This window comes from Mustela nivalis, assembly GCF_964662115.1.
Source record: "Mustela nivalis genome assembly, chromosome: 9".
NCBI lineage: Eukaryota > Metazoa > Chordata > Mammalia > Carnivora > Mustelidae > Mustela > Mustela nivalis.
In genome coordinates, this window is record NC_139028.1 from 54605312 (window position 1) to 54732469 (window position 127158).

Genomic DNA, 127158 nt, shown 5'->3' on the forward strand with positions numbered 1-127158 from the left:
GACACAAACCACAATCATCTGCCTCTCAGGAAAGAATTTACATCCCCATAATATCTGGTTGCTTAAAGAAAATCATTCATATCAATAAACTTTTACTGAGTTCTTCGCATTGGGAAGCAGCTAATTGGGATAGGGATAGGGATAGGCATTGGGATAGTGGCTAATGATAAAGCAGTGAAGGGCTCTTGCTTTCAAGAAGCTTCCAGTCTAGGGACGCCTGGGAGTCTGGGGCGCCTGGGTGGCTCAGTTGGTTAAGCAGCTGCCTTCAGCTCAGGTCATGATCCCAGCATCCTGGGATCGAGTCCCACATCAGGCTCCTTGCTTGGTAGGGAGCCTGCTTCTCCCTCTGCCTTTGCCTGCCATTCTGTCTGCCTGTGCTCACTCTCTTTTCCTCTCTCTCTCTAATAAATAAATAAAATCTTTAAAAAAAAAAAAAAAAGAAGCTTCCAGTCTGATGGGGAAGATCATAGATAGGCAGAGCAATACTCAGCATACAAGGAGGACTTTTTCACAGCTGAGGGATTCCCAAGGAAGGCTACAGGCTGCTAGTGCCAGGTAAACCTAGGCTTATGTCGCTACTGCTTCCTAATGACACACACATCAGTCAGATACTTTCCTCAATCATCAGTTTCCCCCTCCATAAGAGATATACAATGCCATCTCATAGAACTGTTTTGAAAGGCAGCACAGTACCAGACTACTAAATTATCCAGGTGATCTGCTATAATTTGCTTAACTAATGCTCTGTTTTTATTTTTTGAAAAATATTCCATGTGCCTGGTGAAAAAAGTGTAAACTACTGAAGAGTATGAGATGTAAGCTCTCTACCCCTAGTCCATAATTCACCTCCTCAGAGGCAACCACTGTCTCTAATCCTTTTTATATCATTCCAGAGAGGTTTAATACTTACAATATCTATCACCAATTTATCTTTTAAAATTTCATACAGATGATAGCATCCTATATACACTGCTCTGAACTTTGCTTCTAACTTATTTTTGAGACCTTTGTATATGAATATACACAAATTGTATCATTCCTTTTTAATGGCTTTGTAGAATTACATTTTTTTAAGATTATTTATTTATTTAACAGAAAACGATCACAAGTAGGCAGAGAGGCGGGCAGAGAGAGGAGGAAGCAGACTCCATGCTGAGCAGAGAGCCCTACGTGAGGCTCGATCCCAGGACCCTGGCATCATGACCTGAGCCGAAGGCAGAGGCTTTAACCCATTGAGCTACCCAGGCGCCCCAAAGGTGAACATTTTTATCTTTTTTTTTTTTTTTAATTTGAGAAAGAGAGAGTGAGAAGGGGGAGAAGTAGAGGGGAGGGAAGTTATAAGCAGACTCTGTACTGATCCAGTACAGGCAGGATCCTAGGACCCTGAGATCATGACCTGAGCTGAAATTAAGGGTCCAGCGCTCAACCAACTGAGCCACCCAGGCATGCAACACATTTTTATCATATTTTTAAATCTTTTTAAAAATTATAGGTTTAAAAGCCACTTGTAGATCTTTTTGTTCAGACATAACCTAATCCAATAAGAAGCTAATAGAAGGCGGTGGTTAACATAGAACCCTGTTTGGGGCACCTGGGTGGTACAGTCAGTTAAGCATCCAACTCTTGGTTTTGGCTCAGGTTGTGATCTCAGGGTCATGGGATCAAGCCCTGCATCAGGTTCCACACTCAGTGCAGAGGCTGCTTGAGGGTCTCTTTTCCTCTCCTTCTTCCCCTCCCACTCATGCCCTCTCACTCTCTCTCTCAAATAAATAAATAGATCTAAAACAAACAAAAGAAAACCAAAAAACCCCACTGAACCCTGTTTGACATAAAAGACAAAAGTTGAAGGAGACAAGATCTGTGCAATAAAAATTGGACATCAAAAGTATTTAGGCAAGGGGTGCCTGGCTGGCTCAGTTGGTGGAGCAGACCACTCTTGATCTCAGGCTCTTGAGTTCGAGCCCCATGTTGAGGGTAAAGATAACTTTAAAAAATAAAACCTTAAAAAAATGTTTCTCTAAAACACAAAAGTATTTAGGCCAGAAGAGTTGACTCATAATCAGAACTGTGTTTTGAGAAGCTCTGCACAGTGTGGAAGATGAATTAGAAGTAGCACGACTGGGGGGGAAAAAGGCAGCAAGACTTGGAGAGAAGTGTATAAATTAAAAAGTTGTTGCAATAATCTAAGCAAGAGAAAATAGATCCTGAACTAAGGCATTGCCAGAAAGAATGGAGATGATGAATCCAATTTGAAAAGGCTTTCGGAAGCAGAATGACCCAGAAAATGTCAGATATGAAAGAAAGAAGTAATTTAGGTGAAAGAATGGATTTTTAAAAAAAGGAAGTACATGGTAAAGAATCTGGCCTCTAATCAGGGAAATACAAATCAAAACTACAGTGAGATACCTCCTTACACCAGTCAGAATGGCTAAAATTAACAAGTCAGGAAATGACAGATATTGGTGAGGATGCAGAGAAAGGGGAACCCTCCTACACTCTTTCTGGGGGTGCAAGCTGGTGCAGCCACTCTGGAAAACAGCATGGAGGTTCCTCAAAAAGTTGAAAATAGAGCTACCCTACAACCCAGCAATCACACTACTGAATATTTACCCTAAAGATACAAATGTAGTGGTCTGAAGGGGCACGTGCACCTGAATGTTTATAGCAGCAATGTCCACAATAGCCAAACTATGGAAAGAAGCTAGATGTCCATCAATAGATGAAAGGACAAAGAAGATGTGGGGTACATATACAATGGAATACTATGAAGCCATCAAACAAACCCCAAATCTTGCCCTTTGCAATGACATGGATGGAACTAGAGGGTATTATGCTAAGTGAAATAAGTTGATCAGAGAAAGACAATTATCATATGATCTCTCTAATATGAGGAATTTGCGAGGCAAGGAAGGGGGTCGTGGGGGGTAGGGAAGGAAAAAATGAAACAAGATGGGCCTGGGGAGGGAGACAAACCATAAGAGACTCTTAATCTCAGGACACAAACTGAGGGTTGCTGGGGGGTAGGGGGGTAAGACAGAGGGTGGTTGGGTTATGGATATTGGGGAGGGTATGTGCTATGGCAAGTGCTGTGAATTGTGTAAGGCTGATGATTCACAAACTTGTACATCTGAAGCAAATAATACACTATATGTTAATAAAAATAAATAAATAAATAATAAAAATAAAAATAGAAAAAAAAAGAAACTGACCTTGAATATTACTAAATATTAAGTAAGGGTTTTGTTGAGTGTATATATATTTATATTTACATGAAAATCAAACAAGTGGGGCTCCTGGCTGGCTCAGTCGGTAGAGCATGTGACTCTTGATCTCAGGGTTGTAGGTTTGAGTCCCCATTGAGTTTAGAAATTGCTAAAAATAAAATCTTTAAAAAGAATACACACACATTATATTTATTCAATTTCACCTTATTAGAGAAAACATTATAATCCATTTAAATATTGAAAAACCAAATTAGGAAAGTTAAGTAACATCCAAACTTAAAAAAAAAAAAATGTCAGATTTTCCTGACTCACATCAGAATTCAAAGTCAGACATATCTGACTGCTCTTTATGCTCGTCCCAGTTACCTAGGCTTAAAGAAATGATTTAGGGAGAGAAAATTATCTTACATCATATAAAGAAGCCCACAACACTTGCAAAGCACAAGGAATTATTCCCTGAGCTATTGTATCATCAGTTTAGTTTAAATCTGACAATTCTCAGAGGAACCTATTATAATTCACAGCTGTCTCCATTCTGGATTGACCAAGGTCACCCTCTTTACAGAAAAAAAACCCTCTTCTCTTCCCCCCGTCACTTCTCTGCAATTCATTTGGGAAAACCTGTCAAATTGTATTATGTCTTTTGACACTGCAAATATAGTCATATTCAAATGGTACACGAGAATGCCTCACCAAGAAGATAACATGTTCATTAAATATATTGACCGTTAAATTGGATGGGGATTGTGAACACATAATTAACATAACTACTTTGGAAGAGTAATGGGTTGTTGGCGGGGGGTGGGGGGGAGGCCTGATTATTTGGAACTGGATATTATGTAGTATGTGTAGAAGTAGACTCTATCACTGCCTGTCTTGAGATCATATATTTATATTTTACTCTTAACACTAATCAGCTTGCTAGCTTCCTTCCATGTGCATTATTATTTATTCTCAGTCTTTTCATTGAAAAAATGCCTTCAGCATTGTAACCACTAGTGTTTGTTGAGCCTAGCAATGTAACTGACTGCATGGCTATTTAGTTTTTTTGTTCTTAAAGTTTATTATACAATTGATACACTAAGTCCTTAATAAAGACAGTCCTTTAAAAAAGATAAACACTAAGCCAAACAAAAAATATGGACAAAGACATAAAACAAATGAACATTAACTTCCCAGGTATAGAATTATAAAGTAAGGTAAAGAAATGACATAATAACTCTTTAGAAAAATAACACTAAACCACAAGTTTCAAGTTTCCCAAATTTGGATCACGATAAAGAGGGAATCTGATGTCAGATCAAGCTAACAAAAAGAGGGGTGGGTGAGGTGCTGTGGCTCAGTCAGTTAAGCATCTGCCTTCCACTCAGGTCATGTTCTCAGGGTCCTGGGATGGAATCCTGCTTTGGGCTCTTTGCTCACTGGGGAGTCTGCTTCTCCCCCTCCCTTTGTCCTGTCCCCCACATGTTTTCTTTCTCTCTCCCATATAAAGAAATAAAATCTTAAAAAAAAAAAAAAAAAAGGAAGAGAAGATGAGAAACCTCAAAAAGCGATGATCACCTTTGTAAACACCTGAGGAGTAAGCTACCCATGGAGAGAGGTCAGCCTTGTTCTGAAAGAGGATTCAGACAGGAGACTAGACGGCAGGGTCTGCCAGGAAAGAGGCCTTCAAAAAGAGTTGTTCCTCTCTCTGAGTTTTCTCAGGGAGGGCAGTGAGGGTTGGTTATTCATATTTCCTAAAGCCCCATATAGTACCTGAAATAAAGCAGGGTTTGTGGAGTGATATGAGTAAAAGGAATGGGCACGATAGAAGATACTGAGTTCTCCATCACTGGAGGTGGTTCAGAATTTGGAATGAACCCAAGAAAACGTAGGGTTAGGGGACACACCTGAATATATTTATGGTCCATTCTAACTGTGATTCTCATGTTCTAAGGTTCCCAAGAAGTTGGCAAATTACTAGCATGATATAATCAGCCTGTTTTCTGTCATGCTTCAAAATATATTTCCAGTCTATCCATTTCTCTCCATCTCTGTTGCCACTCTCTTAGCTGGGGCACCATCCTTTGGTATCTGCACTACTGTACTGGACTCCTAAGATGGTTTCTTAGCTCCATTTTTGCAGCCAATGTAGTCTTTATTATTGCAAATAATAAAGATTAGACATCATATAGATTATAATATAGACATAATAATAAAGATTAGACTGATTAGACAGCCTTCCTGCTTAAAACTCCTAAATGGAAAAAACTAAGAGAAATAGAAAGTAGAAAAGAGGAAGTAAATTGTATGTTGTTTATAGATGATTTAACTGCTTAGCCAAGGAAAGACAAGAGAATCAACTGAGTAACTATTATAGAGAAGAGTACTTAGTTTGGTAGTTGGGTTATAAAATTAACCCACAGAAAACCTAATATGCGGGGTGCCTGGGTGGCTCAGTTGTTAAGTGTCTGACTTTGGCTCAGGTCATGGCCCAGGGTCGTGGGATCAAGTCCTGCATTGGGGTCCCTGTTCAACCGGGAGTCTGATTCTCCCTCTCCCACTGTCCCTGCTTATATTCCCTCTCTTTCTGTCAAATAGATAAATAAAGTCTTTTTTTTTTTAAGATTTTTAAAATTTATTTGACAGACAGATCACAAGCAGGCAGAGAGAGAGAGGAGGAGGAGGCAGGCTCCCCGCTGAGCAGAGAGCCCGATGTGAGGCTTGATCCCAGGACCCTGGGATCATGACCTGAGCCGAAGGCAGAGGCTTTAACCACTGAGCCACCCAGGTGCCCCAATAAATAAAGTCTTAAAAAGAAAAGAAAAGAAAAGAAAAACTAATATGCAACCTTCAAGCAAACAAATAAAGACCAGTTAGAAAATACAATTGTCATTAGCAGTATCAATAAAAAGAACAGATGTCTAGGGAGAAACTGTTAAGAAATGCACAAAGTCTATATTAAAATGCTAAGGAATCCAAAATATTTGAACAATTAGAAAAACAGCCCTTATTCATGGATAAGAAAACTCAAGATTAGAAACAGAATCTGTAATTTAAATCTCACCTGGTGTGTTTGGCTGGCTCAGTGGGTAGGACATGTGACTCTTGATCTCAGAGTCCTGAGTTTGAGCCCCATATTGGGCCTAAAGATTACTTAAAGAATAAATAAATAAACAGGGGTGCCTGGGTGGCTCAGTCAGTTAAGCAGCTGCCTTCGTGTCCTGGGATCAAGCCCCCTGTCAGGCTCCCTGTTCAGCGGGTAGTCTGCTTCTCCTTCTTCCTCTGCCTTCCATTCTGCCCACTTGCATTCTCTATCTCTCTGTCAAAGAAACAAACAAAAATCTTAAAAAAAAAAAATGGAGAACAAAACCCACTAATATTATAAAAAAAATAATAAGTAAATAAATAAAGCTCACCTAATAAAAATACTAACAGAATTTTCTTTTGGAAATAGGTAAACTGATTTCAAATTCCTACAAATAAAACAAATAAGAATAGCAATACATATTCTAAAAATAAATTTAAAGTATTACCAGATATTAAAACATTTTAAAGTTATAATAACTAAAACAGAAATCAGTGACCAGAAGAAAATCTATTAAAGATACAATCAAATAAAAAAATACAATCAAATATACATGAGAATTTAATATGGAGAGAGGTCTCCTCTCAAATCGTCAGAGAAAGATGGCGTATTCAATAACTGTTGCAAAGAAATCAGGATATCCATCTGGAAAAAAAATTACGTTAAGGCATACCTCATACTGTATCCTAAAAATAAATTCCAGATAAATTGAAGATTTAAAGTTATTCTAAAAATACTAAAAGAGAGAATGAGAAAGTATTTTATAATTTCAGAGTGAAGAAAAGTAACAAAAAAGTTATCATTATTCATACATAATATGGTTATATATATAGAAAATCTAAAATAATCTACAGATAATTTACTAGAATTAAAAAGTGAGTTTAGGAAGGTCACTGGATATAGAGCCAATGAACAAATCAATTGTATTTTCTATATGTTAAAAACAGGAATGAAACTTTATAAAAAGATAACATTTAGAAATTACAAATACTTAGGAATAAATTCACATACACACAAATCTGCAAGATCTCTACATAGAAAACCATAAACTTTATTGAGAGAAATTGAAGAACTAAGTGAAGGGAAGGCTTTACTATGTTCATGGATTGGAAGACTCAATGATTTTAAAGTTGTGAATTTTCCCCTTATTGTCTGTAGATTCAATGCAATTCCAATCCCAAGAAGACATTGGTTTTATTTATATAAACTCTATAAGCTGATCCTAAAATTTATAGAGACGTGTAAAGGACCAATAACGGCCAAGACATTTTTGAAAAATCACAAGATGGAAGTAATTGCTATGGCGGAGAGCAAGACTTATTATAAAGCTACAATAATTAAGCCAGTATGTTAGTGGTGCTAGGAAAGAAAATAGACCAATACGGGATGCCTGGGTGGCTCAGTTGGTTAAGCAGCTGCCTTCGGCTCCAGTCATGATCCCAGCGTTCTGGGATCGAGTCCCACATCGGGCTCCTTGCTTGGAGGGGAGCCTGCTTCTCCCTCTGCCTCTGCCTGCCACTCTGTCTGCCTGTGCTCTCTCGCTCTCTCTCCCTCTGACAAATAAATAAGATCTTAAAAAAAAAAAAAAGAAAAGAAAATAGACCAATAGAATAGAACACAAAACCCAGAAAGGACCTGCCAAATAAACACCTGATTTATAACAAAGGTGGTACTTCAAAACAGTGGGAAAAGGACAGTGTTTCCATAATTGGTGGGTTGGGTCATTAGATATCCATATGCAAAAAAAGGAAAAGCAATACACAAAACTATAAAGAAAAGCAAGAAGTTATCAGTATGAAAATTCAGGATTGTGGTTACATCTTGATGTGTGGAAGGGAGCGTAAAGAGCCTTTGGGGATGCTAGCAGTGTTCTATTTTGTTGATACTGGTGGTGATTACATGCATGTTTGCTTTGTGATCATTCCTTGAGTTATACATTTTGTTTTGCAGACAATTCTGTACATGTTTGTATTTCACAATTTGTAAGAATGTTTAAAAAAAAAAAACCCTCTCTCTAAAGGGAAAGCAAATGTGGCAAAATGCCAACAGTCACAGCAACTAGGTGAAGGGTGTATGGGTATGGTACTATTCTTCCAATTTTTCTATAGGGTTGAACATTTAAAAACAGTTGGAGGAAAAAAAAATAAAAGTAAAAACAGTTGGATGAAAAATCTCTTTTGACTCAAGTTCCCCTGTGGCCACTGTCCCATTTTATTCTCTTACATAATGACAAAACTCCTTGGAAGTATCAAGAGTTTGGGTCTCCAGTCCCCTGCCTCCAACCTTCTCCTGAACATACTCCTACAGGGTTTTGCTTCCATGACAGCAATGAAACTGCTGTTCTCAAGGTTACCAATATGCTCCCCGTCGCTAAATCCAACAACCATGTCTCAGTCCTCCTCTTTATATGCTGTCTCCAGCATTTTACGCCATTTTTAAACAGATTTTATTTGAGAAAGAGAGATCACAAGTAGGCAGAGAGGCAGACAGAGAGAGAGAGGGATGCAGGCTCCCTGCTGAGCAGAGAGCCCGATGCGGGACTCGATCCCAGGACCCTGGATCATGACCTGAGCCAAAGGCAGGGGCTTAACCCACTGAGCCACCCAGGCGCCCCCATTTTACGCCATTGATGTCTCTCTTCCATGAAACATTTTCCAGCTTCCAGAACACTTGCCTGACTTTTCTTTTACTATTCCACATGCTTCTCATCATTCTCCTTTCCTTCCCTCTTCATTTTCCCTGACTTCTAAATATTGCAGTGCTTTGCTCATGGACAGCATAGAGACACTTCAAATCTTTAGTTTGGTGTAATATTTTTTTCAGGGGCACCTAGGTGGCTCAGTCGGTTAAGTGTCTGACTTCAGATCAGGTCATGATCCTGGGGTCAATGAGCTCGATGTTCGGCAGGGTGTCTGCTTGTCCCTCTCCCTCTGCTCCTCCAAGTGCCCCATCCCACCACCCTTGCACTCTCTCGCTCATATAAATAAATAAAATCTTTTTTAAAAGTGTAATTTTTTTAAAGTGAGGACTTGTCTGGCCACTAAATCTAAAATTACAACCCTATATATTTTTTTTTTTTGGTAATTTTATTTTATTTTTTCAGTGTTCCAAGATTCATTGTTTATGCACCACACCCAGTGCTCCATGCAATACGTGCCCTCCTTAATACCCACCACCAGGATCATCCAACACTCCCCTCCCCACCCCTCCAAAACCCTCAGTTTGTTTCTCAGAGTCCACAGTCTCTTATGGTTGGTCTCCCCCTCTGATTTCCCCTAATTCACTTCTCCTCTCCATCTCCCAATGTCCTACGTGCTATTCCTTATGCTCCACAAGTAAGTGAAACCATATGATAATTGACTCTGTCTGTTTGACTGACTTCGCTCAGCATAATCTCTTCCAGTCCCGTCCATGTTGATACAAAAGTTGGGTATTCATCCTTTCTTATGGAGTATATATACAATGGAGTATTATGCAACTCTATACTTCTTAACTCCTTTTCTTAGTTTGTTAAAATATTCTCCCTGGAGTGCCAGATTGGCTCAGTCTGTCGAGCCTCAGACTCTTACTCTTGGGATTGTGACTTCAAGCTCCATGCTGGGTGTAGAGATTACTTAAATAAAATATTTAAGGAGTGCCTAAGTGGCTCAGTCAATTAAGCGTGTGACTTTCGGTTTCAGCTTGGGTCATGATCTCAGGGTTATGAGATTGAGCCCTGCATCAGGCTTGGTGCTGGTCATGAAACCTACTTAAGATTCTCTCTCTTACCTCCCTCTGTCCCTTCCCCCACCCCACACACTCACACACTCATGTGCAAGTGCTCTCTCTCTCTCTCAAATAAGAGAAATCTTTAAAAAAAGAAGTAAGATCTTTTAAATAAAATAGTCTTTCTAGCACTATCTAAAAATGCTCTTTTACTTGTTTATTTTATTTACTGCCTGCCTTCTGCTCTATAATGTAATTTCCAAAAGTTACTTTCAGTATAGGTGAAATTAATGCAAAATGGTGTGTCAACTACTTAAAAAAACAAAGTTACTTCCAATGTTATTGCTGCATGTCCAGAGCCTAGAACAGTGCCTGGTATACATTAGGCATTCAACCAGCGTTTACTGAACATTTAATGAATTGAACTTAAAGTAAAATCCATAGTCCTAGCTTATAAAACCCTGATTAATTTGTCATCTGCCAGCCTCTCTCCTCTTATTCATACCCCTTTAATTTCTCTACACATGCCAAGCCCTACTGTTCCCTCTGCTGAGAAAGTTTTTCCTGGCTACTCACAAAACTGGCATCTCAGGGCTCAATTTAAATACACCCTCTTCAGAAAGTCTCTGGCCACTCTTCACCTTCCATTCTATGCAATTACTCTTTTATATAATTCCCTGTTTAGTTCCTTCATAGGACTCATCTATCACAATTTTCTGGTTCATTTATTTGATGACTTTGTTGTTGTCATTTGTCTACCCTGGTAGAATGTAAGCTTCATGGGGGTAGGGATCCAGTCTGGTTTTCATTGATACATCCCCCAATTCTAGCACAGGTTTGGTACATAGTTGGTGGTCAATAAATGTCTAGTGAGTAAATGAATAAGCAATTAAGTAAATAAATGAAGAAAATAACTTTCTCAGTGTTTAAAGCAGGGTTCAAATAGATACAAAGAAGCTGGGCCATCACTATTCAGAGGACAATGGAAATTTGTCCTGATGCATCAGGAGTCCAAGAAGGACATACTCAGCATTTTTTTAGAGTCAGCTTCCCTACAAGATCCTTTTTCCCTCTGAATAGTCTGACCAGTTACTAAAGGATAAAGAGCAAATGTCAAAACAGTCCACCTGCATCGCCTTTTGATGTACCAATCAGAGATGGATTGAAATACTTGGTTATGGATCGTTAAGGAATGACCAGCCTTTGAGGAACAGGAGTTTGTGCTGGAGACAATGATGGTTGTGTGGGAAGAGGAGTGGGAGGGGGGCTTCCTGGTGGAGGGCAAAGTACACTGTGTGTCCCACCCACTTCTCCACTTATTTTATTATTATTATTACATGTTTGAGAGCAGGTTTTACAGCACATTAAGATCAGCCTTAAAGGGAAAAAGAAACCGCAAAGAAAAATGCAACTTGGAATGGAGAAGTTAGAGGGACAGAAAGCCCATCAATTTCATGAGAAGGAGGAGCCACTAAGGGCCAGACACTTCATTTACCTGACACCACTGAATCCTCATTATAATTCTTCATGGTAAGTATTTAGCTGCCACTGAGCAGATGAAGAAAAGGAGGTCTAGAGATATGAAGGATTTGTTCAAGTTTAAACATAAAGTAAGCAGCACCTTGCTTTAAACCTCCATTCCTCTGATGTCAAGCTTGTGCATTTCTCACTGTATTTGTGCCTCCTCTTCCTCCAAATGAACAGTCCTGGACCCTCAGAACTGTGATGCCTGAGAAGACTGCCCGAGAATTCCTTTTGTAGTGCTAACTCATGATAGAATTCTCTCCATTTCCAATGACTAGGATAATGTCTACTACATTGCTGGCTCATCAGCAATTTTATTGCAAAGTAAATAAACGAATAAAAGAATGAACAAAGGAGATGTCTTGGACAATATGGCTTCCTTTGTAAATCACATGCTGAGAATAAAAACACTTAGTTGTGTGTGTGTTGGGGGGGGGTTCTTCTTTCCCACTACAGCTCTCCAGAGAAAGGATAGCTCTTTAAATACTGTACAAAAGGGAGCACCTGGGTGACTCAGTGGTTGGGTGCCTTTGGCTCAAGTCATGATCCTGGAGTCCCTGGATATGACCCTCGACAGGCTGCCTGCTCAGTGGGGAGTCTGCTTCTCCCACTGGCCCTCTCCCTTCTCATGCTTGCTCACTCTCTTATTCTCATTCTCTCTTAAATAAATAAATAAATAAAATCTTAAAAAATAAATAAATACCATACGAAAGACATGGCCAAAAAAACCCAAACCAATCCAAAACAAAACTGCAGTCAGTTTAGCATTGTGCTTCCTCTACTCTGATCTGGGAAATACTCTGGTTGTAAAACCTGTGGGATTATCTTCTAATGGCGTCGTAGATGTTCATAGCAATAGCTAGTATTTATTGAGCATATACTATGTGTTAGGCACTGTGCTAAGCCTTTTTCATGTTTCACTTTAATCCTAAAAAGACTGAGAAGGAGAAAATTTATTATCTCTCTTCACAGGTAAGAGAAGGGAGGTTTTGGCTTGATTATAAAAACTAATTGTCAATTTGTGAGGCAAATACCGTAAAGTCCCTACTTTTTGCTCTCCTTTTTCTCCCTCTCTTCCCTTCTTTTTAAAAATAACTTTTAAAAAGATTTTATTTATTTGACAGAGAGAGAGAGCGCACAAGCAGGCAGAGAGAGACAGGGAAGCAGGCTACCCGCTAAGCAGAGCCCGATGCCGGGCTCGATCCCAGGACCCTGAGACCGTGATCCGAGCTGAAGCCAGAGGCTTAAACCACTGAGTCACCCAGGCACCCCACCCTCTCTTCCCTTCTTAAGATATAAAAGTATAATGAGTTTCTGTAGAGAAACTGAATTGTTTGAAAATAGAGGCATAAGGAAAAGATTTATTCAGTTGAAAGACTCAAGACCTTGAATTTGCTCCAATGAATGTACTATGAGGATGGTATGACAGGGTTACTCTAAAAAATGCAATGTTTTTATAGAAGATAATCCATCAAATTTGATACCAAAGGTCCTGGATTTGGGTTTCTACTTCATGACTGGCTGGGGGTCTTTGGTTGCCAGTAACATTGAAGAGCCTCAGTATTCTCACTCATAGCAAATAGGATAATAAAAATCACTCATAGCAAATAGGATAATAAAAATCCTTTCCTCTTGGGCTTGTACGAAGGGTCAAAAAAAGGAATGTGATTTGGATGGAGTGAATCCTCTATAAATGTTGACTATTCTTCTCCTGCTTGGAGATGAACTGGACTTCCCAGAACTTTCAAAGATCCGGGTCCACCATGAAGCCGCAATTAGAGTCCTTGCTAGACCTGGTGACAGTGAGCTTGGCTCCAGGATTGCACACAACAGTGCTAATAATATCAGGAGCTGTTTCTTTAGTTTTTCTTTCTAATGCAAGTGTTTGTTTACAGCAAAAAAGAAATGAGGGCAGGTAGGTCTCTGAGGCTTCAGGACTTGGGTTCCAAGTAGGGTACTGTATTTGGAGCACTAAGAAGCAAAGTAAAGGGGTGCCTGCTTGGCTTAGTTGGTAGAGAATGTGACTCAATTTCAAGGTTGTGAGTTCAAAGCCCACGTTGGGCATAGAGCTTAAATTAAAAATAAATCAATAAATCAATCAATAAATGGCATACATTTATTTTAAAAAGCAGCAGGGTTGAAGAAGGCATTCTGAACATGGTACACTTCTCCATTTCTTTTTGTCTTCTCTAATGTCTGTGAACAAAGTTTCATTCTTCTCTTTAGAGATAGACACATCTTTTGTAAGATTATTCCTGGGCTCTTGGTATTTTTAATACTTAATTGTTAAGTTGTCTACTTCAGATATTTTAAAAATTATTTGTGGTATGTATAAGTTCAATTTATTGCATCCAATAAACGTTCCAAGATTTTTTTTGTCTTAATAATGTATATGTAGTTGTTTTTTAAAATTTTTCTTCCTGAATTATCTATCTATAATCTAAATTTTCCCCCTTAGCTGGCTAGGACCTCCAGGACAATGATAAGTAAAGGAAGTCTCTTATTTTTCTTTTTAATTATGTTATTTATTTATTTATTTATTTATTTATTTATTAAGGTGATCTCTGGGGTCCCTGGCTAGCTCAGTTGGTAGAGTGTGTGACTCTTGATCTCAGGGTTGTGAGTTTGAGCCCCACATTGGGTGTAGAGATTACTTAAAATTAAAATCTTAAAATAAATGAATAAAAGCAATCTCTACACACAACATGGGGCTTGACTCACAACTCCAAGATGATGAATCACATGCCCTACCAACTAAGCCAGACAAACATCTAAGAAGTCTCTTATTCTTGACCTCAAAGTGATACTTTTTCCATATTGCTTTAATTATTTATTTGAGAGAGAGAGAGTGGGGGAGAGGAGCAGAAAGAGGGAGAGAGAATCTCAAGCAGATTACCCACTGAGCATGGAGCCTGATGCAGGGTTTAACCTACGAGATCAGGACCTGAGCCGAAATCACAAGTCAAACACTTAATTGATCAAGCCACTCAGGTGCCTCAGTTATTCTCTTTTAACCATTAAGTATGATATACTTTTTTTGAAGTTATCCTTTATCAATTTAAGAAACCTTTTGCTTCTTTAAGCACAATTTTTTAAATAGATATCCTTTGTCAATGTAAGAAGTTCTCTTCTACTTCCAGTTTGGCAAGAGTTTTGTTTTTATGAATGGATGTTAAATTTTATCAAAAATTTTTCTGCATCTATTGTTATGACCATTTATGCTTATCCCATCAATCAGGTAAGGTATAAACTACATTTGTTTCTATTTATTTATTTATTGCAAAAGATTTTATTTATTTGACAGAGGGAGAGGGAGAGATCACATGTAGGCAGAGAGGCAGGCAGAGAGAGAGGGGGAAGCAGGCTCCCTACTGAACAGAGAGCCCCATGCAAGGCTCAATCCCAGGACTATGAGACCATGACCTGAGCCAAAGGCAGAGGCTTAATCCACTGAGCTACCCAGGTGCCCCTACATTTGTTTTTAAAAATATTAAACCAAACATATATTCTTGATATTAATAAATGGCTATGGGGTATATTTTGGGTTTGGTTTGCTAGTATTTTAAGATTTTTGTATCCATATTCAAAAGTGAAATTAGCTTACATATCTTACTCATCTTTGCAAAGTGAGTTTTACCATCTCTGTTTTAGCTGTGTCTCTTAAAAAGTTGAATAACTGACCAATGTCATATAGAGCTGGTTGGCGGTTATGTCAGGGATGTAAATCAAGTCTGTCTGCATGCAAATCCTGTTTGCTTCCTCTAAGCCACATAGCTTCTTTGAACATTTATTAAGGCTTCAAAACCAATCCTCTACCTCCTGAATGTTTTGAAAATGTAAGACTGAGGGGAGGAACATAAGGGTAGTAGCAACAAAATGTCTTAAAAGGCTATGCTAATATTCTGATTCACCCAAGGCAAGAAGAAATAAAGAAAATGTGAAGCCAGGAGCCTAAGTAGCAATCCATGCAATTCCACAGGAATCAACTTTGCAAGTAAGTATGAAGGAGGAAGAAGAAAATACAGTAGTAGTTACTACATCAAAAATTTGAGGGATGCCTGGGTGGCTCAGTTGGTTAAGTGGCTGCCTTCGGCTCAGGTCATGATCCCAGCGTCCTGGGATCAAGTCCCACATCGGGCTCCTTGCTCAGTGGGGAGTCTGCTTCTCCCTCTGCCTCTGCCTGCCATTCTGTCTGCCTGTGCTCGCTCCCCCCGACCCCGATAAATAAATAAAATCTTTAAAAAAAAATTGAGATCACTCAGTGATCAAGGCCAAATTATAGGAATTCAATTTCTCAAGATTAAAAATACAGTTCCAGCTAAGTACTGTAATGTCCAGAAACCATGTTAGAGCAAAGGAAACTACTGAGAGAAAAATAACTTGAGAAATTTAAAACACACATTTTAGCCCTTAGATCTGAATAAATGAGGAAAAACTCATCAAGATGGAGGAAGGAGAGGTGCATGGGTGGCTCAGTCGGTTGAGCACCCGACTCTTAATTTCAGCGCAGGTGATGACATCATGGTCCTGAGACCATCAGACTCTGGGCTTCTCCCTCTGACCCATCCTGATCTCTCACTCTCTAAATAAATACAATTCTAAAAAAAATTTAAAAAGGAGGAAGAATTCCAAGTATGAATAAAAATTGTATTTGTACTTGTTACATATTTTTATAAAACTTAAAAGAAATGTGCTTTACTGATTTAGCAGGCTACAGAGTATGAGGTATTGCAGGGGTGGTATGTCCATTCCTTAAGGTATGCCCATTGTATATGTGAAAAGCTTTGGAAACCAAAGTGTATTGTCAGTGATTCCCAACATTTTCTCCCACTTTACCCAGAGGACTTTTAGATAGTTGCTCGTAAGCTCTCTCATAAAAGTAACATTCATGCTTCTTAAATTAATGAGGCTAATCACCTTTTTTATTGTGTATCATGTGCCAGACACTGTAAACAATTTCTCTCTCCCTTCTCTGGGTTCTTGTCAGATCTTGTTGTATTAGGATACATGAACTGCTATAACAAACAACCCCCACATCTCAATGACCTAACACAGTACAAGTTTATTTCTGGTTCATATCACAATCCAGTAAAGGCTGGAGGTAGGGGGGAGGAAAAGACAGGCTCTTGTACTACTGGTTTTGCTGGATCCTCTCCCAGATGAGGGAAGAGAGCCTGGAGAATTAAAAGGGTGAGTTTCATGGGTCAGACCTGAAGATGATGTTCATCACCTCTGGTCATTTTTCATTGGCCAGAACAAAATGTGGCTGTAAGGAAGTCCAGGAAATGTAGTCCTTTTGTGTGCCCAGGAGAAAAAAGGAAAATGTTTGTGAAAAATTTGTTAGCTTCTACCAACCTAGTATGTCATGAAGATTAAAATAATTCTTGTAAATAGTTTAGTTTATTTGCCCCAATTATGTGTATTTAATTTGAGATTAGAGGCTTAGACAAACCCTTTCCACCTTTCTCTAGTTAAGAGCTCTGGTCTGTGAGGGGCACCTGAGTGGCTTAGTTTGGCAAGCACCCAACTTTTGATTTTTGGCTCTGGTCATGATCTCTAGACTGAGTTGGTCTCCATGCTGCATGGAGACTACGTAAGAGTCTTTCTCCCTCTGCCCCTTCTCTTCTCTCCTCCTCTCTTAAAAAAAAAAAGTTCTGGCCTGTGAACACAGTAGTGACCAGTATCTAATGATCATGCAATAGGAGTTAGTTGCTATTATTGTTCATTACAAAGCCCAAGGAGGTACAGACACTTCTGATGCTAACAGAAATTATTTGTATATAACCCCCACCATTTTACATCAAGTAAACAACATAATCTGGTCTTTCTGGAGACAGTTCTTTTGCCTGTAATTATATTTGCTGCAATTATGCTTGTCATAATGCTAATCCCTCTTTTAATGCGACTTGAGGAGACCCAGGAAGACCTCTCTTAATTCCTTCTCCACTAGCAAAATCCCCCTATCTCATTCCTGCCCAAAGCCCCACTATTATTTATTCCTGTCAAGAAGATGAACTTTATTCCACCCACGCACATCCCCGCTCAGTTCATCTTCCCTGCTTTCTGCTCCCAAGCACACAGTATAAACCCCAATAACAGCACTTTGAATGTAGGTATTTGTTTATGTGTCTGACTGCTTGCTGAATAATACGTTCTAGTGGGGATAAAGGGTATTTTATTCACAGGTTTTGGAGTTACAGAGTGCTCACTATTCAATCTACTGCTACTGAACTTCTCTCAACCTAGGGTCTCATTAATAAGGTAGGAAAATACTTCGTAGGGTTGCTGTGAACATTAAATGAGACAATATATTTTAAAATATATTTGGCTTATTTTACATGTTCAACAAAAGTTCTTGTTTTCCCTATCCCTGCCATGGAATACAATAATAGATGCTTTTTAAATGTATTTTAAGTAAAAGAAAAATGAATTAAAGCCCGGAGATTCTCTTATAAAATATGAATTTTCTCTGAATGATTGTTTTTCAAGAGAATTTACTATGTCTCAGGTACTGTGATATATGCTTTATACTCAATACTTTGTACTCACTTTAACCTTCACAACACGTCTATGAAGCAGGTACTTAATCCCCATTTTGCACATGAGAAAACTAAGGCATAGTAATCAATTTATTCACAGGTTAGTGGTAGAACCAATATTGAAATTCAGGTCTAACTCTAGGGTTCATTTTTTTTTTTTTTTACATTCTTTTTAAAAAATTTTTTATTTTTTTCAAGTGTTCCAAAATTCATTGTTTATACATCACACCCATCACACCCAGTGCTCCATGCATTGTGTCCTCCTTAATACCCACCACCAGGCTTACCTATCCCACCACTCCCCTCCCCTCCAAAACCCTTGGTTTGTTTCCCAGAGTCCACAGTCTCTCATGGTTGGCCTCCCCTCCTATTTCCCCCAATTCATTTTTCCTTTCCTTCTCTTAATGTCCTCCATGTTATTCCTTATGCTCCTCAAGTAAGTGAAACCATATGATAATTGACTCTCTCTGCTTGACTTATTTCACTCAGATAATCTCCTCCAGTCCCGTCCATGTTGATACAAAGGCTGGGTATTCATAGGATTCATATTCTTAATTGCTATATTTACTGCAGAGGAATACTTAAGATTTAAGTACCCAATTTTAAGCCATGCTTACGGCCAATCTTTTTTTATTTTATTTTATTTTTTATTTTATTTTATTTTTTATTGCCAGCGCTAGAACAAGCTGCATGTATTTGGATTTAGAGCAAACACTGCCTTGGTCTTTTGCAAACACTTCCTGGAAGCCATCCTGTTCCCTCCCCCACAAGACTCTGCCCTCTGAAAAGCAACATGCAGAGCAGTGCCAGGAATCAGATCCTTTGAAGTATACAGCCCATGAAATTAACCTGCCTGGGCTTTGGCCCATCGGCCAGCTCTGAGTCAGCTGGCAGGTAAAAGGGCCAGAGGCTCAGATGTAATCAGTTCCTGAACAGGTTCAACCACGCCACCTCCACCTTCTTCAACCTTTTTTATCTTCCTAACCTGATTTCACCACATCAAACTTGTTTGTGGGGGAAGGCACCACTTCTCTCAGAAAAGGCCGGGTAACTCCCCCTTAATCCCACCATTATGGTCCCCCCCCCCATGGACAGCAAATGACAGCAAAGATTAATGGTTATATATTAGAGGCTTTGGTGGTGTTCTGGAATGGAGTACAGACTTCAGAGTCAAATCAACCAGGGTTCAAAGTCTCAGCTTTGCAACATTGATCGGTAAATTTCTAATCTCTTAAAATTTTTTTCTATTTATTTATTTATTTATTTATTTATTTGACAGATAGAGATCACAAGTAGGTAGAGAGGCAGGCAGAGAGGAGGAAACAGGCTCCCTGCTGAGCAGAGCCCGATGCTGGGCTCTATTCCAGAACCCTGAGATCATGACCGGAGCAGAAGGCAGAGGCTTAACCCACTGAGCCACCCAGGCGCCCTTTAATCTCTTTAAACTACAGTTTTCTTGTTAGTGATGAGAAGGTTAACAGTATTTTACTGAATTATTACAAAGACTGAGAAACCTGTGAATGAAATTAATGCAAATGCAGCTGGAGCAATGCTTTTGCTTACAGTAAGCACTCAAATGTTAACTGTAACTGTGTATGTACCCTGTGGTAAGTGTACAATGGGGACTCTGTTACTCTTCACCCGGAAATTAAAAAGCTCCTGGCACATAATAAGTGCTTAAAATATTAATCCATCTGATTGACAAAATCTCTATTTTTTCCACTTTAATAATCATCATCATCATCATCATCATCAACAACTCCATTTTCCTCCATCACAAGCCTGGATGAGATGCCATCTTGCTGTCATGTAAGAGCACAGGAGGTACTGGAGATTAGATAAACATCCAAATAACTTCTCTGTAGTATGCCCTGGATTTTATAACAAATTAAGGGCCTTGTGTTTGGAAAAGTGTAGAGTTTACACAACATTGTTTTCCTTTAACCAATTTCTCACTGCTTTATGGGGGGTTCTCATACCATATTTGGAATTACTTAGAATATTTGTTTTATAGGTCATCGTCTTCCATTATGAAACAAGGTCATTTTTTTTTTTTTCAACATCTTTCTCTACCCAGATAAAATTTCACAGATGAGGACACTGGCCTAACAATACTTTAAGTGGGTTTCTGAATGAGAAGGAAGAAAGGAAGGAGGGAGGGAGGAACAAAGGGAGGAAGGGAAGAAGGGGAATCATTCCATTTAGAAAGCCAGAGATATGATACTCACATATAATAAACTTGGGACAAACCTTAATTTCTTCATCTGTAAAATTAAACAATTCCTACTCCAAAACCCTTAAAAATATAATGCTGTTCTTTGGTTGTAGCATGTATTAATGAACCAAAGAGCAAGTTGGATATAATTTCTGCTCATAGAAAAAAACAAAACAAAACGAACAGTCAAGAGGCATGGCGCAATTTTCTCAAACCTGAAAAGGACCAATAAAGGATGACAGCTCTATAAGCATTACAAGTTAATGGAATTAAGCTCCTAGGCTGTCTAGATATCCAGAGATGTTTCTAGAACTGAGTTCTTAACCTGGGACATATGAATAAATCACAGAAAGGTGGAAAAGATTCCAAAATCATGGATTTTGCACAAATACATATGTGGAGTGACTTAGGGCAAGGAGAGGGAGTTGACTATTTTTTATTTTGTTGTGTTTGTGTAGTAGGAGAGGAAACACTTGGTGGGTCCGTAGCTTTTATAAAATTCTTAGAGGTCCATGGACCCAAAGGACCTCTACTCCAAGGACAGGAGAAAAAAGCCTATTCATTTCATAAATATTTGCCAAACATTATGTAGAAGAATTATGTTGTCTGTGCCCTCATAGGAGAGAATGACATGAAAAAATTTATATTCTGAATAATTCCAATGACTTGTGGGATGAAAGAATTTTTTCCCTTTTGTTACCAAGATAAATAGGCTCCCTTCCTGTCTGCCTTTAACAATGACCCAAAGAAGATAGGCACATATAAGGTACCTAGCACACAGTACGTCCTCAACTCTTAGTTCTTTTCCCTTCACTTACCAATTGGAAGCCACACACATCTTCCTTCCTTCTTCCCCTCTCTAATGCTAGTTTTAATATTCACTAAAATGAGATCTTGTTGTAGGAATATGTTATCCTGGGTGGGGGTAGGAGGCATGGTGTGAGTTTCCCATACTTGTACACTTACAAAGGACAGCAGCACTGTAAAATTTCTTAAATAACATAGGTGAAATACACTACATTACAAATTCTGGCACACAGAAGTGCTAAATGAATAGTGACTAATAACTTAAAAAAGTAAAATCAGAATAGGTACAGAGGAAATGAGAAAAGAAATAACACTGGTAAGTTTTAATAGGTTTCACTTTCATAAAATGTGAAACTGCAAGGAACATGTATCTAGTTATTCTACAAATGAGAAGACTAAGGGCCAGAAAGCTAGATCAATGGAGCCCAAATGAGATCAGTAATAACTTTGCTTTGCAGCTTCTGATATCAACTACATGACATTTTAAAGGATCTTAATAATTGTTAAAGTTTGGTTATCATTATCTACAGATACGCCTCTCCAGTTAAAATGCGACAGAAACTCACCACTCCCCTCAGACACACATACCCAAAAGTTTCACCTGGGTTGGAATAAACTTGAGAATAGACTCAAATAGGCTTGAGAGTATACTTACTCCAATTGTTTTTTATAGATGATGAAATTGAGTCCCAGAAAAAGGAAAGTGACTTTTCAAGAATGAATTACTGCTGCCAGTACTAGAATCCCAGGACAGTAGTTCCAGATAACAACAGACTGACTAATCTTTACATGAAGTCTACCCCTCTTCAGGACTCATCTCTTCTTTTGTGCCCCTTGTATCTTTGAGAACCCAGGGACCTTACACTATTCAAAAACATGCTACTCTTACCCTTCTATGCATGCTGTTCCACTGTCAGGCCCTAATCTCCTCCTCTACCACAACTACTATCCTCTTACTAATCTAACATACATACACCACATACATTGTTTACCTTTTCTGAATCCTAATTCTTTTCAACAGCATGATCTACCAACTAAAGTGCAGATGACTTAAATGGTGTAAGGTTTTGGTTATCCTTCTTTGGATATCTGTATTTCTCCAGAGGCTTATTAGAAGCGGTACTGTCTTAACCCAAAGACATACATTTTTGATAAGGAAAAGATGTACATGAAACAGCCAAACCTTACCTTTTGAAAAACAATTGTACCAAAATAATGAAATACATAAAATTTTAAAAGGGGTAGTACAAAAGAACTTTTTGAGGTGATGGAACTGTTCTGTATCTTGGTTGTGGTGGTGATTACAGGACTTCCATGTATTTGTCAAAACTCAAGAAATTATATATAAAAAATGAATCTTACTGTATGTAAAATTAACAAAAAGATTTTAAAAAGAGGAAAAATTAATTCCACAGTCATTGATGCCCCTTAGTTTTCCTGCCCAGAGGCAATCAATGCAATAATGGTGGAAACTTAGTAACTGAGGCAAGCTTATTGGGGAGATATTTTTGGAAATGATTTTTTTTAAGTCCTCTTAAATGAGGAAATAGCCTATTCCACTATAACATCATATTACACTGCAGGGGTTTTTGTTTTTGTTTGGCTTACAAATATTTTTTGCCACCTCTCCCGCTTAAGACAGATTCCCAAGAGCATGTCTGTACTTAGTTATCTTGATGTCCCTAGAATCTACCTAGTATATCTGACACCTAGTGGATACTCAGTGAATATTTGCTGAAGAAATAAAAGTCCCGTTTTAAGCACACAAAGAAATGTGAAATTAAATATGGTATAGTTCCTGCTCTCAAAGAAACATACAATTTAGTGGTCATGTACCCTCAACACAGTTACTACAAAAATATAAGTAGGAAATCAGAGGGCAAAAGGTAGGAAAAGACTGAGTGTAGGCTAATTATGGGAGCCTTCAATCTATCTTAATGTTCTATTATGAACATAAGTGCTGAAGTTTGTAACAAGAGACTCTTTAACGTCCTTTCAGAGCTGTGGCTGCTGATGAAAAACATTACCGGGTAACAAGAAAATGGATCAGATGGAGGCAGTCTATTTAAAAATGCTTTACCTAATTGCATTTTTTTTTTAAAAGATACTGAAGATGAAACAGTCTTTGACAAATTACATCATTTTGGAATCTGTTTCACCAGAAAGAATCAGGTCCCAAAAGAAAATAATAATTAATTCCACTAAAAATCAAGTCATTCTGGGGTAACTGGCTGGCTCCGTTAGTAGAGTGTGAGACTCTTGATCTCAGGTCATAAGTTACAGCCCCACATTGGGCCTAGAGCTTACTTAAAACAAACACCCCCCCCCCCCCCCCAAAACTCAAGTCATTCTGGAGACATTTCACAAGCTTCCTTTAGAAGATACACTTAAATGTTATAGGAATGGCTTAATGGTCATGGCATTAAGCATCATGACATAAAGCTCAGGTATAAATAAATTTTATTCTCAAATACCATGGCCCTCTCTATCTCTTTCTTTCAGGCTATAAGTTATGATGTTATGATATACTGGGAATCAAGGACTCCCAAATTCAGTCTTGTGTCCAGGCAGGGGTGGGGGAGATTATCAATTAATGAATGTTTTATTTCCTTCATGTCTCAAACAGTTCATTCATAGAAAATCTGTCACAAAAACATCAGGTGATAAGGGGTGATGTAAGTCAGTGCTTGCTCACAGGACTAAGCAATCTGTCAAAATTTTAACAACTGTCTTATCCATTAAACAATTGTTGCATGCCAACTGTGTAGGTACCAGGCAGAATAGCATGTTACCTACTAACAGCAATACGTCTGAATGGTTTATGAGCTAGTCGTTTTGCAGTGTTGTGTTAAAAGGAAAGGAGACAATGCTTATTTGCATGAAAAGACTAAGGTTGTTGAAGTTGCTAAAAAATAAAAAAATAAAAGGGAAAGAGAGTTAGAAGATAGAATCAAGCTGTTCCCTAGACATTTTAATTAGCTTTGAAGGAGGACTGTGAATATTAAAGGTGAGCTTCTAATCCCCCATTGGCCTACAACTAGTCACTGATTTTACCCTTTCCAAGTCAATAAATGATGCAGTTATTTATAATTATTTTCAAGATATAAACTGTCACGTGACCCATACAAGTACTACAAGTTTAAAAGGATGCTTGAGGGCACCTGGGTGGCTCAGTTGGTTAAGCATCTGCCTTCAGCTCAGGTCATGATCTCAGGGTCTTGGGATCATCCCACATCAGGCTCTCTGCTCAGTGGGGAGCCTGTTTCTCCCTCTCCTTCTGCCTACTTGTGATCTGTCAAATAAATAAATAAAATCTTTTTAATAAATTAAAAACATAGAATGGCAGTAAGGTCCATACACCATGTTATGAAACGTCTGCAGCAGGGTCCAGGGCAGCACACTGTGGTCAGTACTTCTGCAGTGAAGTCAATATATGTTCATGCCTAGTAACAATGGTAAAACCTATAAATGGCTTCACATTAATACAGGTCAGGCCAGGTTTTATTTCCCAGCTATTCACTTTCTTCATCTAAAACATGAAGTCCTGTTTAACTTCTTCAAGTTAGGGATTGACCAACATGGTTGCTTCTGTATCACATGCTAATTTAGATATTGGTCTTGTTCTCCCTGTGTGACTCAAAAGGACTTTGGAGTCACTCTTCACTTTTTCTTAGTCCAAACAATGATGCTTTTGTCTAAACTGTTTTACTGCCTTCTAAACAAGCTATGTGAAAACATACCCACCCATGGTAGGTGGGAAGAATAGGAATTTGGAAAACTCCGTTACCTGTAAAGTACCAACACAAACCTCTGAAACGTTCAATGCTTTTCTTGGAGGGTAGAAAAATGACTTCAGCATAGAGTATACGATCTGTATTTAGTTTAAAAAATATATTTCTAAATAAGAACTTTTAAAGATGTGCTTAAATAGCTATGAAACTTGTTTTGTTACCCGTTCTGTTTCACATGATTTTTCCTCTTTGTGAAATGTGGGGGGTTAAGACCACCTTTGTGTCTTGGCCAAGTGGAAGAGAAGATACTTCGGTCTGGAAACTGACTGCATATTGTTTTCCAAATCCTCTACTAGTTAATGAATAACTCTGGGCAGTGTCTTAATTTTAAAATGGCAATTCCTATCCTCTTGGAGTGCTGAATGGAAATGGTAGGTCAACTTGTACTTACCACAGCATTTATTAGCTTTCTGCTGAGAAAATATCTCTCTTTATTCACTTACTGAATGTCTAAGGAAGAGCTATTTTTAATTTCTAGTTTGTGGTAGGTTAATGCTTAAATGTTTCAGCAGCATCTAGACAAATGGAAGTACACAATCTGAGGCTGATCAGGTGAGCAGATTAGTTGAGTGTGGCAGGCAATTTCCCCAATTTTTGGAAATACAATGAATAAAACAAAAATCCTACCCGCATGGAGCTTACACACTAGTAGGATCACTTGAGGATAGTAGCGCAACTCAATTTATCTACAAGTGAGATCACTTGGGTTACAAACAACCCCTCTAAGCTGTTCATTTATAGAGAAATGAGCATCTATCTGGTCCCTATTACAGTATTCCACACTTGTTATACCTTAATGTTCTCCCAAACTGTGCCAACCCCTTATGGAAAAGATCTTTCACTTTATTTTACTGCTATTGAGCCCTTTCTATATACCAAGTGTAGTAGATACAATCTTAGATACTAAACCCATACTTTCACACAACTGCAGCCTCTCCTGTTCATCCACATAAAACAAATGGAGTACTTTAGTACTTCTTCAGATATAACTTAGGACTTTCTAAAAAGCATGAGAGTCTTTACCAGGAGAAACAGAACTTCTTTAAATCTACTTTGTGGTGTAAGTATTTTTATTTTGAATTTTATGAGGTAAGGAGGCATCACAAGTTTTTCAGTGCCTACATAGATCTTACTTAGGCCCTGGATACATGAAAAAGTTCCTATTATTAAACAGTTTAACCAGGGTTCTTTTATTATTGTTTTTTTGTTTTAAGATGAGGGAGATTTTTTTTTAAAAGATTTTATTTATTTATTTGACAGAGAGAGAGATCACAAGTAGGCAGAGAGAGGAAGAGAGAGGCAGGGAAGCAGGCTCCTTGCCTAGCAGAGAGCCTGATGTGGGGCTCGATCCCAGCACCCTGCATCATGACGAGCCAAAGGCAGAGGCTCTAACCCACTGAGCCACCCAGGTGTCCCCAACCAGAGTTCTTAATAGAATTTTCAGTGTGTCCATGAATTTAGATGGGAAAAACTGCATCTCTATCTTCAGTAACTCCTAATAAAATTTGAACACAGGCCACAGATTCACAGTAGGAAGAAATAATTTTTTATAGTTCAGTTGAACTATGTTTTCATATAATTCCTGCAAACAACTTGAAATATCATTTATGTTCACCACTGTTGAAATTACAGATGAGAGCTACTGTTAAATCTTGTTAATGAGTTAATAAAACATATAAATTTCTATATAAAATTTTTGGTAACTATTTCATTATCACTGGCTCCTTTTGTAATCAGATATACTGTACTTTATACCTTAAAACATTTTTTTTTTTTTTTGGAAAAGTGGCCCATGGATTTAACTACCTTGACAAGGGGTCTGTAACATTAAAAACATCAAGACTCTAATGTTTAGAGGGTCGTAGTCATCTTTTGTATCTCTAGGGCATTTAACTTGGTAATTAATACATACTTACAGAATCAAAGAAACTGATTTAGGATTGAAACTGTGTCCCCAAATAATACTTTGAATGTCTATAGTAGAGTACTATACGGCTTAATTTGTCAAATGCTTTAGATGAAGATATAATTTATTTCTCTGTATTACACACCTTAATTAAGCAATACTTGTCCAAGTGGTTGAGTTTGATTTTTCACTGAATATATGTATGCAGAAATACTTTTAAAATCTTGGCATCTGTGTCTTGGAATAACAGCAGGAATAAGAGCTATTGAGCATGAAGGAAAGAGGAGTTAGTAACACAAAACAAGAGGGGGCCTGGGGCTCCTGGGTAGCTCAGTGGGTTGAGCCTCTGCCTTTGGCTCAGGTCATGTCAGGGTTCTGGGATCAAGCCCTGCATCAGGTTCTCTGCTCAGTGGGGAGCCTGCTTTCCCCCTCACTGTCTGCTTGTGATCTCTGTCAAATAAAGAGTCTTAAAAAAAAAAAAAAAAAGAGGGACCCACTCTTAGAAGTAACTCTGGCAAATTATTTCACTTTGTGCTTTCAAGTAAGATCAGGTAGAGAAATCATCTGATGAATTTATTTAAAATCCAGGTCCCCAGGGACACCTAAGTGGCACAATCAGTTATGCATCCAGCTCTTGGTGTTAGCTCAGGTCTTGAACTCAGGGGTCTGCTTAAGACTCTCTCCTCCCTCTGCCCCTCCCCTCATACACTCATGCACTACACACATTCTAAAATATTCTTTAAAAAAAAAAAAATGAAGATCTCCGATCTCAGATTTTTAAGCAGTGTATGTAGGCCAGAATCTGCATTTTTTGTGTGTATCTCAGATTCTGATGCTGGAAGCCTGTACATCAAACCACAGAATATCACAGAAAAACATGTATTTGATGTTGTTAAATGCTACCACATTTTAAAACATAAACAGGTTCAGGGAGTGCCTGGGTGGCTCAGTTAAGTGTCTGCCTTCGGTTCAGGTCATAACCCTGGGGTCCTGGGATCCAGCCCTGAGGTTTTGGGGGAGGGGGGTTCCCTCTCAGCAGGGAGTCTGCTTTTCCCTCTTCCCAGGCTTGTGCTCTCAAATAAATAAAATCTTAAAAAACAACAACAAAAAACCAAAACCCCCCAGATTCAAAGTTAATTTGCCTAGGCTGACACCTTAGTTACTAATTATCAGACCAGAATCCAGAACTCAGGCCTGAGTTCACAGTATTTCAAGCTATGCCTTTGGAATTTTTTTGACTGACATTCAAGTGGGACATAAAACCTGAAGTCACTTCAGGTATTGACAGACCAAACTCTGAAAATGGTTTTTAGGTAATACTTCCTTGTCAATCTTTTTTTTTTTTTTTTTAAGATTCTATTTATTTATTTGACAGAGAGAGATCACAAGCAGACGGAGAGGCAGGCAGAGAGGGAGATAGAAGGAAGCAGGCTCCCCGCTGAGCAGAGAGCCTGATGCGGGGCTTGATCCCAGGACCCCAAGATCATGACCTGAGCCGAAGGCAGCCGCTTAATCCACTGAGCCACCCAGGCGCCCCTCCTTGTCAATCTTTTTTAAGGTTTTTTAATTTGAGAGGGCAAGAGCTCGAGAGAGGTCTTAAGCAGGCAGGAGGGGTAGAGGGAGAAGCAGACTCCCTGCCTAGCAGGGAGCCTGATGCAAGACACACACACACAACAGCAAAGGCTGGGATCAAGTCTTGCATCAGGATATATATATATATATATATATATATATATATATACACACATGGTATAGTTTTTTATACATATACATACTCATATTATACATTATATATATTTATATAATTTCTATATACACAAATAGGCTGTAGTTCTTTGATCTCAACTAATTCATAAGTATTTTAACAGCATATTCTGGCCAGTCGTACTGGAAAAGTTACTTTTCAGTTACCTGTGAACTATTAAATCCATCTGGCTTTTTTGTTTTGTTTTGTTTTAGGTCAAGAGTTTATTTGAGAGCGACAGTCATAGTGAGAGAGAAAGCACCAGCAGGGGGATGAGGAGAAGCAGGCTCCCTGAGCAGGGAACCCAACATGGGACTTGCTCCCAGTACCCTGGGATCACAACCCATGCCAAAGCCAAATATTTAACCAACTGAACCACTCAAGTGCCGTATTAAGTGCATTTTAAGTGAATTCAACATATACCAAGGTTTATTTCAGAAGTTTAGGGTTATCTCAAGGTACAATGGGTTTCAAGTTGCTACTTAGTTTACTGAAAACCAGAATGGATTCAGGCACATAAATGAACAGCCTATGTAATGTCTACCTTCTATCTTAAGACTACTGAGCAGGTAGGTATTCTTAATATTAATAATAATTACTTGCATTAACTTGGTAGTAAGCAGGAGTACCAGAGGTTTCTGAATCTGGATAGAACTTTGGTCCCATAAATCATTACAGTAAATATGTTTTCATGCCTTTCTCTCCCTTCAGTTGGAAGTGGTAGAAGAGTGCTGCATAGGCTTACATTTGTCAGAAATAGGTTATTAGCTTGATGTATCAAGTGTTAGCTAACCTGGGGAGTCATGTTGGGTGTAGAGCCTTGCACAATGCATTGTAGTTCAAAATGTAACTTGTAACAGAGAGTAATTCAATTGGTAGCCACAAGTGTCTTTTCTTAGAAATATTAAGTTATTTCTTCTGGTGCCTAACTCATCAAAGTAAATATAATCACATTTGGACACAGTGAGTCAGTGTCAGGACCTAGTAATAACCTATTTCCTTTGATATTTTTTATTATACTGAATCCTTACCTGTCTTAGCTATTCCCTTCTTTTGCTGATGTCTTTCGATTTATTTTGCCAGTTAAACCTCTGGAGGGAAACAGCAACTCATTTAAATTGTTAGCTAATGACAGTGAATTCAAGCAATGGAAAATCCTAACTGTCAGAACTGGATTTTCCATTTTTTATTGAGGGTTCTATAGCTGTAAGATGTTACTTTTCCTCTTATGCATTTTTGAATGTTTCTACAATCATACCTTTCTCACAGAAGTAATTAAAAGAATCCTTCTCAGACTTCTCGAGGTAATGTGTCTTGGTAATCATAGCCAGGCAAGAACAGACAAGTTTTGTTCAAGTTTAATCTCCTGGTCAAATGAGTAGTTTTCTCTAATAGTGGTTGTGAGGATCCCAGGCAGGTTTGGTTGGTAACTATTGATGATATTGGTATAAAGGGCAAACACCACCCTTTTAGGACCAGTAATTTCTCAAAGGAAACCCTAGGCCCTTGGTCATTGCTATGCTTTTCTGGAATGGTCATAAAAATGCACTATTCTTCCAGCAGAAGTTTGGTTAAATAGGCAGCCACAAAAGCCTAGAAGGAACACAAACAGGAACAGGATCAAAATGGAAAGGAAATATAATCAAATGTAAAGTATGGAACATTCATAGAAAAAATTACCTAAGTACTTCAGAGCTCTTCCACTTTTCCCCTCGCCTAATTTGGGGCATCACAGAATTCTAAGTCTTAATTCCTTTGAGAAATGATCAAACTGCTCTGAAGTAAGAGTGTGATTTTGGCCTCTAAATAGGAAGATTTAAGTAAAAACCCTCTTTTGTTCCCACATACCCTCTTGTTATTTCCCATTATTTCTTGCCTCTTCCACAGCCAAACTTTATAAAAGTTATCTAAATTCAGTACCTACTTTTTGCCCCACTCCCATTCATTCACTCCCAAGCCCCTGAAATCTGGCATCTTCATACTCAATTTTTCAACTTTTCCATTACAAGCAACCCAGAACTCCCAACAAATGCCAAACAGGTCCCAGCAATGTGAAAGAGAAGAGTTGAGTTTATCTGGAAAATGAGAAAATCCAGCAACCCATTTTAGGCGAATACATAGCAACATGAAAAGCAACAAAAACTGCTCATAAACTATCTCAGGACCAGCAGGAAACAAAGAAGCAAACAATTTTGGAAAGACACACAAACATGAATATTGAAAACGGATCATGGAGCTAAAACTTGAAACAACCATAATGCCCAGCATTAAATACACAAAGAGTAAACAAAGCAAACCTGGAATGAACATTCTTGCATTGAGACTGTCAAATGCAAAAGGTGATTAAACGTAAAATTCATTACCAAAAATTAGCACTTAACTTTCACCACATTCACAATTGTTGAAACAGAGTAAATGCACCATACTATTATTACTCAAGTATTCCACAGAAATAGCAGAAGACCGGTAAAGGTTATTTATCACTACACTTACATAAGATGCTATTTAGTTTCAATATAGCAATCACAATGTAAGTGCTCTACGAAGTATGTCAATGTTATTTGCAGTTAACTTTTATGTTACCACTTCTGCAACTGCTTTATTTCATCCTGTGTCAAAACTTTAAAAAATTAAAGCTTTTCTCTATTTTTGTCTTGTATATAAAATACTATGAGACACAAAGTCACTCTAAATATACTGACATTGACTAAGAGAATAAACACCAGCCAGTTCGATGGGGACAATTACATAAAAACTATAAGATCCCACTTGATATCATACTAATGACTAAAAGTCTACAGCAAGAGGATAATAAGGAGGAAATCTGAGGTTTTTTTGCTCAATGTGTTGAAAAAAATTGTCACTTAGGTTATATCAAAGATTATAGCTGCTAATTTTTATCTTCTGGTGGTGAAGTAGCTCAAACAAGTCCCCAAGCTACTCAATTTGATAAACACCTATGTGCTAAATTCATCAAAACAGGACTGTTAAGGTGTTAAGGGGGTAACTGATGAACATTTCCTAAAAGGTTTTTTTTTTTTTTAAGATTTTATTTACTTATTTGACAGGCAGAGATGACAAATAGGCAGAGAAGCAGGCAGAGAGAGAGGAAGGGAAGCAGGCTCCCCGCTGAGCAGAGAGCCCAATGCGGGGCTCAATCCCAGGACTTGGGATCATGACCCGAGCCGAAGGCAGAGGCTTTAACCCACTGAGCCACCCAGGTGCCCCCTAAAAGGTTTTAAGATACAACTCATTGAGGATTAACCCTTTATATCAAGTTCAAATCCACACAGCATCCTCAAAAGCCTCTATATCAAGTTAAGAATTTTAAGTACGTGTCCATTTGCATAACTGCTTACAACTGCACATCTCTGCAGTTTCCTTAAAAGGCTTTATATTCGTAAACATTTATATTTGATTAAATTCATCTTCACATACTTAAACTCTTAAAAGAAATACCCTCTAGTGCTACAATTACTCAAACCTATTAAAAATTAAAAAAACAGAATCATAGGATAAACAGGGCTCATTTCTCAGGTTAATCATTAACTATGGACATTTATATTTTAAATGCTGACCCGGGGATATTTACTGCATTTACCTTCAGTGGCCTATAAAATCCAGCAGCTAAAATTATGCCAATTTGTTACAAACACAATGCATCAACTAAGACTAGAAAACATACATTGTAGTTTTCTGAATATTAAGTCAAAGTGGAAAATAAGGATTAAAGTTTGCAGAATGAGTGAAGATCTCCCCTAGAGAAAGTCCAATCGCTAAACTCTGCACCTCATGCTTATTTGTTTTCACTACTAAGAATGTACACTAGAAAATATCTAACTTAATCTAAGGTGAGTCTGAAAAGAAACCTTTTGGTAAAAATGTTTTCTTCCCCTTTAAGTTTGCTTGTCTCAACTCTGATCAGGTTAGAGTAATTTTTAATTTGACTACTGGGTCTATATCACCTTTGGGTTACTGACATTTCATTTCTGATAGGTAAAAAAATTAATTCTATTTTGGAAAAGAGATACAAAAGGGCAGACAATAGAGCTGTTTTCTCAAATTTCATAGCTTGGAATAGAAAAAGCATTACTTTAGAACTTTAAGATATGAAACAATTCTAACATTTTTCATAATTCAGCAAATCATTTTCTTTAAGGGAATACAATACAGTGATTCTCAATGAAGACAGAACCTGATTTTCATAATTGACTTGGGACTTCTTCAAGCTACATATGTATACAAGTGTTTAACAATGAAATTGTTACTATGTAATTTTTTTAACTTTTAATTTTTTTTAAAGATTTTATTTATTTATTTGACAGAGAGAGATCACAAGTAGGCAGAGAGGCAGGCAGAGAGAGAGGAGGAAGCAGGCTCCCCGTGGAGCAGAGAGCCCAATGCAGGACTCGATCCCAGGACCCTGAGATCATGACCTGAGCCGAAGGCAGCAGCTTAACCCACTGAGCCACCCAGGTGTCCTTAACTTTTAATTTAAACTTTAAATTTTTTAAACTTTTTAGTCACTCAAGCACAACTATCATCTCTTAGGAACATAACTCAGTAACAGGCATTTTACATTAACTTTAGTAGTATGGGCTGAAAAAGATTGTAGCCCTGTATCACTATATGAAAGGAAGAAATGGAACTGTATTTTGTTAGGAACTTGGTCACACAAATTTGACTTAACTGTTGGAAGAATATATCTGAATTAATCCTTGTCCTTGGGGCTCTAACTACTCTGTGGTTAATTTTTAAAAACAGCCAATAAAAAAGTAGTCTACCCAACTGTTAAAAAAAAATCCACAATTTACATGTTTCAAAGTCCTTTGCTAAGTGCTTTACATAGATTATTTTGTTTAATCTTTACTAACATCCTTACAGAGGCTGCTATTATCAATGAGGCTTAGAAGATTATGAATGGCTGTGAAACTGAGCAAGCCACTTTAGATTTCAAACTGAAGCAGCAGAATCCAGGCCAACATTCCTCAAAATACTAAAGTCAGTCTTCATATTCCACATCCAAGAGGGCTCCGGTCCTCTAAAGATGGATCCATTAAGGGCCTGAATGATAGGGCTGCTTTAATCATTTCAAATGCTTGTCCTCTTGGATCTTGTATTTTTTCTTTAGCAGACATACATGACATAATGTTAAAGGATTTTCAAAGCAGAGACCACAGACAAATTCAGTACTGAATCAAAGGATTTGGGGCTAAAAAGATGCTCCACTGCATATCATTTACCTAAATATCAAGAATACTAAGATAACATCAATAATTTAAAAAATTTAGGACTCAGGGCAAGGAGAGGAGTTATTGAAAAAAAAAAGTATTTTCAGAAAATCCTAGTACCTTATTGCTTCTAGGTACTTGATTCTTTTACATTTTTGAATAGCTTTACCATAATCTTGTGATAGCATGAGCTCTTACTTGGGTAGGTGTCTCTTATCACAACTTTCTTGGTATCATGCTAAACTCTCAGTCTCAGAAATATCTAGGTAAGTCAGATATCACAGTACTCATAAGGCTAAACTGAAATCTCTCCCACCTCCTCACCAATGTACAAACTGATGTACAAATCATTTCCTCATCTATACATTTTGAGAATTCATTTGTGGGTATAATTAGTTGTGAAACTAAAATCTTTGCCTAAACTTTTGTTATTAGTGTAATCCACCACAATAAACACAAATACAGGATGTAGAGGACAACTGTACCCTACCCCTGTACATTCATTCAGTTTTGAAAATAGAGAATAAATTGTTCCAACCTGGCAGAATAATTCAACAGGGATGAGTGAACGATAGTTAAATATTTTTAGAGGTGATCCTGACACAACACTGTTGAAAAAATTGCTGGAAGAGCAAATGACTCAATACACTTTAATGAGCTACCTATAATTGGTAATACAAACCAACACCCTAATTCTTTTCTTAGATGAAAAGAACCTAAGTTGCTTTATACCCTAAAGGCATTCTTAATCCCACTTTTCAGTTTTCCTAACCCAGTGTTTTCTCTGGGACACTAAGGTTATTCTTTTAGAAGCTGGTATCACCAACTCCTTAAATATTAACTTGGTAAATAAAATTTCTAAGGAAGAATGCACAATTTCTGCCCTAAAAGTTAAAGGTTAAATCACTGAACTTTAAAAAAAAAAATTAGATGTTTTATTTCATTAATTAGATGTCCACTGGATTTAAGCCTGGAATAACTCCAAACTACCCAAACATATGACAAATTATAAATTATAGAAATTACTGCATTATATAGGTCTAGTTTCTCACCTACGAGATTTGTAAGCAATCTGCCCTCACTCCCAAAAATCTGTCTTTCACAGGTAATCAGATGTAGGTTACTGCTTATATAAAGAAATATTTTACACCATGAACAAGATTCACTACAGGTTTGTAAAATAAGACATACCAGTGAACCACCAATCCCTAAAAATAATTAAAAAAGAGTTTGAAACTAAGCTAAATGCAAAGCTGTCCACTGTTTTCTCTCTGTTAAATGCAAAACACTTCTACAGTTATACTGAAGGTCTGAAAGAAAACAGCAAACATTTCATTCCCTTTCCTATACTTACCATGATTATTTGAAAAGAAGGTGGTTCTGAATAAGAGAAATATTTGTATGAGCCTTTCCCATTGTTGTACTGCACAGATAAATGAGACTAACACATGTTACCTCTGTTAAAAATGAAACAAAGCCTTTCATCTTGTGACTTGTTCCCAGAAACAGGACAGAAGATGATTCTTCTAAGTTTTTGTAGTTATCATTTGTATACATCTGAAAGACTATTTCTACCATGTTTTATTATTTTTAATCACTCTGCCTAGCTTCTCCAGATAGGAGAATCCATCCATCAGCTGTAATATTACTAACTACTAACAGAGAGACGAAAGGCATATCCTTAATGACCCAAAGTAACAAGTTAATAATTTTGTTTTCCGAATAACTGTGGAGAAAAACAAAATATGTATCGTATTTTTAACCCTTCAGACACCCTCAGAAAGAAATTTTCCATCTTTCATAGTGTAGACAGACTCTGAAAAAGAACAAACACACAGCATTGTTTTAGTAACACAATTGGAAAAAAAAAAATACAGTTCATTTGATACTGTCCAAGGTAACTTGAAGACCAGGGACTCTGGTTTCAGTTAGTTAAAAAAAAATTACTTAAGGTAATCGTATATATGGAGTACCACAAATTAACACTAACTCTATTTTTATTTTTTTTTTAACACTAACTTTATTTTTAAAGTAAGTTGGTGGTCCATGCTAATGAACATCCTATCTTCTCAATATTTTAGCATACACTCTTAAGTTTATCCAAGACCCCACGTTACTTCGAAACCGACCATAGGGCTATCGTCAATAATATCCCTGGCATTTTAAACCGGGAGATACTCCCTTAGACCTCTCTTAATCTTTTCTTAACTGGGGCGCCACAGCACCGCCCCCTTCCAGCTTAGTTACTCGTGTCAACACTGATTTCTTTGGACCCTTCTGGCAAATCATTCCTTTATGAAAAACCAGTGAGGGTACGAAACCTTGCGGAGGGGTAAGGAAGGCTGGAATATAAGTGACAAAAAGATTAAAAAAAAAAAAAAAATTAGGAGGAATAACCCAACTCCGTGGGTGGAAGCTGGCTTTTCAGACCAAAGTGAGAAGGGTCGCCGTCCAGGGTCCCCGCAGCCCAAACAAGACGCCAACGCTTCCGAGGATCCTATTAGTCAGCCTAAGTGATGCTCTGGGCTCAGAAGTAAACAGATGTCCTCAATCCCTTAATAAGAAAAAGGACGAGAACGGATAGGGTGTCTATACAACCTGCTGGACCTTAAGGCCGAGGCCCAGTGGGCCTCTTGATACTGCCTCCAGCCGGACCCACCCTACAATTTGTCCCCAGTTGCCGCGTCCGCTCCCGGGTCCCCAGGTTTGGGCCCTAGGCTCTCCAACCCGTTTATGCTCCACCTCACCGTCCCCACCGCACCACCATTCCGCTCGCGCGCTGCCTAAAACCTCGGCCAGGCTCCGCGGACTGCTCCCGGTACTCCTAACATGGCGCCCGAGACCCCTTCGCTTCTTTGGCCCACTCTGGGCGCGTCTGATCTTGGCGCATTTTGGGCATTGTAGTTCCCGCGGTGGCCTCGGTGTCCCACCAAGCCTTTAGAAGACTACGATTCCCAGAATGCACGGCTCCTGAGCATGGCTATTGGGGCCTTTCGGACAGAGGGATGATGTCATTGCAAAAACCCCACTGCATTCATTGTGCTACGGTCTATCCACCCCCCTGCTGCTGCTGGGCTTGCGATTGCCGCTTGCTCCAGCTGAGCTAAGAGTAACAGCAGCACCAGGGCAGGGACTGACTCCAGCCCTTGGACTTAGGACATCGCAACACGTTCACTTGCCTGCGTGACTCATTCGCACATCATTTCTGTTTATGCCTGGGGTGGGGAGAAATATCCCAAACCAGGTGAGTTGAAGTGATTTATTCAAATGGTTCTACCAAGTTATTCCTCCCGCTGAATTCTCAAGGCTTTCTTTTGGGGCGATGGGGGCGGGAGGACTGGAGAGGTGTTCGAAAGTGCTGCTAAGTGAAAAAGCTCTGTGCAATTTGGGTCACTGCAAAGAACAACTCTAGCAACCTTCCCCCGCGGGAGGACCGATTGCTGCCGATTCCCTAGTCGCAACTCCCCTCAACCTTTTGAGGATTAGAGAGGGGGGCTGGGCTGGGAAAGATGTTGGGAAGCGCTCTTGGAAAATCAGAAAAAGGCAGAGGTGGGGGACTGCAGTCCTGTCACATACGGCCCCGAGTGCTGAGGTTTGAGTGGGAAGGGGTGATGCGTGGGGAGAAATGGAGACAGTGATTTCATGTGGTTGCACTACTTTAGAACATTCCTGTGTCGCTTGGGCAAGCACACGCTATTTATTTTTAAGATGAGCGTGCTTCTGAGTAGGTTAAGTTTTGTGGTGCTCTATTTTATGTGTGTGTGTGTCTGTGTCATTTGTCTCGCCTTTTCTGCTGATTTGAGGTGACAGTGTCCTTTACTGGTGCACTCCCTGCTAGTCAGAAACATTTCACGTGTCTGGGGAAGCTTCTCTTAGGCTGCTGGAAGGAGCATTTTTGTTAAGTGTTTTTCTTCTTCCCACTGCAGGATTGTTTGGAAGTGGAGCCGACAGATTTGTGCTCCTGTGAGTGTTTTAAATGATGTTGCAGTAGGCTCCTTGCCACTGACAATGGTACCATAATGAGCTGTCTTTTCGTGAGGCACAATCACCAGTCACAACTAACGGTTTGGAGAACGGATTAGGGAAACCCTGGTTCGTTCTAACGCATTAGGGAAAGGAAAAGTTAGAAGCACTGTTAACCTTTATTTGCCGTTACTGAAAGGTACCCGAAAGGTATCTTCTGAAACGAAGAGTGATCCTGGCTAGGGGAACCAAGGAGCATAGAAGTGGGGGTCTTTTGGTTTTGTTTTTGGGGGTTTTGTTTTTAAGCGAACTGACACATTTAATAGGACAGAAAGCATTCTGGCTTGTGTGATTTTGGCTCTTGTAAGAGTTATTAGGATGATTAGTGCAATAAATGTTACTTTGGGATAAACAGCTGGCTAACTCCAGAACAGATGGGGCCAGTCTTAGCCGAGAGAGATCTACAACCTTGGAAATGAATGGACTTGGGGTCAACCACACCCCCTCCTGGAATGTCAAAAGAAGGAGAAATGCCAAAGCATTTTATGCTTAACTCTAAATTGCCAAACCTCTTTATAGGCAGTTCAGAAATTGGGTGAAAGTCATTCCTGGTTGCCTTCTGCTGCTGAACACATTTTTTTCATTTTCAGTTCAGACCCTTAGGTCTCCAAAGTTGCAGTTGGGTGATGCTTCGTTAAATGCTGCTTGTTACTGAATGCAAAGGACAGTCCATTGTATGGGCTTTGTAGTAGAGTGATTTATTGAGATGCAATGAGCAGCTTTGGGATTTGGGAAAAGACTGCCTGGTTTTGCTTCCTTCTACTTCTCTGATGCTTACTGTCAATTCTCCTGGGTACCTTACCGTTTTTTGCCTATACCTTCCCTGCCCCACCCCTCTATGTCTGTTGAAGTTCTTTCAGTTTCTTTCCCTGTTTCTCCGTTTACAATTCTCACTTTTCCTCTGTTTCAAAATTTCCCTCTTCTCACCAATATGTCAAGTCACTCTAAGTCTTTTTCCAATCTCTGAATACCTTCCCCACCCCTTCTCTACCTCACCCAGAAACTCCAGGGTAAAGGTGGACTGTGTGAGTATTTATTCCAGAGAGTCCTCTTAGAAGCTTTGACTTTTTTTTTTCTTTTTCTTGCAGTGGGTGCTAGGCAGGATGAGCAGCAACAAGCCTGAGCCTTTGGCCTGCTCTGTCGTTTCTGTAATGGACATAATTTGGCCTCAGCAGCTTGTGGGCAATGCAGTGTTGCAGTTGAGCCTATGTCACTGTAGTTTTCATTGGTACCTGTATTAAGAATGGAAATAAGTCAAGCAGAGAGAGTCAATTATCATATGGTTGTACTTATTTGTGGAGCATAAGGAATAACACGGAGGACATGGGGAGATGGAGAGGAGAAGGGAGTTGGGGGGAAATCAGAGGGGGAGACAAACCGTGAGAGACTGTGGACTCTAAGAAACAAACTGAGGGGTTTGGGGAGGGTGGGAGGTTGGGTGAGCCTAGTGATGGGTATTATGGAGGGCATGTATTGCGTGGAGCTCTGGGTGTGGTGCATACACAATGAACTTTGGAATACTGAAAAGAAATTTAAAAAATAAATAAGAATTTTTTTAAATGCTTTAAAAAAAATAACTGCCAGTGCGTTAGCAGTGTTTTAAAATGTTTTCTATGAGGGGTACCTGGCTGGCTCAGGAGAAAGAGCATGTGATTCTTGATCTTGGGATTGTGAGTTTGAGCCCCACGTTGGATGTATAGAGATTACTTAAATATGTAAAAACTCAAAAACAGCAAGTGCTTTACACGAACTGTTCTCTTAATTCCTAAAGAAAAAGAAGACTTTGAAGGGCTTCTTTCTCATTTTATACTTTTTCTTTCCCTGATTTTTGCTCCGGTAAGTGGCGGGAAGGCCATCTTTTCTGTTGATTGCTGAGGAGCAATCCAGGTGGCCAAACTGCCCATTTGCTTTTTTTGAAGACACTTGGAGTGGCAACAGTGTTCCCTCCGGTGATGTCTTCTTTGTGGCTGAAAAGAATTTTATTTGTTCTCTAGAGGACAAAGGTGTGGTGGTGGTTGTGTTTAACTCATTTAATGCTTTTCCGGGCATAGAGAGTCTAACTGTTTTTGGTATGGAGGCAACTACTGTGACAGGCAGATTGAGAAGTTGTCTTTCGAAGCCTCTCTCTCACCCCCTTCTCATTCCTATTTTTCTTATTCTAAAATGCTCCGTCCCCCTACCCAAGCTGATAAGTGTTTTGTGGGGACAAATGAGCTGAATGATCGGTTAGATTTGTCCCCATCACTATGTCTGTGACCTTGAATAAATATGCATTTCTTTTCTGCCTCTGTTTACATTTTTGCAAATGGATAATGATCCTTGCCTCTTGGTTTAATTGTTCGCATGGCATAGCCTGCTACAGTTTGTTCCCAGCCCATAAACTTGATGACAAATATTAATTGAGCAGCTCGTGTGTTTTAAGAACTATGGATACATCAGTTGGAAGAGAAGCTTCCCAGGGTGACTGGGTGACTCAGTCGGTTAAATGCCTGACTCTTGATGTTGGCTCAGGTCATGAGCTCAGGGCTGTGAGATGGATCTGCCCTCGGTGTGGAGCCCGCTTGATATTCTTTCTCCTTCTCCCACTGCCCCTCCCCTTGCTTGTTCATGCACGTGTGTACTCTTTATCTCTAAATAAATAAATTAAATCTTAGAAAAAAGAGGAGAAAGAAAGAGAAGCTTTCCCAGCCCTCATGGAGTTTCTATTCTAATAGAGAGACAATCATTGGACATAGTGTGATGAATGTTACTATCAAAAGGGGATATACTATATAGGGGAATAGGACTGCCTCACTGGTACTTTCACCTTGTTTCGGGAAATCAAGAAAGGTTTCCTGTGGGAGGTGGCACTTCAAGAAACTTGAAGAGTGAGTGGAAGTAATTTAGGTTGGGAATGAGAGGTGCTTGCAGGGAGACAAAGAGGATTTCTGACAAGGGAAACTGCATGTTCAAAGTACAAAAGGAAGAGTAGTAAATTGAAGATTTGAAAGGAGGTCAGTCAGTATATGGGAGCAGAGCTGGAGAAGAGAGGCCAGACTGGGCTGGAGAGGTGAGCAGAGTCTAGAGAGTGGGCAGTTTTCTGAGCCTCATGTGAATTTTGGTCTTAATCCTAAGAGCAATAAGAACCTAATAAAGGGCTTTGAATAGCTAGGTGAATTATTTATGTAGAATGATATGACAAACATCATCTTGGCTGTTAAGTGAGGAAGAGATTGGAGGAGAGGATTGGCCAAAGTCAATGTGTGGAGGACAAGTAGCAAGTAATTCTCCTCCTCTATGTGAGAAGTAATGGTGGCTTGGATCTAGGGTGGGGGCAGAGGGCTTGGAGAGGAGGAAAGAGATTAGAGAGAGGCAAAACTTGAAGAATATAATTGATAAGATTACTGATTGATTGGATGTGGGGATAGGGAGAAGGGGGACTAAAGATGACTTGAATCTTTCCTTGAGCAACTGGGAATGCAAAAGAGAACACTGGAGAAGAGACCAGATTTTTGTTTGTTTGTTTAAGAAGGAGGGACTTTTAGCCATGTTCAGTTTGAAATTCCAGACAGACATATTATACAACTTATATGGAGTATGGGGCACCTAGGTGGCTCAGTCAGTTAAGTGTCTGCCTTCTGCTCAGGTCATGATCCCAGGGCTCTGGGATCAAGTTCCACATTGAGCTCCCTGCTCATTGGAGAGCCTGATACTTCCCTGGGTGTGTTTGTGCTCTCTCTCTGCCAAATAAATAAATAAAATCTTTTTTAAAAAAAAGTCCCATTAGGGACTCCGAATATTTGTTGATTGAATATATTAAGTCACTGAGTGTCCATTCAAAGGAAGTATCAATGCACTGGAAGAGAGGGTATTTAGTAATGAAAGTGTCAAATGTGAAACTCTTTTAACAAATTCATTAAAATGTATTCCTGAGACCTGCACCCTTTGAGGTGTTATATAGATGACTTATAGGAAAATTCAGAAATATTTCAGATCTGGTTTCTTTTTGGACTGAACTTCCTTTAGTCAAGTTAGTTTCTCAAAAAATTATTTTAAAATTGTATAGAGTTCCTTAAATCAATGGGTCTCACACTTTTGAATTGTATAGGTAAGCAAAATTCCAAAAAATAAGGTAAAATTGCCTGAGCTGTTTTGACAATGGTTATTTTTCTATAGTAGAGATAGATTTTTAAAAAAATGACCCTTTCACTTTTAGACAATACTTTCAAAATTAACAATATATTGAGCTTTATGAAAATTCTCTACTTTGTCTTTATTTTTCTCATTTTGTTGCAGAATAGTAAAAAAAAAAAAAAAAAAGAACAAAACACCAGAATGTTATAATAATTTATGGAACCAATGCCCTATTTTCTTGGCTGTGGTGGAAATGTGGCCCATCTCCAAATAAGAACACTTCCAAGTATGGAAGAATTTTGTATAGGCCATAGATAATTTATTTTCAGTTCCTTTTTTATAGTAATCCAATCACTGAAAACTAGATGGGTCTCTTCGAGATGTATCTAAGGTCACAGTTCTTATTTGTTCCTGGAGGATCCTCATGAAGCCCCTCATCCCTGAGATTATATTTTAAAGTGTGTGTGTATGAGAGAGAGAGTTCACATTCACATATTTTTCTATCACTATATGTGTGTCCTTGGGCAAGTTATTTAACTTCTTTAAATTTCAGTTTTTTTGCAAGAGTGTTATGAGGTTTAAATGAGATAATATGTTTTAAGTATCTGGTACTATGACTGGTATAACTGATGCTCATAGTAACTGTTTTTAACATTATATTTATTTATTGGTTTAAATATTTTATTTACTGGTTGATCCTTGTTTAGTATCCATAGTGGTAACACAAAGAAAAAGATAACAGTATAACCAGACAACTGGAGGCAATGAGAAGTATATTTCACTGATGTAGAATTCTTGCCAGAAATGTTTAACCTAAATCTAATCATGAGGAAATAATCAAGCAAATCCAGATTGTGGGACATACTGTAAAACAGCTGGCCTGCGATCTTCTAAAATGTCAATGTCGTGAAAGACAAATAAAACAAAATAAAGCAAAATATATTGGGGATCAATCTAGATTAAAGAAGACTGGAAGTATGACAGCCAAATGCCATACGTAACCCTTGATTGGATTCTGGACTTAAAAAAAAAAAAAGCTATAAGGGACATTTTGGGGACAAAGGGGGAAATTTGAATGGGAATTGCATATTAGGTAATCAGTAACAATGTTAGTTTTCTTGGATGTGATAACAATTCCATCTGCTTAGCCTGACATGCTATGGATATTGATGTCTAGATCAGTTGCCATTCCTGAATGTCGTCATTAGGAATGTCACACCAAAGCTAGAAGACATCAAGGGCTGCTTCATAAGGTAGTGATTTTCTTGGTCCCTAAAGGTATTTAATTAGCCGACAGGCTATAATACCAATTACTGGGGATGTTGTAAGTGATTTTTAAATGTCCTTTCTAGGGGTGTCTGTGTGGTTCAGTTGCTTACGTGTTCTACTCTTGATTTCAGCTCAGGTCATATCTCAGGGTCCTGAGATCGAGCCCCACATTGGCCTCCGCACTCAGTGTAGAGGTGCTCGCATTGTCTCTCAAATAAATTGGCCAACCCTTTTGGGTCCTCTCCCTCCTTGGGAGTTTTGGACTGTCAGATTGCTGTAACTCAATAAACTTATTTTCTGCCCATCAAAAAAAAAAAAAAAAAAAACAATCTTTTTTTAAAAAGTGTCCTGTCTAAACACTATACTGTTATTCTTTAAGAATGCAAACTTCTAGAGCTGATACTCTACCTTTGATATTACTAAAGGTAGTAATACAGATGGAGCACTAGCTGCTTCCAAAGTGAAGAGGATGGGGTGCCTGGATGGCTCAGTGGATTAAGCCACTGCCTTCAGCTCAGGTCATGATCCCAGGGTCCTGGGATGGAGTCCCCTCATCGCATCGGGCTCTCTGCTCTGTGGGGAGCCTGCTTCCTCCTTTCTCTCTGCCTGCCTGTCCCTGACTTGTGATCTCTGTCTGTCAAATAAATAAATAAAATAAATCTTTAAAAAAAACAAAACAAACAAACAAACTAACAAAAAAACAAAGTGAAAAGGAAAGGATGGCAAGAGGCACACAAATATTTATCTTAAATTTTTTTTGAGTCTAGACATAACATAGGATTAATCAAAATTTATTATAAGAATACACAATGTATTGGATAGTGGAAATTCCCCTTAATTCCACTTCACAAAGATAATCACTTTTCAGATTTTGATGTATGCTCCTCTGTCATTTTTCCTTCATACATATACTAATGATATTATCTATAATTCTGCTTGCTGTCTCGTAATATATTTTGAGCAGTTGTCCCACATATTTGCATGTCACTCTAATTTACCTATTTCCATGGCTGTTAGGCACCACTGCAATGAGCATTTGAGAACACATTTTTTTTTTTGTGATGAATTTGTGGGAATATTTCTGTAGGACACATTTCTGGGGGTAGAAATGCTGGGTCAGAGGGCATCTCTTTAATTGCCCCCTGATTTAAATTCTTTTTTTTTTTTTTTAAAGATTCCATTCATTTTATTTGACAGACAGAGATCACAAGTAGGCACATTTCGGCAGGCAGAGAGAGAGAGAGGAGGAAGCAGGCTCCCTGCTGAGCAGAGAGCCTGATGCGGGGGCTCAATCCCAGGACCCTGGGATCATGACCTGAGCGGAAGGCAGAGGCTTTAACCCACTGAGCCACCCAGGCGCCCCCTCCCCCCACCCTAATTTAAATTCTTATCAGTAGTCGTTGACAGTGCCATTTCTACATACCTTTGCCAAGTCCATTAGCCACTTGCACTGAACTCTTAATAAAGGAAAAAAGTTGTGATGGGTGAACAGAAAGTGGGCAAAAGTGGAATCACAGAGTTCCTGCTAGTTTTTGTGAAGGGTATAATAAGGTTAGTATGTAAATACTACGGAAACCTCTGGAAAAAAGAAATAAAAATACATCATCTCTGCCTACAACACAATGTGATATTTAAAAAGTGAACTGAAACAATAAAGCAGCCAAGAGTTTTCCCCAGAAAATTCTGCAGAAAATTTTTATTTTTGAGTTATGGTTAGCTTCACTAAAATGTGGACAGCATCAACCTTGGGATGAAAATAACCTCCTCTGCTCACTTCCTCTCCATGTCAGTCACACCACCACACTAGAAAGGGGAATTTAAGTTCCATTTTTTAATATCTGAACTAGGTGGGTAAAAGGCCTGATGGTTCCTCTTTCTGAATATTGATAGAAGCAGTCCCAGAGCAGATTTTGGCATTTTTCTGTAGAAAAGGTATGAATTTAGGACTGGCCATCGAGGACTCACTGTGCCCCAGTAGAGACCCTGGGGGAAAGACTATGAGAATCACAAGCTATGAATTACTTCTGTTCTTATGGGGCTGGGTGGAGCCAACACAGATTTGAGCTCTGTGCTGTGTGGAAATTTATCTTTTCAAGTCTCAGTTTCTTCTCCTATAAAATGGGGGTTTTTGTGAGACCAAAATGAGATGATGTGAATGAAAGGACTTTGGCAAATGCATATGTACATAAATACTTGCTGTTGTTAAGGTGCTGCTGTGTCTGACTGGGCCACCTCACATCACTTTTTCCTTTAATTCCATTGGCATTTGTATTCCAAAAGACTTTTTAAGTCATTCTATCTCTTAATGTCTCATTGTTACTTCTTCTTCTTCATTGTTACTTCTTCTTCATTGTTATCGGATAAGTCAGTAAAGATGAAACCGTCAGGAGCCTTCCTTCTTCCCCACTTTTATTCTAGGAGACTAATATCTTTTAATGGGAGTCTTTAATAAAAGATGTTTTCCAAAGGTGTATTATGTATGCTGTTTTATAATCTCAAACTTAAGTGGTAGATTTTAGTTCCACTTTTTTCCATATAAATGAGGAAATAATTCTTAGTGAGGTTGAGTAACTTTTTTTTTTTTCTTTTTAGTTACCTAGTTTAAAAAAAGGTTGCAGATGGCCCTAGGTAGGTATTCTGGAACCAAAACCAAAAGCATCTCTGGCTGCTTCCTATTTTTGCCTTGCCTTCTGATCAAAAGCATAAGCTTCATGAAGGTAGGACTGGCTGGTGACATTTACTTTGATGGCTCATTTTACCTTCAGGCACACAGGGAGGAGCTTTCCTTCCAGCTGTTGAGTTAGTTGAAGCCATGATGTAAATTATTATAGCATCTACCAGGTGCCAAAAGGTTTGCATGTTTTATTTGATTTTTTCCCCCAAATCATTTTGAAAAGTTTCAGATATGTAGAAAAATTGCAAAAATCTTACAGTGAACATTCCATATACCCTTCATCTAGCTTAATTTGCTTTCTCTTACTGCATCTGTGCATACACACACATACACACGCACCCCCCCCCCCCCCCGCCAAAATCACTTAAAAGTGAGTTGCAAACATTACAACACTTTATCTCTGCCCACTGGAGCATGTATCTCTGAAGAAATAGGAAGTTCTCCCATGTAACTGCAATATGGTTACATTGAAACATTGAAATTTTGAAGATTCCAAATCTGTTGCCTTTCTAAATTGGATTGGCCTGATTGTTTTTTCTTTATCAGACTCATGTTAAACACTTGTAGGAATTTAGCGTTGCCTGTTGTGTTCTTTTCTTTGTATCACATTAGGTAACACATAATGTCACTTTGTAACATCACTGGTGATGTAAGATTTGGTCATTTGGATGAAGTGGTATTGCCTGATCTCTTCATTGTAAAGGTACTTATTTCTCTTTCTAATACAATAGTCTGTGGGGTCATACTTTGAGATTGTTTGAATATTGTTCCTCTGTAATTTTTATCCACTGGTTTTAACATCTCTTGATAATCATGGCCTAGGTCAGTTGGTATCTATGAAAGGATGGTTTTCTAATTCTCTCTGTATGTATTCTTTTTTTTTTTTTTTAGATTTTATTTATTTATTTGACAAACAGAGATTACAAGTAGGCAAGAGAGGCAGGCAGTGAGAGAGGAGGAAGCAAGCTCTCTGCAGAGCAGAGAGCCTGATGCGGGTCTCCATCCCAGGACCCTGGGATCATGACCTGAGCTGAAAGCAGAGGCTTTAACCTGCTGAGCCACCCAGGCACCCCTCTTTCTGTATGTATGACCAGGCATTTTCTGACAGATCAGCTTTCAGCTTCTTCTCTTCCTCCTCCCCCTCTTCTTCCTGATCCCCCTTTCTTTAAGCATCATCTGGATTCCTGGATTATTTTTTACCCTCAAGGTATTATAATCCATTACCAACCTTCTGCCTGGTTCCTCAGGAATTTTGCCCACTTTACAAGTAAGGAAATTAAGACTCAGAAAATACAAGTAACCTTCTGAGAGTTACAGGTAGTTAGCAGAGGAGGCCAGACGCAGAGCCAATTTTGATTAACTCTGAGGTGGTTTCTGTTCTTTTTTGCCTTGAGGCAGTCCAGGTATAAAAGATTATGCGAGGAAATCAAGTTGGAAAGAACAAGCATTGCATTATTGTTGCTTATAGCAAATGATTGGAAACAACCCTAAGCATGTCAGGGAAAATAGGTTAAATAAATGGCTAAGTTCATACAAGGGAAAACTATTAAACCACACACAAGAATTGGGGTGTTCATTAAGTACTGATATGGAAAGCTCTCAAAGGCTATATTAAATGAAAGAAGGAAGGTGCAGAAGAGTACATATTCTGTGAAAGAAGTGGGGATAAGAAAGTGCATTTGAGGATGCCTGGGTGGCTCAGTGGGTTAAGCCTCTGCCTTCCGCTCGGGTCATGATCTCAGGGTCCTGGGATCGAGCCCTGCATCGGACTCTCTGCTCAGCAGGGAGCCTGTTTCCTCCTCTCTCTCTCTCTGCCTGCCTCTCTGCCTACTTGTGATCTCTCTCTGTCAAATAAATAAATAAATAATCTTAAAAAAAAAAAAAAGAAAGAAAGTGCATTTGAATTTGCACAAAGAAACCCTGGAAGGATATAAAATAACAAAGTAGTTACTGGAACAGGGTTGTAAAAGTGAGTGGGGTGTGTGCTGTGAGATTTCTTAAGATTTACTATTTTATAAGGTTAACTTACAAGATAGCTTTATTGAGATATAATCCACACATCACAGAATTCACACATTTAAACTGTACAATTCAGTGGTTTTTAGTATGTTCATAGAGTTGTGCATCACCACAATTTAGAACATTTCCATTATTCTAACAGGAAACCTTTTACCCATTAGCATTCATTTGTTATCTCCCCTGCCCCTGTGCCTTGCCCTCCCAAACTGCCCCAGGCAACCACTTTCTTGTCTTTACTTTCTGTCTCTATAGATTTGCCTATTCTGGACATGTCATATAAATGGCATCAGGTAATATGTGGTCTTTTGTGACTGGTTTCTTTCATCAGCATGATCTTTTCAAGGTTTATCTGTGTTGTATTATGGATCAGTTCTAGTTTTATTACCAAATAATATTCCTTTGTATTGATATTCCATACCAGTTGATGGACATTTGGATTGTTTCCCTATTTTATTTTATTTTATTTTATTTTATTTTATTTTATTTTATTTTATTTTATTTTATAGAGGAGGGGAGAGGCAGAGGGAGAGGGAGAGAGAGAATCTTAAGCAGGCTCGACACCAAGCATGGAACCTGATGCAGGGCTTGAACTCACAACTCTGAGATCATGACCTGAACCAAAACGAAAAGTTGGATGCTTAACCAAGTGAGCCAGCCAGGCACCCCCTCAACTTTAAAAAAAAAAAAAAATATTTAAGTAATCTCTACAACCAACATGGGGCTTCAGCTCAGGACCCAAAGATCAAGAGTCACATGCTCCTCTGACTGAGCCAGCCAGGTTCCATGGCTTGTTTCTACTTTTTGACTGTTAGGAATAATGCTATCAACATGTGCATATAAGGTTTTGAATGTCCATTTGTTTTTATTTCGTTTGCGTCTGTACCAGGAGTGGGTCAAATGCTAACTCTATGTATGAACTTTTAAGGAACTGACAAATTGTTTTCCAAAGCAGCTGCTACCATTTTACATTCCCTCCAGCAGTATATGCGGGTTCTATTTCTCTACATCCTTGCCAACACTTGTTATTATTTCTTCTTCATTATGACCATCCTCGTAAGTGTGCCACATTGAGTTTTGACCCATGGGAATGTAATACCAGTGTATTTCAAAATTAAAACAAACAAACAAACAAACAAACAAAAACCGTGGAAATAAATGGCAGCTCAAGAAGAAAAGTTTCAGATGGCCAGCCAGAGGTCAGTTTGTAGGGATGGCCTTAGGGTAGGGATGGCCTTAGGGTAGGGATGATCTTAGGTTTTCCTTTTTCAGACAGATGTACTGATGCATATACATTTCCATCTTCTGCCTTTTAGTACCAGCTGACTTCTCCTCCAGTGCTCTCCCAGATTCATTGTCCAGAGAGGAGGCTTGGGTATAAAGTACTGCACTGCCCTCAGGATTTCTAGCACTTTAGAAACAGCTCTATGGACTCAGCAGCTAGGATGATGTCAATTCTTAAGAGCAGAGAAGTATCAGGATTCTCTGGGCCATGATGTCCTCATACTCTTTCCCCAGTGCTCATGGTAAGGGCGTTAGAATGAGATGCTTTTAGCTATTGGTGACTGGTCTAGGAAGCAGTGGGATGCTTTTGAATAATTTTGAAGCCTACAAAATGCAGTCTGAATTTGTGTTTTGGTGCGTTTAAGCTGTGTGATCTTAGACAACTCATAACTTCTCTGAGCCTCAGTTTTTTCATCAATAGTAGAGGAGACTACCTAGTCTAAAGTATCTCTTCACAAGATACTTAATAGTTAGAAAGTAGGCAAGAGTAACTTTACAGTGGAGAAATATGGCAGATACCACTTTTACTAGATGATTAAGGTTAATACAGTGTTGGGACAAATCATCATATGAGAAGGACACACCAGTAGTATGGCATTCCTGCCCAAAATGCATAGCTTGAATCTAATCACAAGGAAATATCAGATAAATATAAATTAAGAAACATTCTACAAGTCACATGGACTGTATTTTTTTTAAAAATGTCAAGGTCATGAAAGACAAACACTGAGGAATAATTCTATATTAAAGGAGAGACTAAAGTCACATAGAAACTAAATACAATATATGATCCTGGATTGATTGGATCAGAGAAAAGTTTTTTTTCTTTTTCTCTCTCTTTTTATTTTAAAAGATTCTATTTATTTATTTGTGTGAGAGAGAGAGAGCACAAGCACATGAGCAGGGGGTAGGGAACAAGGCAGAGGGAGAGGGAGAATCGGATTCCCTGCTGAACTGTGAGCCCTATGTAGGACTCAATTCTAGGACCCTGAGATTATGACCTGAGCCGAAGGCAGCCACTTAACTGACTGAGCCACCCAGATGCCCCCCCACCCCAATTTTTTTTATTTTGTCATAAAGGACATTATTTTGTTTAGTCAATTGGTGAAATTTGAATAAGGGCTGAGATTAGATTATATAAGATTTATTTTCTGATTTTGATCATCATATTGTGAAGATAGAAGAATATGTCTTGAATTTTAGGGAGATACAATGTTTAGGAATAAAGTAATATCTATATCAGAAAGAATGGTAAAGCAAAGTGGTAAAAAATTCACATTTGGATAATCTGGGTGAAGGGTACATATGAATTATTACTAGTTTTTTTTAAAGTTTTTTCCTTTTTAAGTTGAAGTCTGAAATTAATTAAAAATAAAGAGATAAGAAAGGAGGGAAGGAAGATGCCAGTACTTAGAGATAGGGTTGCTGTGAGGATTAAACAAGGCCCTGTATGTCAAGGCTCAGTGTGGTGCTTGTCACCTGGTAGCCTTCAAGTACATGGGGACATCCTGGGATGGGCAAGGCAGCCGGTAGCTCTTAGCTGTTATTGGGGAGCCAAACTAAAATTGACACGTGGTATATGGTGACAGTATTGTTCTGAATGCAAAATTGGGATTCATGGTCTGAGAAAGAATTTATTGATTTAATTGCAAAGTCTTACCAAAAAAGAAAGAAAGGAAGAAAGGACGATATATATATAGAGAGAGAGAGAGAGAGAGAGAAATAAAATATTTGGTTGCCCATTTAACACATTATCTCATTATAGTGTTAAATTTATCAGAAGTCATGATTATCTTAGGAAAGCTAGGGGTTATGGATCTTTTAGGCTATTTTTGGGCCAATATTAGCTTTTGGGCGGCTTCCTCTTCTTACCTTCTCTTTTTTTTCCTCTTTCCTCTTCCCCCAATTACACAATCAAGTTTCCGATTTTATCTGTGAGAGTCATTTGAATTAGCCATGTCAAATGTTAATTGTTTTGGCAGAGAAAAGGAATCCTGGACAAGCTTTTCCTTCTAAGACTCAAAAACTTATATTTCTAAGAGCTGACTTTGGAAGGAATGTTACTGGTCTGGAAAATTCGGATAGCAACCTCAGAAGGAATTCATGCCCTAGAGGAATTGGGAGTGGGGTGGGGAGCTCAATTTCCTTTGAGACAGATTGAAATAAATAGTTCTTTCTGAAATAGTAATAAAGATATATTTATTTCCTTCATTTTTTTTTACTAAAAGCTTTAAAACATGAATTATGATTAAGCTCAAAATAGATTTAGCCCAGGCACCAAAAAAAAAAAAAAAAAAAAAACCCTTAACTAATCCTGATTAAAAAACATTTATAAAAACGTGGACAGGCTGCTTTGCTGAATGACATGATCCTTACTATAACGTTTAAGTTGGCCCCTTTGATGTGACAGAATTTCCAGCTCATGAGCTGCAATTGTATATCTCAAGACTCCACATTAAGTGATACCAATCCAGAGTCATTGTTCCTGCTGTGGTAGGGTCTTTCTGTGTTGACTGTTACCTGCTATAAATTGTCTGGCCTCAGAATTTTTCGTGTTCTTTGCTTTTAAAGTTACCATGGCCAGGAAACTAAATGGCATGTTGATATGTGCAAGCTTTTTTTTTTTGTAAGTAGTCTCTATGCCCATCGTGGGGCTCAAACTCATGACCCTGAGATCAAGAGTCACATCTTCTACTGACTGAGCCAGCCAGGTGCCACCAAGTTACTTTTATTATAGAACTTAATAATGATAATAATAATAGCAAACATTTTTTATGATGTGCCAAATGGTGTGCTGCTTTCCATAAGTTACAGCATTTAGTTGTGGCGAAACCACATGAGAGATCCAAAGCTCTGAGAGCTGAAGTAACATGCCCAAGATTATATGACTAGTAAGAAGCAGATCCAGAGCCAGAAATCAGAGCTGTCTGACTGCAGAGCTTGTGCTTTTCTGCTGTGTGAAATGCCATTTTGCAGATTGGTGTGGAAGATGATTACTTTTTCGCTTCATCTGTGGAGAAGAGTCCTGTCTTATTTACTTGATGGGTATTTATTGAGTGTCCATCACATGTTAGTCACCTACAGAAGATTAAAACCCAGGCTTTGTCATTAGGAAGTTCACATTCGGTTAGCCTGGGTGGCTCAGTGGGTTAAGCCTCTGCCTTTGGCTCAGGTCATGATCTTAGGGTCCTGGGATTGAGCCCTACCTGCGGCTCCTTGCTCAGCGGGGAGTCTGCTTATCTCCTGCCTGCCATTCCCCCTGCTGTGCTTGTTCTGTTTGTCTCTCGCCCTCACTCTCTCTGTGTAAAATAAATAAACAAAATCTTTAAGAAAAAAGTTCACATTCAAGTAGAGGAGATAAAACAGGTTCCTCCCTATATACACATGTTCATAACAGAATTATTCACAATAGCCAAAAGGTAGAAGGAACCGAAATGTCCATCGGCAGGTGCATGGATAAGTCAAATGTGGTATGTACATATGGTAGTATATTACTCAGCCTTGAAAAGGAAGAAAATTCTAACACATGCTACAACATGGATGAATCTTGAGGACATGCTAAGAGAAATAAAGCAGACACAAATGGATTAATATTTTATGGTTACACTTATATGCGGTTCCTGGAATAGTCAAACTTACAAAGACAGAAAGAATGGTGGTTGCCAGGGGCTAGGGGGAGGGAGAAATTGGAGAGTTGTTATTTAATGTGTATAGAGTTTCATTTTTGAAAAATGAAAAAATTCTGAAGATTGGTTGTACAGCACTGTCGATGTACTGAACACTACTGAACTGTACACTTAAAATGATTGAGATTATAAATTTTATATTACATCTATTTTATCCCAATTTAAAAATGTAGACAGATATTCCCCCTCCCCGACATTATGTGATGAAACATTAATTAGTGCATCAAGAAGGACTGATGAAGTCATAGGACTTAGAGATTCTTTCTAGACGGGGTGGATCAGGTGAGGCAATGGAAGATGGGTCAGATTTATGTAGCATTGAGGAAGGTGGAAAGGGCAACCCAGGTGAAGGGAACAGTGAACAAAGTTATAGAGACTTGGTCCTGCTTAAAGATCCAATTCTGGCAAGGAACAAATCTCCAAATGACTCTGTAATTATGGGTGTCCCAGCCACCTTGCATGTGGGCAGAGACTTAAATGCAAAGTCTAAACCAGGTCCATGAAGTTGTGGTATGCTGGACAAGGACTCATTCATGATTCATTCAGTCAACATATATTTAGCACACAGTGCCCATGCTATGCTAGTCACTTTATATATGCTGGCAGATGTAGTAGTCCCAACAACTCTGAAGTTATTAATAGCCCTAATTAACAGATGTAGAAACTGTGACTCAGAGAGATGAGGTAACTTGCCCAAAGTCACATGACTGATAGGTGGTCGAAGTAAGACTTTGCCTGTGTAACCCATGCTGCCTGTGTCCACTAAGCTACACTATCTACTCTTGGGGTGAGTGTGAAGTGATGTCTGCCTTTCAACTCACAGTAGAAGTGGCATGTGACTGCTACCACTGTCATCTTCTTGCTGCTTTTGAAACTACCTTGACAGCTCTGAGACTCTGCTTCCTTATCTGTGAAATGAAAACCTTGTATTGAACTAGATTATTTCTAAGTCTTCTCCCAGATCAAAAAACCCTATTTATTCATTCTTTTATCCATCTATCCATTGATCCAACAACAATCTGGTATCTATTATATAATGGGTACAAGCTGATGGGTGCTGGGACTGGTAATTGAGATTTGACAAAACACGGTTCTTGCCTGAAAGGAGACTGTGGGCCAGGGAAGGAGATGAAATGGATGGTTATTGTACAGTATGGCCATAGCACTGGTAAGGGTGTATACAGAAGGCTGGAGCATAGAGAAGGGGCATTTGTCCCTGCCTTGGATAAGAGGTTGTCAAGAGGAGAGGAAGTCATCCCAAAGACCAGGAAGGTAGTGAGGAAGACTGTAAGAATCTCATCCATCCTGTTGTTCCAGTGGTTATAAGCACAGTACATATTTATTACATTTAGTTAAGCTTTGTTGACTTTAAAGGTCCTTTTGATTTTAAGCCTTGTGGAAAGTTTAGTTGAATTTAACAGTTAAGTGCAGCCAAATATTGATATTCATCTCGAGCTGGTGACCCAGCTCGAGAATTTGGAGAAAGATTATAAAGTTGAAGAGAGACCTAGGAGTTAATTTTTTTTTTTAAAGGGAATTTAGGAAGCATGGGGTAGCCTCGTAAGAGACCTAAGGGCCCAGGGTTAATTTGAGGTGTTCACAGCTGAAGTCATAGATGATTATATTTCAAAGAGATGAGTGAAATGTCTAGCATTGTATAACACATGTGATTCTTTCAAGACTACTAAGGACTGGTGAGTTGCTAAGTATTAGAATGTTTAAGTATTAGAACTCTAATACCAAGGAATTGAAATGAGGGTTGGGTGGGGGAAGTTAAAAGAGCTAACATTTAGTGCACAGCTAATACGTAAAGGCATTGTGCTATGCCTTTACGTTTATAATTTTGTTTTATTCTCCCCACAGTCTTATAAGGTAGGTGTTCTTATTCTTCACAAATGTGGAAACAGTCTCAAGGAGGTTTGACTTGCTTGTCATAGCTAACAGGAGACAGCAGGGACTCAAGTCCAAGTTTTTAAAATTAAGGCCTTTACCTTTTCTGCACAAGCTTCTTCAGGTTTCTGGGTTTTGTATTTCTTTTTTTGGAAAAGATTTTATTTATTTATTTGACAGAGATCACAGGTAGGCAGAGAGGCAGGCAGAGAGAGAGGAGGAAGCAGGCCCCTGCTGAGCGATGCAGGACTTGATCCCAGGACCCTGAGATCATGACCTGAGCCGAAGGCAGAGGCTTTAACCCTGAGCCACCCAGGTGCCCCTGGTTTTTGTCCTTCTGGAAAAACAGCACCAGGGCACAGGGCTTCCCTGTCATCCTTGGAGCCTAGAAAGTGGTGATATTTAGGGTCGACCAGCTCTTAAAAATATCCAGCATACTCAAGGACAGCTCTCCCAGCTTTCTGTATCTTCCTTCTGAAGTGGTGGGTCACCAGCTCGAGATGAATGGCTCTTACTAAAATACTGATTCCCCCTCCCCACCCCTTTTTTGCCTTTCCCTGGTAATTTATGAATGGCAATTTCTCTCTTAGAAGTGGCTCATCAAAGTCATCTGAGAAAATGCTGTTTGAAGCCAGCTCAGTTTGTGTATTTAATCCCTTCTCCTTCCCCAACAAAGGGTCACTTCACATCATTTGCCCCGGATTCTGTCTTTGGGGTCCTGAGAGAGCTTGTTACCAAGCTCCCAGAGGCCTCCAGCTCTGAGGTTCTGACAGGATCACATAGAGGTCTCCACTATTAACCCCTTACATTTCTGGCTCCTTCTTCATCTCTCAAAAGGTTTCCCCACGGGCATAAGCTATGGTGTCTTCTCAGGGAGTGTTTCCCCAGCTTATTTCGGAAGCAGGCCAGGCTTTTGGCTCTGGGCCTTTAACCCACTAGAAAGTTCCCACATGTGGCTGCACGAATTGCAGACTGTCCGCCAAATGGGTTGATGAATTATGGTAGTGGGGAAAGGTCTCCAGCAGGCTTTTTCTCTGCCCTGGTACTCCACAGTTTGGGCTATCGTGACATGGACAGAGGATGTGGTGTAAAGAGACTGGAGCTCAAGTCTTGGCTCAAGGCATAAATCTTGGGGCTGTGAGACTTGACCTGTTTAAGCCTGTGTTCTTAGCTCCAAATGAAGGACTGATGGCAACCCTAGCTTCGTACTGTTGTTGTGAGAGGCAAATATCTCGATGTATAGTATTGACGTAGTGTATAACAAGCCCATAGAATGTATAACAGATGTCAGTGCTTGTTGTTATAAAACAAATTTGGCTCAATGAGAGACATTTCTGGAAACTCTCTGGCCCCAGTTCCTGGCAAATCTTTTCATTGCTCAAGTAGGCATGCATGGTATCATTCTCGTGTTTATTTTTGTAATCTTTTCATTTATAGTCATAAACACTCCTAGAAGCTTTGTGATTCTTAAGTATTTATCTCTGAAGACTCTGGTCAGGGTTGTACGCTCATACCCAGAGCTAGTTGCCTCAGAGTAATTATTTGGATTCTCAGAGCTGTATGTGGATCCATTTCCCAAGAAATCCTGGGACAGCAGAGCTGGCTGTGTATGATAAATGAGGTTTGTCTTGCTTGCTAGAATTCGGATGGTTGAGAACTCCTAAGGGTATTTGAGAGTAGGTAAACCCCAAAGCAGGACTATTATAACTTCGTGTATGTTTCTGGTAATGAGATGAGAAGAGTGCCTTACTGTAAGTGGTTTGAGTTTAGAGCTAGAAGCCTTTGGAAACTGACAAGTCTTGTGTATTGTCATAAATTTGTTAGGATTATTACTCTGTTGTGAGGAATTTTCTAGGTATTCCTCAGACACTTGGGGATTGTTGCTTACTATATTCTTGCCATTTCAGATGGTTGTATTTCATTCTTCTTGGCTATGTTTATCAGAGCTCTTTGAATTGGTAAATGAGGGGCACCTGGGTGGCTCAGTGGGTTAAAGCCTCTGCCTTTGGCTCAGGTCATGATCCTGGGGTCTGAGATCGAGCCCCGAGTCAGGCTCTCTGCTCGGCAGGGAGCCTGCTTCCCCCTCTCTCTTTGCCTACTTGTGATCTTTATCTGTCAAATAAATAAATAAAATCTTTAAAAAAAAAAAAAACACACACAGCACAAAACCAGAAACCCATCCTTTGAAATCGCACAAGGTATATGCCCAGGGGTGATTTATGGGTGCACGGAGAAGGAACATTAAAGGAATAATTGTTGGCTGTTTATTTTGGAAAAGTATGTGTACTGAGAGCAGAACCAGGGAGGTTTATTTTCTTTTACCTTCCTCCAACTTCCATTAGTGTTAATAGGATCATATATTCTAGACTTTACTTGGCTCATTGCGCTCACATGAATGTTTGAATTGTTTTGGTATTGTATACGAGCAGCAAAAGGGAAAGAGGAACAGAATGCTGAAAGCTAAATTATTCTATATACCTTATTTTGGATGGGATTTATTCTCTTGAGACCATTAAAATTATCTGATTAGATGATTCTGATAGGTACATCTAGACAGCTTTATAATTTGTTTGTCTGAAGTGGTTTGTTCAGGGGATGGCTAAATGTGTTTTGTATTTGGTGGAACAAGGTGAGTCTTAATGCGGGTTATCTAAGCTTTGGGCCATCACAGGTGTCGCTGTTATCCAAAGGACCCATGGAACTGCGTGTTCCCTTGGGATAAGTTGATGCTGGGGGCATTTGTTAGGCCATGATTTGATACACACTGACCCAACTTACCCTCCTGGTGGTAAGGGATTCAGTTCCTAAGGTTGCTGCTGCAGATCTATTTATTCAATTAAGCAAATAACAACTGAGGTCCTGCTGTTCCTTGGGTATTGTTTCGGTCTTAGAAATACTCTGTGTGAGGAGCCAGAATCAGACTGCTCGGAGAAACCCTGTACAGTTAGAGTGCTAAAATTTCTGGGTTTGAAGGGACCTTAGAGACAATCTAATCCAGGATCAGCAAGGACCAAAAAGTAAATGTATTTGATTTAGGGGGCCATATTATGATCTCTGATGCAGATCATTCTTTTTTTTTTTTTTTTTTTTAACTATCATTTAAAAGTGTAAAGATCATTCTAAACTGAGGTGGGAGACATAAGATGGATTTGGCCCATGAGCCATAGTTTTCCCACCCCTGATCTAACACATTCCCCCTCCCCTTTTTTAATCAAAGAAACTGAGAACCAGGGGGTTCTCTGTACAACCCTTCCCACCACCACCAGCAAGAACACATCTAGTTCTTGACCCTGCTCAATTGTTGACCTTTAATAAAGGATCCCCAGAGGTTCAGACCCACAACTCAAATTGCCTACTTATGTGGCAAATACATAGTTTTGGTCCTGAGGGAAGAATGAATTTAATTATTCAGTAAGTCATTAGGTGCCTGCCACATTCCAGGCACTGTGTTTGGGACGGGTTGTAAAATTAGCAGGACAAAATCCCAGCCTTCCATCAGTTCAGGCAGATATCATGCCCAAATGACAGCCTGTGGAGACCAGGAGTGGGTGTCTTTGGAGCAGAGGAAGGCACTCCTTCCTCAGTATGTGGGATGCTTCCATGGGTGTATAAATGAATCCACTCATTCATGTTTGGAAGCCACTACTCGGCCTATAGGAAGGGGAAAGAGACTTGGCTTCCTCCATACTTGCTTATTTTTTTCTGTGGGGACCGATACCTTATGATCCTATGTATGCATGGGTGGGTTATGAGATTAAAGGAACTAAGGTGAAAAAGGATAAAGACAGTTTATCTGGCACTGGCTTTGTTGTACCAGTTTATCCAGTCAGTGGCACTGAGACACAGATGAAAGCATGAAAGATCAATCAGAGAGCCTTTTAATATTTTCGAGCTGGAAGGGATTTTATAGGTCACTTGGCAGTACCCTTTCATTTAACAGATAATGAGCATGAGGCCCAGAGATGTCAGATTTCTTACTGTGGGTCGCACGCTAATTCATAGAATCTCAAGAGTTCTAAAGGCCCATAACAGATGGAGTAGAACTCTCCAAATAACAATAAAGAATAATAATCAGAGCCAACATTCTTGAAAGTTTATTGACATGCCTAGTAATACATATTAACCTCATTTAATTCTGACGATAACTCAATGTAATTGGGGTAAGATTACCATCCCCGTTTTACAGCTGAGGAAACTAAGCTGGAAGAGATTAAGTAAAATGTGTCCGAAGTCACCCAGTCATTAATAGAGCCAGGATTCAAGTACCAAGCTCAAGGGCTTAACCTGCTCAGAGCCCTTTACTCCCACTTAACTGCGACAACTGAATGGGAGCTCAGTGACTGAGGAGACCCGTGCCAGGTCTGTGGATGTCTCATCTTTTGGCCAGATGTATATGCTAATATGCAGATGTGGGCCAGGAAAGCCTGTTGCTCTGCAGCTGTCTTTATAGTGCCCCAGAACAGTTTTGAGAATTAATGTGCAAAGTAGAATTCTGTTTCAACATCAAAGTTCCCTTGAAGACAGAGAGCCTGGTTGGTAATTGGTTTCCCTGATTCTGCCGAAGTTTGTGGGGGCAACTGGAAGACTCTTTCTGCATGTGTTGCCTTCTTCCTGTTGCGCAATCATTTAGGTTTAAAATCGTAGTTTCAGGGGCACCTGGGTGGCTCAGCAGGTTAAGCCTCTGCCTTCGGCTTAGGTCATGATCTCAGGGTCCTGGGATCCAGTGCTTCATCGGGCTCTCTGCTTGGTGGGGAGCCTGCTTCCTCCTCTCCCTCTGCCTGCCTCTCTGCCTACTTGTGATTTCTCTCTGTCAAATAAATAAATAAAACCTTAAAAAAAAATAAAATTGTAGTTTCAAACTGTAGTGTGAGGCATCCTGGGGTGTGTGGGCTAAAGAACTGAGGGAGGCTGTAGGAAAAATTGGGCATGGATTTGGCTTTGATCCAAATAATGTCTAAAACAAATATCTTTTGCTGCATTAATTTTTTAGTTCTGATAAATGAGAACAACTGACTCATTAGATGTACAGTAACTGTGATGCTTGTGATGTTTTCTTTCTGTTCTTGCAGAAGTTGAATGTTTTTCTCACCTGACAATGGTAATACATGGATTTAGTTGGAGGTTTTTTGTTTTTTGTTTTTTTAGCCAAACACATTTTTACAGATTTGTAGAGGTTATTCTAAGAAAACCCTCTACCTAGATTACTGTTTTGTTTATAAGGAGCACTATAGGCTTTCTTTGCCATTCATTCATTGTAAGCAGGTTTCTCTATATGGCAGAGGAAAGCCTGGGTTCTTAGATTTCAGCTCAGAAAGCTATATCCTTTGAACCTAGGCCCCTGGGTTGGGATGTATAAGTCAATACACAGCATTGATAATTGCTGCATATCACTTGGAGGAAGATCCAAATTAAATAAAGAAGGCTTTCATTAGGTCATGAAAAAACAGATTTAGGCTCTCTTGGTAAGAATCTTGAGGGATTTTGCAGAGGGAAGAGATGTAATACAAGATAGTCTTCTCATTTGTAGGCTTTGAGAAATCCCTTAAAATAGAGAAACACATGAATATTTGTTTTCTAACAGAAAATAATTCAAAGACCTGCCCATGTGTCTTGCCAAAGCTTTTTTTCTTTTCATGCTTCAGCCAACCCGCCAGAAATTTTTTTTTCTGATTATATCAGGAAGAAATCTCACTTAGTGATTGCACACTGTTAATACCTGCTTTATTTATTTTTTTTTAAAGATTTTTATTTATTTGAGAGAGAGAGCATACAAGTGGATGATGGAAGGGGCAGAGAGATAAGCAGGCTCCCCTCAGAGCAAGGAGCCTGATGCAGGACTACATCCTAGGGCCCTGAGATCATGACCTGAGCCGAAGGCAGCCGCTTAACCAACTGAGCCACCCAAGTGTCCCTATTTTTAAGAGTCTTAAGAATATCTCACAACCTACCATTTGTCTAGTTATTTCTCTGTTATTATATACAGGTTAAACTTTTTTTTTTAAGATTTTTATTTATTTATTTGAGAGAGAGAGAGATCACAAGCAGGCAGAGAGGCAGGCAGGCTCCCCGCTGAGCAGAGAGCCCAATGCGGGGCTCAATCCCAGGACCCTGGGATCATGACATGAGCTGAAGGCAGAGGCTTAACCCACTGAGCCACCTAGGCGCCCAGGTTAAACGTTTTTGGCAAGAATTCTAAATAGCTCATTTTGTGTACTCGCTATTGCTGTGTGAGGGGATGTTAGTTTATCCCATTATTGGTGATGCTCAATGCAAATAAACATCTGGCTAAAGTGGGGTCCTGCCAGATTTTGGAATCATAAAGGTGTCATTTCCTGGAGATAGATTTGCATTAAGTTTGGTACTAAAGTTCTCCCAGATATGTTAACATACATTTATTTTATTTTAGAAGGTTTTATTTATTTGAGAGAGAGTGTATGTGCATGAGCATACAGGGGAGGTGGACTGGCAGAGGGAGAGAGAGAATCCCAAGGAGACTCCACACCTAGTGCAGAGCCTGATGGGGGCCTCGATCTCACAACCCTGAGATCATGACCTGAGCTGAAACCAAGAGCTGGCGCTCAACCAACGGAGCCACCCAGGTGCCCCTATCAATATTTATTTATTAGATACCTATTGTGCATCTAGCCTTATGTTTAGTACTGTGATGAATCTAAAAGAATTAGATAAAAAAGAATCTATCTGAAGGAATATGTAGGTTCCTTGAGAGGGTAAGTTATTTTTTAAAAAACTAACAAGTAAAGGAGTGGTGATTCTTAAGTTAACAACTAGTTTATAAAAAATTTTTATTGATGTATAATATACATAGAGAAAAGTACACTTGTAAGTGTAATAGCTTGATGATGTTATCAAACTGAGCACACCAATGTACCCAGCACCCAGATTAAGAAACAGAATTTAGGGGCACCTGGCTTAGTTCATTTATGTATTCAACTCTTGATTTCAGCTCAGGTCGTGATCTCAGGGTCTTAAGATCTAGTCCCATGTCAGGCTCCATGATGGGCATGGAGTTTGCTTAAGGTTCTCCATCTCCCTCTCCCTTTGCCCCTCCCTCCCCAAAGAAATGGAATATAAGCACATCTCAATAAGTCTGATTTTTAAAAAGATTTTTATTTATTTATTTTGAGAGAGAGAGAGCATGGCATAGGGGATGGGCAGAGGGAGAGGGAGAAGCAGACCTCCTGCTGAGCAGGGTGCCCTATTTAGGACTCATCTGAGGACCCTGAGGTCATGACCTGAGCCAAAGGCAGACGCTGAACCAACTGAACCACCCAGGTGCTCATCAATGAATCTGATTTTTGTGTGGAACTTATATCCAAATGATTGTTGACTTTTTCCATACCAACTTATTTATGAGTGGCCCAAAGAAATCAATATCATTTTAAGCCTAAAATGGTGTTCCCTAACTTGATTGGTTTGGGGATCTATCCAGCTTGATTCAGAGTAATTTGCACAATGTGCATCCAAGATAGTCTCTCCTTATTCATTCCTGTCTCAGAACAGAAGATGACCTCTCCTTTCCCATGGATAGCTTCTTCCCTCTGCATTCCACCCTGCCTCTCTTGACTTTCCTGGGTCTGGTCCTTCTCTTTCTTCCTTGTTTCTCCTCCATGTATCCTTGGTCTTTGGTTTCTCCTTTCCCTTAGGTTCCTTAGCAGTCATCCTCCTGGTTCTCCTCACCAGGCTGCTATTCTCCCTCTTTTTTGTCACCAAACTTCTTAAAAGACAAACTCCTCTTCCTCTCTAACCCGTTCATCCCAATGCCACAATTCTAGGGAAGTTCATAAGCAAACTCCTAGGTGTTAATCAGCCTTTTCTAAAGCCCTTGTTTTCTTAGATATTTCTGCTTCCTGTTGAAGGCTTTTTCTTTTTTTCTATGAGACTATCTCCTTCCTTGGTTTCTATTTGTGTGCTCTTAGTTTTCAGCTACTACTCTGAGTACCCCTCTAACATTGAACTTCCCAAAGAAAGAACAGCAGTAATTCTGGCTTCTGTCGGTATGTCTGAGAATGACTTTTCTTAGGACCTTTCTTCATGGGTAATAGATAAATATCTGAATTTATCTGTGTTTGGAAGATAATGTTTTTAATGGCAACCGCTCAATGAAATTAATGTAAATTCTGTGTTACCCTAGTTTCTCAATGCTGTACCTGGTAAGAACTCAATATGTGTTTGTTGGAATCATTTAATCATTCAATTATTCATTTATACGTTCAATAAATATTTACTAAATGTCTAGTCAGTGAATTGATTGTTAAGTTCCACAGTAGGTTACATTTTTATTTATTTATTTATTTTAAAGATTTTATTTATTTGACAGAAAGAGATCACAAGTAGGCAGAGAGGCAGGCAGAGAGAGGGGGAAGCAGGCTCCCCGCTGAGCAGAGAGTCCCATGCAGGTCTCGATCCCAGGACCCTGAGATCATGACCTGAGCCGAAGGCAGAGGCTTTAACCCACTGAGCCACCCAGGCGCCCCGTAGGTTACATTTTTAAAATAACTAAACTTCTATCTAAATATGTATTTTTTATCTTTTTTTCTTTTCATTTTTGTTGATGTTTGCTTGTCCCCCCCCCCCCCCATTGAGCAATTACTAACTATATGACTCTTAGAGAAGTTATTTAACCTCTAGAAATCTTTACTTTTTAAAACAGGGATAACAGTGGTATCTGCCTCCTGGGTTGTAAAGATTAAGTGGAAAAAAATGTACAGAGAGCACATAGCACATACTAGGATATAGCAATGACTCGATAGATATTAGTTATCATTATTATTCTTTTTTTTAAAAAAAGATTTCATTTATTTATTTGACAGAGAGAGAGATCACAAGTAGGCAGAGAGGCAGGCAGAGTGAGAGGGAGAAGCAGGCTCCCTGCTGAGTAGAGAGCCCAATGTGGGGCTCGATCCCAGGACCCTGAGATCGTGACCTGAGTTGAAGGCAGAGGCTTAACCCACTGAGCCACTGAGGTGCCCCTATCATTATTATTCTTGCTGTAATGGTTCAGTAGTGGACTTTGGTCCTCACGGCAAATTAAGCATTAGTCTTCCCATTTTTCTTTCTTTTCTTTCTTTCTTTCAGTCTTCCAATTTTTCCAAGAAAGTAATGGAGACTCAAGAGGATTTAAATAACTTGCCACAGGTCACAGAGCTAATAAATTGTAGATCTTGGATATCTGGTTGATGGCTTGTGCCTTTTACAAAACTATATAAGTGTACACCAGTATATCCTATGCTTCCAGCATCTTGTAGGACACTTAGAAGTAAACTAGAAGTCACTTTATAGTGGCTGAAATAAGCTAATGCTGTTCTTTTGCTTTCAAAAGGTAGGACATATCAAGGAAGTTCTGCCTGATTGGGAAAACTCCAGCCCTAATGGTCAGATTTAACAAAGATTGTATCTTAAAACCACAGGATCTTAGGGCTAAGAAGGATTTTAGGCTTAGAAGGATTTGCCCACCCAATTACTGAATTTTATTGCTAACCATCCAGCCACGGGGTCATTTGATTTATTCTTTAACACTTCCAATGACAGGGAAGTCATTGCCACCTGGAGGCAGCTCTTTCCCCTTTCCACAGCCCTGACCACAAGACTATCCTTCTCCATCCAACATCCATCTGAACTTCTGTGTCTGCCTTCCACCTGTGGATTCCAGCTTAGTAGTGGATGGCCACATGAAGTACGTGGAATCGCTGTTTCCTAGGTCAGCTTTTTAGATTCTTGATGTTTATTCTCCATTTTTCATTCTCAGCAGCTCTTCACCAGATTGAGCAGCTTCAAACCTTTCATTTACAGCTTCCCCAGAAAAAAAAAACAAAAACAAAAAACTAGATCTACTCTTTTTTTTCTTTTTAGTGTAAAAAAGAGTAAAATCCATGACTATCTCATGAGCATTTGGCTTTTCCTTTAGTCTTTCTCATTATGCTTGGTACTTCCTTCTACCCAGTTAGTCAAGCTAGGATCCTAGGAGTTTGTTTCTTTACTATTCACATAACAGTCCATCAGCTACTCTTTTTGGTCCTATCTCCAAATATAAAATTCATCTCTTCTACCATCACCCCAATCTAGTCACCAGATCCCTCTCCGATTCCTAACTCCGGCCCCCTCCTTGCCCACAACAAGTAGAGTTATCTCTCTCTTTTTTTTTTTTTTTCTTAAAGATTTTATTTTATTTGAGGGAGAATGAGTGAGAGAGAACATGAGAGAGGAGAAGGTCAGAGGGAGAAGCAGACTCCCCAAGGAGCTGGGAGCCCAGTGCGGGACTCGATCCTGGAAGTCCGGGATCATGACCTGAGCCGAAGGCAGTTGCTCAACCCACTGAGCCACCCAGGCGCCCTAGAGTTATCTCTTTAAAGCACAAATTCATGGCATTTGGGTGGCTCTGTGGGTTAAGTGTCTGAGTCTTGATCTTAGTTCAGATCTTGATCTCAGGGTTGTGAGTTCAAGCCCTGCCTTGGGCTCTACATTGGGCATGGAGCCTACTTAAAAACAAAAACAAAATCAAAAGCCCAAATCAGATCATGTCAGTCCTGTAATTAAAACTATTCTCTGATTTCTCATTGCCCTTACAACAAAATTGAGACTCTTCTGTGGTCAGCAAGGCCCTGCGTCATCTCAAATATTCTTCCGTGTTATTCATTCAGCCTTGGTCCCTGGTGGCCTTTATGTTCTCTAGACATGACAAGCCTTCTCTGGCAGCCAGCCCTCACACTTCTTGTAACTTCTGCCTGCACTCTCTGCATAGCTTTGCAAATGGCTGGCTCATTCTCATCCCTCAGGTCTCAGCTCAGATACCACTTCCTGAGAGAAGCCTGCTCTGATCCCTCATCAAAGGCCCTAATCTCATTATTTTGTACCTTCCTTTCAGATCTGCCCTGCTTTTCTTGAGAACGTAAGTTCTTTGGTGACTGGACACCGGCCTTCATGTTAGCAACCATGTTTTCTCTAAGTGGCATTGTAGGTGCCCTTGGAAGGTACTTGATAAATATTTGCAGAATAAATAAATAGCGTGTGATTGACTGGGTGTAAGGGTGTTGGAATCATATTAAAAAAATGGATTTGATTCTGAAGTTGCCATTCCCTGTGTGATTTGGGGCAAATTATGTTACCTCTTTGGGCTTCAGTTGCCTTATCTGTATAAAAGCAATCCTAGGGGCACCTGGGTGGTTCAGTGGGGTAAGCCTCTGCCTTCAATTAGGGTCATGATCTCAGGGTCCTGGGGTCGAGCCCCACATCGGGCTCTCTGCTCAGCGGGGAGCCTGCTTCTTTCTCTGTCTCTGCCTGCCTCTCTGCCTCCTTATGATCTTTGTCAAATAAATAATTAAAATCTTAAAATAAAAAGTCTATGACCTCAGTAAGTTAGGTTTAATCACTAAAAAAGAAAAAGTTTATAAAAAAGAAAAGCTATCCTAGACCAAAAAAACAAAACAAAACAAAACAAAACAAAACAGTCCTATCTACCTCATGAAATGTTGTGAATATTTTCTTTGGATGTTGTGAATATGAATTAAGATACTGGCTGTGAGTGTACCTGCCATAGTACCTGTCACATATTAGTGTTTGGTCTCCCTCCAAGCCTGGCACTTCATTCTAAACATGTATAGCAGAGCTCTGTCAAGTCTGAACCTAATTACTGGAATGGCTCCTGTGGTGTGCCTGGGAGTACCTGACCCATAAGCCTGGGGTGACATGTCTGCATCTTCTCTCGGGTATCACTTGCCTGGCTGGGAAGCTATTTTTTTTTTTTTTAAGATTTTATTTATTTATTTGACAGAGAGATCACAAGTAGGCACAGAGGCAGGCAGAGAGAGAGGGGGGAAGCAGGCTCCCTGCCAAGCAGAGAGCCCGATGCGGGACTCAATTCCAAGACCCTGAGATCATGACCAGAGCTGAAGGTAGAGGCTTAACCCACTGAGCCACCCAGGCGCCCTTTGGAAGCCAGTTCTAACCCTGAATATCAGCTGTTGTGCTGCGTGATGCTACAGTCTGATAACCCAGAGGTACCAGGCCCAGAGCCTTCGTTGGGGTGCTGAACACAGACCCCCAAAACACCATCAAACCTTACATTGTGTGGCCCATTTCTTGTCAAGATGGATTGGGATGTTCTGTCTAGACAGTCGTCTCCTTTGGGAAATCACGGTTGCTCTAAGAGGAGGCACATGGTCTACCGTTAAGAATACAAACTAGGCCTGTGAGCTGTTGGGGAGGGGAGGAGTTGCCGTGAGGTGGGTGGGCCTGTGCAGCCGAGCCTGCAGAAAGGAGCTGTCAGCTTCTGCACTCACAGGCATCTGGGGATCATTGCTGGGAGCCTTCTCCTGTACCCGTGCTGTGTTAACAGAGCTCCCTGTCCATAGCAAGGTACAGATGTCACTGTCAGCCTTCTCAGAGCCAGCAACTCTGTCCCCCCTTTGAGGAGTGCTTGGATGACTTGAAAGGTAACCCTGGAACGGGGACAGCCTGCTGGGGAGGGGGGGGGCTGAAGTCTTCATGCAGCTTGTCTCGTCAGTAGGACGACCTGCGTGACTCTCCTGTCAATTGTCAAGAGTGAGTGTTCTAACATGGGGCTCTAGAGTTAGGTAGACCTGGTTCATATCTTGGCAGTGTCATGACCTTGGCTGAGTTACCTGACCTCTTGCCTTAGCTTCCTCATCTAAAATGGGGATAATAAGGACTCCCTGTCTTACGTGATCGCTGTGAGGTTTAGATGATACAGTACACACAGAAATGTTAGTTGAGTTCCAGGCATAGTTAATGTTCAGAAACGAGTGTTCTTTTTATGAGGCAGGACAGGTTGGAATTTTGAGTTTATTCCTGATGAGCCTCACCCGTATTGAACTTGGGGCCTTGATTGTTTGCCAGCTAGGTCACTTGGGACAACTTATTTAACCTCTCCACGTCAGTGTTTTTATCTGTCACATGAAGTTTATAATTGCCTCCTCCTAGTGAAGGTGAAATGAGATCAGGGTGCCTGACACATAGTAAGTGCTCAAAATCCTTGTTTCTTCCACCTTTGGTTATTGAGTATCTGAAATACGGTCCCTTTAAGCTTGTTAAGATTCCTCACTAGCCTTGTATGCAGCTGTGTTCAGACAGCTTTGGCAGAAGGAAAAGCTTTTTTTTTTTTTTTTTTTTAAATAGACTGTTTCATAATCTTTTGGCTCAGATCTGTTGCTGCTGCACCGTGTGCTTCTCAGGGTCCCTGGGTCCTCTGTAATCAGCATGTACCTTGCCTCTCACCTAAACGACCCTGGAAAGTGGCTGCCCTGGGAGATGTTGCTGAATGCAGAATGGATTTTCCTCCCTGCTCTTTGGCTCTTTGGGATGAAACTGGCTCAGGGATTCTAGGCCGCAGGGGGGAGGGGCTGTTGGGCCTGGACTACAGTTGGACTTAGTGACTGAGAGTTTTCTGGTTTTCATTAAAATTCTCTGGCTGTCTTTCGGGATGGCTCATTGGATATGACTGTGCATTGGAGGTGGTTGTGCCGTTCTCTTGGCTACACACACCCAGCAAATCACGGTGGCCCTGAGGACGAGAGAGAACTGAAGGTGGACAACAGGCTGGCTAAGGGGTATAGCTCAGCAGTCTGTGTGATAAGGGGCCCCTGTCTGCAGCTGTATAGCATGAGTTTTACAAACTCTTCAATACAGATGGGGAAGCAGACAGCCAAGCTGGGAACGAGTTGCTGAAAGAATCCTCTCACAGCTTACTCTTGATGACAGACTTGTTCTTCAGGGCAGATATAAGTTTCCTGGCAGCTGTCAGAGGGTCCCCAAATGTGACATCAGTGACTGCAATGAGTCTGATCTAATCATTTTTCCTTAGGTGCTTATGCCCAAGGGGTGGGGGGTGAGTGGCAGTTCTCGGAGAGTGACAGAAGATTCAGTTTTTTAAGAGTTAATTGCTGGTAGTTGAAACCTCACTTGAGTTTAGAATTTGAATCTGAAAATCTGGCTTCATATGATGACTCTGTTATTGACTTGCTTTGTGATCTCAGGCAACTTACTTCCGTGGGATAAATTATGTAAAGCTAGTGGCATATCATATGTTCTCAGTAAGGGCTAGATGTTGTGATGAAGTACGCTAGATTTGACCTGTCACTCCAGCTCACTGAGCTATATCCCAGTTCTGTCATCTAAAACATTTGTTCAGCATCCCTCCCAGCTTTGTGTCATTTAAGAATTTGAGGCAGATGTGTTCCCTAAGGCTCTTCTTTCACTGGAGAAATACATCAAAACCATATTATTATGTTTCCCAGTGAGACGCTTACAACGTTGGATATGTCATCCCTAGGTAACTTAGTAGGGAAAAGGAAGGATTTTTTTCTGTCATTCTTGATGGATAGGTTGTGAGAAGGACATTTTAATTGATCTTGGGTATAAATGTTCCTTGACTCCCAAGAGAGCATCACTCAGGCTGCCATTTGCCTTCAGTGTAAACTCCATTTCCCATCTTCTCTCCTTTTACTCTACTCTTCAAACCCTGTGTTCTAGCCAGAGTGGACTACTCACAAAGAATAATTACTGTGGACACTATTGGGTATACCGAAAAGTGTTCTAAAATGGATTTACAGCTTGAAGAAGAACAATAAAAAGAAAATTGGGCATCCACCATTCAGCTTATAAAATGGAATGCTATTGGTGCCTTAGAAGCTGCTTTTGTACCTTCTGCCCCCAAATCATGTCCTCTTCTCTCCTCACCAGAGTCAGTGATTATCCTGACTTCTGTGTTGATCATTCCCTTACTTTTTTCTTTAATGATTTAACTACTCATGTTTATATTACTGAACAGTATATTGGTTAGTTTTTTTTTTTTAAGATTTTATTTATTTATTGGACAGAGAGAGAGATCGCAAGTAGGCAGAGAGGCAGGCAGAGAGAGAGGAGGAAGCAGGCTCCCCGCTGAGCAGAGAGCCTGATGCGGGGCTCGATCCCAGGACCCTGGGATCATGACCTGAGCCGAAGGCAGAGGCTTAACCCACTGAGCCACCCAGGCGCCCCTGGTTAGTTTTTTAAAACAAGGAGCAAGTACAAATCTAGCAAGCTTTGTAAGAAAAGGGCAATAGTGCCACTACTGGGTTTAAAAATAAGCTGATTTGGGTTCATATTGTGACTTCAGCTTCCCTAGAGGTTACAAAAGTCCTAATGGGGCAGTCAGTGGACAAGGCTGTAAGTGGATCCTAGGAAATTTAAAGCCCACCATTATTAGGGCATCTGATGGCCATAGTGTAGGTCAGGCACTGAGCATCTGGTAGGGTGTGGTCATAGAGAATGGACTCTTCTGTCTTCTCTACCTCTCATTTTTCCAGCTATCAGGGAGTAGGTCAGAGCAAAAACTTCCTTGTGGGGTGAAGTGAATGCCATCAGCTAATGCACACAGTCAGCCTGGAGGGGCCGAGCAGGTGCTTTATTAGCACAAGGTCGAGACCAATAGGGTCAGAAAAGAGTCTGAACCAAGTTTGCCTATCATTCTTGGGCAGGTTAAAAAGAGAGTATGCAGTTACTATCTGTGGAATTCTTTTTACCTAAAAATGGACCCCTAAATCTAATCAAGCCCCTATAGCTAACTTTGATTTATTGGAAAGATGGAAGAAATTAAACTACACTCTAAGGAAGCGAACAGATAAATGCAGATTTTTGGACAACTGATTTGGCTTTTGCAACAAGTCAGTGACATGAAAAAAATAATGTAACTTAAAAATTATAATCAGTGTAATGTTTGAATCTTTTTGGTTCAGTTAGTCTATGTGTTAGTCTGCAAAGGCTGCCATAACAAAATACCACATACTGCGTAGCTTAAGCAACAGAAACTTATTTTAATTTTTAAAAAATTTTGAATTGGGGCTCCAGGGAGGCTCAGTGGGTTACAGCCTCTGCCTTCGGCTCAAGTTATGGTCCTAAGGTCCTGGGATCGAACACCCCATCAGGCTCTCTGCTCCTCTGGGAGCCTGCTTCCTTCTTTCTCTCTCTGCCTGCGTCTCTGCCTACTTGTGATCTCTGTCTGTCAAATAAATAAGTAAATAAAGTCTTAAAATTTTTTTTTTTTTTTTTTTTTTTTTTTTTTAAGGGAGAGAGACATTAGAGAGAAAGAACACGAGTTGGGGAGAGAGCAGAGAGGAGGGAGAGGGAGAATCTTAAGTGCTTTCCACACTCATCACGTAGCTCAATTTAGGGCTCAATCTCATGACCTTGAGATTATGACCTGAGCTGAAATCAAGAGTTGGACCAAATTTAACCAAGTGAACTGCCCAGGTGCCTCAGAAATTAATTTTCTCACTATGCTGGAGGCTGGAAGTCTAAGATCAAGGTGTAGGTGGGTAGGTTTTCCCTGAGGTCTCTCTTTGGCTTAGAGATGGTCGCTGCCTTCTTCCTCCCTCCTCACATAGTTGTCTTCTGTATCCTTGTGGCCCCAGTGTCTATATGTTTTAATCTGTTTTCTTCTTGTAAGGATATTAGTCATGTGGGATTAGGGACCACCTTGAAGGCCTCATTTTAACTTAGTTACTATTTAAAAGGCCCCATCTCCAAGTATAGTCCCATTCTGAGTACTGGGCGGGGGGCGGAGCTTCAACATATAAATTTGGGGGCCAGGGGAGACACAATTCTAATTATAAAAACAGTCTAATTATAAAAAAGCATTTCAGGGGCACCTGGGTGGCTCAGTGGGTTAAAGCCTCTGCTTTCTGCTCTGGTCATGATCCCAGGATCTTGGATTGAGCCCCGCATTGGGTTCTCTGCTCAGGAGGGAGCCTGCTTCCTCCTCTCACTCTCTCTTTCTCTCTCTGCCTGCCTCTCTGCCTACTTGTGATCTCTCTCTGTCAAATAAATAAATAAAATATTAAAAAAAATTTTTTTTAGAGATGTTGGGGAAGTTTTATTATGGCTTGATATCAAGGGTTTGCCGTTAGTTTTTCTAGGTATGATAATAATATTGTGATGATAGAGAATGAGTAATATAAAGGTGGGTTCTGAAGTACGCTAAAATGAAATGGCATGATATGGAATTTGTTATAAAACATTTAAACGAAGAAAAGTAGAGAAAAGGGAGTGATTAAGTTAACAGGCCAAAATGTTCATATTTTGAATTAATGATGAGTATCAAGGGCTACTTTTCAATATGTTTGAAAATTTTCTAATCATATATTTAAAATATTTAGGTCAACAACACCAAAGAGCGTTTAATGCAGGAGGGTTTTTGGTGATGAACAACTTCAATATGTCTGTCCCTTGAGCTCTACTTCTGCAGTCTGGTTAGTTTCTTCATGTGGTGTTCATTTTGGGGTCCTCCACTGACTGTCTCTACTCAGTCCCTCTGTTCCTTTTACGTTTTAAAAAGATTTATTTATTTTTGGAAAGTGCGAGCACATGTGAGAGTGGGGAGAGGGGCAAAGGGAAAGAATCTTCAAGCAGACCCCCCCACCGAGCATGGAGCCTAATGTGGGGCTCCATGTCATTACCCATGAAATCATCACCTGAGCCAAAACCAAGAGTTGCCGCTTAACCGACTGTGTCACCGAGGTGCCCCTTGGGGATTTCTTTTATTCAGATATTGAACTTTCTCTACTAGTCCTCTAGACTATTCTTAACTGCTTCTGTTTTCCAATCTTTGTCTCGTGATTCTAGTCTCCAGAAGATTTTCTCTACTTCATTTTTTAATCCTTTTATTGAGGTTTTTTGTTGTTTCTGTTTTTGTTTTTAAATTTCTGCCTCTAAGTTGTCAATTTCCAAGAGCTCTTTTTTTGTCTTCTTGGTGTTTCCTTTATATAGCATCCTATTTGCATTTCGTGGCTATAATTTTATTTCCTTTTTGTGAGAATATTAATGCTATTTCCCTCCCACCCTGCTCCCTGCCTCATATATAGTATCTATTTCCTTCAAGCTCCGTGTGTGTGTGTGTGTGTGTTGTGTGTGTGTGTGTGTGTGTGTGTGTGTGTTTGCTCTGGTCTGTATCTTCATTAGAGGCATTCCCAAGATGTCTTTGAATGTGATCCTTGGCTGTGTGGTCTAATTAAGGGTGGGGGGTAGGGAGACGGTAGGTTAAAAAAACAGAAAACAAAAACAACTGTTGAGACCTTGAGTGGTAAATGAAGGAAGCCGCTCACAAAAGACCACAGAGTATATGATTTCATTTATATGAAATTTCCAGAATAGGCAAATCTGTAAAGACAGAGAGAATAGATTAGTGGTTGCCTGGGGCTGGAGTGTGGGCTGGGGGGCGGGGGCAGTATATGGATGGAGTGACTGCTAATGGGTAATGCTTTCTTTGGGGTGATGAAAATGTAAAATTTATCATGGTGATGGTTTAGAACTCTGTGACTATACTAAACACCACTGAATTGTACACTTTAAAAGAGTAAATTGAGTGAGTTTATCTTAATAAAGTTTAATGTTATATCTTAATAAACCACCCAGTGGTGATGGTTGTACAGCTCTGTGAATATACTAAAAATCACTGAATTGAGGCACCTGGGTGGCTCAGTGGATTAAAGTCTCTGACTTCGGCTCGGGTCATGATCCTAGGATCCTGGATCCTTGATCCTGGGATCAAGCCCCACATCCGGCTATCCCCTCTCACAAAGGGAACCTGCTTCCCCTTCTCTTTCTCTGCCTGCCTCTCTGCCTGCTTTTGATCTGTCTGTCAAATAAATAAATAGAATCTTTGAAAAAAAATCACTGAATTGTATACTTTAAAAGGGTGAATTGAGTATGGGAGTTAATATCTTCATGAAGCTGTCCAAAAAACCCAAAAAGCTGTCAAGAAACTGACTGTGGGCTGGAGATCATTAACCGTGGGCCTCACTGAAGTGTGATGGGGGTGGGCTGTTTGTTGGAAACCCCTGAGGCAGCATCTTCACGTTTTCCTCCGTTCCCATCTCTTTGCTGGGAGGGGCAAGAGGGAAGTCTCTAGAGGAGAGGGACTAGGACACTGTTGCACTTCACCTTCAGCAGACATAGTGCCCTTGTGTTTTTTATGTTCCCCGTTAACCATACTGGGTACTCCTGGACCGAGCCACTCTTACTTTTTATTATGAAATTCCAAAGATTACAAAGTAGAGAGGACAGTGCAATGAATCCTCATGTTCCTGTCACCCAGTTTCACCAGCAATCGTTTCATCTGTGTCCCTCCCACCCCCTCTCCCCAAATTATTTTAAAACAAGTACTGGACATTTTTGTTTTATGCTCTCTAGCATCTAAGCTTCCAGAATTCTGTCACTGAGGAGGAGGATCTAGGATTTAACTTCTTTTCAAGCAGCTTTCCATCTTTTCTTCAGCTTCAGCTTCTGCCCCGCTGCTCTAGGAGCGTGATGACTGCCCGTCCTGGGCCTGGTGAGAACCCCGTGGTTCCCATCAGCTGCACACTCAGCTTTCCCTGCGTCTGGTTTAGGATTCAGATTTCTTGCATCTGCTGTCAGTTACTATGTGTTCATCTGTTTCCCAAGCTTCCAAAATTTGACACCATTATCTTCTCTTTCCCTGAACTTACAGTTTTGTTATTAAGACAAAGAAGTCTTTAGTGGATTTTTGTAGGGTTTTGGGAGTAAGTGAAATTAGATGCAGCTGTTCAGCATGCTACTTTCTCAGGAAGATCAGCTGCTCCCCCCGCCCCCCGCCCCAGTTTTGCCCTCTCCTACCCGATTCTACTCAATCGTACCTAGAATCCTATTGGTAGATAGATACATAGGTAGAGAGAGAGATTTTCCAGGAAAGACCCTTTCCAATCTTCTGAGTACCAAGAGGAATCCTCTTATTTTAACATGCTTCTCTTCTGACCGGAAGCCCAGGCAGAATTAAGGAGTGCCTGCCTTTGTGCCTCGCTAGCATTTTGCACTCACCTCTTACAGAATTGTTTGCTTGCACTTTGAATGCTGCATTGCAGTTTGTTTCCCTGCCTGTCCTCCCTGTTGGGCTGTGAGGCCAGACTCAGGAGCAGGACTCTGTCTTGTTTCTCTCTGTATCTGGAGCCCAGTGCCTCGCTCCCAGTAAACATTTGTTAACTGACAGGCTGGAGAATTGAGCACTGCATCTCCAGAGTGGGGACAGACGGGCATACAATGCCCACTTCCTCCTTGTCCCTTGCGGGCACTACTGTTTGGTAAATATTAAGGAGGGAAACATGCCTCGCCGGCTTGTTATGCAATGCCATTCCCTTTGCTTTTAAGTCTGGGTTTTTTTTTTACCCAGTCAGCATGTTGGAGAGGGAGAGGGGCGCTGTACGAGAGTGTAAACATCCTTCCATAGAAGGAATGGACTCTGGCAGAGATGCGTTCTTTCCCTCCCTCCCTGGATAGAAAGGCTTGTGGTCTGTACACCGCTTCACAGTAAAGGAGTCAGTTTGTTCTGTCTCGACAGCTACTTCATTCTGCAAAGTCTCCCATTGCTTTTTCGTTTTGGACCAAGTGCCAGGAGATTTTTTTTTTTTTTAAGATTTTATTTATTTATTTGACAGACAGAGATCACAAGTAGGCAGAGAGGCAGACAGAGAGAGAGAGGAGGAAGCAGGCTCCCCGCCAAGCAGAGAGCCGGATGCTGGGCTGGATCCCAGGACCCTGAGATCATGACCCAAGCCGAAGGCAGAGGCTTAACCCATTGAGCCACCTAGGTGCCCCAGGAGAATTTTTTAAATTGCTGATTACATTATTTGAAAGGCATCTGATGTTAAAATATTATCTAGGAGAGGTCCTGTTAAAATTCAAACATACATCTTTAAAAGGTTAACAGTAATTTCTCGTTTGTTTCCAGTACCTTTCTCAAAATGCCACATAGAGCCTCTGGGGGAAAGAAACAGAGAACTAGTGGGCAGTTTGGGGGTGCTGGATTAAACACACTTAAATAGGGTTCTGTACTTCAGGATTTGTCAGCCTTCCTGCTGGGCAGTGTGACTCTCCTAGAGGGACATGCAGGAGGCTGCGTTTCCTCAGTTTATCTTACTTTCCATCAGAGGGGCAGGAGCATTTTGGCGCTCTGTTTTTTTTTTTTTTAAAGATTTTATTTATTTTAAAGAGAAACAGAGATCACAAGTAGGCAGAGAGACAGGCAGAGAGAGAGGGAAGCAGGCTCCCTGCTGAGCAGAGAGTCCAATGCGGGGCTCGATCCCAGGACCCTGAGATCATGACCCAAGCTGAAGGCAAAGGCTCAACCCACTGAGCCACCCAGACGCCCCTTGGCGCTCTGTTTTGAGGAAAACACACAACCCTGGAAATAGCCCCGCAGCTCTTTAAGGCCCAGTTGAAATGCTACTTCCTCTAAGGCTTTCCTGAATTTCCCCAGAGGTATATAGCCTTTTTCTTTGAATTGTCTTGCCTTCATCTGTCTCCCTGTCTCTTCCCTTACCCTCAGCAGAACCTAAATTCCCTGTGCATCTTGTGTTATTTCTGCATCTGGGACATTACCTGGCACAAAGGTACTCAAGAAATGTATGTCGTTCTGCACTGGTGCCTCAGCTAAGTCATCCTCCCAGTTGAGAGGACACCATCACAGGTCGGAACTGAAGACAGGTCTGGAGCTTGGGGCCCTCGCTAATCAAGGATATGGGTCGGGGAGAGGGCTCACAGCAAGGACACAGGGACAGTGTAAGAGCTTGATCCTAAAGGACAGAATAGGGAAGCAAAACCAGGAGATGCTGAGAATATAAATCAAATATGCTGATGGATGGTTATATATGACAGCCACCTGTGGTCAACTTTGAATATTTAGACTTAATTCCATCCCTTCAAGTAGGTGATATTCTTCCTATTTCATAGATGAAGAAATGGACATCAGAATGGTGAAGTAGACATAAGTATTGGGGCACCTGGGTGTCTCAGTTAAGTGGCGCCTTCGGATCAGGTCATGATCCCGGGGTCCTGGGATTGAGACCCATGTCTGGCTCTCTGCTCAGTGGGGAATCTGCTTCTCCCTCTCCCTCCTCCCGTTCCCCCCTGCTCATGTGCTCTCTGTTGCTCTCTCTCAAGTAAATAAATTAAATCTTTAAAGAACTAAGTACCTATATGCACCAGGCACTGTGCTGCTGGGGATACAAAGATGAATAAAATTCAGTCTTTTCCTTCAGGGAACCCTTGTTTTATGGCATAGGTCATCCTGTAAATAATTAAGCAAGGGGGTGAATGTGGTGATGAAGCAATGATTGGGGTCATATGGGAGAACCTACGGAGTGAGGGTGGAGGAACTGAAGGGACCAGAAGACAAAGCATGGGGTGAGAGATACAATGATGACTTTATAATCATCAGCAGGAAATGTGAGGTAGGCTAGGAGTGAGGAGAGGCTGACAAGATGTTGTGAGCTGGTTGAAGCGTTTCAGACCTGGTTTTGAAAACCAGGGGTTTGTAGGGTTTTCAGCCAAAGAGCAAACTGTCCAGCATGTTTCAGATACAAACCCAGGTGGAAGGAGATGGTCATATTATTCCCATTTTCTAGGTAGGGGAGCTGAGGTTCCGAAGGTGACTTGCCCAAGATTACTTAGCATGTTAGAGTTGGAACAAAGCCACAATTTCAAGCCAGAACCACCTTGATCTTTGTACTACTAAGCTACCTCTCAAAGTAACAATGACCAAACACTATATTGAATTTCTGACTGAAAAGTACTCTTACTCTCACTCTGATACTTGAATCAGGGAATAGTTTTAAGTCTTCATATGATCAAGAGCCAGATTTACGTGGTACTAGTTCTCAGTGCTATAGAAGTTCAGAGAAGGAGAGATCAGGGAGCAGTTCATTTGGGAGGTGGCGTCAATATTGCTCTGAAGGAAGAGATAAACTAGAACAGGTAATGGGAAGCCAGGTGTGAGAAAGGATGCTGTGCCACCATGTGGTAGGGCAGGAGTGGGCCTGGGAAACGGATGACGAAAGGCCGCTTCTTGGCATCATTACAGTCACTTGCTTCCTGAGATAGCTGTGTAAAGAAGAGAGAAACAATGACTGTGCACCTCAATTCCCATCTTCTCTTTTGCTGAATATAAACACACAACTGACATTAAAAACATATTTTTACCTCCTTATTATAGTTATTAGAGAGTTTATTCAATAGTGTTCCCCCTTACACTGCACTGTGATTTATCTCAGTGTCCCTGTCCTCTCCTCAAACCCCCTCTGAATATATAAGGGAAACAACAGAAGGTCCTACAGCTAGTAGAACCACAACCAAGTGTGCAAATAGAAATGACATTTGCCGGTCTGTGGGATGAACAGAGCTTGCTTATATAGAAGGGGGTGTATGTTTGTGTTGGTGCTCCAAAGTTCTCTTATGATTCCTTCTAACTCCTGGAATTGGGATCTTTTGTAAATTCTTCTGTATTATATTATAGTCAGTGGCGATAAAAGGAGGTTCTTAGGAGTCAAAACAGATCTGGATTAGTATCCATCCCAGCTCTCCAGACTACGAGTTCTTTTACCTTGGGCACATTATTAATTTTGTTAAGATTAAGTCTTGTAGATTTTTGGTCTTGTAATTATGCCCCTTCTCTCTACCATCATCAGATTTACCCTCATCACTGGATAATTCTCAGTAGCAAATAAACATGCCCCTGGATTTCCTATCTGAAAATAAACAATAGCCCCCTCCTCCACACCATCTGATATTCCAGAGTGTTTTTTAATTTTATCCCTTAAATATTCCAAAATAAATTCATTAATTAGTTTACACCTCTGTTGACATTATATCCCCCTCTAGCTGTCTCTAGTTTCCTTTTCTCTGTAAAACTTACAGGCTGTCCTAGTTTGGGTTTTGACGCCTTTCCTTCGCTCTAATTTCTTCCCATTGTTCCATGAGGACTGTTCTTGTCAGTGTCAATCAATGAATGACCTTCATGTGACCAAGTGGAAGGTCACTGCATTCCTTTAATCTTACTCCTTTTTCCAGCAGCATTTGACAAGGCCGATTGCTGTTTTCTTGGACACTCTACTTCCCTGGTCTCTTCCTGCCTCTTGGGGCTCTCCTCTATCTCTTCTTCCCCTCTAAATGGTGATGTGCTCCATGTTCTGAAACGGCCCCCTTCTCTTCTCTGAGACATAGGTGTCCTCCTTTAATTCAGTGACTTTCAGTAACATCCATTTGGTAATGAACTTCAAATTTGTATCTTTATCCTCAGACTTTCTCTGGAACTCCAGACTCCTGTCCAGATAGTACCTAAGAGGCTTTGCACTTTTCACACCACTAAAAGAGAACCCTTGACTTTGTCTCCACCCAGAACTTGTTCTTCCTTCAATGATTCCCCACCTAAGTGGTGCTACTATCCCCTCTCTAAGTGTTCAAGCCAAAATATCTAGGCGTTGCTTTTGATTTCTTTCTTTCTTCCTTATGGTCATCCATTCCTTCAGCAAGTCCTAATTTTTCTGTCTTCCCAAACATTCCCAAATCCTTTCCCACCATTTCCCACCATAACCACCTCCTACCATATCCACTACCCACACCCTAGTCCAAGCCTTATCATTCTCTTCCTAGACCACTTGCAGTGACCTTCTAATTAGACTTCTTGCTTCTCCTTGTATCCATACCATAATGCCCTCCATTACAGAGACCAGAGAAATCTTTAACACCATTTGTCAGTTTGTGCCACACTCCTTTCCCGTTCTCCCTCTTCCCCCACGTGGCCTCCCATTGTTCTCAGAATGAAATCCACACTCCTTACCCTGACAGACCAAGGTCTCTGTGACCAGCCCGGTGTCACTCACCCAACCTGCTTCTCACTGACAGTGCATCAGCCTCAGTGTGCTGGCTTTGGTTCCTTGAACTTGCCAAAGTCCATTTTCATTTTAGGGCCTTTGCCCTAGTTCTTCCTTCAGCGTGAAATACTCTTCTTCCAGTCTGCACGTGCTTGATCTTTCTTGCTTAAATCTCATCTTAAATATAGCCACCTCAGAGAGACCTTTGACATCCCACTCTAAAATTGCCATCTAGTCACTCTGTTCCCTTCCTCCTATTTTTGTTCCCTACTAGTTCTCTACAAGTGAGAACTTGGCATTATCTGGTATTTTCCTTGTTCATTAAGGTTTCTGCTCATCTCCTCATTCATTCATTTCTCTGCTTGTTGCCCGACTGGAATGTATATTCTCTGAAGTGGGGGAACCTTTTTCTGTTTGTTTATTGCTGTATCCTCTCCTCCTAGATCAATATTTTGCATAGTAGACATTCACTCGAAGTATATGGGCTGTGGGAATATATTTTTCTCATCTGTAGAATGGAGACCCTAATACTTACATCTCAGAGTTGTTCAGGACTTACACTATCAAACTTGAGAATACACATGAAGTGAATAGTTCTGTGTCCAGCATATTGTATTTAATAAATAGAAAATATGTTATTTTTAAAGTATCCAGCTTATCATGGACACCCAAGAAAGATGAATTCTCTTTCTTTCTTACAGTCTGGGTCTCCTGTAGTATTTTATATTGAGATACCCTGCATTCTCAGCAAGATGAAAGGTACTCCCCAGTCAGCTATGACACTACATTTTTCTGAAGAAAAGGCTTAAAAAGTACTATTCAATGAATAGTCAGCATCAGCTAGTTCGGAACCATTATTAATGTCGCCTCTGTCCCATTCCCTATTGTACACAGACACTGCATTATAACAAGGTTTGACTTTCTCCTGGGAAATCATAATTTTCTTCTTTCCTTTGGTTATATGACCTCTCCCAATTAACTCTCCTTAGAGTCCAAGTGTTTTGGGATTTGATTTCTAAATCCTGGTGTTTAGGTTCTCTGAAAAGTATTTCTAGCTTTGTGTGTTCTGATCAATATTTCTTTTGCATTTATTTAATAAATATTTAGGGTTGACTGAATGCCAGGCAATGGGGATACAGTTAAAAATTCATAGGGCCCTTTGTCTTGAAGGTCTAGTGGTAGAAGTAGAATACATAAATCAATGAAGATAATAAAGTGTCTATGAAGAGAGTCTTAATAGTACATAGCAGAGGTACAAAAGAGGGAGTGGCTAATCTATTTGGAGGGGGAAGGAAGGTTTCAGAGATCTGTGGTTGTTCACCAGCCAACAAGGAGAGACTGGCTGTGTGAGTAAAGGTGTGGAGGAGTGAACCTTCCTTGGGGTCTGCACTCGGGGAACCTGGCGTGGCTGCATGATCTCAGTGGCAGTGATAACTCAAAGGTCATGAGAAACAAAGCTAGAAGGAGGGGCGGGGCCTGAGTCATGGCTGGCTCTGTATGCTCTGCTAGAGAATTTGAACTTTCTCCAACAATAGCAATAACAGGAAAAGCATGTAACTCTTATGGAGTGCTTCCTATATGCCAGACTCTTTTCTTTGTTCTTCATTGATTCCTTTAATCCCACCATGACCCTATGAGGTAGCTACTGTAATTATCCCTGTGTACAAATAAAGAAACACAGACACCAAGAAGATAGGGAACTTGCCCAAGGCCATCAAATTCATAGAGGGCAGAGGCAGGACTCCAAAGTTTGCCCTTTTCACCGGGCACTGTACTTCCTCTCACAGCTTTGTGTGTGGGCAGCCGAGCCCCTGAGGAGATTCAAGTGTGGGAATGACATGGTCAGATGAGTTCTTTGGAAAGGTTGCTGTGGCGTGGCATTACATCTTATACCTGGGTTAGTTTCTAAAAGCCTCTAAGGCAGAAAATGCAGTTACCTTTGTCCTTGACGCGAGGAGTAGTTGAGTGAGGCTTGCTGTGCAAACAGTAGCGTGACCTGTCTCACTCAGCTCAAGGCAGCAGCTTTTCCCCAGCCTTGGGACGAAGGCCAGCCTTGGGTCCAATGCATGTACAAGATGAAGAGTCGGTTTGTGTTGAGGGGCTCTGTTGATCGAAAGCACAAATGCGTCACACTCCTGCAGAAACTGAGCCCCTCCATAGCCACAGCTGACTCAGTCTCCTGTCTCCCTTTCCAGGGCCCACGCTCACTTAGGGGGCAGCAGAGTTCATGCACTGCTTAGTGATTTTTTCCCTGTCTCTGTGTCTCTCCGTGGAAGGAGTCCACGTGGCCTCCATGTGGAACAGGGGCAGCTGCGGCCAAGGTAGAAGTTGGCCCCAGTGAAGGTCAGGACAGGTGGACAGACAGGAGAACGAGGATGTGAGAGATAGAAAGGAGGGTAAATGTTCTGGACCGAATGGCCATCTAGATTAGTTCCCTTCATGCTTTTTTCTGATGTGAAAACTTGGTACATTGTTATACATATATATTTGTTTGCTTGTTTGTTTTGTTTTCAAAGTCTGGTAAAATTGCTTCCAGTTTCCAACCATGTCTGCTTTGGTAACACAGTCTTCTCCTTTCCCCTGACGTATGGTTATTGAGGTGGGCCTAAGATGTCTCTGCAAGTGTCGAGGAACTTTCATCAATCCATCTGTTGTGACAGTGGCGCAATATGTCCGCTTTTTGTTTACAAATGGACACTATTAGGTAAACTCTCCTGATAGTGCTTGAGAAACCCCACTGTTGTGTTCTCTTGCAGGTCTTAGGGGAAGTTCACTAAATTTTTAAACAAATTGAAATGATTTTGTAACTGCTTTAAAGAAAACATTGACATGATTACAGTGATAAAAACCAAACCAAACCACCCAGTGCGTAGGAAAAAGGGACAGGGAGGAACACATCAAAATGCTGATGGTGATTGTGTTCCTTTTGGTAATTTATTTTCCCCTTTTCTTTGTTTTCCATTTTTGAAAAATGTGCCTGTGGTACACTCAAAATGTCAAAAACTTGTAAAAGAAACAAAAAGGACAAAACTTAAAAAATAAAAAAGCTCCCTGTGATCCCATAATCCTAACATTCTTCCTTTTTGAAATGCTGTCGTTCACATACATGCTTGTTCTTCATAGCTATATTCCTAAGAAATGCAGCTTTGTGTAGTCTCTTTAGTTTATAGCCTGTTGTCAACATTATTTCATATTTCCACATAGTTTTCATAATTGGCATTTCTGATGGCTGCCCCGCATTCCATGGTGTTGATGTTCCGTGCTGAACGATCCCTTGTTGGACATTTGGATTGTTTCTAGTTCTTTTAGATAAGACGCAGTGAATATTTTTGTTCATTTAGCAGTTTGAGTTTGTTCAGTTCTTTCCTTAAAGTGAATTCCCAGCAGTGAGCTCACTACATGAAAGGTTTGAACTCTGTTACCGCTCTTGGTTTGTACCTAGTAAGAGCCTGTTTCCTAGAAGAGCAAATTGGATGGTCACTACTGTGTCCCTGTGTGTCTGTCCCATGTTTCCCGCACTAGCATTGAGCCTCTATGATATCTTAGTAATGTGTGTATCTGTAAATGTAACCTTTCTTGAAGAAAATTTAGAAAGGATATACATTCATAAAGAAGAAAATAAACTATCCATAATCCCACTACTCAGAGGTAAGGTAGGCATTTTAAAAAGGTATTTCCTTCCAAGTATATATTTCATAATATTACATCATGTGGCGCAAAGAGAAACCAAAACAAAAATATGACCTTTTCTTTGTCATATGGAGGTTTTACTCCTCTCTCCATTCTGGGGCCAATTCTAAGTAATACTGGAATGAACTTCCTTGGGAATAAATCTTCATACCCATCTTGGCATCATGCCTTAGGAAAATTCCCAGAAGCAGAATTGTTGGATCAAAGAGTATGGACATTGTTAAGACTTTTGATGAATATTGAAAACTTGCTATTGAGGAACATTGTGCCACTTGGTATATACCGCACCTGTTCAGAAGTCCATGGCAGCCTGGCTGGGTGGCCGCCGAGCTTCAGGCTGGGCCTGAGCCACCTTGGTGCAGTAGGGACAAAGGTGGTGCCAGAGAGGAATTCCAGCTACATTTCTGATGGAACCTCTGCAGGCTTTGGTGACAGATGGCTTGTGTGCGTGTGTTTGTGTTGTATGTGTGTGTATGTGTGTGTGTGTGTGTGTGTGTTTGGGGGGCCGTATTGAAGGAGAGTTTCACATGGGCATTTGCCAGGATGCGGGTAAGATCATTTACAGGAAAGCACTTAAACTTGAGGTGCTCTATAGATGTAAAATCTTATTGACAGTAAGGGTAACAAAGACATCCCCACCTCCCCCATGGGGCTGTTCCAAGGATGAAATGGCTGTGTGTGTGAAATACATAGGCCCTAAACAAATAGTCATTCTCTTGAGTGACACGGGACCTGGCACAAACTTGAAAGACAGACTTGGGAGAATTCCTCTATTTTATTCTCATCCATATGAGTCCCAGACCATATGGACATTTGCTTCCCTTTCACTTTTTCTCATTCTTCCCATGAGGAGGGAATCTGTTTATTTATTTATTTTATTTATTTATTTGACAGACAGAGATCACAAGCAGGCAGAGAGAGAGGAAGGGAAGCAGGCTCCCCGTGGAGCAGAGAGCCCGATGTGGGGCTCGATCCCAGGACCCTGGGATCATGAGCTGAGCCGAAGGCAGAGGCTTTAACCCACTGAGCCACCCAGGTGCCCAGGAGGGAATCTGTTCAAACAGCTGAAGGAAGGGTCCAGCCTCGAGTGACAGTCTTCTGGCCAGGAAGGAGACACTTCTGTCCTTGCAAGGCCATGGGTCCCTAAGGCTAAGGAAGTGCATGAGTCCTCTTGGGGGCTGCAGCCCTGCCCCCTGGCAGCCTGGCAATGCTGCTTTGTGTGCTCAGCCTCGGGGAGGAGACTGAGGGTGGCCGATAAGGAGGCCCTTCCGGTCCAGCCAAACAGGCGCAGGAAAGCTTCTGCAGAGGAGAGATTAGACACAGTCCCCAACTTAGAGAACACAATGGGGCAGGCATTGGGCAATATTGTTTATTGTTGGAGAAGGATGGGGGAGGGAACCTGGCCTGCTTGTGCAGATGACTGAAACAGCAAGTTGGGTCTGGGAAGACCTTTTTCAGAGTAGTTCCACAAACACGTTTTGCATACAGAAGCCCCCCCCCCCCACCCCATCTTGGAAAGGGATTAATGAGTGGGAAAGGTATCTTTTACCCCAGGAAACAAGGTGCCAGTATTTCCTGGCTCACCTGAGACTCTGTCAAGCACCTGCGCCCCAGTGCTAAGCTGTCAAACAGACTAATTCCGCCTGGGGAGCTAATGGAATGGGGGCCCAGGTGGCCGCTGCTGCTGCTGCTGTTGCTGCTGCTGCTGCTGCTGTTGCTGCTGCTGCTGCTGCGGCTGCGCTGTGGCTGTCTCTCCTCCTCTCCCCTCTGAGGAAAATCAAATCTGTGCTCAGTGCAGGGATGCTTTCTCACGAGGGAAGGGGAAAGAGCACTATGACTTCAACAAGAGAATTCAGACATTGGCTTTGGGTAGTGCCGTTGAAATGCTGTTTTATGGATTAACTTTCATTTTTCCTTACCTGCCTGGTATCCCAAATCTGTTGCGTGTTTCTGGGAAATAGGAAGCTATAAAAGGTGACATATACAAGGAATAAAATAAAATGTTGTTTGATTGTGGAGATCTCAGGCCTATTTTTTAATTTTAATTTTTTTTTTACATGTCTGAAAAAAATATTCCCAAGGGCTGCTTTTGGGCCCCCTCTCATCGTGGGTCCATGGCAGCCCCCCCCCCGCCCACCCCCCCCCCCCCCCGCTGTGCCTGCGGCCTTGCCCAGTAGGGATTTATACTTGCAGAGCTTGTTTGTCCTGGTGGCAGCTCTGAGTTAGAGTCAGGGGACCTGGGTGTGTGCCCTTCTGGCTCTGTTGTTCGCGTGGCCTGAGGCAAGTCACTCCTGATTTCAAAGCCCGTTTCTGTAAAATGGGGAGAAAACGGTAGGCTCCTTCTCCTTCCTCGGGAGGATTCTGTGTCAGAGGGCAGTAATTTCTGAGCTATGATTCATGATACAAAATGTGGGAGAGTTTTGTTTTTACTGGTGAAGTTGTTCAGACTGTGGTTCTGTTGGTTGGTTTTGGCTGCCCTGTGATGGAGGCTGGGTCCTGAGGGAAGTTGGTATGAGTGAGTCCACCGTGTAGGCTTTTCCTGGACTGGGGCACGGTTTAGTAGAGAAAGCAGTGGCACACACAGTGAGCGGGGAAGGGCAACCCCACAGGCGGGGAGGACATTCCTTCCCTGTCATGTGCAGGGCTGCAGCAGAGCAAAGAAAAGACTGAAAGATAGAAACAGAGCACCCTGGGGCACCTGGGTGGCTCAGTGGGTTAAAGCCTCTGACTTTGGCTCAGGTCATGATCTTAGGGTCCTGGGATCAAGCCCCACATCAGGCTCTCTGCTCAGCGGGGAGCCTGCTTCCTCCTCTCTCTCTCTTGCCTCTCTGCCTACTTGTGATCTGTCTGTCTGTCAAATAAATAAATAAAAATCTTTTTTTTTTTTTAAAGATTTTATTTATTTATCAGTGAGAGAGAGAGGGGGAGAGAGCGAGCAAAGGCAGACAGAATGGCAGGCAGAGGCAGAGGGAGAAGCAGGCTCCCTGCTGAGCAAGGAGCCCGATGTAGGACTCGATCCCAGGAAGCTGGGATCATGACCTGAGCCGAAGGCAGCCGCTTAACCAACTGAGCCACCCAGGCGTCCCAATAAATAAAAATCTTAAAAAAAAAAAAGAGAGAAACAGAGCACCCCAAACAGATTTTTTTTTTTTTTTTTTTTTTTAAATAAAGACTTCTCTCACTGTGTTAGGAAAACTGTCTTGCCTTGCAAGCGCTGCAGACTGAGTAGAAGGTTGGAATACAATGTAAGAGTTGGAAGTTACCCTCCTTCCTACAGCTAGATATGACACCTTCCCAGAAGCAAATACTGCCGTGCCTTTTTCTGGAGATGTTCTATGCTTATGCAGATAAATAACTAAATGCCCCCTTTTCATACTCTGCATACCATTTTCCACCTTGCTTCTTTGACTTAAGGCATCTTGCAGATGTCCATGGCAGGCTGCATGGTATACTGATGTATAGTTTTCATAATATTACCACCGTTTTCCTGTGGATGGACTATTAGGTTGTTTTTCATATTTGCTAGTACAGACGTCGTTGTAATGAATATCCTACTACATGTGTCTCTGTGCGCCTATATTATGTAAGTGTAGAATAGATTCCGAGAAGTGGAATTGCTGGGTCAGAGGGTTTGTAATAGCCTTTTTAGTTGTAAATCAATATTGCCCTCCACAGAGGTTGGATTGATTTACCTCCTACCAGTGGCATACCGGTACCCCATTTCTCCCTGCCCCCTCCTTCACAGAGGGAACTCTGCCAATCTGGAGTGAAAAATGGCTTCTGCTTTTGAATTCATTATAGTTTTCATTACAAGTTACCATCTTGTTTAAAATAATATTTATAATTATAATCTTAACTCTTTAAATTTATAATGATTAATTATACATTAGAACTTGAATTTACTCTCAGGAGTAAAGCTGGTCATTTAAAAAAATACGTGTCATTTTTCTTCCCTGTCTTATAAACTATCTGCTTGTGTCTTTTGTCCATTTTTTTCTATTGATTTATTCAATTTTTCTTATTGATTAGTAGGAACTCTTAAAGCATTTAAGGAAATTAGTCCTTAGTTATATATTTATTTCAGATATTTTAATCAGTTCATCTTTTCTTGTTCTGCCATGAAGAGTTTTTTAAAAACTTACGTAGTCAAATTGGTCAGTCTCTTTGTTTTCTGGCCTTGATTTTGAGTAATTCTTAGAAAGCCTTCCCCACTTTAAGATTTTATATGGTGTATGCTTTCTTCTAGTACTCTTATGTTTTCATTTTTCAAAATCCAAATCTTTAATCCATCTGGAATTTATTTTAGTATAAGGAGTGAGATAGAGTTCCAACTTGATTTTTACCCAGAAAGACGTGGGTTTTGAATCCTGGCAGTTTTACTCATTAGCTGTGTGATTTTGATGGAAGCTTACGGTGTCCTTTTCTGTAAGCTGGGGATAATAATAAAAATTATAGTACCCTCCGCCCAGGATTGTTGTGAAATTTGAATGAGTACATATATGAAGAAGAGCACCTGGCACATAATAAGCATTGAATAAGCCTCAGCTGTGATTATTGGTATCGAGAATGATAGAATGTAGGGGTGCCTGGGTGACTCAGTTTAAGTGTCTGCCTTCAGCTCAGTTCATAATCCGAGGGTCCTGGGATGGAGCCCCACATCGGGCTCCCTGCTCAGCAGGAAGCCTGCTTCTCCCTTCCCCACTCCTCCTGCTTGTGTTCCCTCTCTCTCGCTGTCTCTCTATGTTCCCTTTCTCTCGCGATCTCTCTCTCTATCTCTGTCAAATAAATAAATAAATGATAGAATGTAAATTCCTTACATCCTCCATGGCTAGGATGGAGAGGCCACGTTGCAACTCACTAGTGTGGGACTTAGCGTGACACTTCATTCCTTCAACTCTCAATTTCCTCACTTGCATAATGAATGATAAGAAGCAGCTCATGAGATTGTTGGCAGGTGCAGATGAGATCATGTCTGTGACCACATTTTGTGAACGGTAAAAGGCCGCGTCAGAATGCTGGAGATTATGGCTTGCTGAATGAGGAGCAGCCATGGCCCAGGTGGGTGTTTGACATCCCTGGCCAAGGAGAATAATTAACTTGCAATAACATGAAATTAGCAGCTTATGTAAAGCAAGTGAGCTTGCAGCAGTTGATTATAGTAATGTTTAGTAATTGCCTTCTAGTAATTAAGCACTAATGAGCTTCCTGAGACAGAACCTTGTTAGAGTGAAAGATCAAACACTTTGAATTCACTGTCTACTTGAACGTGGCCCTGAATACGCTGGCATGCATGTCTTCCTGAAGCATGGTCCTTGGCCTTAAGGACAGCAGGGGCAGCAGATGCATAGAGCACCCCCTCCTCCACCAGGCAGGTGCACATGTGGAGATGGACTGGGAGGAAAGGCCACAGTTGCTCTGAGACTGTCCAGGAGGGAGAAACCCTCCTGCAGAGTGTGCTCTATGCCAGTCTGAGCCTCTGGAGTCTGGCCTAGATTCTTAAGTACCCACACTCAGTAATGCCTTCTACAAATGTTACTTGTTGCCCTTCTTTATTCCTCTCTTGTGGTTTTGGATTCATCAGGCATATCTTGTTTCTCATGCCCTGCCGACCTCCCTCCACAATCTGGGTAGGTGTGAGATTGTGTTTAGGGCCTCTGTTTCTAGTAAATCTGAGTGAAAACTACTACGATTTTCTCTGGGTAGGATTGCGCAGTAAATTTGAATTTCAGATAAACAACTAATAATTTTTTAGTATAAGTATGTCCCATGCAATATTTGGGTTATATTTACATACTAAAAATATGTCCCAGGCAATATTTGGAACAAACTTATAATATCAAAATGTATTTGTTGCCATCTGAAATTGAAATTTATCTGGGTGTCCTCTTTCTCCCTTCCCCTTCCTTTTTCCTTTCTTTTCCTTCTCTTCCTTTATTTTATTTTCTTCATGTAACAACCCTCCCTGAGTGGTAACCCTGATTTCAAGTGCTGTAAAATAACATTTACTACACTGATGTTTCATGGAGCCCTAGTAGCTAGACACATTTTTGTTAGGAGGTGTGATATAAGAAAAGGATTCTCAGTTAAAATCATGTTTGGTGAATCCTAGGTTAAACAAAATCAGTTTTCTTCATTATGTGAATTTTTTGAACTTTTAAGTCTTTAAGACTTAGTTATATCACTTTGAAGCTATCTATTTTCTTGCCACCCCTTTCTTGGGTATTTAGGGTCATAGGAGCAAATGTTGAGTGAACACTGAGGGTCTTTGGTAATCAGTTCTGTTGGTATACCATAAGTTTTAATTTTGGGGGTTTGGGGAAAATACCAATCTATAGAAAACAAAAAAATACTATATAATGTTATTTTTGTTTTTGTTTTTAAAATCCATACATTTAAAAATCTACATACATACAGGTGAGTGTATATAAACAAAAAACCTAGAAGGATGTATACCAAAATGTTAACTATAATTATCCCCAGGAGGGGATTTGCCTAGGGAAAGAGATTACAAATTGTTTTCTCTTTCATTTTGTTTGGTTGTATTTTCTGCAATCAGTATATATAATTCTTGTCAAATATTTCATTTGATTATTGTATTTTTTAAATGTCACTTTCCATGTATTATCGTATTGGCCTCTCAAGCAGTTCAATGATAATAGATTCTATTATCCCCATTTTATGGAAGAGGAAACTTTATACAGCTCTTCAGCAGACCCAGGTCTCTCTCTCTCTCTTCTTTAAGGTTTATTTATTTTAGAGAGAGAGAGAGACAGACAGACAGACAGAGTGGGGGAAGGACAGAGGAAGAGAATCTTCAAGCAGACACCCTGCTGAGGGGAGCCTTATGTGGCTCAACGTGGGGCTCTGTCCCACAACCCTTGAGGCCATGACCTGAGCCTAAACCAAGAGATGGACTTTCAGCTGATTGTGCCACCCAGGTGCCCCCAACCCAGATCTCTGGAGGTCAGTACCCATGCTGCCTCTTTGGTATGAGAGAGTGGCAGCACATCGTGCTTTCAGAAGGACCATGGTGCCTATTCACCCAACCCCTTCAGTTTACTCTTCAAGGTTGAGGCCCTGAAAGGGAAAAGGATTTAGTGAGACACATGGTCTTTGAACAAGGACAAGTCCCCCAAATATCATTTTTCTGGAGCAGGGCTTGGGGAGGGATCAGGCCTCTGTTCACCAGAATCCTTGATTTTATCTGTTATACTGAGCCCTGAAGGGTGGGGGGAGAAATGTCCTGATGTGCAACAGTGAATACAGTGTCGTTTTTTTGTTTTTTTTTTAAAGGTCACTTTGATAAGTGGTTTATGTTACCAAAATCACATAGTTTTAGATTTTTTTTCATAGTACATCTTGTTCATCTTGTTTCCTATATCTTTTCTAAACTCACTTTTTTTTTTTTTAGGGGAGGGAGGGGCTGAGGGAGATGGATGAAGGAGAATCCCAAGCAGGCTCCATGCCCATTGCAGAGCCCAACATGGGGCTTGATCTCTAGACCTTGAGATCATGACCTGAGCTGAAACCAAGAGTTAGACACTTAACTGACTGAGCCACCCAGGTGCCCCTAAACTCATTCTTTTCTTTTCCTCATCTTTCCTTTTTTGAATCTTATTCATACATCCATTTATGTTGAGCTATTGTGGTGATTCTGATGTTTGGGGGTTTGCTGGTAGTGTTCCTGTTTATTGCCCCTATGCCCAGTACTTAGTTACATGGATGAATGAATTGTGGGAGTGGTATTTGGGGGAAGGTCAGCATCCCCAGAGACCTGGACTTGGAAGGCACGATGAGGAGCAGTGCTTGTATGATCTGGAATAATTTTGTGTGGCCCTATCAATGTGGGTGTGCTGCCTCAAGAGGAGGGAGATTCTAGAATATTGCAGCTCACGGGGTGGGGTTCCCATTCAGTTGTGCCACAGCTCTTAGGATAGTACAGCAGTGCTGTCTACCATAGGGCAGGGGACAGCAGCTCCTACTTTAGGAGGAGCCAGATTTTGGAGTCAGAAGGATCTAGATTTGAATCCTGGTTCTAAGACTAACTAGCCATTAGATTTCAGGATAACCTCTCCGTGCCTCAGTTTCCCCAGGAAGCTGGGGATGGTGATGGTAATAATTGCTACCCCACAGAGTTGTTGTGAGAATTAAATGAGTACATGCAGAAGCGTGCCTGGTGCATTATAAGCATTAATAAGTGTCAGTGATGATTATTATTAACAATGATAGTATGTAAAACCCCTTAGAATAGTGCTTGGTCAGTAGTAGATGTTATGACATGTGGGCACCCAGACAAGGTGTAACTTTTGTCAATTTAGGGCTCTGTGGCACTCGCTGATTCTGAATGGCTGCTCCCACGGTCACTGGTGACGCCTGAGCTGTTACCTTACTTCCTGATCAGAAAGGCTTCCTCAGAGCATAGTTTTCAGAGAATCTTGTGAACTGTTCATTGAGCCAAGTGTTTCTTATTAGAAACAGAACAGTAACCACCGCAGGTAACCCAGAGTTTATCAGCCTTAGTCACAAATGGCCTGATTTTTTTATTTTTTTTAATTATTTTTTATTTTTTTTAAAAGATTTTCTTTATTTATTTGACAGACAGAGGTCACAAGTAGGCAGAGAGGCAGGCAGAGAGAGAGAGGAAGGGAAGCAGACTCCCTGCTGATCAGAGAGCCAGATGTGGGGCTCGATCCCAGGACCCTGGGATCATGACCTGGGCCGAAGGCAGAGGCTTTAACCCACTGAGCCACCCAGGTGCCCCAAACGGCCTGATTTTTAAAGAGACCAAACACTTCCCCCAGAGATTTATTACACACACACACACACACACACACACACACACACATACAAAAACCCCGTAACATTCAGCAGAGCATCAAAGTGATTTCTTATGGAAAGGAGGGAAGCCTTAACTTGTCTTCTGTGGCTTTCTCTGCAGCTGGTGGCCACAGGAGACCTGACTGAGCATTGACTCATTCCACCTAACTCTTCCCCTTCTTTTCCTGAAGGTGCAGAATTTGGGCACTGTAAAACCCCTTAGGAGCCTTTCTCAGGCCTTTCTTTTTGGACATTCTCCTCTGAATTTTCTGCTTTTTCTCTTTGACTTCTGCCAAAGATGGAGGAGTAAATGTGTGGCAAGCCTCTGAGCACAGAAGGATGTTGTCCAGGCCCCTGCTCCCTGTTCACTGGCTAATGGAAGCCGTTAGTTGTGGTCATGTGGGGCCCACAGAGCCTCCTGTCCTCCTGCTATCCCTGTCCCTATCCCTGAGTTTTATTTTCTTGTCACTTTTAACAGCTTTCTTGAATTTTAATTAACATTCCACATCTTGGAGTCTTTATCTAGAGTCTGTCCTTGATTCTTATTTAAGCTACTACAGGGTGGTGGGAAGAGTTTTGGATGTGAAGCCAGAGGGGAAGAGAAAAAGGAAATCACATTTTATGGATTGCTTGCCCTTTAGCATTCAGCTCATCAGATTTTTCTTAAGCTTCTGCCGTAAGCCAGGCATTGAGAAAGGCACTGTGGGTATTGTGTCAAGGACGTCCACCGGGGCTGGACCTAGGCTCCACCAGTTAAGTGGGACCTTTGTGACTTCTTATTTAGCTTCTCCTGTGCCTCAATATTCAGAATTCAGATGCTAATAGTATCCACCTATTAGGAGTGTTATGAGGATTAAATGAGTTAATAATATAGAATAAGATGATGATGATGATGATAATGGCAAGGATGACAGTGACTATGATGGGGAGGGGTTAGGAATGGGGACTCAACCAAACAGATACATCATTGCTTCCGTGCTGCTCACAGTCATGCACGTGTGTGTGCGTGTGCGTGTGTGTGTGTAGGGTGGAGATGCTGAGGGATGGGCTTGGAGCATAAGACAGATACACATAGGGGCACCTGGGTGGTTCAGTGGGTTGGGCCTCTGCCTTCGGCTCAGGTCATGATCCCAGGGTCCTGGGATCGAGCCCCGCATCAGGCTCTCTGCTCTGCAGGGAGCCTGCTTCCTTCTCTCTCTCTGCCTGCCTCTCTGCCTACTTGTGATCTCTGTCAGATAAATAAAGAAAAAATCTTAAAAAAAAAAAAAAGACAGATACACATAAACTAGCACAGGAAAGCATGCTGAGTCTGACATGCGAGCTTATGGCAGGGGGTCGGATTCCTCTCAGGTCAAAGGAGCATACTAGAGAGATGTTTAAGTGAAACTGAAAGGAGAACTCAAAGTTAGTTGGGCTGGAGGTGGTGAGGGGAGGCTGTGTCCCATATTCTGGGCAGAAGGAACAGTATTTGTGAAAGTCTGAAGGGGACAACAGTCCTATGGCATTTCAGGAACTGAAGAAATCCAGTGAGCCTAGAGCAGAGTGTGAGCAGAGTGGTGAGAGGTAGGGGCCAACAGTAAAGGTGGAAGACTGACCATGAAAAACTGCTGTCATATTGAGGAGTCTGGGTGACTAAGAACCAGGTACTGTCCTTGGGGGACAGTAATCCCTTCAAGCATCACAGCTCTGTGATAAAGGTGCGATTAGCCACATTTTATTGATGGGGAAGTTGAGGGTCCAAAAAGTTTTCACTTACCCAGAGGCATAGACTTTAGAAGATAGTGGAGGGACGCCTGGGTGGCAGGCAGCCTTCGGCTCGGGTCATGATCCCAAGGTTCTGGGATTGAGCCCCGCATCGGGCTCTCTGCTCAGCGGGAAGCCTGCTTCTCCCTCTCCCACTAGCCCTGCTTGTATTCCCTCTCTCGCTGTGTCTCTCTCTGTCAAATAAATAAATAAAATCTTAAAAAGAAGAAGAAGAAGAAGAAGATGAAGATAGTAGACGATTTGAATCTAGTTTCTCCAGCTCCAAGACTAGAGTTCTTTTGGTGACACCATAGGCCTTCTGACCTTGACCTCTGGCTATTAGTTTTATGACTTCAGGCTCCCCTCAGTTTACTTACCTGTAAAATAGGTAACAGAGTAATAAATACCAGCCTCAGAGACTTGTAAAAACAAATGGAAATACCCCTCAGGTATTTCACCTCAAGTGCAGTGCCTGGCGTATTAGTGAACTCAACACTGCTTATGGCCCCAGATTCTTGACAGAGAACTATTTTTCCTTCACAGTCCCAGCGAACTGAGAGAGAACCCCATGAGCTGCCACATGCGTGTTGGCTTGGTTGTCAGGCATCTTTCCAAGGATAAGTTAAAACCCACACAGAAATCATCTGTGCACGTAGGGATCTGCTCCCCCAGCTACTTGACTAGTCCCCGTGCACTGGGCTCTCTTTTGACCCTGCGAACCTGCAGTCACTTGAGCTTCAGCGCTGCTGGTAGGATTGACCCTGGGAGCTTCTTCCAGCTCTTCCTTCACCTCCTGGGCTCTCGGGTTGTCCTTCTCCTCTTCCTCCAGAGTCCACAGTCTTGTTCTGCCTGCACCTTATGAAATGAGCTCCACTCCTGGTTTGAATTGTATTTAACTTTGTGGTTGTTGTTTAACTTTTCTCACATTAGTCTCAGGGGCAGGGACTGGTTCATCTCCCTGTATTTCCTACCACGATTAGCACAGTACTATAGTAGGTACTCAAGAGACAATAATGGTTTCACCAGGATAGAGCTTTGTGGGTACCAAGGTTCTTTTGTAGTTTTTAAAAAAATCCTTACAACTGTCCTCTGAAGTAGACAGAGCATGTAATATTCTTTTTAGCACAATTGGAGAAACTAAAACCTACACTTAAGCAATAGGCCTATTCATTAACTCTTTAGTTCTACAGAGTACACATTTACTAAATATTACTGTCCCACATGTGGGCGAGGAAAATAGAGCTGAAAAATATAGTCCCTTTGCTCAAGGATGAGGCAGACCTTTGAAGTTTAAGGACAGAGGAATGATGAAAGTTTTCACTTTATTTGGGGAAGGGCGGTGAGGAAGTCAGAGGGAATGAGATGCTTCCATTGGGCTTTACAGGATTGACTTGGTGGCACCATAAGGTGGGAGGGAGGGCATCCTGGGCAGAGGACGTGGCACATGCCACAGCCGATAGGAATGAGCAGAAGGCACCTGCCGCAGCATAAGGAGTGGTGGTAGGGGGAAGATGGCCATAACTCCCACGGTTAGGACCCCAAGATGCTTGGGACGTGCAGCTAGCTCCTTCCCCTTTGTTCAGTCTCCCGGTCCCTTGGCATTCTTCCCATAGGCATACACCACGTGCACATAAACTGCCTTGAAGCTTTGGATGGGCTCTTCTTTGTTCCTGCTCCCTTGCACCCACAGCTTGCACACGGGCTTGTATTCTCCTTTCCATGCTGAAAGAAAATAGATCTTACCACAGGAGTGACCTGTGACTTGACGACTTGGAAGAATAAAGGTTACTGGGTAAAAGGACATTTGTGTCATATACTCTGTGTGGCATGAGGTGACTGGGAAGGAGTAAAGTTCGTCTGTGACCAAACACCTGTGTTCCTCTCTCAGTGTCGAGATCACCAGAGGGAGGCATTAAATTGCTCTTCCCAGGAGTCAGATCTGTTGTTCCTGAGGAGACCAAGCTGGTGCAGCTTGAGCGCTGTGGGCAAGTCTGACCAGGCCCCATCTCACTCCTGCCTGTGTTTGCCTTGCAGCTGTGTAAATGAGTATGGAAGATTATGATTTCCTGTTTAAAATTGTTTTAATTGGCAATGCTGGCGTGGGGAAGACGTGCCTAGTCCGACGATTCACTCAGGTAAGAGAACTTGGAAGTCCGGGTTTGGGTTTCTCAGTCTAACCTGTGGGGTTAGGGGTTAGGGGTTAGGTTAGAGAATGGAGGGCTGGTCCCAGCGCTGGCCCATGGGCTGCTGGTTCTTAATATGCCCTTTGAGAGTGCACCAGCTTTATAGCCTGGCTCAAGTTTTTTCAGCCATCTTCAGGGAGTCTGGCTCTGGGGGTCACCATCAGTCCAACCCCCTTCCTGTGTTGCTTCCTTTATGAGAGGAGCAAATGGTTTTGCTTTCAGTGTATACTATAAAAAACAGATTATTAGATTAAAATAGATTATCAGTCAATAATCTAAAGATGTTAACAGATGAATCTGGATTTCAGACTAAACCTAAGTATTAATTTTTTAAAAAACTTAAGTACAAATTAAACCAAACTCCCTGCCTGTGCCCTCTCAAATCCGCCCCCCCCACCCCACAACTGAGTGAGTCATTGTGGTTTAGAACCAAATACGCTGATGCTTTTAAGTCTATTAAATGGGAATGAAGCAAGAAGAGTGAAGGACTCTCTGAACAAAATTAAATGTTCCCTCTGGATTGAGCCCTTATCGTATGATCTAAGTACAAGTTCCCTTTGAGAATTACTGCCCTTTTGAGAATTACTGCCAGAGATTACATGCCTGTTTTTATACAGAAATGAGTGACAAATCATTCTGAAGTTGACCTTCTTTTGTGTTTTCCTGGAAAAATATGAATGGCATCCTTTTCAGAATTATCATGCCTGCAACTTGCATTTGCTTCAAGTGCTAGGTGGGAGAGCTGAGCCTCGCTCTGCGAGGGCAGGGGACGGCGGGGTCCTGTGGAAAGAGCACCAGCTGGAGTGCAGAGAGACTCAGGTCCTGGTCCCAGCTCTGCCTTGGCCGGTCCTGTGAGCCTGGGTTCAGTTCCCTCCCCTGGCCGGCCTCTGTGCCTCCGTGCCACACAGGACAGGCTTGGTGACCTGCAAAGCTACTTCCAGCGCTGAATGTCTGTGGTTCTGCGCAGAACTGGACAGGATAACACAGACAGCTTTAGGGCAGAGAGTCACCTTGGGAAATGCCAGGGTTTTTCCCAGGGTGCATGAACCCACAAGAGAACTCGTGCTTTTTACCGGGGCTTACCGGCCTGGTGAAATCAAAAGTAAGAAGCTACCAGGCATCCACGCTTAGTCAGCCACCAGGCTGTGATACTGGAAACTCCAGCTGGTTTTACTTCCACCTACCAATAATCTTTCCTGCTTTTGGCAGGAAGACAAGCCTGCAGAGCCGTGGAGGAGTTTTTAGTCTCTTTGTTATCAAAAGTTCCCTTGACCTGGTCTTATTATCTAAGGAAAGATCCCTTCGAGATTATTCAGTGCCCTCCTCTCGTTTTACAGATGAGAATTTGAGGTCTACAGGGACAAAATGACTCCTTAGCATCATGCATCCTGTTAGTGGCGAGGCTAGGATTAGAACCCACGTCTCCTGCTTCTTAGCCTGATTCTGTTTTATTTTTAGTGTCCTAACCTCTGAGACCATAGGAATCTGGCTTTTCCCTTTAAAAGCATAAAGTTTGTCATTAAAGGTAAAAATGCTTCCATTTTTGAACACTAATGTTTGCCGATAAGCACACCACCCCTTTCTTTTCTGCTTTTTACCCCTCCCAGTCCCTTAACTCCCCGCAAAAGTAACTTCCCAGACAGTATTATGTTTGGTTTTGTTATTTAGCATGCAGTTAAAATGAACTGGATTCAGCATTTTTTGAGAATGATGATTTGGGGAACAAAATGATGGGGGAGACATTGGGAAGGATTTGTTTTATTTTTTGGCATTTATTAGACTGCAAAACAGCTGGAGTGATAAACTCAAAACTTGGCAGCCTTGTGTAAGCCAAACCAAAATAGAGGAAAATTGATTCAATATTTGTAAGTACAGTTATGAATGTTTATGTTTACATCTTTTGCAGAACATGCAATGGAATATTTTCTGTGGGTTTGAAGCTCAGTCTTTTAAGTTCAAACTTTAATTAAAGAACTCTCTTGTTAGGGAATAGACTTAATTAAAGATGCCCCAATCTTAGCTGCCAGAGCTCATAGAGTCCATTTTACTTTAATTTCTGGCAATTCCCGTTATAAGTGAAGAGGGAATAGAAACTAGGTGAAGAACACTTCCTCATTAGAATTCCTTCCCACCTCCCAAGTCCCTGCCTAAGCCTGCAGGAAAAATTATATACCAGCAACATATATTGTACATGTAATTTTGCTAAAATCCTATCTTTCTAGCTCAGCTGCCAGTCTGAGGTAGAGCTTTCTGTTTTGTTTTGTTTTGGAATGCCCATTGAATTTGAGGCCGGAAGAGGGGGACTGATTTGCCTGAGGCCACACACAGAGCTCCTCCAGACTTCTGGTTTCGTACTGTTCCTACTTTCTCCCTGAATGATTTTATTTTCTTCCATGATTTTCCCAGCGTCAAGGGCCCCAGTTTCATGTAATTACATGTGTGGTACATTGCACTGAGGGAAGTAGTTTTCACTCTCAGAGCAGAGGAAAATTCAAAAGCTTCACTGTCTCATTCACGTTTCCTGTAGCGTGTTCTTGTTTGTTTGTTCATGTCAGTGGTTCATATCTTGGGCTGGTAACCAGTTTTAATCTTCTAGGATTTACGTCTCTGGGAGTACCTATCCATTTTGCTCCTCTTCTAACAATCCTGATCTCATCCCTATGGCTTCATGCTCTTATCCTTGTGTCTGAGTTCTGTTTCAGTTTTGGAATGGGGCTCCCTGGCCCCTTCCCAGTTTTCTGTCTTCCTCCCCATTTCACTCTCTTTCTTCTTTTAGCATTCCTCTCTCCTACTTTCTCCCTCCTTCCTCCTCCCCTCAAAGCATACATACAAAATTAAATTCAACATGGCTCCCATGACACTAACCAGAGTTCTCAACTCAGCCAAAGGAAGGGGCTGGTGGTGATGCATGGTGAGGGAGGAGAGGGGAGAGAATTTCGTTGAACTGAAAGATTTGCTTAATTATTTTCCTTTATGTCCTCTTCAGGGTCTTTTCCCCCCAGGACAAGGAGCCACGATTGGAGTTGATTTTATGATTAAGACGGTGGAGATTAATGGTGAAAAAGTCAAGGTAAGATGCTAAGTGTTCAATAAGGCTTTCATTTCCCGAGAAGAAGTAGTGTTATCATAACACTTATTAAATCTCCTAATTGAAACCCACATTGAAAATAATATATTCAGCCACAGTGACTTATTTCCAAACAGAGTTCTTCTATTCTTTTGTAGATGTTGCATTTAAAGATGGGAAGACAGGGGTGCCTGGGTGGCTCAGATGTTAAGCATCTGCAGTGAGCTCAGGTCATGATCCCAGGGTTCTGGGATTGAGCCCCACATCTGGCTCCCTGCTCAGTGGGAAGCCTGCTTCTCCCTCTTTCTATCCCCCTGCTTGTGTTCCCTCTCTTGCTGTATCTCTCTCTCGGTGTCAAATAAATAAATAAAATATTAAAAAAAAAAAAAAAAAAAGATGGGAAGACAGAGAGAAGGTCTAAGGCAAGTTGGTCCTGTCTCCTGTCATGTCAGAGCTTATATAAAAACAAGGAACAAATCCCCAAAATTGGGAACTCCTGAGTTGGGCCAATAAGCAGTGCTACCTCTTAAGAAGAGTAGCCCCATGAGAGAGCCTACTGATTCCCACATTTGTTCTGGGTCATTTGGTTGTATGAATCACCTATGGGAATTATTGTGTCTCCCACCATACCATACTATGCTATTGGTAACAAGGGAGAGACCGTAAAGGAGGGATCCAGGAAGGATCCATGCTCTTTCTCTTTCCCCCCATGGCCTCTGGTACCTGTAAGAACCATGGTATGTCAGGTAATGGGAGAAGGGAGATAGTGTTTATTGAGCACCTTATGTCCGTCTCACTGCTAGGTGCTTTTATATGAGCTGTCCTATTTAACTTAGTCCTCACTGTAACCTCTGTGAGGTAAATGGTGAGTTATCTTCCTTTTACAGCTTTCAGAGAGATTCAGCCACTTACCTATCCATGGCTGCACAGTTAGGAAGGGAGGTAGGCAGGATCCGAACCAGTTTTGTGAGCTAGTGCATCCTCTTCCTCCCTGGGATCTTCCCTGCCAGGAGTGAAGAGGATGAAGGCACAGTAGGCCTGTCACTTTGAAGCAAGGACAGGAGGAAGGTGATGGGAAGAAATATGGACTAGGACTGAGTTACTGGGAAGGAGGGGAGAGAGGCTGTCTTTGGCTCTGTGCTCTACCTGCCTCTCAGAGTTAGTGAAATTCCATGGTCAGATCTTTCAGAGCTGAGTCGCAGGGCAAAAAGCAGTGTCCCTGGCATCAGCAGCACAATGAAAACTGTGGCATCAGTTTTCCAACTAGATCCCAACCTAAGCACCCCAAGGCTTTAAATCCATGTCTTTTGTACCCTTCTCCCAAACCCAGTACCTGCAGTCCTGCCTTCACATGCCACAGGAAGGGCAGAGAGGCTCTGGCATGCTCTTGCCACATTTCAGAGACACACAGAGAAGTGTATAGGGAGGCTCCCAAGACGGGGACAGAAGCACTCCCAGTGTCACTTCCAGCCATGACTCTTCAAACTGGTTCCTTCTGCAGAGACATCCACACCAAATACAATAGTGAATGGAGAGCTAGGGGCCCTGGAAAACAAAGCAGGGTGTAAAATCCATGTCAGTGCCAACCAGAAAGCTCAGAAAAATCATGCATTCAGGTGGGGAGAAGGAGCTAGGGAGTTGGGGTAGGAAGGAGACCATAGTGTGCATCCAGGAAGCATCGGCAGGAAGAACCACGTGTAACCATGCTCGCAGCAGGTTGGAGGTTATCGCCACCCCTAGGAGTTGAGTAAAGATAACTAATGTTGCAGGCATTTTACTTCCAGAAGGTTTCCTGGTCATATACATATCTGTGTGAGTTCATTCCTTTGACCACAAATGTTAGTGCCTCCCATGTGCCAGGCCCTGGGAATGAATAGGGGTAAATAAGAAACGGTCCCCACTGTTAAAGAACAGGCTTATTTTTCTTTTTTGCCATTTTCTGCAAATTATAACCTCATTGTTAAGCACGTATTACACTCAGCTAAAAATCCATCTTTTCATAACCTCCAATGCTACCATGAGACCCCAGGCTCCTCAGGAACGAGGTTTGCGTCTCACTCCTTTCCCCGTCCACAGCACAGTTCCTGTCCCCTCACCTTTTTTTAGGTCTCTGGACCTTCATCTTTAAGAAGTAAGAGTTGGTTAATCTCCTAAATTAATGAGTCCTAATTAATTTGCTAGAGTTTCTTTCTAGCCATTTATGGGGAACCAAGATCTAGAATGACCCTCCTCAACCCCATTAATCTAAAGGCCTCATTAGCACGTGGACGCCTGAGGAGCAATGTCTTTAGTCTTTCTGTGAATGAGGCTAGAGTTGCCCAAGCATCACTAGGGATGATGCAGTTGTTGTCTCATTGTTGTCCTGGTTCTTTAATGTTCACTGAATCCCTCTTCTCAGTGATGTTTTAAGTGTCTTTTTGCAAGTAGTTTGCTGGGTTTCTTGGAGTCCCACAGAGGACTCACAGGTGACCACAAAGGTGATCCCACAGGATCACCTGCCTGGTGAAAGCCAAGGCAGCCCCATACCCCAGGCCTCTCTCCTGACTTCTCATCTCCCCACTTTGGCCTCCCCTCTTCGGTTGTTTCTTTGCAGATGGCTTTCAGGATTGAAGGCAGGGGATCGAAGGTATTAGAAACATTCTTGTGGCAGTGAAGCCTTAGTTCCAAGTCAGTAAAGGCAAAGTTGAGACCCTTCCCTTAACGTGGTTTGCCTTTTGAAATGACCTTGAGTAGACAGTGCGATTAAAACAGATGTAGAATTTTCTCCTATCCATTTTTTTAGAAGTCTATCAAACAAACAAAAACAAGTAAAACTTTAAGCTGAGGCTACAACACTGTAGCCTTAGGAGAGTACTTATAAAGAGAAGACTTGCTGGCTGTCTTTGTAAGCAGGTATATATTGCATAGAAAAGAACGTCTTGAACATGTGCACATATATTTACTCATTTGACCATCTGTTCTTCCATTCTTCCCTCTATCACTCCTGCAGTAGAGTAGATGATGCATGCAAAGCACTGTGTTAGGTAACGCAGTTTTGCCCTCTAGGAACTCATTGTCCCCTAGCTCAAACATTTTATCTGTGAAATCCTCTTTAATATCCTACCAGTCATTTAAGCAGAATTAGCCAGTCCTTCCGCCATCTTTTTTTCATGCAGCTAGCCATTATTCACATGTGTCCACCATGTACCATGTACTCTCGTAGGAAGTCACTGGGGTATAAGGTTCAATAAGAGGTAGCCCTTGCCCTCCAAGTCCTCCCTCTGGCACAGAGGCACTCAGGTGCACCTGGGACTGCATTGCAGGATTGCAGCAGTGAGATAGGAGAGAGAAGTTAATGGTGCTAAGAGTGTAGGCAAACAGTGTCACCCCTGCTGGAGATGAGGATGGTTAGAAAGCCCATGGCTGCAGTATTGAGAACATACTGACCAGCATGAGATTAAAACCTAGGAGACACTCTCTCCTGATGGCGACTCTTCAGTAGAAGAACTTCTCCTTTTTTATTATGGTTAGTTTACTATATTTGATATCCCTGTAGATGGTGAGCTCTTTGAGATCAGGAATTGTGTTGTATTCCTCTAGTTACCCACGCTGTGCCTAGCACTCTACATACATTAATGACATACAAATGCTGAAAATGAGTGAATGAGTTGCAGAGAAAATAGTGAAACCAAATGGAATGATAAAGGCAGTAGAACATGGATATTCTTAAGACTCAACTGTGAGGCTAGAACAGGGCAGCCCCCTAGGAGAAAGCAGCCTCCATCTGGGCAAGGCCATACAATCACTCTTTTAGAAAATATTTTTAACCCTCAGAGCTGTTCTCAAGATGTGCCAATCATGAGAACATAGTGATTTCTGATAATTGACAGTATTAAATTCAATGACAAGTGTTTTTCAAAGCTCATTGTGGTATGAAAACAATAGTCTGTTGTCCTAAAGACACATCCTGGCAGAGGGGAACCATGTCCCTAGGTTGAAAGCAGAGCAGAGAAATAGCTTTTGTCCCAGCCAAAGCCGTAACATCTGTATGGTCGCCTTCAGCACACACAGACTTTCATGTACATCATAAGGAGCAGCTGCGACTTCAGATCAAAGGAGAGCCTTGTGCCACTGCTCGGGGCTAGGGACCACTGGTCCCTCATTAGTCTTCTCAGCTACACTGGTATGAACAGAGGGTGACACCAACTAACTCATCCTCTTTGGATACAGATGTATAGCAAAATTAGTTTTTGGCGCAAAGGCAGCATGGTGATGGGATGCATCCTCAACTGGGTATAGAAAACCTGGAGTCCGAGTCCCAACCTTGTGAGTAGCCAGTGAGTAGATGGAGGAAAGGCATAAACCCGCCTACCTCCCTGGGTTGTTGTAAAGATTAAATGAGACCAGCAATACATATGTGAACATTTACTGTCTGCCAGGCAGGCACTTTATTTGGAGTGGGGGATTCTGTGAATAAAATGGACCATTTCCCCTTCAGGAAACTCTCAGTCTAGTGAGAGACAGTTATCAAACATATTATTACAAATAAACTATTCAAGTGTGTCAGGTGCTATGAGGGAGAATTACAGAGTGGGTTGCAGAAGAGACTATGGGCGGGGGGCGGGTAGGGTGGGAGGTGAGGATGAGGAAGCTGGCCCAATTTGAATGTTCCAGAAGGTTTTCCTTGAAGAAATGATGTTCTCTTAATGGAGGTGAATCCATTTTGTGACATGAAGTTTATGCAGTTTAGAAGGGAACATTCTTACTCTTGATGTTATTTCTCAAGGCCTTCTGCATTGTCCTGCACTCAGAAGGCTCTGGAGTACGGCTCTCTTTGTAGTCTTCTGCTCTGTGCAGGGAAATCTGGGGAGAAATGTTTTTTATTTTCTTCTTTATTATTAGAACCATCAGTTGTTAGGTCTTATAACTGGTAGGTGACTTCAGAAAAATGCAAATTCCAGTAGGCTTGGCTATTACAAACATCTTTTTATAAAGCCCTAGCGTGCCTGGCTGGCTCAGTGGGTTAAGCCTCTGCCTTCGGCTCAGGTCATGATCTCAGGGTCCTGGGATCAAGCCCTGCATCTGGCTCTCTGCTCAGTGGGCAGCCTGCTCCCCGCCCCCCACACTGCCCCCTGCCTGCCTCTTTGCCCACTTGTGATCTGTCAAATAAATAAATAAAATCTTAAAAGAAAAAAGAAAAGAAAAGAAACACCCGAAACCCGGAGATCAAGTGACTTGCCTACAGTCTCAGAGCTTAAAAATGGCGGGAGGGGAATTATTTTATCTGCCATGGCATCGTTCCCATTTTCATTAACAAAGATAATATCTTACTAGAGCCCTTTGAGTTTTGACCTGGAAAAGGTGGTTGAGCTCGGATGTTCTTCCGCTCCAGTTGCTGCCTGAAGTGCCAACAGTCACAGAACGACCGCCTGCTCTCTATCCTGTTTGTAATACATTATTGTAGCTATGAGCATGAACTCTGGGACCACAATAGCCTGGTTAAACTGGCTCTGGGACATATTGGCTGTGAGACACTGAGCAACTTAATTAATCTCTCTGTGCCTCAGTGTCCTCATGTGAGAAGTGGAGTAATAGTACCTATTCACTGAGTTTGTTACATGTAAAATGCTTAGAGCTTGATACATACTAAATGCTCAATAACTTTTTTAAGATTTTATTTATTTATTTGAGAGAGAGAGAGTGTGCAAGAGAGAGAAAGAGCACAGCTGGGGAGGAGGTGAGCGGGAGAGGGAGAAGCAGGCTCCCAGCTGAGAGCCTGATGGACTGGATCCCAGCACCCTGGGATCATGACCTGAGCCAAAGGCAGACACGTAACACACTGAGCCACCCAGGCACCTCACAATAAGTTTTTTTTTTTTTATTAAAGAATGAAAGAAATTCTTAGGTAACATAATAAAGGGAACCCCCCCCCCCAAAACAAAGTAAGTCCCTCTCCCTAACCAGATATACCTACCACATTATTTAAAAAAAAAAAAAAAAAAAAAAAAAGGGACGCCTGGGTGGCTCAGTTGGTTAAGCAGCTGCCTTCGGCTTAGGTCATGATCCCAGAGTCCTGGGATCGGGCTCCTTGCTCGGCAGAGAGCCTGCTTCTCCCTCTGCCTCTGTCTGCCTATACTCGCTCTCTCTCTCTGATAAATAAAATCTTTAAAAAAAAAATTTTTGGTGTTTTGTTTTTTGGGTTTGTTTGGTTTTTGGTTTTTTTTTTTGTTGGTTTGTTTGTTTCTTAGGGCAGAAAATAACCATGAAACTGAGTGAGGTGTTTCCATTTCTAAACTAAAGCAAGGCAACGCTCTCTTTTCTGCTTCTCCAACCAGATCTTTCTCTTACCCCTTTACAGCTTCAGATCTGGGACACAGCAGGTCAAGAAAGATTTCGGTCCATTACCCAGAGTTACTACCGAAGCGCCAATGCCTTGATCCTCACCTATGATATAACCTGTGAGGAATCCTTCCGTTGCCTTCCTGAGTGGCTGCGGGAGATAGAACAATATGCCAGCAACAAGGTCATCACTGTGCTAGTGGGTAAGTAAGGACTAATGAGGAGGGAAATTGATTTGTGGCCATCAGAGAATTTATAATCACATATTGCTTATGCCTTGCTACCTTCCACTAACGTAGTCTACAGCTATATAATTCATGCAGTCAACATTCAGTTCTGAAATTGAGGAGAAAATGAAATAGGTCATATCCCAAGGCGATGTTTAGAAAAGTAAAGTTGAAAATATTGCTGATTGATTTTTCTGTCAATGAAGGCTCTAGGCAAGAAGGTGGACTGCCATGGAAGTTATGTGGACTGCTAAGCATTACCCAAAAAATCTAGTTACAAAATCCTGGAAACTGCTGGTCTAGATATAAACCTTATCTCAGAAGTTAATAAAGAATTTATTCTTAATTTCTTATTGCCTAAAGAAATGGACTTTTTTTTTTTTCTCTCTTCTTACATTTGTGCTGACTTGAGAAATTCTAACTTCAGGGAGAATCCATTAAGGGAAATTCTGCAGTTTGTTTCATCTTGTGGGAGGGTAGAACCTCTGTTTAGTAAGGCAGAAAAACAGAAAACAACCCATGAGTTTCTGTGGTGACGAATATGCCCATTAACAATGAGATTGCAGTGACATGGATTGGGTTGTTAAAAACTCTTCTCCTGGTGATGAAAAATGTTAATAATATATGGCTGTTAAAATGTTTTCTTCCTAAAAAGGAATATTGCTGTATATTCTAGCAAGACTTGAATTTGGACATCCAGGTAGAGAATCTTAGAAGCATTGTTAAGACACAAATTATGGTTAACAGTAAGCTAAGTAAACACTTAAACAGTAAGCATTATAGCTAGCACTCATGTGCGAGGAATCATGTTAGGAAATTTATATGTAATGATTCCTAATTTACGCATGAGGAAACTGTGGCCCAGAGAGTTGAAGTTCTTTGCCCAACGTTGCATAGCATGTTAAGATCAACTCCAAACCTTGTATCTGTCCAACTGCTGTGCTGCTCTGTAATAAGTTGCTGGACTTTTCTTTCAGGTGGCTGGGTTAAGTATCTGCCTCTCTATGAGCTAGTGCTCTGTGCCCACTCCTGAAAACCCTCTTGCACACCGGAGAATGTTTGTCATGAAGCGCTTGAAAGCACCCATCTCAGGACTTGGGCTTTCTTTCGATTCCACAAAAAGCCCTTCAGAACTTGAGTCAAAGCAAATTCCTTGGGATTCTATCTAAGGAAGTTAAATGGAGATTTGATGGGAGATAATTAGTCCATTCAGTATGAAAGAGGCACTGGCTTTAAAAAAAAAAAGCCTTTTTATTATGGAAAATTTCAAACACAAGTGAAAGTAGAAAAAATGGTATCAGGAACCCGCCTGTACACATCTCTCAGATTTGAGGATCATCAGCTCATGGCCAATCTTATTTAATCTGCTCCCCCTTTATGTTGTCACCCCTTGCCTTCAGATTATTTTGAAGCAAATCCCAGATGCTGTATTAATTCATCTTTCAATAATTCAGTGTATAACTTCAAAATAGGATTTTTAAAGAAAGAGAACCTAAGCACAAATCCATTTTCACACCTAAAAAAAAATTAAGTTCTTAATAGCATCAAATGTTTAGACAATGTTGAGTTCCTTGATTAACTCAGACATTTTTAAAAAATTTGTTCATGTCAAAGATCTAAATAAGGCTCATATGTTCTCATGGATTTTTGTGTCTTTTAATTCTCTTTTTGCCTGTAGGTTGTCCCTCTGTTTTTTTTCTCCCCTGGAATTTGTTAAATCACATGTTTATCCTTCAGAGTTTTCAAGTCTGAATTTTGTTATTTCAGACCACCATAGTATACTTTGACAAGTTCCTTTATTACCTGTATTTCTTGGAGAGTTGTAGGTAAATTTAGAGGCCTGGTCAGATGCAGTTTGTTTTTCTTTTTAGTGAATATATTTCCCAGTTGATATTCTGAGGTACAGTTCTCATAGTACAGCCAAGAAAAATGCTTGATTCCCCTTTTTAAAATTTCCCACTTTTTAAAATAATGAGTTCTTTCCCTAGTATTTTCAAGAAGTAACTACTAAAATTTGTTTCTGTTTTGAACATTATTATAGATTTAAGTATACTCAACATTTTCTAGGCCCTGGCAGTTCTTATCATTGAGGGTCCAACTGTTCCAACTCATATGGTCTCCTGAGTTCCTTAGATACCTTTTGACGATGACCTTGCTTGCTCTCTGGTGTAAGCATTCTAGGCACAATTAGTGCGTTTCCTGCCCCAGACCGGGAATTACCCATTTCAAGAAGCACTGATTATTATTAATGTGAAGTTATATTTAGAGGCCACAACCAAATTGATAGGATTCTTCCTAGGCTTTTCAGTGAACAGACCTAGTGTGTGTGTGTGTGTGTGTGTGTGGTGAATTCTGTAGTGCCCAGAGGGGTTGTCTATTAGGCTCCACCAAATGCTCTGACTCACAAGACTATGATAGGCTACACTTGGCATGATGTTCCCTTAGGTGGATACAGGACAGAAAATATGGCTTCATTGCAGGTCAGCTTCTAGTTGGCTTTATTCACTTAACAGTATACCCTCGTGTCTCATTCCATAGCAGTATGCAGAGACATTCCTCACTGCTTTTTAGAGAGGCAAATAACTTCATTGTGCAGATAGATGGACCAAATTTCATTCAAGCCAGTGCGCAACTGAGGGGCATCTGGGTTGTGTCCAGGTCTTTGCCATTACAAATGGCATTGATATCTTACACATTGCAGTAATCACAGCCACATTTGCTTTGCTTTACTTGCCCATCTGTCTGATTTGACTTCAGATACGAAATAGAATTTTGAGGCTTCAGAGCCTGTAAAAAGTCCAGTGATGTTTCCTTCTTTGATCTATTCCTGTTCCAGGCAACAAGATTGATCTGGCTGAAAGGAGAGAGGTCTCCCAGCAGAGAGCTGAAGAATTCTCAGAAGCTCAGGACATGTATTACCTGGAGACCTCTGCCAAGGAATCAGATAACGTGGAGAAACTCTTCCTTGACTTAGCGTGCCGCCTCATCAGTGAAGCCAGGCAGAACACACTTGTAAACAATGTATCCTCGCCCTTACCCGGAGAAGGGAAAAGCATCAGCTATTTGACTTGTTGTAATTTCAACTAAAGGCTGAGGCAAGGAGAAGCAAAAGGAATCAGCAGCTGCCCCGATGGGCCCCAAATTGCTGGGGGAGATCTGGTGATGACTATGGCTCCTGCTCTCAGACCTTCTGACTCCCGTGGGATCCAGAGCTTACAGAGCATGGCAGGCCGAAGGCTTTGTCCACAGGCCAGCATTAGCAGAACATATAACGGTTTCACCCTTTTGCAGTCAGGAGTTGGAGCAAGGAGAAAATTGCACTAGGCGCTCCGTGATCTGCAGAGCATGTTGCTTTTGTTCTTTAAAAAAAAAAAAAAAAAAAAAAAAGCAAGTAAAAGCGCATTCCTGAACACAGCCCTGGGGGAAATGTACTGTAGGGAGATCCCTCCTGCACGTCAATGGGTGCATGTAGGGGCTGTGCTTTAGGGCTTCTGGGGGCCCTGGTTTTCTTGTCTACCAGATAAACCAAAACTGGGAAGGCCAAGTACTGCCTCTGTGGTGTGTGTTGATGACTCCATGGAGACTTTGAAAAGTGTTACTTCTCTTGTCCACAGGCACTTTCAAGAACTTTGGGATGTAAAAATGAAATGAAACCTTTTCCCATGACCAACAGTTAACAATCATTGGTTTAATATTATATATAAGCTCCATGACTCCTTTTGGTGCTAATGAATCCGCTCTTTCATAGACCAAACAATTTAGTACATCGATGTCCTTAAATGTATTACATTGAAATAAAAAAAAAAGGGAAGTCCATGAATCAGCACTCTTTCTCAAAGTCTCATTACTACCTTCTCTAGGGTGGATTTGTTGGAAAATAAAATATTTTCATGTTCTTTCCCCTCTAAATCTCTACCATTTTCTTCTTCTATTCTCTCATCTTTCCAGCCTTTTAAGTAAATGAAAACATTAGAAAATTGAGAAAAAAAAATGGCTGGTGATATTCTAATGTAAAAGACTAGCTCTAAGACATCATGAGTAATACAAGAAAACAGACCTGATCTGACCAAAATACTGTGGATTAATGGACTGCGATGCAGAGTTCTAAGCAGAGCACAGTCCTTGATAAGCAGGTGACATCTTTTACTTCCTGGTACTATCCATCTTGGACAGACCAAGGCTTAGAATTTTGTACATGTTTTTAGTATGATAAGTGACAATAGCAACAGAGGAAAAGTCTCATGAACCATTTTTGTATCTTCAGTAACCTTGGAAAAATTCTGCTTGTGGAAGCAGGCGGAGCTGTCATTAGTTGCCTCCTTCATGTTGTAAAGTTACTCTCAGACACACGACCATACATTCTTTCCTATTTTTCTTTTCCTTTCTCTCCTGGTATTCCTGGTATCCCCATTCTTTCTTTCTTTTTTTTTTTTTTTTTTTAACTCCCTCCCTTTACATGCATGTGTTACTGCACATCTCCAATTCAAACGGAGGTGTATATGCCTTTAATTAGCCAATTTTAAAACACGACTCAAGATGGAAGATGTGCTGCTGGATATTTGTTACTAATTTCTTTAGTGCCATACTTTGATGCCTTCCAATTTGTTCACTGATATAAATGCAAATTGGGGAAATAATTAAACCTGTATGCTGTTGATGCCGTCAGATGTTTCTGTAGCTTGCCACTTGGCATCGCTGAGGGATGAATAATGGAATAAGGGCAGGATATGCAATTTCTGTTGTTGTAGATGGTGGCAATCTTGGTCCTGATATGTTGATGTTTGAAAGCTGTTTAATTTTAAAGAAATGAGGTGCACAGAGACACGATATTGATAAAGCATTTCCAGTGTTCCTCTAGCAGATTTCAAACTGACTCATCTCTGTATACAAATTATACATATTGTATAAGGGATTGATACTTTTGGTTGGCTTCACTGTGTTTGTTCTGATCCTCTCCTATGGGTGACAGAAAGAGATCCCAGAAGTTTGAATTGCTTTCATTTTGAATCTGTTTCTCCAGGAAAGAAAAGTCCTTTTAATAAATACCAACCTAAATAATTTCAATAATTGTTGCTTTTCCCTCCCCTTTTCTCCCCTAAGCCAGCAACAATGAAAGTACTCAGAAAACAAGTTGTCAAAGTGGGCATTAGAACTTCTCTTTTTAAAACTGTAAGGAAATGTCTAAAGGTTTAGATTTATTGTCTTTTCTTTAGGGCAAAAATCCAATTCCCAAATCATAACTGAACTCTATCTCCACAGCAGCAAGTGTGTTGAAACTAAAACTGCTTTGTGACTGCAGACAATTAGGTTAGACAAATTTAGTTGTAGAACAGCTTCTAGGATTATTCTTGCACTCTAAAATTCCTTTTCCCTAGGGCTCAGCTGCTTCAGTCTACCCTTGGTCATACTCCTAAGGGGATTAGAAAGTTCTGCTCTTGGGCCCTTCCTTTCCTGTTACTCCTTGCAGCCTTTCCATAATGTACAGTCACCCATCCATGGCCCATAGGTAGAGATACATGGGAATTTAGAACTTTTCTCCTTGCCTTAGTTGTGTGAATTCCAGATTAGGCCTTATGGACACTTGTTCACTGGTACATCTCTAGTTTCAGAACAATCCCTGACCATATTGTTGGTGCTCAATAAATATTAGTTGAATAAATGACTTAGTGCCAAGTGGAGGTTGGCCAGTTACATAGAAATTTCTCTAATAGAACTTGAGAAAGGATACTGATTAAATGTGATCTTCTTAACCTAGACCGGAAACTAAACTCATTGGTTTGCTTACTGGTGGTTATTGCCATGGCAACATTTGCTAAGATGACCCTTCTTAAATAAAAATGAAGTCTTACTTCATGGTGGATGAAAAAGAGAATTGCTTTCTTATAATTCAGCTTGGCTTGGTCTGCCTCACACTATCAGAGTCTGTCTGCTTCCATTTTTTTCTTCTTTTAATAAAGTTACAAAATATTTGGCAAAACTTTTCCTTTTCCAATGAAAACCCATCATATTTATGTCCTAGAATCAGGCGTGAGAGAACCTGTGAAATCATATAGCTCGCTGACATTAATGATATTTTATTGTAGCTTTGGGTAGTCTGTATCCTCATAGGATTTTGTGCTTTTTCCTTTACCTATATAAGGCTTCTTATGTTTTTATTATTCTTGTTGTATTAATATTTAATTTTGATTATGCAGGGCCAATTGGCCTTTCTGCAAATTAGATTAGGCCATTAGGGTTCCTGGTCTTTCTTTCCCCGTCTTTTCTACTCATTTCATGTTACCATCTCTTCCTGAGTAAAGTGGCAAGTGTAACTAGAAATGAAAGTCAAAGGGATTGATTTGGTAATGTGACAGTTCCTGAAAAAGGGTAAAAACCACTGGTCAATATAATATATTTGGGTTAGGATTATTTATTTTAAACAACTTAGATTTGTTGGAGAGAGGAGGCAGAATTGAACAGAGGAGTGGGTCTATTCATGACTGCATACCTTTGGAGGATACTGGTGAGTTCCAGTGTTAGGTCAATGATTTGCCTCATTTAACTTCTCGGCTATTCCATAATTCTTCCAGATTCAGCATCAAATTTCAGTTAATGAATCATCTTGAATAGATAACAGTTGCAAGTGATTTTGAATTGCTCTTCTGACTAAATGAAAACATCTTTTTTTATAAACCAAGTCACATAAGATATCTCACAACCAGAAAAAAACTTTCATTTTGTTCCCCACATATCAAAACAATGGCTCTAAAAATATACGTTTTCTATTTCTTAAGTCTGCAGAACTCATAGCCTTCTGTTCTTTAGGGAATAGTGCCCTATTAGCTCTTTTAGGGTTTGCCCTTTGTTGTCTCGAGATTTTTTTTTTTTTTTTTTCCCAACTGCAACTGGTTACTTACTTTCCTCAACCATGGTGCTGACAGATGCATTTTAAAGCAACTATAATACTTTTGAGACTTAACTAGAAGTTCAAAGACAGTGAATAAGATGTGTATCTCCTGGTTCAGACAAACATTACTCCACACAAGCAATCTGGTTGAGCACTAATTTTGGGATGAGGGGAATGTGCTCTTTTTTCTTCTTTTCAAATTTCATTTCTGTCCCATGAGTGTATTTGTTTAAAAGGAAAGCTGCCTTCCCTTACATTTATCACACTAGGTAGAAATCATACTGAATTAAGAAATTATCCTATCTTCAAGCAGCTAATTAATATAGTAATCTTGGAACAAGAGAGCTGACACTTCATCTTTCCTAAGCCTATGATGTTGGAAGGTTATAGTCACCTCTGGGAACTATACTTTTGAAATTAAAAAGAAACTGAAGCATAATAAAGATGGTGAAGAATTTAAAATTTATGACATTTGAAGAATATTTGAAGGAGTTGGGGGAGATTTAGCCTGGGAAAGAGAGAGGGATACAGTTAGTGAATTAGAGCAAGACTGGTTCAAAAGGATGGAATGAGGTCCACTGAGGCCATAGGGCCACAGATTTGGGATCTAAGGGAGAACTCTCTCAAAACGGCGGGTCACCAATGGAAGGAGCTGCCTTAGGTAATAGTATGCATCAAGCAGATGCTAGATGATGAGGAAAGGTTCAGGTTCGACTAGATGACCTATTAATTTACATTGTAGCACTTTGCCTCTCATAACATGTTCAGTTAAATATGTTAACTTACAGCTAATGATTTTTTTTAAGGACTGCTTTTCTGCCAGTCTTCTTGGAAGGAGGTTGGTTACATGTTGTTTGGCTAAAAGACTGGCTTGTCATTATGCCCTAGGCTGGGACTGCTTCGTCAGTCCATTCACTGATGTCCAGTTGAAATCATAAACTGGTTCTTGAGCTAAAAAGAAGTATTGTTTTAATAGAATTTATGTAGAATCATGGAAATTATGTTTTTGTCACGTGGCAAACATAGGCCATGCTCAGTTTAGTGAATAACTGGTATCCAGGATTTCAGACCAGGCCTTTTTTGCAGAACAGAATCTTCAGTTAAAGATCCCATAAATAAACCAATATGAAGTTTTGCGGCTTCCATTAGAGATGGGCTGGTGTGTTCATGGCATAAAGGAGATCTTAAGATCTGTCTTGGCAGAATCTCAAATGACAGTTGGTTAGTTGGGTTGATTCTCTTGGAAAAAAAATAAAAAAAAAACCCCATGATTTGCAAATTATTTTAATAGAACCAAGGCCAAATTTCTTCAGTAGAAAAAGTAACAAAACATGAGTTTTCAGAAATCAGAGACACTATAAGCAACACTTACTAATAAAGCCCATGACCAAATGATTCCACCTGCAAAATAAGTTGCATCCCTGTTAGGCTGATAGATGGGTTTTCATTAGTCTTTATAAGTCATTGGTCTTGCATCCGTATGGTGAGAAACACTTGAGTTTGGATAAGACTTTCTTTGACTCCTTTAAATAAGAGGTTAGAGCACAAAAGCTAGCCACCTCTTTGAGTTACTTAGGTACATGAGACAAATTCTTAATTTCCACTGAATTAGAGCAGAATTTTTGGAGATGTTGTGTTCTGGATCCTAATGGAATCCTTGATGGGTTATAACTTTAACACTTCAAGGAGTGTGTAAAGGGGGGAGGTGTATAAAGGGGGAACACCAGGTTAGATATGAGGAGTCCTAGTACTGCCATGAATTAGCTGTATCTTTATGCAAAGCACAATCTCTTGAGGATCAGTTTCCTCATCTATGAGATAGACTCATAATACCGGTTAGGATTATTGTGAAAATTAGGTAAGATAAATTGAAAGTTAGTACAGTGCTCAGTAGGCAGTATGCAGTCAAACATTAGTTCTTTTCTCTTTACTTAAGGGCAGACTTTGGATGGTCTGATACAATATAGATCCTTAGGTCAAAACAAAGAATCCATTTCAACTTTGAAGAAAAGAGCACCGTTTCTGAAAGGGCCTTAAAAAGAAGTCACTTATTTGCTCCATCTTTCTGCCTTTGGACATTACTATCACCCAAGAGTCTCTTTATTTCTTTACATATTTCAGGAAAGGTAATCTTACACTCTTTCCCAATGGACAATTCCAGGGTTGCAAACTCCTCATTATCAGGAAACTTAACTTTATTACTGAAATACCTCACAGTGCAATTTGAACCTCTTTCTTCTTGAGCCCATTCTCCATGGGAAGAAAAATGGGTTGATCCTATCTTTGTAAGGGACCATGTTTTCCATTTATTATTGCCCTTTGCCTTTTTTCCCTTTAATGACAGTCAGAAAAAGCTCACCATGGTGATAATCATTATTCTCTTGGGTAGTGTCAGGCTAGGTATTTATAAATTCTTAGTTTCTTATTAGTATCAGATTTGGATCATAATTTCACTGTTGATTAACTTTTCAATTATCCATTTATTTTTCTTCCTTATATACTTGATAACAAAGTGTGCTTCTGAAGAATTATTCTGGTTGTGTGGTTCTTGTTTTCTCCTCTTGGTAAAAATAGAGTCATGAATCCTAGTTTTGTCATCTGCTTTTAGAATTTCATTTCATAGATGACGTATATTTGATGGACATAATTACCAACACCCAAATTTAGCAGGGTTTTTTCCCCTTTCTACTTGTGCACTGTATTCTGAAATAAAAACTGGAGTACCAAATGCCTAATAAAGCAAAAACTCATGTACAGAACAACAAAAGAATCTGGTCTGTTAGGGTAATTTATCCTTAGTTAGTTGAATGGTCCACAGCTTTGTTTAAGGTTATACAGTTATGCCTGGATTAAATAACAATAGCAAAACTTGATAAGCCTTCTGAAAAACAGCTGCTAAACGTATTGCTTTCTGGAATGTAATCATTAGAAATACTCTCTCATTCTATACAATTGCAGAATGCTAGTGGAACTTTCTTGTAGGCTATTTGACATTGAATGTCAATTGATTTAAAACATTTTTTTAATCCTCTTATTCCTTTAAGGCGTGTTGGGGCTTTCATGTCCCTTTTGTGGAAAATTTCAAAATGACTGGAATGTTGGCTTCTAATTTCTGCTCACTGAAGTGTCCTCTAGACATACCAGATGGTTGGAGCTCCTTTGATGATATGTAAGGGAGCTACATAAATGTATTTATGTAAATACACTTACATAAATGTAAGTGTGTGAGTAAAGTTGCTGTTTTCAGCAACACACACACACCCCTCCAAAAAAAACTCTGCTTAAAATTTCAAATAATAAAGGATTAAGAAGAGATTTTTGATCATCTAAAGGGAAAAAGTTGTGCCCCACATATATTGTTACAATACTTTAATGCATGACTTTTAGTGTAGGGATGAAATAAAATGCAAAATATATCATTCTGGAAGTCTTCTCAGCAGCTTGTTAAAATATTTAGAGAAGCTGTTTTATAAAGACTTAGAGAACCCCTGAATTTCCCCCCTTTCCTATCTCTTTCCTTTAAAACATGGACCTTTAACATACACATAGTTTTAACAAACATGTTAACCATCAAATCTTATGAACTCAGTTATTAATATCTGGCTGGTTTTAAGCATAGGCTCTCAGTAATATCTGAATACACCAGTATGTAAAATCTTAACTATCTGCTTCAATACAGGCGTAATACTTGGTTTTAAATGTTAATATATAGTACACTGTATTGTCCTATGTGTTCATGTATTTAGTTTGTTTAATAAAAAGCCTGTTAGGAATATAAGCCCATAATGACTTGAGTGCACTTAGCTGAAAACCTTCGATTAAAGGTGATTATATGAAAACCTCAATCCGCATTAAAAAGGTGGGATCAGAAACAGGAATGTGAACAAAAAAAGTCTTTAATGAAGTTGCATCCCTCTTTTTAGAATAAAGACATAATTCATCCCTTTAATGTGTTCAATTTGGTGTTTTTAGTATTTTTTAAAAGTTGAAAAACACTCACCATTATCTAACTCTAGAACATTTTAAGTATCCCCCCAAAAAACTCTGTACTCATTAGCAATTACGTCTCCACCCTCCTCCCCCAGCATCTGGTAACCACTAACCTACTTTCTGCTTCTATGGATTTGCCTATCTTGGACACTTTATTTAATTATACAATATATGGTTTTTTTGCATCTGACTTCTTTCACTTAGCATAATGTTTTCAGTTTTATGTTGTACTACAAATCAATATTCTTTTTATGGCTAAATATATTCCACTGTATGTATATTCCACAATTTACTTGTCCATTCATCGTTTGATGAACACTTGGGTTGTTTCTATTTGGGGGTGGTTATAAATAATGCTGCTATGGACATTTGTGTACAAGTTTTCTGTATGGGTATATACTTTCACACCTCAAAAGCAATTAGTCTAACAAATCACTTGTGTTCACTTAAGCAGAACCTCTTAAAATCCCACTTGGAGAATGCAATTTACAATCTTAACTCGATTGGTCAATTAGGAGACCCCCGAATAATGGCTAACATCTCAATATGTCTGTAGAAATCTTTCTATGAACCTACCATCTATATATGATAATCAATTTCATGAAGGCTGCTTCAGTCTTGTAGAAATTGAGTTGTCATCGCATAGAGAATTTCTAAGGTCCTCTCCATTGTTTCAAGGGATAGCTACAAACCATGTTGGAAAGTACTCATTCAATCTTCTAGGATTCAATGAAGGAGCACTTTTAATATATACTTTCCTTTACATACTGACTGTCTTTAAAATTTGGATTTTTCCATCTTTTTTTATTAATTATTTTTATTCACACATATTGTATTATTTGCCCCAGGGGGGATTTTTCCATCTTGAAAAAAGCTTGTCAAGTCACCAAACCACCTGTCCATTATAGCTTAAGTTTTAATTAAAAGATAATTCATACTGAGAGTAAAAGTAAAAAGAATGTATTTTGTGTGCAAAGGATGAATGTATTAATAACTTTTTATTTGTAAAGTTTTTTTAAAAAGATGAATGGAAATTGCTTTCTCATGTACTTGTATATAAATAAACATTTCCTGTTGCCCACATGTGGAGTATCATATGCTATCAAAGTACACAGAAGCAAATAAGCTTTAAGTACATGAAAGTCCTTCAGCATGAGGTGGAATGTGCTCTGAATTTGGGCATCTGAGTTTGTTTATTCTCTAATTGGCTAACCTTGGACAAGTCATTTAACATTTTGCACCATAAATTTCTCCTTTGTAAAACAAGGGACTAGATTAAATAATTTTAAGGCCTTCTGATTCTAATACTATATTATAACTATAATACTCTGCTATACGAGACCAGTGCTCTAACCCCTGAGCTACGGAGCCTACTCTGCTATATTCAGAATGTGAAAGTTACATGCTCATTATTTCTAATGGTGAGAAAGATGCTTTATCTGAAGATGTAGTGAAAAGAGTATTACACTGAGACGCAGAAGACAAATTCTAGTCCCAGTTCTAATATGGACAAGCTGTGTGACTTTGGGCTAATCATTTAATTTCAAGCCTCAATTTTCTCAACTACAAAATACACAGCAGATTAGGTATCTTTAAGGTCCCTTCATCTAAAACACATTATTTCGTTCTATATTCTTTGGAGACATCACTTAAGACCTTATCTATCACGATTAGGAATGAAACTACTTACTCATGACCAATAAGGCATTCGTTCATTCACCCATTCATTTATTCACAATTTACTAGCATATGCTATAGGGCAGGTTCAGGAATCTCCCACCTGTACTGCAGGAGTCATGGACTTGTTCTTTTTCTTGAAATTCATCTCCTCTCCAATCCTTTCCTCTCATCCTCTGTGTTGGGACATGCACTTGAGAAATCGAGTGCCTTGGATTATGAGTCATGGAACATGGTAGAGTTAAGAGGATGATAGAAGAATCAAACCTGATTTGGGGCTCCCTGACGAGTGTTCTGAACATAGGCTATCTATATAGCCTTACTTGACATTATTCTTTAGTGTTTATAAAGTATTGGGCTTTACAAAATCACTTACCATAATTTTATGTTCTTCTCTAATTACAGCTTTTCTACAGTTGCTATGAGACTCTTATTTTTACTATTTTAGCACCTTCATTAAAAAGATGTTTTATTAAATTTCTCTCCCAAATATGCATGCTGTGGTTTTAAGTGTTCTGTTATTAATATTAATTTAAATTGCATGAAATTTGCTTTTGTAGGTTAAAACCAGTCAGATATGACAATCTCCCATCATTCTAATATGACCTACTATGCCGTAAGCTGCAAAGCTTGCATGAGATGCAAATACTATTAGCGAGAGGAGAAACTTTGACTCTTATGTATTTTCATTCCATTTTGTTTTTTTCCCCACTAAGGAAATTTGGACAAGTGATTTCACCGTGAACATTGTTTTTTTCCATTAGTTAAATGGGATAATTGCAAACTTGAATAAGATTTTAAAATACATATGTATGTATTTTATGAGGGTAACTATCCTTAGTTGACTCAATTATTCCACATCTGCTAACAGGCAGACTATACCTCATATAAACTTTCTATATACACCCAAACACATCTGCAGCTGAGATATGAAACTGGGAGCTATGTTTAAACCAGTCATGTGTCTGTGCTTTTGGCCAGGTGCTTACCTCTGAATATTTCTATAACTGAAATATCTTATTTCCTTTACTTACTTGCAGGAAACCAAATGTTATTAACATAAGACACCCTATCTAAAATTTTCATACTTGGAATTTATTCAGGTTTCCTAGAAAATAGTTTTATTTTCACACCTAGATAAAAATAAGCTTGAAGAAACAGGCTAGTGTGACTTTGATCTTAGAGATGAAACTGCAAGAACTATATGTGGTCTTACATTCTACAAAGGTTAGCGATACTCATATTCACATTTAATCCTCATGTTAACCTTGTGAAGTACTTTCTAAAGCTACAAGTTTGGATGAAAGACAAAGGTTAAGACCCCGGTTTGAACATAGGAAGCATTCCAAACAAAAGGAATGAGAAATATGAAAGCTTTAGGTCAAAGTATCTGTATTACTCAGAGCAAGTTACTTAGCCTCTTTTTATCTTGTTTTCCTCATTATAAAATGAGCATCTCCATGCTGGTCTTCAGTTATTTGACAAGCACCTGCTATGTGCCAAGAAGTGTTCTAGTCACTGAAACTAGAGCAGTGAACAAAATACAAAAGCTTACTTTCATGAAAAGAATAGAAAATAAAGAAATATAAAGTAATATCAAATGGTGATAATTACCGTGAAGAGAATAAACCAGGGCAAAGGAGAGAAGCAGTAATGGTGCAGGGTCACTCTTTTATACAAAGTGGTTAAGGAGAGGCCTCATCAATAATGTCATTCGAAAATAGAGCTTAGGAAGAGGGAATGGTATGTTTATTTTGGTGCAAGTGTTGTAGGCAGAGGGAACAGAACGTATAAAGGCCTCAAGGTGAGAGAATTCCAGTAGGGCTAAAACACAACGAATGAGTGAGGGCCAAGGGGAGATGAGGTTTGAGGGGAGTGTGATATGGATCATAGCAGCCCTCGGAAGGTTGAGCAGAATAGTGATTTGACTTATATTTTAACAGGACCACACTGCTGCTGTGTTAACAATAGCTTCTAAAAGGGTAAAGACAGAAGCAAGGAAAACTATTTGGAAGACAACTGATATAAATCAGGTCCAGAAGGTGACCTAGACCATAGGAATAGGTATGGAGATTGTGGGAAGGTTCATATTCTGGTTATATTCTATTTGACTGTTTTCTTTAATTGAGGTATAACTGACATATATCATTAGTTTCAGGTATACAACATAATATTTGATATATGTATACATTGTGAAATGAACACCACAATAAGTCTAGTTAATACTTAAATACATGATTAACAATTTTTCTGGCGGTGATAAGAACTAAGTAATTTTTTATTATAGAAAATATCAAACATAAATTAGAAGAGTATAACAAACCTCCATGTACATACACATCACCCACCTTCATCAATCATCATCTCATGGTCAATCTTGTCTCTTCTATATTCCCACTCATTTTCTCCATTCTGTATTATTTTGAGGCAGGGCCCATACATTATATAACTTCATCTAGAATTATTTCCATATGAGCTTGACTTTACAACCCTGAGATCATGACCTGAGCTAAAACCAAGAGTCTGAGCCTCAACTGACTGGGCTACTTAGTCTACAGAGTTTTAAATAGTTTTTAAAAATACTTAAAAATGGATTCTGTATGAATTTTAAAGTTCAAGCCTACAGGTCTTGCTTATGGTTTAAATGTAAAGAAAGAGGAGTCAAGCATGACTGTAAAGTTTTTGGCTGAAGCAGCTGGTAGTGTTTCATTGACATTTGCTCATATGAAAAACACTGCAGGAGGAGGAGTTTGAGATGTCTATTAGATATCCAAATAAGAGATCTAAAGTTGGTAGTTGGAGATATGTGCCTGAGATTTGGGGAGAGATTAGGCTGGAGATAGAAATTTGGGAGTCAGTAACACGGAGGTAGAATCAAAGGCCTTAAACTGGTATCAAAGAAGTTAGTCTAAGTGAAGATACCTTAGGACTGAACGCTGGGGCACTCCCAACATTTAGTTAGGGATAGGAAAGAACCAGAAAGGGAGACAAAATGTATGACCAGTAAAATAGGAAGAAAATGAATAGTAGTGTTCTGAAAATATTCCGAGGAGCTGTGATCAACTGTGTCAAATGCTGCTGATCAATTACGAAAGATGAAAAGTAAGAGATGACCATGAATTGAGTAACATGAAACTCATTGGTGACATTATTATTTTAATGGAGTGATGGGGATGAAAATGCCGTGCATGAGTTCAAGAGAAATAGAAGAGAGGAAAAGGACAGTGACTATGGAATAAACTTTTAAGGAGTATTTGCTGATAAGAGGTGTTGAGGAATGTGAGGCCAAAAAAATTTTTTTAAAGCAGGATATATTAGTGCTGATGGAAATGATCATGGAATGATTCATGATATAGGAGAGTTAGACAGCACCTGGAGTGATGTCCCTGAGTGCACAAGGGGAAGAACTGACTTTGAGTTATCACAAGACGCTTCATATAAATGAGCAGGAGGGAAGGCAGGGTCTCTGGGCACCTAGGTGTATGAGTGAGACAGAATGTGAGATAACACATGGAAGGCATACAAATGTTAGTTCTCTTCACTTGGAGCTTTTTTTTTTTTTTAATTTTTAAAGATTTTATTTATTTGACACACAGAGAGAGTGCATACAACCAGAGGGAGTGACAGAGGAAGGAGATGCAGACTCTGCTGAGCAGGTAGCTCAACGGCAGGCCCTAATCCCAGGACCCTGGGGTCATGACCTGAACTGAAGGCAGATACTTAAACCAACTGAGCCCCCCAGGTACCTTTTCTTTCTTTCTTTCTTTTTTTTTTTTTTACAAGCGTTAATGCTAACAGCCTAGAGCCACAGACAGCTATTTTTACTAATTAATGGGTCACGTCGGGTAGCTTTAGAAAATTGGGAAAGGCAAAATGTAGGTGGAATACTCATACAGGTGGCACCTTGGTTAGGATTACTTGGCTATATATAATTAAAATAAGAAAGAAAGAATAAAGAAGACAGGGTTTCCTTTTCTCATGTGAAAGGAGTCTAGAGGTTGGTAGCCTGGGACGAGTACTGTGGTTTCATGGTGTTGTCAGTGGAGTATCTCTCAACTCTGGCCTCTAATTTTAAGACAATGTATTGTGCAAGATGGTTGCTAAAGCCTTCATCTTCATGTCCTTGTCACAGCAATGGGAAAGAAGGAAGAAGGGCTTGATCTCTTCATTCCATGGAGACTTCTTGGAAGTTCCATGCAACACTTCTATTTATAGCGCTCTGTCCAGAACTTGGCCTACAAGGAAGGCTGAGACAGTCTTTCAACAGAGCGTACTGCTCCCTTAGTAAAACATGGGTTTTATTACAAAGGAGGAAGCAGAGAACTGATATCAGGGTAGACCTGAGCACTTGTGGGAAAAGCATGGTTTTATAGATAAAACTCCTGTTTGAACTCTAGCTCTACCATATTCTGATATGACCTTGAACAAGTTGTTTTATCCCTGTGCCTCAGTTTTCTCTCCTCTAAAACTGAGCCAATACCACTCATTACATGCTATTCTGAAGATTAAATGAATAATTCAAGTAATGTGCCACAGTGTTTGGCATATAATAAATGATACTACCACGAAATAAAAAATTAGCCAGCTAGCAGGCCTCTAAGAGGTATAGTCTTAAGTCTTTTCAAGCCACTTTAACAAAATACCACAGACTGAGTGGTGTATAAACATCAAGAATTAAAGATTTTATTTTTAAGTAATCTCTGCAGCTAACATGGGGCTCGAACCCACAACCCCAAGATCAAGAGTCACATGATCTGGCAATCAAGCCAGCCAGGTGCCTGGAGATACAATGTCTGGTGAGGCTGTTTCCTGGTTCATAGACTGCTATCTTTTTACTGCAGCATGACAGGAGTGAGGGAGCTCTCTGTGATCTCCTTATTTTATAAGATCACTAATCCCATTTATGAGGTCTCTACTCTCCTGACCTCATCACTTCCCCAAAGCCCCACCTCCAAATACCATCACATTAGGGATTAGATGTCAACATATGAACTGAATATTAAGGACACCTGTTGTGATGAGCACTGGGAATTATAAGCAACTAATGAATTGTTTAACACTATATCAAAAACTAATGCTGGCTAACAACATAATTAAAAAAAATAAAAATATTACATAAATTAAAAAAAAAGAAACCTATTTCAATCTATAGCAGATATTGTAGAGTTCAGGTTGATTGGCTGCTATTACAGGTTTAATGTTAGAGGAACTGGATCAACTTCAAGGAGAGTTGGAACACACTGTCAAAGGCATTTGTTGAATCCAGTTCACCTTATCATATCTATTCAGTTTGTTCACATTAATATCTATTTAAATGCTTTCTTAATCTATTCATCTGGTACCAGCCAAACTGCAAATCCTGAGATATACAACCTGGTTAAGACCTGCAAAAATAAGACTATTTTGCCAAACACATACCTCATATTTAGATCTCCAGAGTGGGAAAATGCTTCTCCAGCCATTCATTTTTGGATCTCTTTTCTAACTATCTTGGATATCACTAAACTCAACCTAGTATGAGTGTGTGAAAATGGCTTTAGCAAGCAAGCAAATAAACACAAACTGAGTTCTCCACCAACAGAATTTCAACTAAAGAAATTCTGAGGGATAGATTTCAGACGAAAGAAGAGTGACAGTGCAAGATATAAGATAAAGAGCAAAGAGAAAGGTAAATATATAAGTAAACCTAAAAACAAAATACAAATAAAGAACTGTAGAAGTTAGTATCTGATAGAGTAAAAAATGAATAATTCAAATTCATGAAAAAGATAAGAGAAGGGTAAATGGATTGAAAATGACTTAAGGTCTTCGGAAAAGGATTATAAGCACTGATTAGCTTTATACTTTCATAAACTAAGGGTGCATGGTATAATTCCTAGGGCAAAACCAAAAAGAAATAGCATTTAATTTCCAAACCTAGGGGAAAAATAGGAATGATTAAAAAACAAAAAGAAAAACAAAATAAAACAACAACAAAACGGACAACAACCAGAAAAGAAAGGAGAAAGAAACAAACAGTGAACCAGCACAGGAAGTATGAAAGAAGATAAACCCAAACATATTTTAGTTACATTGCTAATGGACTAAATGTTCAGTTAGAGGACAAAGATTCTCAGATTGGACAACAGCACAAATCCAACCAAGAGTTTTATAGAAAACACACCTAAGACATAAAGATACTGAAAGATCAAAAAAGATGTGGAAAACAAAACAAAACCAAACCCCCAACCTCTTGCAAATACTAACCAAAACAAAGCTAATATAGTATAGTTATAACAAGTTATTAGCCCATAAAAGCATTCATGGTGGGGTGCCTGGCTGGCTGTCCAAAGAGCATGCAACTGGTGATCTTTGGGGTAGTGGGTTTAAGTCCCATGTTGGGTGTAGAGATTATTTATTTTATAGACTTTATTTATTTATTTGACAGAGACACAGTGAGAGAGGGAACACAAACAGGAGGAGTGGGAGAGGGAGAACCAAGTTTCCTGCCTGATGCAGGGCTCCCGATCTCCGCATCACGACCTGAGCCAAAGGCAGACATCCAATGACTAAGCCACCCAGGTGCCCCTAAGGATTACCAAAAAAAAAAAAAAAAAAAAAGCATTCATGATGATGATGAGATGAGCTTTTTTCAAGATGGACTTTTCAGTCTATCAGGAAGATACAGAATTGAATTTGTGCCTAAAAATGCAGTCTCGACAAACCATAAGTGACTCTTAATCTCACAAAACAAACTGAGGGTTGCTGGGGGGAGGGGGTTCGGGAGAAGGGGGTGGTATTATGGACATTGGGGAGGGTATGTGTTTTGGTGAGTGCTGTGAAGTGTGTAAACCTGGTGATTCACAGACCTGTACCCCTGGGGATAAAAATATATGTTTATAAAAAATAAAAAATTATATTAAAAAAAAATAAAATAAAAATGCAGTCTCAAAAAACAAAACCTGACTAAAATGCAAAACACATTCACAATCATACAGGGAGATTTAAAAATACCTCCTTTGGGGCACCTGCCTTCAGTTCAGGTCACGGTTTCAGTGTCCTGGGACTGAGCCCCTCATCAGGCTCTCTGCTCAGCTGGGAGCCTACTTCTCCCTCTTGTGATCTCTGTGTCAAATGAATAAAATCTTTAAAAAAATTAAAAATAAAAATACCTCCTTCGATAATTGATAGAATGGGGAAAAATCAGTACAAATAACTTGAACATGATTAACATATCTAATATATAGACACAAAATACTGTGTCCAGTAACTGCAGAATACATGTTCTTCTCAACCATACATGGAACCTTCACAAAAACTGATCATACATGAGGCCACAAAACAACTCTTAACAAATTTCAAAGGACTGAAATAATATAGTGTAAGTCTTCTGACCACAATGTAATTTAGGTAGAAGTCATTCATAAAGAGATAACTAAAAAAAAAAAAGCCTTATGCTTAAAAACTAAGAAACACATTTGTAAATAACTCATGGGTCAAAGAAACCACATGGAAAGTATTAAACATTTTGAAGTGAGTAACAAAAACACTAACACACAAGTGTGATCTCAGGAGAATGTCTAGATAGACAGACTTCAGATTAAACACCCTACGGGTGCTAACTGTAGGTAAGTGGATGAATTCAACCACCGAGTACATGCGGAAGGAAGTGCCAATAACAGAACACTAACAGGCACCATCTTTTAAAGTGTAGGCAAATAAAAAGGCAAAAAGATTTTTTTAGGGGAGATGATCAGACAATATTTCTGAGACTCCAGTAAACAGGGATCCTACCCCAGCACCCATGCTTCAGGGTGACTGATGCTTTGGAGAGCATTCCTCAGGATTTTCTAAGTTCTCCATTTCTGGGACTAATAAGCAAGGCACCCTGAGCCCAGATCTGGTCCCACATGAGATCTCGTTGCAGGAAGTACCTCTTAAAATTTTCTAAGTTTCACTTTGGTGCCTGGCATAGGTACCATTTCTCCCTTTGAGGTATGCTCCAATCCTCTAACTCAGGCTCAGTGTGCAGCACATGCCCAGAGGAGCTCTAGGTCTTATTATACCTATGGAACTGCCCAGGGTCTGAACAGAAGGCCATTCCAGTTTGATTGAGCAGTATTTCTTTCCCATGACAGTATGTGACTGGGCTGCAAGAATGGTGCTTTGTTTAGGTGATTCCTATTGGGACAAATGAATTACAGGTTCTGGGCTACCAAATGTCACCAATGACCCTTGGGATTGAGAGGTGTGTGTGTGTGTGTGTGTGTGTGTGTGTGCCCATGCATGGGGTCTTACCTGTTTCAACTGGTGCTGTCTTTGGTCTGTAGACCCCAGGCTTGTGAGCCTTATGGCAGTTGTTCTTTACCTTGTTCACCTCGTGCCATCGGCACTAGGGAGATCACCTTAACCCTTTGCAGGTTCTGCACCTTGTGCCAGGCCGGGCCCTTCTCAGAGGAGGCCTTTTAGGACTGTTGCTCCACAATGCCAATTGTCTCTTCTAATCAGTGTCCTCTCTTGTTTCAGTTGATAATGACACTATGAGAGCATGAGTCCAGGTCTGGACTTAAGCCATGCTGATGAAGGAATGGATGTTCCTTGCACAAAAGAAACCACTCTACTTGCTCTACCCCTGGGCCTTTTCCCTATTATTCCTGGGTGTGATCAAGAGATCACAGCCTAGGAATGAGGTAATTACAGCCTTAAAAGTTCAAGAGAAGACATGGATAGAATATGTATTCTGTGTTTACATTATGGAAGTCCAAATGACAAATATGACCAGAAAATGAATTATTATTCATTTTCCTGCATATTCTGGGTGAGGTGTGTATTTTTGGTAATCATCAATGAGGCACAGTAACACCTCTGGTAGTCACTGGAAGCCAGTATTCAGTGACACAATGGATGCAAAATCATGAGTAATGACGTAATCAGCATTAAATAGGTGGTACTGGGGAACTATAGAGGCAAGATCCATACAGTTCAATACAAACACTTTCTCAAGGGTCATAGCACTGTGAATAACTGCACTACCATTCTTTCATTGCAGAGGGAGATACGAAATTAGCCAGGAATGGCATACCTGGCAATAAAGAAGATGAAGAGACGGGGTCTATATATTACAAAGAATCTTCACATGCACTGACTGAGCAATAAACATATACTCTTTATCTACCCATTATTCTAAATCTTTAATGACGAA

General features: G+C 40.4%; 1 protein-coding gene and 1 long non-coding RNA gene across 5 annotated transcripts; one reads left to right on the plus strand and one right to left on the minus strand.

Moving 5' to 3' along the window:
• Window positions 1-13983: 13983 nt before the first annotated feature.
• Window positions 13984-36699, minus strand: LOC309840633. Of its 2 annotated transcripts, XR_014298722.1 has the most exons (5): window positions 36501-36699; window positions 35108-35569; window positions 29781-30115; window positions 24243-24373; window positions 13984-16813 (listed from the first exon to the last, which is right to left on the minus strand). It is a non-coding gene; the product is annotated as an uncharacterized lncRNA (long non-coding RNA). The 2 variants fall into 2 exon arrangements; XR_014298723.1 differs by lacking the exon at window positions 13984-16813 and having other exon boundaries at window positions 18685-24373.
• Window positions 36700-36765: 66 nt separating this feature from the next.
• Window positions 36766-117383, plus strand: RAB30 (RAB30, member RAS oncogene family). 3 transcript variants are annotated; one of them, XM_082682896.1, is made up of 5 exons: window positions 36766-36997; window positions 95664-95764; window positions 98799-98882; window positions 105217-105400; window positions 108261-117383. In XM_082682896.1, the coding sequence occupies exons 2-5, from the start codon at window positions 95672-95674 to the stop codon at window positions 108509-108511; spliced, it is 612 nt and encodes a 203-aa protein (XP_082539022.1). In that variant the 5' UTR covers window positions 36766-36997; window positions 95664-95671; the 3' UTR covers window positions 108512-117383. The 3 variants fall into 3 exon arrangements, with proteins under 3 accessions (XP_082539022.1, XP_082539024.1, XP_082539023.1); XM_082682898.1 differs by lacking the exon at window positions 36766-36997 and adding an exon at window positions 56248-56329; XM_082682897.1 differs by lacking the exon at window positions 36766-36997 and adding an exon at window positions 66981-67157.
• Window positions 117384-127158: the final 9775 nt, after the last annotated feature.

Coding starts and splice junctions, on each gene's coding strand:
- RAB30 (XM_082682896.1), top strand. CDS start 95,672: ATGAGTATGGAAGATTATGATTTCCTGTTTAAAATTGTTTTAATTGGC. Junction 95,765..98,798: donor TAGTCCGACGATTCACTCAG/GTAAGAGAACTT, acceptor TGTCCTCTTCAG/GGTCTTTTCCCCCCAGGACA. Junction 98,883..105,216: donor TTAATGGTGAAAAAGTCAAG/GTAAGATGCTAA, acceptor ACCCCTTTACAG/CTTCAGATCTGGGACACAGC.